We start from the raw sequence: 144,179 nt of genomic DNA, 5'->3' as shown, positions 1-144,179 counted from the left end.
CGGAACCCCACCACACCACCCCAGGTAAGATACAACACCGCCCATATTGCAACCAGGGGCATAGTGGAGTGCACATTCGGAGTGCTCAAGTCACGTTTCCGCTCCCTTGACCGCTCTGGTGGGCAACTACTCTATGCACCACCAGTAGTGTGCAGGATCATTGTGGCAGCATGTGTCCTGCACAATGTTGCAACACGGCAGGGCGTCCCGGTGGACATGGTGGTGCCCCCACATCCCCAACCACAGGCACAGGCGCTGCCCATGGGAGGGGACAGGGCACGTGGCGAGGAAGCCCGGACCCAGCTTGTGGCCACATTTTTCACCTAAACTCCCACCCCTGCGGAGTGCACACAGGCCTGGCACATACCAGGTGACAATCGATGATGACAAAGTGACAGTCAACTGTCACAACCCTACCACCCTGAGATAGTTGCCATGGAAGTGCCACATCGTCTGCATCCCTAGCTACTTAAACACAAGCTATCCTGTGCAACCAAAATGCACACATATGACATGTGACATGACATGGGCCATACACAAGTATTCCAAGGCGCAATGAGGCAGGGGGGGGGGGGGAACAAGGGAACACAGAGAACGGTACTACTAGTCCAGGTGTCATTGAGATTGTGCAAGTGCAGGGGTAGGGGGAAGAGAAAAGTGCAAGGGGAAGGGTGGGGGGGAGTCCAGTACAGGGGAAGTAGGCCAAAAAAATAATACATAGGTCGCCTGGTGGCAACTGCAAAGGTAAGTGCAGACAAGTGCTGGGAAGGGAAGGCTGTAGGGATAGAGAGACAGTACTGCAGTGCAGGGGTTGCCAGGGTGGCAGTGCAAGTGGACAGTGGCTGGGCCAGGGACCGAGGTTGGTGAGAGTGTCCCAGTAGCAGCTCCTGTGCAGTTCCAGTGAAGAATTCTGCAAGGGAGAGGCAGAGAGTAAGCAGAAGCAAAGAGGAAGGTCTTGAGGTGCTTCCAGAACTGGAGATGGTTCCCCTCAAGTTCAAGTCAGGCAGGAAGTCTGTTCCAGGGGGAGGGCCCTACTGCGGAGAGAAACCTACCCCCAGCTAGTTGCTCTGAGAAGCGGATGACCTGGACATGCAAGGTGTGCATCACACACACCTGCAAAACAGGCCATGGCCATCACTGTCATGTCAGTCAAACCCTCCCAAACATCAACATGACATGGCAAGCAATACCCATACACCGACGCAGTAACGATAAGGTACACATTGCCATGTCCTAAATGTACAGTGGCATCGGACAATGATGCCTGACCCGGAATCAGATGAAATGACAGACCAACAAAATGTCCCACCCAAAATAAGTTGTTTCCAAATGCATTGCAACAGTCGTAGACGTAACATCACAATGAATGCCTGTCTATATGCACATTATGCATTGCAAAATCAACACTGCAGCTCATGTGTGCAGTGTCCCACTCCTGCATCACACTGCTCACCGCACAGCACAGTGAACAGCCATTGCGTGTGATGCACACCCTGAGCATCACATCTAAGTGACAGACTACATCAAACATCAAATTAGGCATGTACTGGAACCATAATCGGTCACAGAACATGTGCTGCCGGGACACAGTGGGCACCAGAAGGCAAACAGTGTACACGTGGATATGCAAGGGTGGGAGTACATGGAGTGCATCCGAGTGCAAGTGTGTGGTTCTGCAGGGACATACACTCCACATATGCATGTGCACTCAAGTGACCATCAGTGTTCCCTACACATCACATGTGAACATCCACCATGTGTACACCCCAGCATGTCAAACCACAACTATCCCCTCGCACCTGAAAGGAAAACACAACACATGAACAGGCATTGATCAGCAGAACACAACATGTACATAGGACAACAACATTACAATGTCAGAGTTCCCATCACACTGCAGGGCAATGCAACTATCAACAACAACCCCCCCCTCCCGCGCAAATGACCATGGCCCACTGAACAACTGCACCTGGGTCATGGAGCCTCCAACCCTCATTTCCACCTGGCCACAGGATCACCTTTACCCTTCGTGTCCATCTCCCACCTTGTGTGTAAAAAGATGCCTGAACCCTCAGAATCCACACTCATTTCCAAAATCACAAAATCCAAGGCATGAAAACGAACCCAAACACCCTCCAGTAGATGACTTGACGTAGCAGTACCTCACAAACGCCAAGTACTACCACAATGATGCAACAACCAAGGTAGCACAGCAGAACAATGTCACGACAGGATGTGAGACATGTGTGGTACATGACATAGGATGATGCACCATGAATGGATGTGTACTGTTACAGGTCCTCTGTACAGGCGCGGGAGTCTCATGAAACAACCACCCACACCATGTCCCGGGTGCCTGCAAGGTCAAACTCACACAGGCCCCTGAGATCATGGTGGGGAATGAGGTTCAGGGATATGCAGTCGGGACAGGTGTAGACACACTGGATGACTGGAATGAGTGGCAGGTGAGGGGAGGAGGAATGACACATGAAACTAGGGAATGCACGAAAATGTACAACCTGCATGAACACATACACAAGCCAAACAAACTTGGACATCATTGTCATGGCCTTCTGTAGTCCAGGCTCAGGAGTGGTACGAACCAACCACCTCCTCTAGGGTTTTGGCGCCTGCAAGTTCGGGGCTTACACAGGCATCCGCAACCCCAGTGGGGAAAGAGGGTCAGGGAACGTTGCTTGGATAGGCACGGGAAGCAGGAACACCGGGTAGAGGGCACAGGTTTCATAATTGCATAGGATCACGGGTGATTAGGGAAAAAAACATACCAAATCGGACCACACATACATCCATGCATCAGTACACTCCACAGCAAGCCTATGCAGGGCAGTTTGTAAGGAAAACAACAAGACACTTAGCTCTGGTTTTGAGTGCTGGCCTCCTGCCTGCACACTCTCAGGGCCGGTTACAGGAGCACTGCAATGCTGCAAAGAGAGACACAGTCAACAACCTGTATGTGCCAATTACACTAAAACACAACACAAAACATGCCCCATAGCAACAAACTACTCTACAAACAGACAATCAGTGCTCGATGCTTCGTAACCATATATAACATCACCCCTGTGACGGGTCATGCACAGTCAATGCAGTAAGTCAGGCGCTGGTGGGTGCGTGGCAAATGGAACACCAATGTGTCACAATTCACACAACATGCAATGTTCCCTGGGTAAGCAGACAGACCCATATGGCAAGCCATGACTACAGAGCAAGTTGCGTACCACCATGACCAAAACAAAGTTGGCAGTGCATTTATCATGAAGTACGTGGAATAGACATGCACTGCACCCAAGTATGTCCCTTGCTGTATGTCCCTGTGAGCTGCCCCTTTCCATGTCTCGGAAGGCTACATGGTTGATACAAGTGCCTCAATGCACCTTTTTGTACCGCAGGTTATGTGCCACTGCCCCTGCATGTGTCCCAGACAACCCTAATATCAACAGTCATCAGTCCACAAACACATCTGAGCTGCATTGTGTGCTTCAACACCAATATTCGTCTAAGCTCACCCTCAGTGCTGTGACTAAGCCCCCATGTGCAAGTCGCCTGGTGCAAGCTTTGCTGTGTCGTGGCCCCCCTGTGCTGCTCGCCTTGCCTGGAGTTCCTTGGAACATGTCAGCAGTTCTAGGATGTGGGTCTGCAATCACTGTGGCTCTGCTCGTGCACACATGTGCATGTGGGCACCAACAAACGGGTCAGGAATTCCGTCGTCCAATGGGCCATGTCTGCTGGCAAAGGTGCTCTGGTGCCTCATCCCCCTGCAGAAAGTGCATGAAACAAATGATTAATGCATCAAAGTGATCTGTGTGTGTCTCATCAGGCATCTCATTACTTGACCATGTCAGAGAGTCACATCACAAATCACACCATCAGCCCGTCTTTGACTTCCAAAGTGTGGAACACTATCTACAGCATGAATTGCAACAGGCACGTGTACAGGAAAGATATGAGACATAATACACAATGCATAGCAATCAATGCCCACATTAATCATGACACACCCCATCTAGCAAAAGCTGAACAGTGGACAATTACACCCAAATCATCCCCACTAAGGGTGTCAACACAAATCACAAAGCACCAGACATGCCACAGATATGACAGTCCAAAGCCCTTGTGTAAAATTCTGTAACACCGAACCATCCTTGCGAGCCCGTGGATAAGGGAGGCAGGAGTGGCATATGTGAGTCAAGGAACCCAAGCAGCAAACACATACACAAGACAACCATGAAGGGCCCAGCTGGAACAGACAGTGGATGCCTTCAAAAACCACAAGGCACCGCACTGTCACATGAAAGCACAATAGACTACAAATTTTAAACTAACTCAACTATTAACTAATTACACTAACTATGGAAAACCTACATTACCTATTTAAACTAACTATCAAACAGAAACTTTACTAACTAAACTAAAAGAAAAATCAAAAATGGCCACATACGACCCGGGGGGAGGGGAGGCACCCAGGAGGGTGGAGGTACAGGGTGCTGCTCAACATCCACATGCGATGATGCTGAGCCAAAAAAAAATACCTCCATGGGCTCAACGCCTGCACAGCACGACCTATGTGGGAGATAGTTGGTCGTCCGAGTCTGGCTCATCCTGGAAAGGAGGACGTGGCACAGTAGCCTGGCCACGCCTAGCCGCAGCTTGCCCCTCGTCGGCAGCAAGTCTGCCGGACAGGTGAGCCTGGTTCTGTGTGGCGATGTTACATAGGTCTGCATGCAGAACCTCACGTGATAAACGTGCTTCCTCTTGCAAGGTAGCACGTGTAACACGGAGTTCCTCCTGCAAGGCCTGGCTGGACAACCGCTGCACCTCCCGGCAAGCCTGTAGCTCAGCCGAGATGGTGCGCTCAAGCTGTGCAAACCTCTCCTCTGCCTGCTGCCTCTGGGACATCATAAGGACACCCAGAGTGGATCTGAGGGAGGCATACTCCTCCCTCAGGGCATCCATGTGCGCCTCTGCGTGAGCAGAAATTGCTTGACGCAGAGACGACATTTCAGCCTGGCGTGCCCTGTCTGAGGCCGCCATGCCCAGCCTGAGCGAGCGGGCCGTGGACCGTGCCGCCTGCTGCTGGAGAAGCACCTGCCTAGCAGGGGGGAGCACAGATCGGGCCACACGCTCCATGCTGTCAGCGATGTTCTCCATTGCTGCCCCCTGCCGTTCGGAATTGGCAGTCATGTCTTGCTCCCACTCAGTATACAGCGGTTGCGCGCGGCGACCGCGTTGCCGGGCTTGACCCCTGCGGGACCCAAGGACCGGGGGTCCTCGCTGTGTTGGCACCGCCTGCGGCTGCACGACTACATGCCCCCGTCGACGTGATGTCCCAGGCACATCAGTGACTGGTGTGGAGGGTGACCCTGCGTCCCGATCCACCACGGGCGGAGGAACCAAGACTGTCTGATCCCTCAGTGCAGGTGTCGCAGACAGAGGAGTGTCCACATCAGAATCACTCACCCCTGACACATGGACTTGATGCTCATCCAACTCAACATGGACGTCAGAGTCGTCATCAAGGCTGGACTCATAGGCAGCCAGAGACAGGATGGACTGCAGCACTTGGGGGTTTTCGTGGCCTACCACCCCACGACCCCCACTAGTGCCGGGTTGATGTGGTCTTACCAACCCTGTGTCTGGCATGACAACACCATCCTCTGCATCCATTGCGTCATCACCTGAAAAATAGAGAGGAAAAGGTCACTACACATGTCAGAAGCACACAACACACACACACACACCGACAGCAAAGGCATCCGGCAGACATGTGACACACAACATATGACCTGGCATGCATGCTGGGTCTACTTTGATTAGCTACTGTGATCAGACCTGTTGAAAGGTGGCAGTTTGCATCGAAGTGGGTCTATGCAATGCTGAAAATGTGTACGCCACTCACTACCTACATGTACAAGCACTCCATGGTGTGTGCCAGGAAATGTGAAGGCAGTGCAATGTCAAATTCAGACATCACGTGCATTGTGTATTCAATGTGTACCATGTCTAGCAGCCAAGCACCCCTCCACCCCAGTACCAAAGCAGGGATGCCTAGCATGGTATCAAAAGGCTGCCCATACACCTGTGTATTGACAAGCAGTGTTGACTGGCATCAACAGCTTAATTTGATTCAAATTACAACACTGCAAATGATGCTGGGACAGTGGGCAGGACACATGATGGAAGATCCGGAGGCCGGCCACGTGTGAAGAAGACACGACAAGAGTTGGACAGAGTCATTGGCCATTGAACAGGCTGAGGCCTGTGAGCCACACAGATTGTCAGAGCCTAAACATGTGTGAAACGCAGGACTGAGCCACAGTTGACATGGGGAGGCCGATAATATGGCAGGCAATGTATGTAACCAAGGACTCATATTACAGTGATCATCCAGTCAAGGATACATAGGGGCATGCGTGCAATGTACATGGCGCATGAATGGGCACTCATGTCCCTGCGGGACATCTGACCCATGCACAGTACAAGTGGGATACCCTGCATCGAGTACTAAGGCTGTACCACACGGCATATGTCTGGCCGTTTCTGAGCTGCAAGTTAGCATCTACACAGGACACATGAACAAGAAACTACACATTGGCAAGAATGTAGCAGACCAGTGCAAAGGTGGAACTGGGGTGCAGAGTGGCGGAGGAGGGGCAAGGGAGCATGCCCACATGGAGTCCCGCATGCAGGCAGAGGAGACATGCATGACGGTAGCATTGCATTACTTACACATCAGAACCATGTACACGTCACATGTAGCAGCAATCATGCACAACACATCCCACAAGTGAAACACACACGTCCTCAACAACTACGCATCAACACTCACTGGACTGGGCATCAAAGTCCAGCATCTCTCCCACACCTTCGACCAATTCTGGTGGTATGAACTCCGCAACGAGAGCCTCATGCGGAGTGAGTTCTTCCTCCTCTGGTGCAGGCCCACCGCCAGTCACCAGAGTCAAGTTGTAATTTGAGGCACGCTTAGCCTTAGTGCTGCGCTTGATGTCATTCCAGCGCTTTTTGCACTCCTGCGCCGTGCGCACCTCATGGCCGAATGAACTGACATGTTCCGCAACATGCTTCCAGTGGGTGTCACGTTGGGCAGCCGTAGTCTGACTATTGGCACCCACTAGCATGTCACGGCTGTGTCCCCGCACGTAGTCCACGAGGAAGTCCAGTTCCTGCTTACAGAAAGGCTTCTTCCTCGATGTGCAGGAGGTCGTGGCTGTGTGTGGGGTCCCAGCCTGTGCTGCAGGTGCAACCTTCCTCCTCTTGGACAGTGGCGCAGACCCTGGCTGGCTAATGCCGCCCTGACCAGTATGGCCAGTGGGTTCGGTGGATTGAGCCGAGGGAGTGGCAGGTGGAGGGATGACCAAAGGCCTGACTTGTGTCAGTGGCAGCTGGGTGCCCACTAATGGACCCTGCGCAGCAACATCAGCTGTGGCAGGGTCATTGACCGCAACGGTCCTGGTTGGCAGACTCACAACCGGGGTGCTGTTGGGTGCATCTGCCCCTGCACTTGCCAACACCCGGCTGTTCGGGGCAGCAGATGACATGACTGCCCCAGGGACACATGTCTTGGTCTGAGCAGCCTGGCGTGCCCCTATGGTTTCCCCCCTGGCCTGTTGGAGATCTACCAAGGGCTCTTCAAGTGCCAACGCAGCCTGCGCTGGCAGACCCTGAGCCTGGGTGGCGGTGTCCACAGCTGCACCTGCAGCTACCGCTGCCCTTGGGCCCGTGGCAGTCGATGGAACGGACTGCCGGGTCATACGGGTGCCAGTGCCAGATGCAGGAGCTGCATCCCCCGGAACCACAGGGGGTGGTGGCATGGCTGCACCAACACATGGCACAACATTGTGCTCAAGTGGCGCACCCCTGCCTCTTCCCCCTCTGTGTCTGCCCTGGACCCCCTGGAGTCCCCCTACTCCCTGGTCACCACAGCCACGTCCCCGACCATGCCCGCCACGAGGAGTACGCCCAGCTGAGGCGCCCCTCACCTTTGGTGGCCTCCCAACCATGGCACAGATGTAATAGTGCTGGCACAGATGGAGTGGTGCCAATGGGAGGTGTACAGCACAATTGACCTGGGCAACTGGGGTGAAGGGGGTGGGAAGCAAGATGTTAACAGCCCCCCTGCACCTGCAAGGCTGTATGTGACCCCAGTGATGTGGTGACGGGTCACGCAACGCTCAGGCACCCCAAAACTGCAGTAAAACCGTGCACGCAACCCTGCAGCCTACGTGCGTGGATTTAACCTCCCGCAGTACGCGGTGGCACCCAGTAACACGAATAACGCGTACGCGTGGGACACGCAGGCTACGATGACATCGAAAATGGGTGCAATACACAGGGGCACCCGCAGTGGGAAAAGGAGCGTTTGAGACTCACCGTCTGACTAGCGCGATGCAGAAAAACACGCGTAGCCAATACCCCCGCCAAAAGAAGAGATACGTCCTTGAGAGCTGTGAAGTAGATGGCGCGCGAAACAACTGGAAGCAGCAACACACGTCGGTCTCCACGGAAGGCACGTACAGCGAACTGCTGGGCCCGCTCACCTTTAACCCGTGCTGAGGGAAACGCACGCGCGCGTCACGTCACATGCGGACGTGCAGTTTTTCACGCGATTACGCGTATTACACGCGGACGTGCAGTTTTTCACGCGTGATTACGCGCATTACACGCGGACGTGCAGTTTTCCACACGCGATTAGCCTGGGTACGTGTGTTTCCGGGTGCGCGGGTAGTTCCACACGCGATTAGCCTGGGTACGTGTGTTTCCGGGTGCGCGGGTAGTTCCACACGCGATTAGCCTGGGTACGTGTGTTTCCGGGTGCGCGGGTAGTTCCACACGCGATTAGCCTGTGTACGTGTGTTTCCGGGTGCGCGGGTTGTTCCACACGCGATTGGGCTGGGTACGTGTATTACAGGGGTGCGCGAGAAATTCTACACGCGATTAGCCTGGGCACGTGTGTTCCGGGGTGCCGTGAACTTTCACACGCGATTGGTTGAAATCCACGTGTGTTCTGTCATCACGTGCAATGAGGGATACACCCTCGCACGTCACGTCACAGACGCGCTCACGCGCTGAGGGCCTTTGGTCCAATGAAAATGCGTATGCGTGCAGACGCGCTTACGCGCTAAGGGCCTTTCCTCGAATTACACGCTGACGTGCAGATTTTTCACGTGCCAAATCACTCCGTATCAAGCTGGCCACGCGAATACACACGGAAGACCACGCTCCTGCCCAGAAGGCCGAATCACTGCCCCCCAGTGCCCCGAGCAGCCTCCCACGTGCCATCTGCTGCTGCCTGCCTGCCTGCTGCCACCGTGCCCTGCCATTTGGTGCCTGCACATCAGCCATCTGCAGGGGTCCAGTTGCTGTGTCCACCCCTGCTGGAACAGTAGACTCCCGACTGGGATACCATCGCTCCACAGCCCAGCCCCAGGACCCAGTTGCCCACCCACGCCTGCCTCGGGGGTCGCCATGTCGGGGCAAGCACCATCTGAGACCAGTGGCGACCCCCAGCCAGAGAGGCAGAGGGCCACCAGCTTCAGTGAGAAGGAAGTTGGTGTCCTGGTGCAGCATGTCCTGGGGCATTATGATGCCCTCTTCGGAAGACCACGCGCCAACAAGGAAGGACGGGAGAGGATCTGGGACGATGTAGTGGTTGCCATCAACGCGGAGGGGGTGGCAACCCGCGACATCAAGCACATCAAGAAGCGCTGGGAGGACTTGAGGGCCAGGACCCTCAATAAGGCCCGGCGCCTCGCGGAGGGGGGCCGGGCACGCCTGAGTGACATCCAGATGAGGGTCCTGGAACGCGTAGACCCAGCGCTCCACGCCCAGATCCTTCGGAGGCAGACCCATCTGGAGTTGGCCGGTAAGTGGCCAAGCATTGCTGTGTGAGACAGGGCATGTTGCAGTGTGCTGGTTGTCTGATACCTGCCTGTATGTGTGACATAGGCCATGTAAGTATGTGTGTGTGCAGGGACATCATGGTCAGGCATGTGAGTACAGTGATGTGTTCTATTGCAACATGGGGGGCTCTGTGCGGAATGGACACATGGAAGCATGGCAGTCTCTGTTCCTGGACATGGGTGGGGGTGAGGGATGGGTGCTGGTCCCATGTACACGTATGGTGTCCATGTGTGTGTGTCTGACCTGCGTGTCTGTGACTTGTCACCGCCATGGATGCATGACACATGTCTGTGACAATGTTCAGATTCACTGATGCAGCCTAGTCAATCTTGTATCCACTGCGTCTGTGGTGCACGAGGCCAGATGGATGGAACTACGGTGAGGTGTGACCATGCACCAGCAGGGATGCCCCATCCCAGGCCCGTCCGCAGGTAGGGGAGATGTCCATGTCATCTGACACTCCTCTACCTGCGGACGAGGGGACCCCTGGCCGTGTGGAGAGGGTCCTGATTGGTGTCGCGTTGCGCACGGCTGGCATTCGTGATGAGGTGCATGCTTCCCGGGAGGAGCATGCACATCATCACGAAGAGCACCGTGCGTACGTGAACCATTTGGGAGCCGCCATGGTCGGGGGTTTCCTACATGTGTGTGGCCTTCTGGCGACCCTCTCCTCCTCTGTGGGGCCTATGCGCCAGTCGTGCTCCATGCCGTCTTCCGGCCCAGATGCCACCAGGGCCCCCTGTGGACCTGCCCCGACCAACGCAGCCAGCTCGGTGGGGACCCCATCCCTGCCACAGTCGGGAGTCGAAGGTCCAGCAGGGGTGGACACACCAGCAACTGTCCCCCTGCAGATGGAGGATGTGCCGGCATCATCTGGCAGGGCACGTGCACGACGGCATCGGTGGATTCCATCAGCCTGGATGCCGTCGTGCTGGCAGAGGCAGTGGCGTCGGAGGCAGCAGCAGGCTCGACGTGGGAGGCATCATGGCTCGGGGCCATCAAGATCAGAGGGGCAGGCATCGGCCGGAGGGCAGGAGAACCCTGGGATGGCAGTGTCTTCCGTGTGGGAGCAGTTGGTCCAGCGGATAGGTGCGGAGCGGCAGCGGGCGGAAGAGGAGCGGCTCACCATGGTCAGGGCGGAGTTCTCCATGCGTCGGGCGTTGAGGCGGGCTGAGTGCCTCGAGGAAGCTCGCAGGGAGTTTGAGGTGGACACGGGGTTGTCCCTGCGAGACCTCGGGGCCAGGACAGAGTCCCGCCTCCGGGACATCGACATGGAGTTTGATGATGCCCTGGCCGGCAACATCACAGAGTGAGCCGCAGGACTTGCCCGCTGCCATTGTATATAGTTCTTTAGTTAGTTAGTGTTAGGTTTCCTTTATTTTTTACGTTTTTTTTGGACCGCTCGGACAATGGCCACTTTTCTGTATATATTTTTTTCATTAGTTAGTAGTAGTAGGTTTCATTTATGGTGTTGGGCTCATGGACCCTGGGATATTCTTGTACATAGTTTGATGTTTGGAAAACATTTGTTGGATTTATATTTCTGTTCACCATGAGGCAATGGTTTTTCCTTATTTTTTCCCCCCATTATTTTTCTTTGGACTACATTAGTTTTTGGATTCCTTTGTTTTTTGATTTTTTCTATTAGTTCTCGGACATGGACCATTTGTTTTGTCATCCCCATTGTTGTGTGTTTTATTTCTTTACTTCATTTTCATCTTTAATACATATATTTATTACTTACATTTGTGGTATTTTCTCATTGGTTTCATGCATGTCATGATATGGGTTTTGACATTCACTTGCACCCATTGTGTATGTGTGTGTGACGGACATGTGTTCATTTACATACTTGCCATTGGGGTTGTATCATGTAATTGCATCTACTATGTGGGTGGATGCAATCCTTGGCTGGGTGTTTGTGCTGGGTATGCTGGCCATTACTGCCATGATTGCGTTTCGTCAGGACCTGGGGGCAGGGGGATATGAGTGGGGGCCTGCTGGGGGGTGGGGGTGCAAGGGGACATGGTTGGGGGCCTGCTGGGGGGTGGGGGTGCAGGGGGACATGAGTGGGACATGGTTGGGGGCCTGCTGGCAGGTGCCCCACAGTGCTGGGGGGTGAGGGTGCAGGGGGACATGAGTGGTGGCCTGCTGGGGGGTGGGGGTGCAAGGGGACATGGTTGGGGGCCTGCTGGCAGGTGCCCCACAGTGCTGGGGGGTGGGGGTGCAGGGGGACATGAGTGGGGGCCTGCTGGGGGGTGGGGGTGCAAGGGGACATGAATGGGGGCCTGCTGGGGGGTGGGGGTGCAGGGGGACATGAGTGGGGGCCTGCTGGGGGGTGGGGGTGCAAGGGGACATGAGTGGGGGCCTGCTGGGGGGTGGGGGTGCAAGGGGACATGGTTGGGGGCCTGCTGGGGGGTGGGGGTGCAAGGGGACATGGTTGGGGGCCTGCTGGGGGGTGGGGGTGCAAGGGGACATGGTTGGGGGCCTGCTGGCAGGTGCCCCACAGTGCTGGGGGGTGGGGGTGCAGGGGGACATGAGTGGGACATGGTTGGGGGCCTGCTGGCAGGTGCCCCACAGTGCTGGGGGGTGGGGGTGCAGGGGGACATGAGTGCGACATGGTTGGGGGCCTGCTGGCAGGTGCCCCACAGTGCTGGGGGGTGGGGGTGCAGGGGGACATGAGTGGGGACCTGCTGGGGGGTGGGGGTGCAAGGGGACATGAGTGGGGGCCTGCTGGGGGGTGGGGGTGCAAGGGGACATGGTTGGGGGCCTGCTGGGGGGTGGGGGTGCAGGGGGACATGAGTGGGACATGGTTGGGGGCCTGCTGGCAGGTGCCCCACAGTGCTGGGGGGTGGGGGTGCAGGGGGACATGAGTGGGGGCCTGCTGGGGGGTGGGGGTGCAAGGGGACATGAGTGGGGGCCTGCTGGGGGGTGGGGGTGCAAGGGGACATGAGTGGGGGCCTGCTGGGGGGTGGGGGTGCAAGGGGACATGGTTGGGGGCCTGCTGGGGGGTGGGGGTGCAAGGGGACATGGTTGGGGGCCTGCTGGCAGGTGCCCCACAGTGCTGGGGGGTGGGGGTGCAAGGGGACATGGTTGGGGGCCTGCTGGGGGGTGGGGGTGCAGGGGGACATGAGTGGGACATGGTTGGGGGCCTGCTGGCAGGTGCCCCACAGTGCTGGGGGGTGGGGGTGCAAGGGGACATGGTTGGGGGCCTGCTGGGGGGTGGGGGTGCAGGGGGACATGAGTGGGACATGGTTGGGGGCCTGCTGGCAGGTGCCCCACAGTGCTGGGGGGTGGGGGTGCAGGGGGACATGAGTGGGACATGGTTGGGGGCCTGCTGGCAGGTGCCCCACAGTGCTGGGGGGTGGGGGTGCAGGGGGACATGAGTGGGACATGGTTGGGGGCCTGCTGGCAGGTGCCCCACAGTGCTGGGGGGTGGGGGTGCAGGGGGACATGAGTGGGGGCCTGCTGGGGGGTGGGGGTGCAAGGGGACATGGTTGGGGGCCTGCTGGCAGGTGCCCCACAGTGCTGGGGGGTGGGGGTGCAAGGGGACATGTGGCTTGGCTGGGGGGCATGCCCATGGTGGATGGGCTGCCTGCGGGACATGACCAGGGGTGCAGGGTAGTCCCCTGTGGTGTGGGCTGCCTGCAGAGGTCGTGGAGGGGGTAGAGGGGAGACCTGGGAGGACCCACACTGGCAATTCACCTCTTCAACTTCCCGCACACCCACGTAATACACTGCCCCACTCGCACAGGCCCAATCGCGTGTAGGATTTCTCGCGCACCCCTGTAATACACGTACCCAGGCCAATCGAGTGTAGAATTTCTCGCGCACCCCCGGAATACACGTACCCAGCCCATTCGCGTGTAGATTTTCTCGCGCACCCCTGTAATACATGTACCCAGGCCAATCGCGTGTAGCATTTCTCGCGCACCCCTGAAATCCACGTACCCAGCCCAATCGCGTGTACATTTTCTCGCGCACCCCTGTAATAGACGTACCCAGGCCAATCGCGTGTAGCATTTCTCGCGCACCCCTGAAATCCACGTAGCCAGACCAATCGCGTGTAGATTTTCTCGCGCACCCCTGTAATACACGTACCCAGGCCAATCGCGTGTAGAATTTCTCGCGCACCCCTGAAATCCACGTACCCCGCTCAATCGCGTATTTGACTTCCCGCGCGCCACTTTTTTGATGCGCTGGGACTCTACCGCCTGCCTTCGTGTGGCGGCCGTGTTTCAGCTTGTGCGTGTCTTTGGCTGTGCGTGGCTTTGCCCTATTCGATTCCATGAATACGTGTGGTTCGAGTTCGTGTGGGCGTTCCGTCTGCTTCCCTGCAGTACATCCCCAGTTACGCCCTTATTTTCGCGTGTTGTTCCCCATTCCGCGCGTTACGCCCCATGTCCCGCCCACTTTCTGGTGTGTGCGCTGAGGTTGTGCGCTTTCACTGTGCGCGTCGCGCACGCCTTTCGCGATGTTGCAGTGACTTGTGCGCCATGCATGGGTTTGGCGCACATCCCGCGGTGAACACGCGCAGGGACTTCCATGAATCGCACGCGTGCGCCTGTTTTTTTCCGCTTGCGCATGCTTGCGCATGCTTGCGCGAAGATTTTCGGCGCACGTTTGTTCCATGAATCGGCCCCTTATTCTTTTCCTATTCAGTAGCATGTGTGTGTTTCTTCTTTTCTTCTTTACTCTCACTCTCTCTTGAAGGCATCTTGTTTGGTTCCTGGTTCGCAGTCTGTGTAGTTTCAGCTTTCTTTTTTCCTTAATGATTTTCGAGCATAGTTGTGTGTGTTCTACTTTCTTGGCTATGACTATAGCATCCTCTATAATAGGATTACCATACCTCTCTTGGGTTACTGGATTGTTTGGGTGGATTATGATATGATCATTGATGAGTCCATCAGTTCCCATTCTTTCATTGAAATCACACGAAACGTTTACAAGGTGCTAACGTATTATTCCACTGCTTCGTTTTGTTCTTGCATTCCTAGTGTAAAGCTTGCCCTGTACTTTCTCCGTAACTTCTCTGTTCTTCCTTTGGGGTGGGTTTTTGTACAGTATTCTCTATTTGCTCTACGAGCAGATGATATGTTTGATTAAAGTTTATATATTTTTATAGAACCTTGATTGGACATACCCTTTAATTTGGACTGTGATACTGTATTGTTTGAGTCACTACTAATTCATCTTCACACACTTCCCTCGACGCATGTTTCCACCAAAGGTGAATGAGGAATATCTCTTAACAGTCCCTGTTTTACCTTTATGATTGTGTTTCGGTTTGTAGAAGTGTGAGGTCTGAGCAGGCCATATTACCTCCTTGTACTCCTGAGAAGCAGAATCCAATTAATCATAGGGCCTTCTTCAGTAGGGGCATTTTATAGATCCCTTTCCTGTGTACCATTTCTCCTCTTCTTCATGTGTTTCTCTAACAAACATGTTTTTTACTAGACAGTGGGACACTATTTTACACTTATTGTTAAGTGTGTATTCTTGTGAGGTACAACGTTCTTTTTTGTTAATAGCAATGTATGTTTGTAACCCATTGAGAACTGTGCCATGCTATACTACGTTTTAGCTTACTAGAGCCATTGGAATGATGTCATATTATCTAGGTTAGTGGTAGTACGTATGGGTGACAAAGGGTCTAAGTTGCGCGGACTACTAGTCTGGGCTAGCGGCACTTGTTGGTTTCTTCTCCAAGAGCTCTTAGCCTACTTGTGAGGTGTTTTACATTACCAGTGGCAGCTGGTGAAGTTTTAAAGTGGTCTAAGTGTTGTCTCTGAGTATGCAGTAATGAGTGAGCAAAGCGGGGGAGCCTGGGCCATCCCACGGTGTGCGATGAATCGAGGGATTCTGTCACTTCTCCTCAGGGGGGGAGCCTTTCCTTGAGAGAATAGGTAGGTGAGCCACTACACAATATCCTAGGATTTGAGGAAAGCAAGATCTTACAGGGAGAGAACCTTGGGGATACGGACTCCTGTTCCGATGAGGGACTTCCTTCACACCGCACTCAAGAATCCAATAAATCCATCTCTATGAAACCAGAATCCTCCTACATCTGTTACTGCAAAACCTCTGACAAAGATACATATGGACCGGACACTGAGACGAGTAGACACCAAATAGAGAATAAAAAGTTGCCTGACACTGGGATGAAGAAACCCAATGGAGTCAGGTTGAACATGGTGCTAACACTAAGAAAGAACTATGGCTGGAAACTGGGGAAGCCTCAGTTTAGCGAGATAAAAGTAGCAGGAGCACAATAGCGAGAGACCCAGGAGTTTCAAACTGGGTCCAGATAGCGGGGAGCACGGAACTATGGAGAAACAAGAAGCACAAAGGAACAGGTGTCCGAGGAACACATGAACGGAAGAAGCCTACTGAGAGACTGGGAGGCGGACGAGTGTCCCAGAAGGGACTCACCTGTGAGAAGTGGTAGCCGGAGAACGGGGGAGAGAGAAACCCTCTCTGTGCCAATACCATCTACACAAGGGTATCGTGAGCGGTACCAGTGAATGAAGAGAAGCAAGAGGTGGTGGCCAGAGAATGGGAGGAGAGAGAAACCCTCTCTGTGCAGATAACATCTATACAAGGGTATCCCGACTGGTACCCAAGAACGGAAAGAAGCCAAGTGATTGTGGCCAGAGAACGAGAGGAGAAAGAAACCCCTCCGTACCAATACCATTTTCACAAGGCTACCCCAAGGGGTACCCAAGAATGAAGGGAATACAAGAGACATCCTAACGGATACGACATATCATCATCATTTGACACAATAGTTTCAGTGATACGTTGTAGACTTGGTGGTAGCAGACTTGATGCTGGATTGTTTACGGCTAAGCTGTGAAAATGAGCTGCCAGTGTGAGCAGGGATGCCTGGCTCACTAGGTGATGACTACAAACAAGCATGGGTGACATTTGTACCGCAGCAGTTTTCGCTGTGGTGTTTTCACCCCGACTGTTTTGGCGATTTTTCTTTTTTTACAAATATATGTGTAGTGTGTTTGTGTAGGAGTTCTGGGGATGGTGGGTGAGGTAGTGGGCTATAGTTGGGGGATAGGAGTGGTAATCCCCCATTCAAAAGAAAACAAAAATCCCCCAAAATGGCCAGGGTGATAACCCAACAGTCAAAACAGCCGCAGCAAAAATGTCCGCGATGAAAGCATGTGAATACCTCTATGCCTATACGAGGAAGGTACAGGTATCATGGGACTTGATTCCTTGCTCATATTTTGAGGATGATTTCTAACAGCTCCTTCGCCATTTTAAAATTCTTGCTCAACCATAAGCATGGTCCCTTTAGAACTTTCAACAACATACCCACTTTAACTCTTTACTTGATGAGCCAGCAATTCCTATCAATGATTGTTTACAAAATGACTAATCCCCATAGGTATAATGAGCGCCCAGCTTCCCACGACGCACGTGTTTTTTAGGAAGCATGCCGATTGCAATGTGTGCATTTTTCTTATCAATGGTGGAGCACATCCCAGGCCTGTGATGTGGGATTCATCACACTGTCCAAGTGACAGAGCTTTCTATTTTGGGTATTCAGCTGCACTGAATTTGTTTCTGCCAGAGGACTTTGAGATGTTCTTGGACTCATTTTCATACTCTGCTGCTCCTTAATCATATTTGCACTTGCATGTGCAGGAATAACAGCAGCAGTGTTATCATCAATGTTAGAGTGCGCTGGTGATTATTGTAGCTTGCATTTACCAGGGCTTGCAGGGGTCCATAAGGAGTCACTAGCCTCATTATGCCGTAAAAGTGGTGATAATAAGGAATGGATGTCCTTGGCCATTTTCCCACTTTCCTATCCTGAAATTGTGAATAATTTTCCTTGGCTGCACAGTTGGAACTTCATGCCTTATTTCTATTGAGCTCCTTTCTGAAATGTAGAAGCAGGAGGCAGATGCTGGTGTTGGCAGGGAGAAGGTTCCAGAGCCTTAGGGTGTAGACAGAGAAGGCCTGTCCTCTGATTCTTTCCTTCCTGCACCAGAGGAATTCAAGTCTGCACATGTCCTTACTCTGGTGGATTGAAAGCTGTCAGAGATGCTGTCAGTGAGGTAGCTTTGGGACACAAGGGCGATAACCTTGTATATGATGCAGCAGGATTTGAAGATGATACTTGCAGTGGACGCTGGTGCAGTTCGATGAGGGAGGTGTGTACCAACACCACAAAAGTAAAGTGCCTCCTGAACATATCTTTTACTGAAGTGCTTAAATCCATCAAAAATAACACTTGCTGCTAAATGCTGGGTATTTTCGGCAAAATTAAAAGAAATGAGCCTCATTCTCACTAACACCTGGGCAAAACATTCAATAATAATTAGCCTGAGTGTTATTGTTCCATGTTGCAGTCTGCTAAGGCAAGTATCCTCATTCTAAACTTCATGAACATAGCTTTATTTGAAAGATACTCAGCCTCTGTCAAATTCATTTCACATCCTTGCAAACCTTTACATTCTAGGTAAAACTCCATGAGGGTATTTCAGGTGCTGATCTTTAAAATATTACCCTAGTACCAATCATCACAAGCACATTTCAAGATAGTCTTTTTATCATGAGTGATATGGTCTCAGTTTGTCCAAATGTATTCCAGGTGTAACTTTGAAGCCATCGATCTGACATAGGACAACCATTGTAGGGACCGTGCGTTTTTGACGTCGATTACGTTTTTAATGCAGTTCTTGTGAAAGCCAGAGTTTCACCAAATATATTAGGTATTTAGCTCTGGATGCTTCCTAAATACCCTCTAACCTATTTCTAATTGTAATGGAATATTTATCCCACTATCCGGCAGACTTAATAACAATATCAATACTCGGTTGTCTGCCTGCTCCAAGTGCTCTTAGAATAACAATCCGCACACCCCTACTCCATACAGGGCTGCAGCCATCATTTGGGCTTGATGGAGCTCAATGGTGATAGCCTTCGCTCTCCCACCGTAATCTCTTGGAAATCCCAATATTTCACCCTCTAATTCATCACGAGTCAATGTGCTCTTCCCTAACTCTGCCTTCAAGACACCATTCTGGCCTTCACAGGTTCCCAAATGTTAAAAAGTTTGTCCTTTTTTTATTTTCATCATTTAGTTCGATGTATAGTTTCTGTGTCTTTTTCCTTTATATCGTATTGCCATGCATCATAGGTTCTGTTGTTTAAATTCTCATTTGTAATCTTTTATCATTGCACATCATGATAAATTGGTCAATTTTTTCTCAATGCCTGATGGTGTTTTAGAAAATAAATTGTCATCATTTGCAAAACGGAGGATGCCTAATTTCTCTCTTAGAGCCTGTTAGCCTCTGTCGTTTATATACAGTGAAAATAGACATTACGAGTCCGGCGGTAGACGTGCCGCTAAAACCGGCAGGCTGCCGCCGGTCTCGTGAATTTTTCCAGCACCTGGCGTCACGGAAACACCGGACGATTACGACCTCAGTGTTCTTGGAAGTCAGGTGCCGGAAAATTGTTAATCCCCATTCCCATTTTAGTCCCATAGGTGCCGGTGCTTCCGAGAAAGTGTCAGGGCGGGTGCCATCCCGCCAGGACGGAACCGGCCCGCAGACTCACAGTGTGCCGGTCCGGTAATAACGGTACTGGTAGGCTTAACGGACTGGCACACTCATAATGAGGCCCGTGGTGTTAATACGCACTTTGTCGAACACAATGGTTAATGCAAAACGAGTTGGTAAACTCACCAAACCCTACTCTCACTGTGTTTGATTTGTGCTGTTTTTAAGGCAAAATGGCAGTTTTTTCCAGAGTATGTACTGAGGGATCAAATCAATTGCTTTTTGCAGATCAATAACAATTAAATACAAAGTTAGACCATTTTAAAAATACATTTTTCTAAAATAATAAGTATAATATAATAATGTGTTCCTATATCCTATGTTCCTTTATGAAATCCAGCCTAGGCAGGCGAGAGAACTGTTTTTTTTCTCAGACCCACGCCTCTAACCTGGCTAACAAGCCTCTTCGCTATATCTTAGCTTGATTCTGTATTATACATTTTGGATGGCATTTGTCTGAGTTCCCCTAATATTCATTATAAAAGACCAGTATTATTGCTGCCTTATGCCAGATACATAGAATGCCATTTTGAAAAACTTTACAATAAATGGTCCCATGTTAAAACATTTTTTGTAACTCCGGCCCCAAATATTTATCTTGTGTAAATAAAAATCCCTGATAGTAAATCAGTGGCCCTCATTACGACCCTGGCGGAATTCGCGGTGCTAAATGCACCGCGGAGCACGGCGGAAAGCTGCCGATAGCGCCATGGGGGTTGGCGGATTTTCCACCCCATGCCGACCTTGGCGGAGCGGTAAATCCCCAATCCCCATTTTGCCCTTCCCCATTCCCATTCTTGCCCCATAGGGTATAATGGGAGTGGGGAAGGCGTTAATTACGCCACCGTAAAGTACGGTGGCGTAATTAACAACGAGGTCCCTTAGCGCCATGGATTTCTCCGCCCGGTAAAACCAGGCGGAGAAAGGCTCCATGGCGCTACGGGAACTCGTAGTAGGGCGGACGGGTCCGCCACGATTACCGCTGGCGGTAACCCACTCCGCCAGGGTCGTAATGAGGGCCAGTGCCTTGTGCTTATCTGCTCTTTAGTGCAATATTGCTGACCATACCTCATCCTCACTGAAATGATCTAACACTCGCTCCCACACTTTGCGTTCCTTATGTTCCATAATTGTTATAGACATGCTATAGCTGTGATGGTAAATACTTTAAAAATAGACAAACCATGCATCCTCAGTAATATTGGCCACGGATATCCTTAAAGATGCACTTTGTTACTATTTGCCAGAAACTGCACAAATCTTTAATTTCTATTGCCTTTTTGAAATGTAATCATTTTGTTTCCTCCCCTGGTGTCTTCTCCTTGGCTACCAGATGCTTGTTGTCCTTGCAAGGTTTCCTCAGATGTTCTATTGTTCCTTGATTTCTCCCTTTCACTGCTTACAACAATTTGTATGTTGTTGAGCTGCATCCTTTATCGTACAACGTATTTGGATTAGAAAATGTTTTGGGAACCTTTGCCAAGCCTTGAGACAAATGGGCCTCGTTATGCCCCTGCCGGTCCTGAAACAAGGGTGCTGGTAAGCTTGCTGGCACCATTGTTTCCGGACAGGCATATCACAGTTATGCCTGCCGGAGCCGCCATGCCGTACAGGTCTGACCCTGCCGGGCACAGCGGTTGCAGTTTGTCGGTTCTTACCCCACATGCGCACAATGCAAATACGTTACTGGTAAACCGGTTAGCTACTTGGAACAAAGCATCAATCCTAGCAGACCCTGGACCCATGTTTCAACAGTTTTTGTGGTTGACTTACCTCTTTTTCTGGGCTATTCCACTATAATGGTCACTGTAGACACCTACAGGAAGATGGCCCATTTTGTTGCTCTTCATGATTTACCCACAGCATCGGAAACTACCATAGTCTTGTTCAAGGATATATTCTGACTACACAGCTTGCCAGAATCCATCACTTCCAACCGTGGTTCTCAATTTACATTGATGTTTTGGAAGACACTTTGTGGACTACTGGGCATTGACAGAGCTCTCTCGACCAAACAAGTGGGTGGAACTACATCCCACAGCAGAATTTGTGTATAACAACACCATGCATACAGCCATTGGCATTACTCGATTTTATTGTACACAAAGTCTTCATCCAGGGTTTCTTCAATGCTCGGCATGTCCTGCCACTACTGTTCCCTCTATTGATGCCCTCCAGAAAGACATTTCTCAAGTCCATAAAGATGCATTGGAAAGCATGAGAAAGCTGGTCACGGGTACAAGTCACAAGCTGATTTACATAGAAGGGCAGTTCCGGACTGGATAAGGGTACCATGGTCCAGCTCTCTACGAAGTACCTATCCAGATAGGTTCAACCCTCTAAACTGTCCCCCAGGTACATTTGGCCATTCAAGATACTTATGAGGATCAATCCAGTGGCCTTTAGGCTCAAGTTACCACCTTCTCTAGGCCGTTTGCACCCAGTGTTTGCAAATAAGATCCTAACACATACAAACAGCAGGCTTTTCAACCCATAACCCCCAATGATGCATAGGAGTACAAGGTCTCCAAGATATGGGACTCTCAATACCATAAGGGGGGTCTACAACACTTGGTGCAACGGAAAGGTTACCCTCTCTCGGAAAACTCATCGGAACCAGACTCTTTAATCAATGCTCCCTGACACATCTATAGATTTCATTCGATGCATCCAGGTAAGCCTAGAACCTCTAGGCATAGGAGGTGGCATACTGTCATTGTCCGGTGCCCCTGGATTCTATGGAAGAGGTGGAAGTTAATCTATTAACATCCCATCACGCTCTGTCATGAAAGCAGGCTAGCACTCTAGACTTCCGGCCAGGACTTTCACGTCCCTTCTAATGCACGCTCCAGCTGCCCCGCTTCGTGTCGTAACCACAGAGCTTTGCTCGTCTCCTTTTGGTATGGCACTTGTTTTCCTTCTTCTTGTAGCCCTTCCGCTCTTTCCTTGCCTTCCTTCCTGCAGCCCTAGCAAGTTTTTCTTGCTGTTGTTCCTTCTCCGCTGCAGTTCCTTGTTTCATCCCAGTGCCAGAGTGTCTGCTTCCCTTCTTTGCACTCTTCAACTGCCTGCCTTTTGCTGATCGCTCTGCTCCCCTTTGCCTACTGCCTCTGCTTTCCTTGCTAGCGCTTCGTACTAGCTTCCTCACTCCCTCCTCTCCTCTCAGCCTGCACATTGTTTTCACAGTAAAGGTTACTAAAGAAAGACTTTCTCCGGCTCTCACCAGAGATCCTATTCTTCATCTACATTACCTGCCGTGCGATCTACTGAACAACCACAGGAGCCTGTTGGCTTTTTCCCTTCATTACCGGCTGCTTACAGGTAGCGGGTCTCTTGCCCTAGCTGACAGCTGTCCCATAGGACTCGATGGAAATGAGGACTTGGAAGCACCAGCACAGTTGCTAATGGTGCCGGTGCTTCTGTGATGACCATGCCGTTAGGGGCCTAAAAACCCAGCAGGTCAGGTCTGACGGAGATCTGAGGCCTCTACCGGCATCTTTGCAGTGTGGCGGTGTGGAAAGGGTGCTGGTAGCTTTCTATCGGCAACCTTATTTCCAGCCCGCCATACTCGGAATCTCACATATATTGAGGGAATCGTCAGTAGCCTCATTAATAAACTAGCAGCAGATCTTTGCACATGGCCGGTAATACGGTTGTCAAGTAGACTTTTTGCCAACAAACCCTTTTCCTATTTCTATCTGTTTGAGGTAATGGGGGTCATTACGACCCTGGCGTTAAGGGTTTAACGGCGCCGTAAAAGGTGTCAGCGCCGTTAAACCCTTAACGCCTGATTACGAGGTCCCTTTGCGGCTCCTGACCTTAACGGCTGGTCTGGACCAGCTGTTAAAGTAGGGACCCGCAAAGGGATTTCGAGGTAATTACGGTATCGCAATTTGCGGTACCGTAATTACCGCCTTCCCCAGTCCCATTGAGCCCTATGGGGCAAAAATGGGAATGGGGAAGAGCCAATGGTAAATGGGGAATTACCGCCCTGCCAACCTTGGAATGGGGCGGTATTTCCCCATTTACCATTGGCGGACTCGATATAATACCGGCAGCAACCATGGTGCTAATAGAGCCATTGGTTACCGCCGGTGTTGTAATGAGGGCCAATGTCTCAGCGCTTGTTTTCCTCTACAGACCTCTCCAGTAACAATGTTAAATTGTAGGGATAATGATCACTTTCAGTACACTGAATGATAACAGAACAATCAATAAGTAACCTAGTGGAGCAATGTAACATTATGCAATCAATCAAAGTGCTACAATATCAGTCATGCACCTTGGATATGCTGCTGCAACATCTTCTGGTCTAACAGTAGAGCTCGAAAAATCCAGCCACATGCACCAAGCCTTTTTATAGTATTTATAAGAGTGTGCCAAATCTAAAGAGGGAATACCCCAGGCTTCATTCTGAGTATCTGACACAACAGGTATGGGTTCCAAATGGCAGTTAAAGACCAGCTTGTCATTCATGTTGGTTAGACGTGCAAGCATTGCCTTACATGGTTCTGGCTCCTGTCTAACATATACATTAAGAACGAACAGATTTGATTCCAAACAGTATTTATAGCTAACAAGTCTCTTTTTTCAGTCTCTACCAGGATAACTTCCAAGTAATACTTAGATTACACCTATATGCCACCCACCTTGGTCTGCCCAACGATCCTCTTATTGTTGGGGCCAAACAGCAGTGGCATCTCTAGAGAAGAAGTGGGACGGGCCACTTTTAATAATAATAATAATAATTTAGCATTTATATAGCTCTACGAACCGTCAAGCATCTGAGCGCTGCTTATTATTACTGCAGTATGTTGTGCTCATTTATCGACATTAGAAGGATGAAAGGCTGAGTTTAGCCCTGCCGAGATTCGAACCTGCGTCAGCACAGATGTCAAAGCGAACGTTCAGACTTTTCATATAGTATTTTTGGATGGGAACCCAATGCATCACCTTGCATCTTGAAGGTTTCCGGCTCATCAAATTGGGGCGATTTGTAAATCCACCACCTCATTTGGAGGCAAATGGACATTTGCAGATACATCTTTAAAGGCTTTACACCTCGTTCAATGGGCCTAGTGCAAATGTGTGAGGGCGCAGGACAGCTTTACTGGTTTCTGGGAAAGACTGCATTCAATTGATAATTGCCCTTAGTTATTCTTAAGAATGATTGCTATAATATCAAATCTTGCATCATAATTATCCTCTTTTCAGTCAACATTCAGGATACCATCTCCAAGCTCTGAGAGGCATCCTGCCTTGTGGCGTCTTAGGTAGTAGATGGCCTCGGTTAGCAGTGATTCCTTGTTTTCTAGTTTCCTATTAAGTAGCCACAGAATCCCCTCATAGAGATCACATTTTGCCTATCTCCTTCTGGACCATCCCTTTCTGCTATTGATTTATCTTTATTTCCATTCAGGATAGTGCTGACACTTTCTGGATCCCTCAGAACAGGTCTTGACCCATACTTTTACTTAAGTCTTTGTGGTTGATCATTTTGGTCAAAGGTGGAAAATCCTAATATTATATCTTAGTGAGTAACATTTCTCATCTGTGCAATATTGACCTGGAAGAGGGGCATGAGTCATGGATGACGTATTAATCTGCCTCTCAACAGATGGTGGATACTTCTCTACAGGGAGGTCCTCATTCGATCGTACCAGGATTCCTGGAGGTCACCAAATCAACTGCTAAGATGCATCTCTAAATGGGGTTGGAGACACCAATTCTAAAAGATATTTGTTGGAGAAATTGACAGTTTGGTGTGCCCCACAAAAATTGAAGTAAAGTGGTATGAGAGGAAAAGACTCTGGAGGAAGATCCTGGGTGTTTTTGCTACTTTTTATCCTCATTCCAATTGGGATCTCTTGTAAATTTGCCCAGTGTTTTGCCTTTTTCTTGCCGCGGTTGGCTAATAGGATCCTTTTTCCACCCAACTTGCCTCTGTAATTCCCTTCTTGGAACAAGTACCGGCCAGTCTCTAAGACTGCCTCTATAGGCCGATTCTCTGTCTCACATTCCTACTTTTTGTGTAGCAGTACTCCCGCCTTGTAGATTCTATTGGTGGAGACCCTGCCCCAAATTTCCTTTTCTGTAAAATATATTTTCTCTCTTTTGGCAGTGTATTCTTTGTGGGAGAGTATCTTTATTTGGTATTTATATTTTCCTAATGCACTACCATAAAAGTGTGTTTTGGCTAGAACAATTACCAAACGACTACCTTGTTGTTTAAACCCTGTCTCTGTGTACCACTGTCCTTGTTGTCTACCTTACTCTTTACCCATGCTCTATCCAGAACCGGGAAAGGGCAGCTAAGTGCATGGAATGGGTTTGGACTCATTTCAGACCCCCTAATAGCAGCGGGAGACCACCAAACAGACTTACCATTGCCGACACTCAGTCTGTCGGAATTACCAGCAGATTCTGAGTAATTCCCCATTCCATGGAGATGGCATTGTGAAATTCCTGGTGCCAATAATTCTGGTATTTTTTTGGCTGGAGGTAAATCAATGCCCCCACCGGCAATCTTGTGTTTGGCTGGTGCGGTAAAAGAGGCAGTGGTACTATTACAGCCACTTTTACCGGACCGGCAAAACTGTAATGAGCCCAATGTCTCCAAACTGGAGGTGAACTTCCAGGGATAGCTACAGGGTGGTGATGGGACATTCGTGTCTTTAAGTTTAAACACACAATAAAATGTAGCCTCATCACGAGTACGGCCGTGTGGGTAGAAACAGCTGTAATGCAGTGGTAATTCCATTAATGTTAATTACCTCACCACTGTACCACAAGTTTGGTGGTAAGGTGAAATATGTATAGCAAAATCGTCAGAATTGCTGCGAGCACAATCACCGCTGGCAGAAATTCTGCCGAAATACCCATGGAGTCCTAATGACTCCAAAAATAGGGACTAACAATCCCCTACCACCATTTGTAACCCTGCGGTAAATCTGTGGGACAAAATGGCAGTAACGATAATCGAGTTTGGTGGTAATTTGGCAGATTGTGCATGGTCATTAACATAGAAACGTAGACGTTAGAGAGGTCCGAGCCATCCTGCAGGGGGTGCTTTGCAATAGAGGGGTAACTGTGAAAAATGAGACAGTTCAGTGCAGGGATACTAGTGGGACATGAAATGAGCGCAGACTGGCAGACTGCAGAGCACAAAGGCATATATTCAGGAGAGAGTGGGTGTTGGGGAAGGAGAAATACTCCGGGAGGAGTGATTTCTTGCGATAGTGGAGTCCATTCCAGAAGGGAGAGAAGGTGGAGATTAAGGGCTGACTTGAATGCCAGGATGTTGGTCCTTTTAATATAATGGGCGGGGGGTTCCATTGATGGGGTATTAGGAGTGAGACGGTCAGAACATTAAGCCACTACCCTTATAACAGTTGGGTATTGGTGTCACGTGGTTTGCTGCAAGTTGCAAGCGCAACAAAATGACACGCTGCTATTTATATAGCGCTCTACAGAGAACATTTTTATTTACAGATATTATTGTCCAACCCCAAATAGGTACTTTCCAATGAAGAATGAAAGGTTGATCTTGCCTTGCGAGGATTCACACCTGCGACCTGCCCAACACACACACAATGCGGTGAGCGCATAACACATTGAGGTTCCCTACCCACTTAGTGTGGCTCTCACTACAGAATCCCAGCTGGCACTAATATACTTAACTAAAGAGATGACTAGCTTTTAAGGTTTCTTTCTTTTTAACACATTGGGCCTCAATACGACCCAGGCGCTAAAAGGCTGCGGCGCCGTTAACCTATTAGCTCCTAATTACGAGGTCCCATTGCGGGACCCGACCTTAACGGCTGGTTTTACCAGCCGTTAAAGTAGGGTGCTGCAAAGGGACCTTGGTGCTAAGTACGGTGCCGCAATTTGCGGCACCGTACTTAGCGCCTTCCCCATTCCCATTGAGCCCTATGGGGCAAAAATGGGAATGGGGAAGGGCCCATGGTGAATGGGGAATTACCGCCCGCCAACCTTGGAATGGGGCGGTAATTCCGCCATTCACCATGGCGGACCCCGGCATGGACCATGGTGCTATTAGCACCATGGTTTAGTGTCTTGGGGCCTCATTACGACCCAGGCGGTAAGTTACTACGTTTACGCCATGGTGGTTGGCGGATTTACCGCCCCATTCCAACCTTGGCGGGGCGGTAAATCCCCATTTTCCCATTTTCCCTTCCCCATTCCCATTTTGCCCCATAGGGCATAATGGGAGTGGGGAAGGCGTTAATTACGCCACCGTAAATTACGGTGGCGTAATTAACATCAAGGTCCCTTAGCGCCATGGATTTTAACACCTGCTAAAAGCAGGTGTTAAAACCTCCATGGCGCTAAGGGACCTCGTACTCAGGCGGTAAGGGTCGGCGCTGTTTACGCTGCCGTAAACCCCTTACCGCCTGGGTCGTAATGAGGCCCATTTTCTTTATCAATTCTCAGCCATTCGTTGTTAAATAAAGAGAATTGTTTTGTAGTGGACTAATTAACTCCTCTGCCTCATACCGCTTTTTCAATATTTCAGTGTGCTTGCACGTCAGAATGTCACAAGGCCTAGTAGGACTGCGACGAATGTCGCAAGGCCTAATAGAACCGCGAAGAATGTCACAAGGCCTAGTAGGACCGTGCACAATGTCACAAGGCCTAGTAGGATCGCGATGAATGTCACAAGGCCTACTAGGCCATGAAAAATGTCACAAGGCCTAGTAGGACCGCGACGGATGTCACAAGGCCTAGTAGGACCTCGAAGAATGTCACAAGGCCTAGTAGGACCGCAACAAATGTCACTAGGCCTAGTAGGACCGCGAAGAATGTCACAAGGCCTAGTAGGACCACGACGAATGTCACAAGGCCTAGTAGAACTGCGAAGGATGTCACAAGGCCTAGTAGGACTGCGACAAATGTCACAAGGCCTAATAGGACCGCGAAGAATGTCACAAGGCCTAGTAAGACCGCAACAAATATCACAAGGTGTAGTAGGACCGTGCAGAATTTCATAAGGCCTAGTAGGGCCGCGAAGAATGTCACACGGCCTAGTAGGACCACGACAAATGCACAAGGCCTAGTAGGTCTGCGAAGGATGTCACGAGGCCTAGCTGGACCGGACAAATGCCACAAGGCCTAATAGGATCGCAAAGATTGTCACAAAGCCTATTAGGACTGCAACACATGTCGCAAGGCCTAGTAGGACCTCAAAGAATGTCACAAGGCCTAGTAGGACCACGACGAATGCACAAGGCCTAGTTGGTCTGCGAAGGATGTCACAAGGCCTAGTAGGGCTGCAAAGAATGTCACGAGGCCTAGCAGGACCGCGACAAATGCCACAAGGCCTAGTATGACGCAAAGATTGTCACAAGGCCTAGTAGGACTGCAACAAATGTTGCAAGGCCTAGTAGGACCGCAAAGAATGTCACAAGGCCTAGTAGGGCCGCGATTGCATATTTACTGTTTTTGTGACTGGTATTTACTCCCCTGTTCCCTCCCCACTTTGTCTTGTGGCGCCTGGGAACACAATTCTGTTGTATAGGTGCCTAACATATGCTCAATAAATAAGTAAAATAAATAAAATCATAAAGCTACATCTGAATGCATTTTTTCTAAATGAAACTGCTCAACAGCTGAGTTATTTCCCGGATATTTACATGGTATTCTAAGTTTTAACTCTGGCATCAGCTGATCAAAGCTTATCAATCAAGTATCAAAGGTGAAGGTGGTGTGACGTTTTTGTCATAAAGCCTACATTTCTCCATGCTACGTTAAAAAGATATTGCAAGTTACCTGGGAGTTCTGTGACAGTGTAAAGGAATGTAACCTTTGTCCTTATTCATTCATTTCAATTTCATTACAACTCATGGGTGACGTGCAACATCCTTATAACACACAGCGTGGTATAGTCGTCTGGCTTCTGGTGCTGACTTAAACAATTCCACTCCCACCACCTTGCCGACAGTGCTTAGGAAAATTAAAAGGCATTACAGCAACTTCACAAGGGTCCCTCTATGTGTACTACAAATAATGCCTTTCAGGGTACCCTATGAGACAAGTCCTATCTCTATGTTCATCATGGGGAGATGTGGAGGGAGAGGACCAAGCTGTGGAAAAGCAGCACAGGATCCCACAGGTAAAGAGGCGCAAGGAAAAACACTCCTCATTACGACCCAGGCGCTAAATAGGTTAACGGCGCCGTAAAAGGCTGCGGCGCCGTTAACCTATTAGCACCTAATTACGAGGTCCCTTTGCGGGACCCGACCTTAACCGGCGGTGCCGTACTTAGCGCCTTCCCCATTCCCATTGAGCCCTATGGGGCAAAAATGGGAATGGGGAAGGGCCATGGAGGAAGGGGGAATTACCTCCCCGACAACCTTGTAATGGGGTGGTAATTCCCCCTTTCTCCATGGCGGAGTCGGTAATTTACCGGCATGGACCATGGTGCTAATAGCACCATGGTCTTCCGCCAGGTTCGTAATGAGGCCCATATGTTGGAGCAGCTGTAAGTGGGTGGCTGAGAAACACCATCCAAGCAAACGAGTGCAAAGAATTGACTTTTGGTCTTCTTGTTTTTGTTTTTTTAATAAGATTCTTATCATTGCCCCACCTAATTAAGTTGCTCTTCTGCACACACACACACACACACACACTACACTGAACACACATATTGCACAAAGAAAACTGCTTACAAGCAGGCATATGTGTAAGCGCTTCCCTCTATGGTACAATATAGTAGATGATATTCCATGACGATTCAAGCATCTCCACCTGCATGAAAACCCAATATGGGTGGGGATGCATGCAGTTCCGTCACAGAGTAGGAGAGAGGATAGACCTCCTATGCTTCCTTCAGCATCACCACAAGGATTGATCTTAATTTACTGGTGGTAACATTGATCAAAGCCCAACCCCAGTGTGCTCAGTGATCATCATATCTCACTGTCAGTCCATGATAGACTGTGCATAAGAAACACTTGTGTATAAATGCCATATCATATCACATCATGACAGATGGGATGTGCGCAGGGGGCGGTCTTGCAGAAGTTTTCTGCAGCAACATTAATGAGGAATTCTCTTGACTCTTATGGAACGCTGACATTAGCAGTGTTCTCTGAAACATATAATAGGCCTTATTACAAGTGTGGCGGTGTGGAATGCTGCACCGCTGTACTACAAGCTTTGTGGTAACAATTTAGCAAAATCTGCCAGTGGTAAATCTGCTGAAATCCCCATGGCGTCCTATGCACCCAGAAAATGGGGATTAACACCGCCCTACCACCAGTTGTAATCCCATGGTAAATCTGCGTGTACAAGTCTCGGTCACAGCAATCGTGGTGGTGGTGGATATTTGGTGAATTCTCCACCGAATTATCACCAAACGCATAAGCAGGCCCTCAAAAAGGTGTAATGACAAAAAGCTAATGCTACCTCCCTTTAGCAGTGTGTGGTGATGCTTAGTGACAGAGAAATATATTTTGACAGCAAAACAAGTTAGACATTTCACCTAGACCTACAAGTCTTTTAGGGCCTCACATGGAGACCGTACACGCAATAGAACCACGACGACTAATGGAAATATTTTGCAGCTATTTTTGCTAAACTAAGCCACCCTAACGCGTGATTTTAAAGTTCTCTAATGCAGCACTCATTTAACAGGAATTGCAAGAGGGCAGCAAGCACCTCAGCGTGATTAATGCACAAGGGCACTTGCTGATAAATGTTGGCCTCTGGTAATAGGATTGCTAATGGGATGCGACACCTACCGAGCACCATGGGAGAAAGGGTCTGTTGGCAGTCGGAGTGCATGTCAGGAGGAAAAGCGAATCCAACAGCCAAAGACCTCAGGCCAGTTTGCTTGAATTAAATGTCAGGCAGATTTTGCAGAGAAGCTCTTCACATCACTTGACCCTGAAGATGACAACCAGCACGCACTTTATGTGGTGCTTGTTTCAACCCTTACATTTATGTCACTTTTACGAAGGTCGTATGGCGGTGATTGTGAGAATGTGCTGTGTTATAGAATCATTGAACACTGGAGTTGGAAGAAGCCCCACTCATTTTTCATTAATTAGTCAGCAAGGTGTAGGATCTACTGCTATCATGCATTTGTGACGCTGACCTTTTTTGGGGCCATTCGGTTGAAGAACTGGAAGAGGCCCCCACAACGCCATTGTATATAATGCTCGACTTTCAGGTGGTATCCACCACTATAGTAAATGTCAGACTCTGCTGCGGCATTCAGTCGACAAAGGAGTTGAAAGAATACCTGTGAATCCCCATGAATCCCTATGAATCCGCAGTGTACACCCCCCTCAGATTTGGTATAGAACCGACCGATTAAGTAACTGTGAGAAGGTGCTCAGTTATAGAACCTTTGGATGACAGAGTTGGTAGAGGGGTCATACACCGTCATCAAATACAGTGCTGGGCGTTGATGCAGGATTTATGGTCATAGCAATTGCGAGGCACTACGGTTTTATTGAACCATCCAATGGTACATTTGTGAGAGGTCCCATGTGTCATCATGGTATACAGTGATCAACTTTCACTACATTAACAGTTAGGCTCTCTTGCCTTTTTAGGATCCTCAACAGCAGACACTATGGCCCTCATTACGATGTTGCGGGTATGCCGCTGGTGCTACCGCCGGCCTACCGGCAACCTCGGATAACCGTTTCTGCCGCCCGATATCCCGGTAATATCCCGGGATATTATGAGCGGTGAAGGAACGATAAGTTGTCATTCCCGTGGAGTCCCAGAGTCCCAGAGGACTCCACGGGAATGGGAACACTGAAACTCTAGCACCGTTACTAATGGTGGCAGTGCTGCAGGAAAAATCTGCTAGCAGGGGTTTGAACTACTGGCATTTCAGGCCTGCTGGTAGTTCACTGCCCCTACTGGCTGACTTGTTGTTTGCCGGCCCGGAAATATGAGGGCCTATGTATCTACATATCCAGAACAAATACCTTTATTGCTATACAAATCAATTTGCCAATGTATTATTTGACATCTTGCAGTGATGAGTAATAATCTTTGGTGTAGGGTCCATCAGTATAGTAAATGTCTGATGGTTTCATTGGTAAAGGGCTTTTACATCATCATAAAGTACAGTCATCGACTTCTGTGTACATTCCATTGCCATAGCAACTGAGAGACACTGCTGTGTTATTGAATAGATGGATGGAAGAGTAAGAGGAGGTCCCTTGTATCATTATAGTGTACAGCTCTTGACTTTTTTGCAGAATATACTGCCAAATTAACTGTTAGACACTCTCATGTTTTAAGACCATCAAACAGAAAACCTAGAGCATGCATTGTGTGTCCACATATTCAGAAAACATCTCCTTAGTGATATGAATATCATTTTCTGTGCTTAGTTGACACCTTGCTGTGATAGCGGGCAGTGTTGGTCTAGGATACTAGGTGTAGGATCCTAGTCACTCATCACTGCCGAGTTATTGGGCCATTAGACAGTAGAGATATAATGCATCATCATCATCACGTACAGTGCTCGACTTTGGCGTAGGAGCCATTGCTTTAGGAATTGTGAGTTCGAAGAGCATCAGCATCTTGTTGAGCATTTGGTTTTGCTCTAGGATCTATCACTATGGTAACTGCCAGGTTCTGCAGTGATATAAGATCATTGAATGGAATAGTTGGAAAGGGCCCCATGCATCGCGTTTTATTTATTTTTTACGTTACTCACCTTTGGTGTAGAACCCATTGACTTAGAGTTTGTGAGACACTGTTGAGTTACAGAATCATCTTGTGGTAGAGTTGGTAGCAAGTGCATGTATAATCCTCTTACAGTGCTCAACTACAATGCAGGCTCCGTTACCATAGTAAGTGAGAGACACTGCTGTGTACTAGTGAAGGCATCATGAAGCACGACACACAACAGATTCAAGATTCAGAAACATTGCCTATATTAACGTAAACGTCAGGATGGTGTACGGCCTGTGATTCATTTATTTAAGATTTATAAAGCGCTAACTCAGGCCCAGAAGGGTGTCTAGGCGCTGGCAGGAGCAAGGGAGGCAGGCCCAGAGAACTAAAAGCAACAGATTAGCAAGAAGATTAGCAAGAAGAAAAGAAACGTTTAAACAAGTGTAGTAGTCAGACAAAGTTCTCAGGTCAACAGGAAGGGCATTCCACAAACTGGGTGCTAACACCAAAAAAGATCGACCACCCAGACGTTTCTGCCAAAATTTAGGAACCTTTAGAAGCTTATGCGAATTAGAGCGCAGATTTCTTGCTGGACAATATTTTTCAATTTTTATTTCAAGATGTAGGGGCCAGCATCATAGAATGCTTGATGGACAACATATAGCGTCTTAAACTCAATGCGAGCAATCACAGGGAGCCAATGCAGACGGAAAAGCAGTGGCAAGGACGGAGTTAAGGGGGGGCACAGGTGCCAGACGAGCTGTGGCATTCTGCAGAACTTGCATCCACTGAATCTGACACTTGGGTTGGCCCAAGTAGATGCTATTATAGTAATCTAATGAACTGATTACGTTGGACGTCACCATGGATATCCTATTTCTGGCGGAACCCTATGCAAGGGCTCTCACAACTAAAGCTAAACAATGTGTAGGGATGTCAGCAACAAAAGGAATAGTGTTCCAAATAAAGTTCTGAGCTTTTTCCAGCTCTTGGATTACTTTCCAGCTCCCCTTCCCCAAGTTCAAAGCAGTTCAAACAATTCTCGGGGTTCCCTTCCCCAAGAAGACAACACAGTTCCAAAAAAGGCCTCAGGGTTCCCTTCCTTAAAGCGACAACACAGTTCCAAAAAAGCATCAAAGTTCCTTTCCCCAAGGAAACAACACAGTTCACAATGTCTTCCCCAAGACATCAGCTCTTCCAGCTTGTAAACTCACAATCAGTTCAAGTCTCTTAATTCTCAAAGCCAGCTCCAGGTCAACTTTATAATCCTTCTGGTTCAGTTGATACAGATTGCTTTCTTTTCCATTTCACTTCAGCAATGTTATTCACAAGTGGAGATTCTGTATCTTTAGTTTCTTTGGCTTTTCCAGGCAGGGTATCCTTGGTCAAACGGTCCACCCATTACAGGACACTCTACCGATAACCCTAGGCCTCTTGCCCATACAGGCTTCTCTTTCGCTACACCTTTGCTTTGGTTTGCATTCAGTCTGCATTCTGCTTGCCAGTCTTTTGGCTTTGCCACAGTGTGTTCTTCCACACAACTCACTCTCCGGTGCTCACTCTCTTCCACCCCCTTGCTTTCACAATCTTCATAAGTGCCCACCAATTGCTTTTCACTTAATACATAAAGTTTCATAAGTGCTCATCACTTGCTTTCATTTCATTCACATGCTTATTAAAGCTTTCCTTTAGTTCGGTATTCAATCATTCTTGTGTTGTGTTTAAGTTCCTTTACTTATACTTCAGCATTGGCTCATAATGTTAAAAAAAAACTCAATATGGGTTCACAGTCACTTGCACACTTAATTCCGTTCATCCGGCATCATCCTATGCCCCTGTAGTAGCCCTAAGAGTTCCTCGATACAAAAGTTCCCTCTGATTCACTGACAGGTCCTCAGTGGCTCCTCCGGCTGTTCTATCTCTTCATTCGCGGCTCTGTACACACCTCTCAGGAGCTCTTTGTCATTACACTTGCCCCTGGCCCTCACTGGCAAGTCAGCCTTCCAGTTAGGGCCAGGTCAAAGGCCTTAAAACCTCATCAAAGACTCTCTTGGAGTCAGTCTCATAACCATCATGAAGACCAACATTAGAATGGGACTATTTACTTGGGACTATTTAACTTGGGGGCGGGGGGTTCAGCCAACATGGAGGCACACACATAGCTCTGTTACAAGGAACTGAGCTATGCAGTCTAGTTTTTTGGGTGTGGCAGGCCTGGGACTACTTTACCTGGACTACTTTACCTGAGACTATGTAAACCGCACCCAAACAGCAGAACATGCTTTGTGTTATTCTGCTGTGGGCAGCGTAATGCTCACAGTGTCCAGTTCTTTGATGCCAGCTTACCTGAAACCAAGGACCTGCAGAGAGAGAGAAAGAACACTACGAAACTTACCTGGAACAGTATCCTGTCTTCAATCCATCGCCGACTTCGGTTCCACTCTACTGAAGGTACGAACTCCATCATCCGGCACCGCATGCATACTGGAATACCATAACCTGGAAAGAGGAGAAAGAAAGACAGCATTAGTAAGTGTTTACTCACGTTTCCACCCGAAGGAAGAAAGCCACACAATTCTTACCTGGGTAGTCATCTCCTGGTCAGTATCATTGCTGAAACATTACGGTGCTCGGCGAGGAACATCACAACCTGCAAGGAGCGAAAAGACACAGGTTAGCAATATAAAAGGCGAAACAGCGCTGCGCATCGCACATTACTCACCGGACAGCGTCGCGCACACTGTGCTTTCACCTACTGGCCCATGCTCATCTTCAAACTGCATGACAACACCAAAATACCTTCCCATACCTAAAAGGAAAGAAGCAAGACATTATTATTCGAACTAAGAGGAACATAAGAACTGCATATAAAGACTGTAAAGCAGCAAACCTACGGAGTTGCAGCAGGCCTGGCTTTCAACAGTGACGTAACTTGGTCGCTGCTCGCCCCCCACATCTATGCTCCCCTGCCACGAGGAGCAGGACAGAGAATCCACCTGTGACAATATTAAAACCCATCTTTAACCAGAGGCCTCACCAAGGCAAAATCATCCAACCAGGGCTGGGTGGCGTCCCCGTGGATACCAGGTGAGCGTAACAGAACGCAAAGCATGTTTAATATTATCTACCTGGGCGTCATGGAGACTTCAGAGACTGACCAGTTAGTTCAGTTGTTGGGACAATTACGCGCTGAAGTACATTCAGCCAGGCATGAAACCAATGCACTTAGGAGGGATTTGATTGTTACCAAGGATTGTACCGACGAAATAAGTAGACAATTGCTCAATCACAGGCAGGACAGACCCCACTGCCTGGTAACATTCCGCCAGCACCTGTACCAACTACTTCCACCAATCCAGTACAAATAACCGTTCCTGGGGCAGTTCCTTTAGCTCCACCTGAACGATTTACAGGGGACCCCAAGAAGTATGCAACGTTCATGAACCAGTGTCGTCTTCATTTCCCTCGCAGACCTGGGGCTTTACCTAACGACCAAGCGAGGGTTGCTTTTGTCTTGTCATGCCTTGAGTGGCAGTGCGGCGGATTGGTAGGTACCATTGGTAAATCAGGATAACCCGTTGTTACATGAATTTGGGGGTTTTCCAGATGGAAATGGAAAAACTCTTTGCTCGTCATACCCAAGGCCAAGCATGAGACAACTGTCACGACCTTCGCCCAAAACCCCCTGGCAAACCCATTGGCCAGGTGGAGTCAGGACACGGGCCTCTAGAGCCTGGCATCCTCTTCAAAAGCCCTCATGGGGCCAGTCCTGGCGCCTATGGTGCCAGGCTCATACACCATGAACAACAATGCGCTTGGAAACTACTTTATTGTATTGTCAGCCAACATGGAGGCATCCACATAGCTTGGTTCACTAAGAACCAAGCTATGCGGTCTAGTGTTTTGGGTGTGGCAGGCCTGGAACTACTTTTCTTGGTACTACTTTACCTGGGCTATATAACCCACACCCTGACTGCAGAACATGATTCGTGTTACTTTGCAGCTTGCAATGTGACGCTCACCGTGTCAGCTATTCCCTCGAACCTCGGAGAAGCAGAACCTGCAAGGAGACAAAAGGAACATCATTAGCAGCAGCATCTTACCTGCAGTCTTCATCTTTAAACACGCACAGCTACTGAGAACAGCTTCCTCGAATCTGCACGCCTCCCGGACAGAACGACCTGAAAGAGGAAGATAGAGGCAATATTAAAGAAAGCTGTAGAGACATTTACAAATTACGAACTGCTCAAAAGGCTTACCTGGCTGGTCGCCTCTCGGCTGGCACCACTCCGGACATTCCACTCGTGCTGAAGAACACTGCAACCTACAAGGAAGGAAAAACAGGTTAGCAAAGGCAAGACTTCGCAGCGCTGCGCATAGCGCTTACTTACCGCATCATAGCGCTCTTAATGTGCCATCATTTACCAGCGGGCCTCAATCAAGCCAGTTCGCCACGCTGAAGCTCTGCATACCTAAGGGAGAAAAAAGAGACATTTTAAACAAAGAAAGGCACGCAGGATAGCAACAAAACTAAAGAACAGCAATACGACCTACCTGAACAATATCAAACGGCCGGCGTCAGTGAAGTAACTGCACCGCACTCGCCCATTAAAGACAATGCGCCCCTGCAAAGAAGGAAGGACGGAGAGCACTCCTAATTCTACCACAAAGTGAGGAGAGGGCGCCAGAGGGACTGAAAGCATACGGGGGTGGAGGGAGGATACTTACCCCAGTGGTTCAGTCTTGAACACAGTCCTCCTGTATTTTCAGGCAGAACCTTCCCCGCAGACCACATCAGGGCAAAGCTGAGAAGCATACCAGCGAGTAACCCGGCTGGGTGGCGTCCCTGTGGATACCAGGTGAGCGTAACAGAACACGAAGCCTAACATAACAAATGCATCTGGGCACCATGGAGACATCAGAAATGGCCCAATTACTAGGAGAGCTTCGTGCTGAGGTTCATTCTGCCCGACAAGAGACTAATTCCCTCCGGAGAGACCTAATAGTGACCAAAGAACGCACTGAAGAGATTAGCAGGCAATACTTGCAATCACAGGCAGGACAGATGCCTCTACCTGGAAGCAATCTGACGATGCAAAACCCCGCCATACCACCCACTCCGGTACAGATCACGTTACCTGGAACAGCGACCCACGGAAGTATGCGGCATTCATCAATCAGTGCCGCATTCATTTTCTTTGTAGGCCTGGAGCATTTCCAAATGACCAAGCTAGGGTAGCTTTTGTCTTATCATACCTGAGTGGTTGTGCAGCAGATTGGTCGGTGCCGTTGGTAACCCATGACTATCCTCTATTACATGACTTTGGAGGGTTCCAGAGAGAAATGGAAAAAAATTTTGCTCGCCATACCCAGGAACAAGCTGTAGATAATGAACTCTTGTCCCTCCGACAGGGGAATCAGGACTTGTTAACGTACATTGCTACCTTCAACAGACTGGTTGCCGAAGCTAGGTGGCCAGAAAACAAAAGAACCACGTTATTCCATCGAGGATTACGAGGCGAATTAAAGGACGTCTTAGCCCAGGTGGTTGATCCATCCAGATACTGTGCAGAATTCATAAATCTGGTCGTGCAGCTAGACCACCGGTTGCAGGACAGAAAGGCAGACCGGTCAAAGACGGACCCTCGGCCCGTGTATGTTCGACCAAGGGTAAACACACCCCGTGTAACTGAAAATGCTGTAGAACCCATGCATATTGGAGGGATACGGCCTCCATTAACAAAACAAGAGTGGGACAAAAGGAGTCAACAACAACTTTGTTTGTATTGTGGGAAACCAGGACATTTCCTGAAGGACTGTCCAGTAAAACCCCCGAGAAGAACAGTCGGGGCCACAGAGAAGGATGAAGCTAAGGAATCGGAAAACTACCAAGCTCGACAAACGTAGAGGTCAGTTTGTCGAGTGAGAAGAAAGAGTTGCTGACCTCGCACTTTGCAATACCAGTGATCTTACTTAACCACCAACAGTCGTCAAGAATGCATGCCGTTGAAGCATACATTGATAGCGAAGCAGTTGGAAATTATATTGATCAAGAATTGGCAGCAGAGAGGGGGCTTCCTTTGTGTTGTAAGCCAACTATGGACAAGGTAACCACTGTGGATGGGACAGAAATCGCTTCTGGACCAGTAACCCAGTGCACAGCCAGGGTAACCTTGCTGTGCCAAGACGGACATCGGGAGTCTATTTCATTCGATCTCATTAAGGCACCTCAGTTCAGGCTAATACTAGGGATGCCATGGTTGGTTGCTCACAACCCTTTGATAGACTAGCGGGCATGAAAATTAACCTTCCCCGGTGACTGCTCCCCTGCCAGCTATTACCAAGAGGAGAAACCCGACGTCTGTATCCCCATGACTCCCGGAGCAACAGTATCAACCCTGGGAGCAACTAATACCTTGCCAAGTAAATACCATGATTTCCAGGATGTTTTCCGAAAGGACCAAGCCAATACATTGCCGCCACACAGGCCCTATGACTGTCAGATCAACCTTGTTCCTGGTGCACAAATCCCTTGCGGCAGGATCTACGCTCTCACAGAACCAGAAAACCTTCATTTGAAATCCTATTTAGACCAGTACCTTGCAAACGGATTTATCCGTCCTTCGAAGTCCCCAGCAGCCAGTCCTTTGTTCCTCGTATCGAAAAAGGAAGGAGTCTTGAGAACCTGTATTGACTACCGCGCATTGAACCAGATCACCGTGAAGAACCGCTACCCCTTGCCACTTATCCCTGAGATGCTAGACCAAGTTAAAGAGGCTCAGATTTATACCAAATTGGACCTTCGAGGAGTGTACTACCTGGTCCGAGTCAGAAAAGGAGATGAATGGAAAACCGCCTTCCGTACTAAGTACGGCTTGTTTGAATATCAAGTCATGCCCTTCGGGGTATGCAACTGAAGTGGGAGAATGGAAAACCAGGCTCCCGTCCTTCACCTCTCGCGCTTGGCCTAGAGGGTCACGACCCAAACACCCGCCACGAGAAGAGTTTGCCCATTTGCCAGACGACCAGGTACCCTGGTACAGGAACATACGGATGTGTCCATCTGCTTGCCCAGCAGCCCGCACTGGCCATGCCGACACCTGCGGCACGGATCAACTAGACTAAAACCTACACGTCGTTAGAGATGCCATGACGACCTAGACAACGGGAAGCACATCTGTACAAATATACACACTGGACATTCCCACACCAACCTACACGAAGAATATACTCAGTGCTATGACGTAGGCGACAGGCATATTCACGGACGTGCATCTTTATTATTTTCATATAGGCTTTCAGAATGCAGAAACGCAAGACGCGTCATGAACTTTTATTTAGCTTGCTCACGCTTCTCTTTGAAACCAGGTACAACGATGAGAAATATGATAAAGACAATACCGATTATGGAATTACATGCTCCTATAACCTAAAGCACCTGTGCACCAAACGAACAACTTATGCACCGGGCCAAAGTAGGCCTCAAACAAGAGCTCCCGTGGACATCAACAAAACAAAAGTCAGTTGCTGATCCTACAGAATGAGCTTGGCAAAGCAACCAGCCAAGGTCGCAATGTTGCAAACCCACGTTCCAAGAGCAAATCATCAAAGGCACGATGTTGCAATCTCGCACTCCGCGCACCAACGTTAAAGTCACACCGACAAATGAAAGCAGACGCACAGTAGAAAAACAATATTAATTGTGCAGAATTATGCCTCTTTCACGGTCCCTTCCCACGTGATCAAGCCGAACCTGATGAGATGCCAAACCCTGGAGAACAGAGGCGTCTGGATCCCTCGCTACGAGACATTGGCAGATACACTTGAAAGGCTCAATGGACATTTGCAACGGTGGGAACGGTACCCCGTCTAGCTATGAATAAGTCCTCACATTGTCTGCATGTACCCATAGTGAAACATTGTTGCAACTTACAGGTACACCGAGAGCTGGGAACGACGGTGGTCCCAGGCTGGGGAGCTCACGGGTGCACCAATCAGAACTTGGGGCTCTTATCACTGACGCCAGCACATTTAGCCAATCCTCAGGAGCCTTCATGTAACAATTTTCATGTATCTTATTGTAGGGACAACCCAGATATACCACCTGACTACACCTTATCCACTAATATCTTTCTCTATATGTGTGCTATACTAATCCTACCACTCGAACATCCAATTAAGAGTGGCAATAGGTTTTTTGTTAACTTTCTGAAGTGACGCAAGTAGCGCGTCATAATACAGTAAAAAGGGCCTGCGAGCCCCACAATTGTGTGTGTGTCAGGACGAACGCGTGCGCTCCTTGACCCATCCCTGCCGTTTTGTCTAATAAACAGCAGAGTCACCTTGCTCCTTGTGTGCGTCTCATACTCTATCTCATCTTATCTGGGATACACACGGGAGGAGTTGGGGCCTCCCTGCCTGAAGGTCTGCGGACGGTCCGGCCGACCCCGGCAGAATTTCCCCCCGACAAGTTGGAGGCACTGCTGAGATCTGTTTAAGATCGACTTTTATTTTTACTTTTTCCAGGCACTCCCGTTGCGAGGAGGCCCGGCGGCGCGGCCCCCTCTGCCGTTGCCCCCTTCTGAGGACTACAGGACCATCGCGGAGCCGCGAGAAGACCGGACAGCGCAATCCGGATATTGGCCCTCGGGAGCCGGTTGAGAAGTATCCCGCCCGCGGTTGGCGAGTGTCCAGACGTGGTCCAGACGAGGGGAGGTGGCGAGCCGCTTGGAGGGGTGCACGCAGTCGAGCGGCCCTGCATCGAGAGAACTTGGTGAGCATGGCACACACAACGAGCAATGCGAAATTGTGAGGGAGGGGGGAGGAATTAAATAAGGGAGGAGGGAGGTGTTGCACAGGTGCGCGGCGAAGGGTTGACAATATAGTGTTGGCAATGGAATGAAAGAGAGTGAAAAGAGTGCGAGAGCAGTGACGTGAAAAAGCACGAAAACATCACGTGTGGTCGCTCGTAGACACTGATTGGCCTAAATCGCGACTAACGTGTAGGGGTGGGCGTGTGTGGTTTCCTACGATTTGGCATTTATTGATCAATGAGTAGATGAGGTTCCCTATTGTTCGAGCAAGAAACTCGATAGGTAGATGAGGTTTCCTATTGGTCGAGCAAGAAACTCGATAGGTAGATGAGGTTTCCTATTGTTCGAGCAAGAAACTCGATAGGTAGATGACGTTTCCCTGTAGGGGGTAGCTAGTTGCATAGTTGCCAAATACGGAAGATAGTTGGCTGGTTAAGCCCTCCTGTTGAGGGGCGTATCACACGCGAGGCGACGCAGCGTGTGCAGTCCAATTATATTATTGATGAGATTACCTTGTTCCAGGAGAGACAGGAAGACAGCTGTAGGGTTAGTGGGGATAAATTGCAAGTGTATTTTGAAACTAATGATGAGATTGTACTAGTAGCGTAGAGACATCGGTGACGTCACCAGTAGGGATTTTATAGGATATCACGAGCACAAGGAAGATTGAGTTTTGAAGGCGGTGGGGAAGAGAAAAATGATGAGGGAGTGGATAAGAAGATAAACAATAAACGAGTGGAGTGGAGGAGGAGAAGGGGAGAGGGGCGTGGCTGAGCACGGAGAACGCCAGCCACGGCCAATGTAAAAGGGGGAGGAGAACGAGGAATAAAGACGACTGTATAAGATCGTCGTAAGGGGTACGCAGCCACAGGGGGCTGCGTGCGCTTCGGCCGCAGGGGGCCGTAGGGGAAGGAACATACAATACAAAATTATACATATATATATATTTGTGTTTTATTATTTCTTGTTTTGTTTATTATTATTATTTTTTTTTTTTACTATTATTGCATACCTTTTAAAGGATTGTCGTAAGTCCCCACACTTACGGGGCCAGGTAAACAATATAAGGTCGTAAATTGTAAACTGATAACGAAGGGAGGAGTAACAAGTAGGGCACAAGTATGTCATCTGGGAAAGGGCCAGGAGGGTGGGGGAACACCCTCACTACCCCACTACAACACATATGCACAACACTGCCACCCCATAGGGAGAAATTAATTAAGTACAGCATAGAGTGGACCCAGGGGACGGATAACAAAATGTTAACACCATGGCCGCCTAATGGTAGTTTCGATCCTTATGCCCAACATTCATTGCTAAACCATCTGCATAATACATACAAGGGGAAGAAGTTGGCGAGCCATATGGAGGTGTTTAACTTATGGAGGATGTTCCAGGGATCCCGACCAGGACCAAATGGAATGTTCTCTGTGGGAGAAACACCGGAATTAAAGGAGATTATAAAGGAGGGAACGGATGGGGGAAAGGGGTGTGAAAGGAAAAAGAACGAGGAAAACGAAGGAGAGGGAAGAGAAAAGATTGACACCTTAAAAGACATAAAAAAGGAACCGAGCAACGAGATACCCATAACACCGGGAGTGAAAACTGAGAGAGAAGGGTTGTACCCCTTAAGAGAACTAGGAGAAATGGAAGGACAGTTAAGGGCGGCTGAAGGATACTCGAACCCGGCTTACAGCCCTCCACCATATGTGGCTCACAGGAAGATAGTGGGGGAGGGGAGAATTGGAGAAGAACAGATTGTAGAGATAAGACATGATGAGTGGGTAGCTGCACAGATATTATTAAAATTACGGGGTTCACTAACGGGAGAAGAAAGGGAGGTTGTAAAGAGAACAGGCGAGGATAGTAGAAGGGAGAGTGAGATGAAGGGGGAGGAGCTACTAACACAAAGAGAAGAGATTTTGGAGGAAAAATTGGCAAAACTAAGGGATGAGCAGAATGAATTACTAACACAGCTTGAGAGGGGGGAAAAGGAGAGAGTGAGGAAAAGGAAAGAGGGTAAAAACGAATTGGACAAATTAAGGGAACAAAATGAGGAGCAAAGGATAGAAGATGGAAGGGTAAGAACAGCAGCAGAAAGGGTGTCAAGAGTAGTATTGAGAGAAAAAAAGAAGGAAGAAGAGGAAAAGGAAAGGGAATTGGAATTATGGAGGAGGAGGGTAGTATCAGAAGCAGCTAAGAAATATGAAGAAGAGAAAGCAATAGAAAGAGAAAGGGTGAAATGGGAAAGAAAGAAAGAAGATGAAAGAATATTGGAAGAGATGAGCAACGAAATGATGGAGGAATTAAAAAGGAAAAGGGAGGAAAATAGTAGGGAAATGGAGGAGAGGAGTGATGGGGAAAGAGGAGGGAGAAATAAGGAGAGTGAAAAATGGGGGGATGTATATAGAAGTAGAGAAGTAGCGACAACATCAACACCCGGGGGAACAGTTGATAACAAAGGAAGAGGAGAAATGGAGCGAATAGACTTAGAAACAGTAACAGTAAAGGGGAAAAGAACAGAGTGGGGGATAACATCTATGAATGATTTTTGCAGTGAGGAGGAAGAAGGAGTAGAAAGGGTAGGAAGAAAGAGTGAAAGGGAAAGCTTAGATAAGCTGTACCTCACTAGAACCAATATAGACTCGCCATGGATCCGTAAGAGAAGGGAGGAGCTGGAACAAGGTGAGGAGAGGGTGCAAAAACTAGTGGAAAAACAAACCCATGAAACCACACCATCGCCATCTCCATCACGCCCTCCCCCATCGCACCCTACATGTTCAACGACCACACGCACGCTGCGCAAAATAAAGCTTGCGCCATTCATGGACGAAGTGACTCCTTATGCGTGCCGGCTTAGAGACCTCCCTAGCCGCAGGCAAGACAGACAGATAAGCATACCCATATTAAGCACAGAGGATGACGAAAAAAGGGGAAGGGAAGGAGAGGTAGGAAGGAGGAGGGGTAGCAAGGAAGAATTTGATGTGGTAAGGGAAATAGGGGAGGAGGAGGGGTGTGAAGATCCAATACTATGGAACATAAAGGGTGATATAGGACACAACTTAATGCCACTGTTAGAGAGAGGAGGGGTTAGACCGCAGTATGTACCTTGGAAGCATACGGATAAGGAAAATATAAAATGTAGGCTCCCATCACTAAGTGGAGGTGCGGGTAAGTGGATATATGAAATGGAAAAACACACCGCAGGGCAGAAACTAGCAGTAGGAGATGTGAAAGGCCTGTTAATATCAATATTAGGAGATAGAGCAGACGACATTTGGAAGAGAGCGGGATTCCATGGGATAACAATAACAAACACATCGCATGATGGGGCGCCATTTGCAAACTGCAGACATGCGCTATGGCAGGCACTTAGAGTACAGTACCCAGACACATCAGATATAGGAGCAATCACTTCCCGTAAGATGCGTGAGAATGAAGATCCCGTTGATTATATACAGGATATTCAAGAAAAGTGGCGCATGGAAACGAGAGAACAATGGGATAAAACACCAGCCATATTTTATCATATACTAGTACAGGGGCTCCCAGAAGGAGTACAGAAACAACTAAAGAAAGTAGTGGGAATGGAAGTAAAACCATGGCCTGAAATACAGCTGACAATAGTACATCACTGCAGGATATGGCAAGGAAAAATGAAACAAAAGGAAGAGGACAGGAAAACAGAAGAGGCCAAACTAGTACAGAAAAAATTAACTAAATATACAATGGAAGGGGCACTAATAACTGCACCCACAACAGTGGCCCAAAGCCCCACGCAAATAGTGGCTGCACAAGACCCAACTCTAATAGCACCTCGACAAAGTATAATACAGCAAATGCCGCCACTACAATTACAAGCACAAAACGTGGGAGGAGGGTACCAGATGCAAGGAGCTGGGTATTATGGGTATAACAGAGGGAGAGGTGGATTTATGAGAGGGAGAGGATACGGATATAATACCCAACAGCAGGTGGGGGGAGTTGGAAGTTCATACCCCACAGGGCAACAGGTATACCAGGACAACACAGGGAGCTTTCCATGGCAAAACAGAGAACCACCAGTGTGTTGGAGTTGTGGAATACTAGGACACATGTCACGCACGTGTAGGGTCAGGCCAGGGACACCAGCATGGAATGAGCAGGTACAACCTAGGCCATCGCAAGAACAGCCACTGCAGCAACAGCAATTAACACAACAACAGCCACTGCAGCAACAGCAATTAACACAACAACAGCCACTGCAGCAACAGCAATTAACACAACAACAGCCACTGCCACAACAACAAATAGTGACAACACAACAACCCCAAAATGAACAAACACAATTGGGTAGGGTGACAGTATTGGGACACAACCCTTACACAGGAAATGGCCAATCATTGTACCCCCAATAGGACAGCCCACAGACGGCCTTGGTGTGTCCCATCCTGTCAATAACACCTAATAGTGCGGAGGAGCCACGCATAGAGGTAACGATAGGTGACAAAAAATTATCTTTCCTTGTTGACACCGGGGCAACCCGGTCTTGCATAAGGGAAGGTAAATTTAAGATGTCAGGCGAAGCCATGAACACCCAAGGATTTTCTGGGGCTAAAGGATTGGTTCCTTTTACTGATAACGTTCCCTTATCTATCGGAGATTACGATCTGTCAGTTCCACTATTGTATTATAGTGCCTCACCAGTAAATATACTGGGGAGGGACATAATGAATAGGTTAAATATGACAATCTCCTTTACAGAGGATGGTATAATTTGCTCTACTCCTGGGATTAACATGCTAGCAGCGCGACAGATTATGCAAGCATACTGTGGGCAGACAGCGATTAGGGCGGAACCAATAGATGGCGCGATATTCCAGTATGGGACAGACATGGCAATTGCATGGATGCCAGGGATAGAAGGTAAAATATGGAGGAGGCCAGCAGCTTACCTGTTCCGACCAGAAACACCTGTTAATGAACAGGAAGGAAAAGTGTTTGCAATAGACATTGAAAGCATTATTACAACAGCTGAGTATATTGCTGTGCACGCCCAAGACAAAGAAGGAAGAGCATGGAGGGCAGTGATTGCACTAGCAGAAGGATGTAGGTTGACCCAGGTGTCAGATGAGGAACTGTTTTCAGAAGAAAAAGAGGAGGGGGAAATGGTGTTCATGATGAGTGTAGAAATATGGTTACGAGTGGCTCACAAACATATAGCGCAGAAAATTGCTATGGCACTTGAGGCACCTGCATGCACCCCAGTCCCCTTCTTTAAGGAGGATATGGCAAAAGTGCCCAAATCATTATGGACCATTAGCCCTTATGACGTAGGATGCATTAAAAGCATAGGGGGTGTACGGATAAAATTGAAAAAAGGTGCAATACTACCAAGAGTAAAACAGTACCCATTGTCAAAAGAGGCAGATGAGGGCATATATGAAACTATAACGGCCCTTATAAACAATGGCATATTGGTCCCCTCAGAATCACCATGTAACACGGCTGTGTACCCAGTGCGCAAGGCTAAAGGGGGGTCTTGGCGCTTCATACAGGACCTAAGGCCCTTGAACAACATAGTGGAAGCAGAATATCCAGTAACAGCAAACCCGGCCACAATATTGTGTGGCATCCCAGCAGAGGCATCACGATTTACAGTAATAGATCTTAAGAATGCTTTTTTCTCAATACCATTACACCCCGACTCACAAGATCTAACAAGTTTCACTTACCGAAATACTAAATGGAAACATACCAGGTTACCACAAGGGTATTGTGAATCACCCTCAATTTTCAATAGAGTTATACAGATGGATTTGGGTAACGTTGAGGTGGAAAGCACAGTGTTACAATATGTGGATGACATAATAATTTGCAGTACAAATGAAAATAAATGCAGAGATGATTCTCTAAAAATGTTGACTATATTGGCTGAAAAAGGGTATAAAGTAGACATGGAAAAAATACAATACTGTCAGGAACAGGTACTGTACATTGGCCAACTGATATCCCAACATGGAAGAAATATTGCACCACAAAGAGCACAGGCCATATCAAGCACTCCCATACCACAGACTGTGAGAGAACTGCAGCAATTTTTGGGGCTATGTAATTACTGTAGAGCATGGGTGTTTGATTACAGCTCATACATAGGACCCCTGCTTGAGGGGTTGAAGGAAGCAAATAAAGGGGAGAAAAGGTTGGGGTGGACTATGGAAATGAGGGAGGCATTTGATGAATTAAAGGACGCGATATCAACAGCTCCAGTACTGGCAACCCCAGACTATGAGCGACGATTTTTTATATTTTCACATTGCGATTCAGCAGTAATGAAAGCAGTATTGGCCCAAAAAACAAGCATGGGCTATAAACCAGTAGCGTTTTATAGCGGTCACTTAGATCCCGTGATGTTAGGCCACTTCCCTTGCGAACAAGGCCTCGCTGCAGCTGCTTTTGCAGTAGAAAAGGCATCAGCAATAACCATGGGGTGTCCAACTACACTGTTTGTGGAACATGCATTATTTGCAATATTGAATAAACCCAAGTCCACACTAACGACACAAAGGGCTTCAGGTTATGAGATCATTTTGTCTAGGGCTGAACTAGCGATTGTTAGATGTAGCACTGTTAACCCTGCAAGATTTCTAGCAGAAATAATTGAGGAGGTAGATTACGCCCACGACTGCACCCAACTAAATGAAATGTATTCATGTACTAGAAAGGTTGAAGAGAATGCACTAGAGGGAGGTGAGCTTTTGTTTATTGATGGGTCATCAACTATTGATCAAGGAGATGGGATAAGGAGAACTGGGGCAGCAGTGGTAAAAATGATGGAGGCTCCGGCGTGTGTGGCTATGAAATGTGTACAGTTACCACAGCATTACTCTGCTCAAGCCGCTGAACTAGTTGCACTAATATTGGCATTGAAAGAAAGTTTTAACAAACGTGTAACAATATATTCCGACAGTGCATATGTTACATCCACTGTCCACTCAGGGTTAACAAAATGGAGGAGAAGAGGGTTTAGGAGAGCTGACGGCACTCCAGTGCAACATGCCCTCTTGTTGGCTGAACTAATTGAAGTAATAAACGACCCCCAAGAGCTAGCCCTAGTAAAATGCACCGCACACACCAATGGTGAAGACCATGTCTCAAAAGGGAATGCAGCAGCAGACGCACATGCGAAATATGCTGCATACTTTGGTGAGATATGGGACCCCACAGACTCACAGAGAGGGAGAGGGAGGGGAATGGCTAGGGAGATGTTAATAAGAGAAGGGTATACCCATCTCCCAGCCACACAGATTATGGAATTACAAGCAGCAGCACCAATGGCCGAAAAGGAAATATGGGTAAAAAGAGGATGTACAATGTCACCAACCGACGCACTATGGCGCCAGAGTGGTACTGGGAAAGTTGTAATACCATTGGCACTTTTAAATACCGCCCTGAGCCAATTACATCACCCAGCCCATACAGGCAAGGAAATAATTGCAGCACGAATTAGAGATGATTGGTTCTGTCCCGAGTTAAATTCCCATGTTTCAAATTTTATCAGCAATTGTCTCACATGCCAACAGTTTACGGCCGGTCACACCCTAAAAGTAATAAGAGGTACCATACCCCGGCCAGAAGGACCCTTTCGGCACCTCCACATTGACTATGTTGATATGATCAACATATGTCAAGGTAATAGATACATGATTGTAGTAGTATGCCCATTTTCTAGGTGGATTGAAGCAGGGCCCTGTTCACACCCAGATGCATTTAGAGCAGCCAAATTCATAGTAAGAGAGGTCTTCCCCAGGTGGGGAGTGTGCGAAGTATTAAGATCAGATAATGGCCCACATTTCGCAAACGAAATGTTCCAACATATCACAGCCCTGCTAAGCATAAAGCACAAATTTGCATGTGCATATCACCCACAGGCTAATGGCATATGTGAACGCCTAAATGGCTTATTGAAGGAGGCAATTGCAAAGATACAACAAACAACAAAGAAAAGTTGGTTGTATTGCCTTCCGTTAGCATTGTTTGAGCTGAGGAACAGGCCAGGGTCCGACCACCACCTCACTCCACATGAGGTGGTTACTGGACGTCAAATGCGCCTTCCTCTAACGCCAACGTCAAGGGCATTCACTGACCACGAAAGTTCAGCGAATATACTAGGTGATGAAATGTATCAATATGTGTCATCTTTGATTACTAGTGTTTGTGTCTCAACAGCTCGAGCGCACACGGGGCGGGTCCACCAGAGATAAAGAAGAAGGCGCCCGTACAGAATTGGAAAAAGAGAACTTGTGCAAAATTGCCAAAGGTGACCACGTGCTACTTCGTAATTTCAATAGAAGATGGAACAATAAAAGGTTCACCGGTCCACATCTGGTAGAAGACGTATCAACAAGAGCAGTAAAACTAAAGGATAAGCGTGCTTGGAACCACCTACACGATGTAAAGATATACAAACTGCAGACCCGCCCCAGCGCCAACGACAGGTCCATTGGAACAACAGCAACAACATCCCTGACAGCGGAAGGAAGTTCTACCACAGACAACGACCCAATTGTTCCCTTACCTTCCCACTACCCAGATACCCCAGAGACGATAACTGACGAAGAAAGGGGTGATCACTGCACTGCCCACCCCATGGTCACACGTTCAAAGAATAAAAATAATTACGCCATCCCCCCCCCAGGACAGTTGTAACATAAACTAAAAGAACTTGGTCGCACAAATACACATGTAAACACGTGAATGTTCTCTTTCTCTCTCGCACATACAGGAACTGCGTATTATTGTATTGTTAAGTAGAAAAATAACTAACAACGTCCACTGTCCAGGCGTAGATGGTACTCCCAAACGATAACTACCCAGAAGAATTGTCACACCAATTTGTATACGAAATAAAAAGGCCAACATACCTAAAAAGAAGAAGGGTACGTGTTTACTACACAGCCTTCCTCCTGGCCATAGAATATCACATGCCCCACCTCCGCCCATACTTGCCGGTCTTAAGAGACCAATCACTTAGAGTAGCGTGGGAGCAGCTCTTCGCCTGGGCACTGAATGACTATTTGATAGGGAGAGCTTAAACAAAACAAAACTAACATTTAAAACGAGCATTTCTGAGAATTTTCAGGCGGGCAACTTTAACGTCGCAAGAATAAGCTGCCAGGACCGCAGCAAGGTAAGAGCAAAATGCCGGTGAGAAAAGCAATTGTAATAAAAATAATAGGGATTTTGATAATCACCGGATTTGTGGCTGCTTCTGTATGGCAGTATAGCTGTGCTACCAATTTTGTTGCTGCACCCAACCCTAATGTACCCCCGTTCCTTGCTGCAACAGGTGTTACGTCAGGTGGTAGTAGTAACATTACACCAAAGAAAAGTAAACGCAGCACATACTCAGACAATAAAGGTATTGATAATTATGTACAAGATTCAGCACACGTCACAAACAATATATGGTACCAACACATGACCCGCATTGGTAAGCAGACAACTGAGGATAGCTGCTATGTCTGCTCATTAATACCATACGCCATGAGTGCATCACGAACATTTGTTGCTACAGAAATAAATGAGAAGGTAGCACAGTGCATAATATACTTGGCACTGTTCCAGACGAAAGGAAGATTTCAAGGAACTGTAGTGCACATGACATGGAAAACACGAGACTCATACCCATATGAAAACAACTTCCTCAAGACCTACCTTAGTTATCACAAGACCAGTTTACATGCTGAAGCATTCAAATATATAACAAGTGGCCCTGCAAAAAAAGGAGAAACACAGAAAGTAACACTGAAGTATCTACCATGTGATTGGTACGCCACTGAAATTCCGGGTAAACAAGGATGCTGGGAGAGGCCGCTAATGACGATAACGGGAAAGGTGTATCTGGATAACAGCTGGGAGATAGGGGTGATTGGCAGCAATATGGTAACAAAAGAAACTATCTCAACCATCGAGACACACAATCACCGATGTTGGACGACGTGGATCAAGTATGTACCAATGCTCACATGGGTAGAAGAAGATGAAGACCCAATAGCGATACTACCGTTGACTGCGCCCAAGGTATGTTACCAACATAAAGGAGAGGTGGACGTAGGATATAACACCAATTGCGCAAGTGTGACGGAGTTACCTGAGGGGGGAGCAGGAACAGCAGTAATAATGGATCATTATTGGGCCTGTGGAGAAAAGGCATACCATACACTGCCTCCCCTGTGGAATGGTGTGTGCACAATGGTACACGTCAATGTACCATCACTAGTGGTACCTAAGAAGCACGTCGATGTGGCGAAATTTCCCAGAATGAATGAGGGGGATAAGAGAAGAAAGAGATCTGCACCACTCCAGGAGGAGCAAAGGAACAGGACCAACAGCAATGACACTGTCCTAAATAGAAGAAAAAGACAAGGAGAGCCGCTGACAGGAAATTACCTATGGGGAAGGTCGGAAACGGCACTAACATCAATACCGCCAGAACACAGACTATTCAGCAGAGCAGCAATGTTCTTCTCCTCAATAATACACCCGGGATTACAGGCTTACGCAAACGCAAAATGGCTTCGAATAACTAGATGGGAATTAATGATGACCATCAATTCTACAGTAAATGGGTTCAACGCAATAAAAGAAGAGCTGCGAGCTGTAAGGATGGTAGCACTACAGAACAGATATGTATTGGACCTTCTCACAGCAATGGAAGGAGGAGTTTGTGCAAAAATAGGACAATCATGCTGCACGTTCATACCTGCCAATGATGCTGACAATGGTACACTGACAGAAGCTGTTTCACAATTAGCCCAAATGCACTCTAAAATGACGGATGAAAGCAATGGTGTGAACAAGGATGAGAGCTGGTTTTCACTATTATGGTCATGGATGCCATCTTGGCTGTCAGATGGACTGAAAATAATAGTGGGCTGCACCATATTGGCTGGAGCTACCCTGATCATAATTAGATTTTGGAAGGCACGAAAGGCACGCAATACTGACGAATTGCTGGAAATGGTGGGAATGCACCCCTTGATGCCAGCAGATGACGGCCAGCATACAGGTGTAATTATACAGGAAAGGGAGAAGCTGCGCACCCAAATAATTACCCACCATCTAGACCCACCGTCAGTAAAGACCGAGAACCCAAGAAACCCCAGGAGCTACATAGGAAGATGGGTATATTGTACTCCTGGGGGTACCTGTGAATATATGTATTGGTCATTTGAAGATCATGTAAACCACTATGGACATCTCGGAGGAATAACCAAGATATGGCGAGTAAGAGGAGATAACGAGAAGGATATGTTTGTGGTCGACAAGTCGACCAGAGGGGGGACTGAAGTGGGAGAATGGAAAACCAGGCTCCCGTCCTTCACCTCTCGCGCTTGGCCTAGAGGGTCACGACCCAAACACCCGCCACGAGAAGAGTTTGCCCATTTGCCAGACGACCAGGTACCCTGGTACAGGAACATACGGATGTGTCCATCTGCTTGCCCAGCAGCCCGCACTGGCCATGCCGACACCTGCGGCACGGATCAACTAGACTAAAACCTACACGTCGTTAGAGATGCCATGACGACCTAGACAACGGGAAGCACATCTGTACAAATATACACACTGGACATTCCCACACCAACCTACACGAAGAATATACTCAGTGCTATGACGTAGGCGACAGGCATATTCACGGACGTGCATCTTTATTATTTTCATATAGGCTTTCAGAATGCAGAAACGCAAGACGCGTCATGAACTTTTATTTAGCTTGCTCACGCTTCTCTTTGAAACCAGGTACAACGATGAGAAATATGATAAAGACAATACCGATTATGGAATTACATGCTCCTATAACCTAAAGCACCTGTGCACCAAACGAACAACTTATGCACCGGGCCAAAGTAGGCCTCAAACAAGAGCTCCCGTGGACATCAACAAAACAAAAGTCAGTTGCTGATCCTACAGAATGAGCTTGGCAAAGCAACCAGCCAAGGTCGCAATGTTGCAAACCCACGTTCCAAGAGCAAATCATCAAAGGCACGATGTTGCAATCTCGCACTCCGCGCACCAACGTTAAAGTCACACCGACAAATTAAAGCAGACGCACAGTAGAAAAACAATATTAATTGTGCAGAATTATGCCTCTTTCACGGTCCCTTCCCACGTGATCAAGCCGAACCTGATGAGATGCCAAACCCTGGAGAACAGAGGCGTCTGGATCCCTCGCTACGAGACATTGGCAGATACACTTGAAAGGCTCAATGGACATTTGCAACGGTGGGAACGGTACCCCGTCTAGCTATGAATAAGTCCTCACATTGTCTGCATGTACCCATAGTGAAACATTGTTGCAACTTACAGGTACACCGAGAGCTGGGAACGACGGTGGTCCCAGGCTGGGGAGCTCACGGGTGCACCAATCAGAACTTGGGGCTCTTATCACTGACGCCAGCACATTTAGCCAATCCTCAGGAGCCTTCATGTAACAATTTTCATGTATCTTATTGTAGGGACAACCCAGATATACCACCTGACTACACCTTATCCACTAATATCTTTCTCTATATGTGTGCTATACTAATCCTACCACTCGAACATCCAATTAAGAGTGGCAATAGGTTTTTTGTTAACTTTCTGAAGTGACGCAAGTAGCGCGTCATAATACAGTAAAAAGGGCCTGCGAGCCCCACAATTGTGTGTGTGTCAGGACGAACGCGTGCGCTCCTTGACCCATCCCTGCCGTTTTGTCTAATAAACAGCAGAGTCACCTTGCTCCTTGTGTGCGTCTCATACTCTATCTCATCTTATCTGGGATACACACGGGAGGAGTTGGGGCCTCCCTGCCTGAAGGTCTGCGGACGGTCCGGCCGACCCCGGCAGAATTTCCCCCCGACACAACGCTCCTGTGGCATTCCAATATTTCATGAATGACGTCTTAAGGGAGTTAATTGATGTGTGCGCCTTAGTGTACATAGACGCCATCTTAGTATAATCAGCCTCGGAACAAGATCATGTCAGGCACGTTCGTTCAGTCCTCACCAAGCTCTGTCAACATTGCCTGTTTGCAAAGCTTGAAAAATGCTTTTTTCATGTCACTGAAGTAGAATTTCTTGGTTTTATCCTTACTCCAGGAGGCATCAGAATGGACGTGCACAAGGTAGATGCCATTCTGAAATGGCCTTCACTGACGTCTCTGAAAGGGGTACAGAGCATGCTGGGATTTGCAAACTTCTACCGCCGGTTCTACTGCCGGTTCATCCCAGACTTCTCTCAGGTTGTGCACCCAATCCCAGTACTATTACGTAAAAACAATAAAAAGTTTGCTTGGACCGAAGAAGCAGAAGAATCCTTTCAGGAACTTAAACAAAGTTTTACCTCTGCTTCAATCCTGCAACATCCTCGTCCAGACCTCTCTTATGTCGTTGAAACTGATGCATCCAGTCTCGCAATGGGGGCTGTCCTTTCACAGATAGACCCGGAAACCGGCCAGCTACATCCTGTAGCCTTCTGGTCGAAAAAGTTCTCACCTCCAGAGATTAATTATGCCATCACGGCCAAGGAACTCCTGGCTATCAAATCCGCCTTTAAAGCCTGGAGGCACTACCTTCTGGGGGCCAGACACACCATTACAGTCATCACAGACCACCGAAACCTGCAATATCTCAAAACAGCCAAGGCCCAGTCCTCGCGCCAATTACGATGGGCCCTTTTCTTCACCGAATATGATTATGTAATCACATTTCGACCAGGAGTCAGAAACGGAAAGACGGATGCCTTATCTCGCATGGGCATAGATGAAATAGTATATACAGCTCCAGACCCAGTACCTATTATACCTGAAGACAAACTCTTGGGTATCACAACAGCCTTAACACAAGCAGAACTCCGAAAAGAAATTCAACGGACAATGAATCCTGATGCCTACTTCGCATGGCAAACTCAAGGAGAACAATATACCTTCAAGGACCATCTACCCTTTTTTAGGGATCGCCTATATGTACCCAAGAAGGAATTACAACAGCATATTATTTCAAACTATCACGATTCACTGATCGAAGGGCATCCTGGGATCACCAAAACCCTAGATAAGGTGAAAGAGAACTTTTGGTGGCCTACCTGGCGTAAGGACATCATTCAGTATATTCAGTCCTGCGGTGTCTGCGTACAAAATAAATCACAGAAACAAAAACCATCTGGTCTACTACAACCATTGGACATTCCTCCAGTTCCATGGCACACTCTTTCCCTTGACTTCATCACTGATCTACCTCCAAGCCAAGGGTTCAACACCATCCTTGTAGTTGTGGACTTATTTTCGTAGAAGGCCCATTTTATTCCTCTCAAAGGCCTCCCAGACGCAGCCACTTTAGAAAAAGTGTTCCTGCAGGGCGTGGTTAACCTACAAGACGTCCCTTCGGTTCTGGTCTCTGATCGAGGCAGCCAGTTTGTTTCAAACTTCTGGAAAAATGCTGTGCAATGGCGCAGATCGACGTTCGGCTATTTACCAGTCACCATCCCCAAACGGACGGCCAAACCGAGAGAACCAATCAGACACTCGAACAATATTTACGGTGCATGCTGCACCACGAACAAAGGAATTGGAAAGACCTACTATGGATAGCCGAATATGCATATAACAATTCTTTGCATTCAAGCACGGGACAAACGCCCTTCTATACCCTTCATGGCAGACATCCACGTACCTCTGAACTAGACCTTCCAGCCAGCTTGGAAATGCCAGCGGTAAAGACTCTACACACAACCATTACTCAGGCTTTCAAAAGGGCAAAGGAACACCTTATTCATGCCAAAGAAAAACAAAAGACATTTGCTGACCAACACCGGAAAAAAGCCCCCTGATTATCAAGTAGGAGACAATGTTTGGTTAGCCGCTAAATTCGTACCCATCAAGGGAACCCGGACCTTTCATCCCAGATTCTTAGGACCCTTTACCATTAAGGCCATTATCAACCCAGCAGCCGTGAAACTGGATTTACCACCTAATCTACACATCCACCCGGTATTCCATGTGTCCCTCCTGAAACCAATGCAACCCGGCACACAGATTGGGACACCACCTAAACCCATACTTGTTTACGGAGAACCAGAATTCGAAGTCAAAGATATCTTGGACTCTAAATACGCTAGGACCAAGCTATATTATCTTGTCGATTGGAAAGGATTTGGACCACAAGATAGATCTGGGAGCCCAGTCAGAATATCCACGCACCACGTCTAATCAGGAAATTCCATCGGAACTTCTCAACCAAACCTGGGCCAGACAGAAGGAACTCCATCGGAGGGGCCTTAGGGGGGAGTGCTGTCACGACCCTCGCCCAAAACCCCCTCTGGCAAACCCATTGGCCAGGTGGAGTCAGGACTCGGGCCTCTAGAGCCTGGCATCCTCTTCAAAAGCCCTCATGGGGCCAGTCCTGGCACCTATGGCGCCAGGCTCATACACCATCAACAACAATGTGCTTGGGAACTACTTTATTGTATTGTCAGCCAACATGGAGGTATCCACATAGCTTGGTTCCCTAGTCTAGTGTTTTGGGTGTGGCAGGCCTGGAACTACCTTCCCTGGTAATACTTTACCTGGGCTATATAAACCACACCCTGACTGCAGAACATACTTCGTGTTACTTTGCAGCTTGCAACGTGACGCTCACCGTGTCCAGCTATTCCCTCGAACTTCGGTGAAGCAGAACCTGCAAGGAGACAAAAGGAACATCATTAGCAGCAACATCTTACCTGCAGTATTCATCTTTAAACACTCGCAGCTACTGAGAACAGCTTCCTCGAATCTCCACGCCTCCCGGACAGAACGACCTGAAAGCGGAGGCTAGAGGCAACATTAAAGAAAGCTGTAGAGACGTTTACAAATTACGAACTGCTCAAAAGTCTTACCTGGCTGGTCGCCTCTCGGCTGGCACCACTCCGTACATTCCACTTGCGCTGAAGAACACTGCGACCTACAAGGAAGGAAAACACAGGTTAGCAAAGGTAAGACTTTGCAGCGCTGTGCATAGCGCTTACTTACCACATCATAGCGCTCTTAATGCGCCATCATTTATCAGTGGGGCTCAACCAAGCCAGTTCGCCGCGCTGAAGCTCCGCATACCTAAGGGAAAAAAAGAGACTTTTTAAACAAAGAAAGGCATGCAGGATAGCAACAAAACTAAAGAACAGCAATAAGACCTACCTGAACAATATCAAACGGGCCGGCGTCAGTGAAGTAACTGGACCGCACTCGCCCATGAAAGACAACGCGCCCTTGCAAAGAAGGCAGGGCGGAGAGCACGCCTAATTCTACCACAAGGTGAGGAGAGGGCGCCAGAGGGACTGAAGGCATACGGGGGTGGAGGGAGGATACTTACCCCAGTCGGTCAGCCTTGAACACAGTCCTCCTGTATTTTCAGGCAGAACCTTCCCCGCAGACCACATCAGGGCAAAGCTGAGAAGCATACCAGTGAGTAACCTGGCTGGGTGGCGTCCCTGTGGATACCAGGTGAGCGTAACAATAACAAACTTCTGTCACTCCGTCAAGGAAGTTAGGACTTGCTTAGATATATAGCAACATTTAACAGACTAGTCGTTGAAGCTGGGTGGCCTGAGGAAAAAAGGACCACACTATTTCATCGGGGTCTACGAGGGGAACTAAAGGATGTCCTTGCTGAAGTGGTTAACCCACCTAAAGACTGTGGAGGATTCATCAACCTTGTAGTGCAATTAGAACACAGATAACAAGACCGAAAAGCGGACCGGATAAGGTTAGACACTCGAGCTGTGTATGTCCGGTCAAAGGATAATGTTCCATGTACAATGGAAAACACGGTAGAACCCATGCAAATTGGAGGTGTACGGCCCCCTTTAACTAAAACTGAAAGAGACAAGAGAAGGCAACACCAATTATGCTTATATTGCGGAAAATCAGGCCACTTCCTCAAAGAATGTCCAGTGAAACCACCAAGGAGAACTGTTGGAGCCACAGAGAAGGAAGATAATAACAAGGAGTCGGAAAACTACCAAGCCCGGCAAGCATAGAGGTCGGCTTCTCGAGCGAGAAGGATGAGCCACAGACCTCACACTTTGCATTACCAGTAATTGTGATCAATCACCAACAACCGTCTCAGATGCATGCTGTCGAAGCATACATAGACAGCGGAGCAGTTGGGAATTATGTAGACCAAGATCTGGCAGCAGAGATGGGGCTTCCCTTATGCTCTAAGTCGACTACTAAAAAAGTTACTACTGTTGATGGGACAGAAATAGCTTCCGGCCCAGTAACCCAATGCACAGCAGCACTAACCCTACTGTGCCAGGATGGACACCAAGAATCTATTGCATTCGATCTCATCAAAGCTCCTCAGTTTCGACTAATCTTAGGGATGCCATGGTTGGTAGCTCACAACCCTCTAATAGATTGGCGTGCCAAGAAGTTGGCCTTTTCCGATGATTTTGCTCGCTCTTGTTATTATCAAGCAAAGGGGTAAACAGACTTATGTACATCTGCTACTCGCAGTACTGCGGCGATTGTACTAGGTGTGACTAGTACTCTACCAAATGAATACCACGATTTTCAAGACGTGTTACAGAAAGAACAAGCCACTACTCTACCACTGCACAGGCACTACGATTGTTAGATCGACCTCATACCCGGTGCGCAAATTCCTTGTGGTCAAATCTATGCACTTACTGAACCAGAAAATATCCATTTGAAATCTTATCTTGATCAGTACCTGGCAAATGGATTTATCCGCCTATCTAAATCACCGGCACCCAGTCCCTTATTCTTCGTACCAAAGAAGGAAGGAGATTTGAGAACTTGCATCGACTATCATGCATTAAACCAGATCACAGTAAAAAACTGTTATCCACTGCCCCTTATTCCTGAAGTATTGGATCAAGTCAAAGATGCCCAAATCTATACCAAACTGGACCTTAGCGGGATGTACCATCTTGTTCGAGTGAAGAAAGGAGACAAATGGAAAACCGCCTTTCGTACCAAATACAGCTTGTATGAATACAAGGTAATGCCTTTTGGACTTTGCAATGCTCCTGCTGCATTCCAGTACTTTATGAATGATGTTTTGCGGGAGTTAATCGACGTTTGCGCCCTGGTTTACATTGATGACATCTTAGTGTATTCTGCTACAAAAGAAGACCATGTCAGGCATGTCCGCTCTGTCCTTACTAAACTCTGCCAACATAAACTGTATGCTAAACTTGAAAAATGCTCTTTTCATGTCACCGAAGTGGAGTTCCTCGGTTTTATCCTCACACCAAACGGTATCAGAATGGATAGGCACAAGGTAGATGCCATTCTTAACTGGCCATCACCAACTTCATTTAAAGGAATCCAGAGTATGTTGGGCTTTGCAAACTTTTACCGCCGATTCATCCCAGATTTTTCCCAAATAGTGCATCCAATTACATCACTATTGAGAAAAAAACAATAAAAAATTCCATTGGAACGAAGAAGCAGAGAAGGCCTTTCAAGAACCTAAGAAAAAATTCACTTCTGCTCCAGTTCTACGAAATCCTCACCCAGACCTCCCTTATATAGTTGAAACAGATGCCTCTAGCATGGCTATGGGAGCTGTTCTCTCACAAAGGGACCCAGGAACTGCCAGTTACACCCTGTGGCCTTCTGGTCACGAAAATTCTCACCTCCCAAATTCAACTATGCTTTCACAGACAAAGAACTCTTGGCTATAAAATCAGCTTTCAAGGCATGGCGACAGTATCTCCTTGGTGCTTGACATACTGTCACAGTCATAACTAATCATCGAAACCTGCATTACCTAAAAACAGCAAAGGCTCAATCATCCCGTCAACTGCAGTGGGTTCTTTTCTTCGCTGAATATGACTATGTGATCACCTACCGGCCAGGAGTCCGAAATGGAAAGGCTGACGCCTTGTCCCGCATGGGTATTTATGAAAAGGTATACATAACTCCAGATCCAGTAGCCATCATTCCAGAAGACAAACTCCTGGGTCTTACGACAACATTGACACAGGGTGAACTCCAAAACAAGATCCAACTCTCAATGGATCCCACTTTCTCACAAGAGTGGTGTACTCAAGGAGAACATTACACCATTAAAGACAAGTTACCATATTTTAGGAACCGTCTATACTTGCCAAGTAAAGATTTACAAGAGCAGGTTATTTCGGGTTATCACGACTCCCTGATTGAAGGTCATCCTGGAATTGCCAAAACTCTAGCTCAAGTAAAACGAAACTATTGGTGGGCAACATGGCGTAAAGACATCACACAATTTATCCAATCTTGCGGTGTGTGTGCACAAAACAATTCCCAAAAGCAGAAACCAGCTGGTCTTCTCCAACCATTGGAAATTCCTCCCGCACCATGGCACACACTGTCCCTTGATTTCATTACAGGTCTCCCTCCCAGTCAAGGATTCAACAACATCTTAGTAATTGTAGACTTGTTCTCTGAAATGGCACACTTTATTCCTTTTAAGGGTCTTCCAAATTCATCCAATTTAGCAAAAGTATTCCTGGAGGAAATCGTACAGCAACATGTCTTTCCATCGGTCTTGATCTCAGATCGAGGTAGTCAGTTTGTATCCAATTTCTGGAGGAAATGCTGTTCAATGGTCCAAATTGACAATCGACTAACCACAAGTCACCATCCTCAAACAAGTGGCCAAAAAGAAAGAACGAACTAAACCCTCGAGCAATACTTATGTTGCATGTTACATCAAGTGGAAAGTACTTAGAAGGACTTGTTATGGATAGCTGAATATGCCTATAATAATTCATTGCACACCAGCACTGGACAAACCCCTTTCTACACTATATGGTAGACATCCACGTACTTCAGAATTGGATCTCCTAACTCCTTTGGAAATGCCAGCGGTTAAAACCTTACATACGACTATTTCCCAGGCTTTCAAAGAAGCAGCAGAACATTTACTCCAAGCCAAGAACAGACAAAAGAAAATCGCTGACCAACATCGTAGTAACGCCCCTGACTATCAAATTGGAGACAAGGGGCCTCATTACAACCTGTCAGGTTTGGACCGCGGTGATTCCGTGACGGCGGTAACAAAGTTTCCGTGTCCGCAAGGTTTGGGAAAGACCGTCCGATTACGTGTTGTTGGTCAAGCGCACCACACGGATGCGGAAACGGTGTTATCGCCATCACGGAAAAAGCCACGGAAATGGACATAGCGCTGCCACAAGTAGCGCAAAACCCGTGTCTGCCTCCGTCGCCACGGACACGGAACAGGAAATACCATGATTGCCAAAATAGGAAACAGAGAAGCGGCCATCATATAAAGCACAATCCATTGCCACCCAGAATAAGCACAAGCAGAATCCACACTGTGAGAAGGCAAAAGGGACCACCAGCATGTCTGCCAGGATTCCAGCTCAGAGGCAGCGCAAACAGCACTTTAGTGAGGCGGAGCTAACTGTTCTGGTGGAGCATATAGTGGAGCATGCAGAGATGCTGTTCAGTGGCGATCAATGGCGTGCCACACAGCAGCGGAGGAAGGAAGTGTGGGCGGAAACAGCACACAAGTGCACTGCTGTGGGCGTGACTGTGAGGAGCGTCAAGGACTGCCACAAGCGGTGGGACGACATCAGGCTGAAGGTTCGGAACCTAATCTCCACACACCGCCAACGCAGCAGTGGGACAGGTGAAGGACCCCCTTCCCCACTGAGGCTGCAAGAATGGGAGGAGCATTTCAGCAGTGTACTCCACCTTGAGGGCATCCATGGGATCGGGGAGGCTGAGGCAGGAGTGAGCCCATCTGCAGATGCTGGTAAGTGGTGAAACATGAATGCCACATGAGAATATGTTGATGGCATGACTGGGCCAAAGGACCCATTAACAACCCCCCACCCCCAAGCAGTGCATGACTGGGCCAAAGGACCCATTAACAACCCCCCCCCAAGCCCCAAGCAGTGCATGACTGGGCCAAAGGACCCATTAACAACCCCCCCCAAGCAGTGCATGACTGGGCCAAAGGTCCCATTAACAACCCCCCCCCGAGCAGTGCATGACTAGCCCAAAGGACCCATCATGATCCGTATGGCAACTAATATCACAACATTGCATACCCCCAGTTCGCCATCTCTGCCCCCAGTACCAACTGCAACAAATGTGCCGGCCACCACCACCGACATCCCCAGTGTCTCCACGCTGCCTGAGGCAACACAGGTGCCACGGAACCCATCATGCCCACCCAAACCAACACAGAAGGCAGCTGCACTGCAGAGGAAGCGGCCTGTAGAGACAACAGTGCCCCGGCAGAGCACTCTGATACTGGGCCACAGGGGGAGATGCCCACATTTGATGACCTGGGATCCTTCCATCAGCTGGAGTTTAGCCCCACATCACTCCGAAGTCCCATGAGGTCACCCACCCCATCTATGGCAGAGCTTAATTCCCGCATGCAGCGGATGGAGGAGCAGCAGGCTACCCTCACCCAGCTGGTGGAGAGGCAGCTCGAGGAATCTAGGCTGCAGAGGGAGTGCTACAGCACGTCAGTGCATCGCCTATCAAGGTCCATTGGGCACTTTGCCAGCACTATTGTCACCCTGGCACGCCGTGTGCGGGAGGGTAATGACAACACCTCCAGGCTCATAGAGTCCATGTTGATTGGGCAACAGGCAAATATTGCACGTATGCAATCTATACCTAATTCTGTGCCATCCAATACCACCACCCCATCCAGATCCACTACTGCCAGTCCAAGGAGGCGCTCGAGTCGGCAAACGGGGCTCTCGGGCAATGATGCACAGGCACAGAAGCACACACGGAAGTGATGGCATGTGTGTTGGGCACTGCAGGACACACGTGGACTTGAAGGGTGTGAGGGGTGGGTACGTTTGGGTGGTGGGGGAGGTTGTTTTGGGTGTTTGAACATTGGGGCCTGGGTGGGGGTGGGTACGTTTGGGTGGTGGGGGAGGTTGTTTTGGGTGTTTGAACATTGGGTTCTGGGTGGGGGTGGGTACGGGTGTACAGCTTTCCTAACCATTGCACCTCCTTCCCTGTTGTTAATTCATCAATATATCATCATTTGAAATGAAAACATACATGTGTGGACATCTATCATTTCATCTGCAGTACAACAAATCATTTATTGTCATCACCATGTCCATGCATTGCTGTGAATGTGCTGTGTCTCAAAAGTAAATGCGAATCTGTTCATCCCGTGCTCTTTGGCCATCAAGTGGACCCCCCGGGGGAGGTGGTGCCATCCCATCCCCATCTCCATCTCCATCCCCATCCCCATCTCCATCCCAATCTTCTTCATCTGCGTCTGGGGGCATTGGGATGTTCCTGCGCAGGCAGAGATTGTGCAGCATGGCACATACGAGCGTGATTTTACCCGTCTTCACTGGGCTGTACAGCAGTGATCCGCCAGATCTGCTCAAACAGCAGAATCGGGCCTTCAGCAGTCCGAATGTCCACTAAAGCATTCCATGTGTGCGGACATGTGCCCTATTGTACGCCTCTTCATGCTGTTCCTTTGTCTCCGTACAGGTGTCCTTATCCATGGCATGAGTGCATATTCAGCATCACCTACATGGGATGTAGATGGGGGGACATGTCAGTGTTTGTGGTATCATGTCTTCATCTGATGCTGTGCTATCTTGTATCATTGTTCATTCATGCATGTGTGCCATGCAGTGTTTGGAAGTGTTTATTGGCCATCACAGTGGATGTAGCCAAATGGATATTGACCTACAAATTTACGTGCATGTGTACTATGCCCTCCGGTTGACATTTGATTGTGAGTATGGCATAGTGCAGTGATGTGCACACATGGCAGAGTCACTCCACTGTAATGAAGTAGTTAATGCAGGACGTCTCATTTACAGGCATCATGTGCATTGGGAGGGCAGTGTTCCATTTGTGGGTGGGTGTTTGCAGTGGCTCAAGGTGTATGGGACAGTGACAGTATCGGCTGTGTGTGTCATGTGGCAGGGTGTGTATGGGCACACTGTGTTGACCTGTCATGTCTTCCTTTTTAATGTTTGGGATCCGCTGTCTATTTGGTTGATGGCAGAGGGGAGGTGATGCATGTGCGGTCACAACGGCACACTCATATTGTTCATTGGCCTGGAGACACACACACCACTGCAACAGGGTCGGAGCATTGTCAGCTGTACTCACCTAATAGCCATGTGGTTTGTCCAGCATAGCGTTCCATGTACCGTGGCAACGTGGAATTCCGCAGTACTATTGAGTCATGGGTTGAGCCTGGGAAACGTGCACAGCAGTGTGTAATCAGTAGCGTGGCATCACATACCATCTGAACATTCAACGAGTGATACTGTTTCCTATTGCGGAACACCATCTCAATTGCACGTGGTACTGTCAGCTCAATGTGGGTGCAGTCAACTGCACCTTTGCAATTTGGCATGCCTGCTATGGCATGGAAGGCCAACTTGGTGGCAATGACCTCGGGGAGGGTACGTGGTAGGACTAGGTGTTCCGACACATGGCGCAACAGGGCATCCAGTACCTGTACCAGGATTTTTGAAAAACAGGCTTGTGGTATGCCGTGCAGCTCACCGACCTAGTGTTGATAGGTGCCAGTGCCAAGGAAATGCAGCACAGACACAACCTTCAGGAGGGGGGGGGGTGGCAGTGGGGGTGTCTATGTGGCTGCTGATGTTGTCCTCAATCATGGCAGTGATGTACAGGATTGTTGGAAGGTTCAGCCGGTATGGTGTGTGGATCTGTGCTGGGGTCAGTTTCCAGGGTGAGGCCCTGATGCGTGGTATTGCAGGCTGCCTGCGGGGTTGTGCCGGCTGGACAATGGGGTTTGCCATAGGTGCAGGGTTGGCTGGTTGGCGCCTGCGCCTCCTCCGCCTCCTCCTCTGCACCATTACTGCCATCATGTGCAGTGCTGCCTGTTGGCTGAGTAGGCCCAGTCCAAGTGCTACTAGAGCTGCTGCCTGCATGGTTCTGTGTTGTGTTGGGCTGGGTGTGGCCCTTTTGTAGGCTCCCAATGTGCTGCTGGGTCCAGCTGGGATGATTTGGTGCACCTGTGCCCTGATTCAGTTCAGCAGGCACTGTTTAACTTCATGTTTCTGGCAGTGTTTCCATGTCCGCGTTAGTTGTGATGCTCTCAGTGTTTCGTATTGCCGGTAACGGAGGGGTGTCCGTGCAGGTGGACTTTACGGGACCCTTAACTCCGCGGTGGCAGTTGGGGGAGGTGCTATTTCCGGGGCCGCGGGTCATGATTGGGCGGATGTGGAAACGGGGCCGGTATGGTTTTACCGGCGCCGCTAACTCCGGACCGGTGTACTTGTAATGAGGCCCAAGGTCTGGTTAGCATCAAAATGTGTGCCCATAAAAGGGACTCGGACCTTTCCCCGATATCTGGGACCTTATGGTATTGAATCCATAATAAATCCAGTGGCAGTTAAATTAGCCCTACCATCCACTCTGCAGATTCATCCTGTGTTTCACGTATCACTCCTGAAACCGGTACAACCCTATACTCGGGTTACAACACCAACAAAACCAGTATTAGTTGACAGAGAACCAGAGTTTGAAGTAAAGGACATCCTAGACTCAAAATAAACCAGATCCAAACTATACTACTTAGTTGATTGGAAGGGATACGGCCCTCAAGACAGATCATGGGAACCTAGTGAATACATCCATGCACCTCGCTTAATTAAAAAGTTCAATCAGAATTACCGAGCAAAACGAGGACCAGCCAGAAGTGCCACCGTGAGAGGGGCCTTGGGGGGGGAGTGCTGTCATGAACCTTGCCCCTGGCCCTCACTGGCCAGTTAGTGCCAGGTCAAAGGCCTTAAAACCTCATCAAAGAATCTCTTGGAGTCAGTCCTGGCGGCACACACATAGCTCAGTTACAAGGAACTGCGGTCTAGTCTTTTGGGTGTGGCAAGCCTGGGACTACTTAACCTGGACTACTTTACCTGAGACTATTTAAACCGCACCCAAACAGCAGAACATGCTTTGCGTTATTCTGCTGTGGGCAGCGTAACGCTCACCGTGTCCAGTTCTTTGATGCCAGCTTACCTGAAACCAAGGACCTGCAGAGAGAGAAAGAAAGAACACTACGAAACTTACCTGGAACTGTATCCTGTCTTCAATCCATCGCCGACTTCAGGTCCACTCACCTGAAGGTACGAACTCCATCATCCGGCACTGTATGCAACCTGGAATACCATAACCTGGAAAGAGGAGAAAGAAAGACAGCATTAGTAAGCGTTTACTCACGTTTCCTCCCGAAGGAAGAAAGCCGCACAATTCTTACCTGGGTGGTCAGTATCATTGCTGGAAGATTACGGCGCTCAGCGAGGAACATTGCAACCTGCAAGGAGAGAAAAGACACAGGATAGCAATACAAAAGGCGAAACAGCACCGCTCATCGCGCATTAATCACCGGACAACATCGCGCACACCGCGCTTTCGTCTACCGGCCAATGCTCATCTTCAAACTGCATGACAACACCAAAATACCTTTCCATACCTAAAAAGAAAGAAGCAAGACTTTATTATTCGAACTAAGAGGAACATAAGAACTGCATATAAAGACTGTAAAGCAGCAAACCTACGGAGTCGCAGCAGGCCTGGATTCCCACAGGGGGGCTTGCACCAGTGAAGTAACTTGCTCGCTGCTCGCCCCCCACATCTACGTACCCGTGCCACCAGCAGCAGGACGGAGAATCCACCTTTTGTAATGTTAAGACCCATCTTTAGCCAGAGGCCTTACCAAAGGACCGGGAGAGGGTTTGGAGTGTACATCATCCAACAAGGACTGGGCAGCGTCCCCGTGGATAACAGGTGAGCGTAACACTCTTTGAGGAGCGTTCGCTCTCTGCAAATCTCGTTGTAGGTTGCCGGTAGCATGGCTTGTATTTCACAGACACTGCCGGTGGCTGGTAGCACTTGGGATTTCTCTGTGCCCCACAGCTCTGGGCACCAAAGAGAGGGGACTCTGACAGCCTTGACCTTCTCATGGCTAGGTTGGGTCCCAGCATCATAGTCTCTCCTTGGCAATAGCAATCCTGGTCTTCAGGCAGGACCCTCCTGGGCAGCCCACTTCTGGGCAGGAATTCTCCCCTCTCGGGCCGTCTCTCTCAGCCCAGCAACTCTCCTGCTGGTCTCCTCTTCCTGGCTGGTGGTTCAACCTTTTATGCATCTGTGACCTGTTAACAGTTTGCAGGTATAGGCCCTTCAGCTCAATTGCCTGACTACAATAATTAGGTTCTCTGGACATGCCTGACCCTGCAATGGATTCCAGGCCACTTCCTCGTCCCAGTACCAGAGTGATGTAACTGAATGTTAGTGTGTAAAGCTCCTAGTCGCCTCTTCTTTATCCCAAAAATAGGAGGGGATGATTGGCAGAAACCTATGAAGGTAGGGGGAGGGTAGGGTTTATTATTACAAGGGAAAGGGGGATACCATGCCTCGCTGAAGACATCCTCTCCCAAATCCTCAAGAACCCTCCAACCAGGTGATCCTCCCTCACATCTCCAGCCGCAGGGTCAGGATCCAAAGGTGAAGGCCTTTCCACCTGAGAAGAGGATCCTTGGGGAGTAGGTGAGAGGATGCGCTAAGTGTTCTCATATACCTTTACCCCGTGCTGGTTGGACCGGGATGCTTCACATGGAATTCGAAGCGAAAGTCCACCTAACCTTGCTCTCAGCCCTTTCGGTGTTCCACTGTGAAGCAAAAGGGATGAAGGTCCAAGAACCACTGCATGACCCTAGGATTGGATTCCTTCCTCTGACTAATCCACACTAAAGGGGAGTGGCCAGTGATTAGTCAATATATATAATATTGGATGTTCCAATCCATCATGGTTTTGAGATAAGATGTCTCCCAGTCTCAGTAAGGCGGAATCAGTTTGGAGAATTAACTCCTTAGAGAAGTCTGCTACTTTCAAAATAGGGCTCTTGCACAGGGTAAGTTTTAAGGTGTGAAGGTTGAATTTGAATTGGGAAAACAGGTTACTCTAATGCGCCTACTTCAGATTGTTTAAAGCTTGGTTGGTGATTCAAGTATGCTTATTTTCAAAGTATCCTGTTGTTATAAAAGTAATAACACAAACTTAATTCCAGAGGTGAGGAAAAAAATATATTTTAATTTGTCTCGGTGTTAAATCTCACACCATGAGTGATCACATTCTTTTTCATGTAAATCAATTTGATTTCCAGTATTCATACTTTAGATGTTCAAACTCATAATTTCTTATTCCAAAAGTTCAAAATATAAACTGTTGCATCGTTCTTGAAAAAGGCTTTGTTCATAAACTTCAAAATGTAAATTATTACATCATTTTTGAAAAAAAACCTTGCTCTCGACACGTGTTTCCCCATTGATTAGTTCAATGGTTCATCAGGAGAGAAAAGGGTTTTCCTATTGATTGTATTGTATGAATCTTTTAATGAAATTTGTAGACACTTCAGTCTAGTATTGGGTGTCAAAATCACTTAAACGCAAATGTCCCTTCTTTGTTCAATTTAATGATGGATTTATCTTTAATATTTCATGTCTTTAGTGAAGGTACTTCAAAAAATCCTAGATGCCTCGATAAGCAACATGGCATCAGTTTTGCTGGCTGCAACAATCTCTTTTAGTTTTAAGGTGTTATAACAAATCTCATCTTCCTCCTCCCATTTGAACTTTTGGGGCTCAGCATTTTTCAATTTGTCAGTTAATCATGAGGTTTTGCTGGAAAACTTTGGATTGAACCGACTGTAGTAGCCAGTTAACCTCAAAAAGGCTCTCAGGTCTTTCTTGGTTTTGGGTATGTGGGTATCGAGGACAACTCTAACCTTCTCCTGTCGGGGTTAGACTGTACCATTACCCACAATCACCCTAGATAGTCACCCGCAGATTGAGTCAGTTTGCATTTTCGGGGGATAGCGGTTAGTCCAGCTTTTCGTAATACTCTCATGACTGTGTAAAGGTGGTACAGATGATCATCCCATGTGTTACTGTGTATCACAATATCTTCTATATAGGCTCTGCAAAAACTCAAGTAAGGATGTAAAATTGTATCCATCAATCTCTGAAAAGTTGTGGGAGGTCCATGTAGACCGAAAGGCAACACTCTAAACTGAAACAGTCCTATGGGAGTAGCAAAAGCAGTTTTCTCTTTGTCAGGTCCATACAGTGGAATCTGCCAATAGCCTTTCATAAGATCTATTGTTCAGAGGCAGACAGCAATAAGATTGTCAACACGTGGCATTGGGTAAGCATGAAAGGCTGAGATGGCATTTAACTTTCTAAAGTTAATACAAAACCTCCAGATTCCATCATGTTTTGCAACCAACACGATAGGGGAGGACCAGCGGCTATTATTAGATGGTTCAATGATGTTATCCTCAATCATTTTCTTAAATTCCTAGATCATTGTATCTTTTCGGGGCTCAGGTAATCACTAAGGTTTTAAATGTGCCTCTTTGCCTTCTGGAATGGGGATGTGATAATAAATATCCTTCACTCTTCTGGGCTCTTCTCTAAACACAGCAGTAAACTGTATCATAAGATCATACAGGCCTTGATTTTGGTAATTACTAAGATCAGGGAAAATTAAAACAGTATTATTTGAATCCTCTGGGAACAGACAAGATAATATGATGGCTTTGTACTTTGAAGGATTTTTCCTCCACTCCTTTAAAAGATTTATATGGTAGGCTAAGGTTTTTAGGCGACGGTCAGGTTGGGAACTGTTAGAGGTACATGGTCCCATTTGTTCCAATAACTCATATGGTCCATGTTACTTAGCTATAAGTTTGTTCTCAGAAATGGGCAATAACATCAATACTTTTTGACCTATGGAAAAAGATCTCAAAGAGACCTTTATGTCGTAAGAGGTTTTCTGTTTGTCTAGTGCTTTGGCCGTATGGGTTTGTACGGTCAGGCTGGGAAATGTTATAGTTACATAGTTCCATTTGTTCCAATACCTCATATGGTCCATGTTACAAAGATATAATTTTGTTCTCAGAAGTGGGCAATACCATCAATACTTTTTGACTTATGGAAAAAGATCTCAAAGCAACCTTTTTGTCATAAGTGGTTTTCTGTTTATTTAGTGCTTTGACTAAATGGGTCTGTACCAAAGATCTAACAGCCGTCATGTGTTCTTTAAGCCTAGTTACAGTTTGGGAGAGTGGTACTGGGGCTTCTTCTTTCTCCTCCCAAGTTTCCCTCAACAGACCCAGGACATCTTATGGCGCCTGCCCATAAAGTAATTGAAACAGGGAAAATCCTGTTGAGGCCTGAGGGGTCTTTCTAATTGCAAATAAACCCCATGGAATCATTTGATCCCAATTTTCGATAACATGTTCCACCAACTTTCGCAGTATGGGTTTCATTGTGTTATTAAACCTTTCTACAAGGCCATCTGTCTGTGGATGATATACAGATGTTCATTATGTGGTAATATGAAACAGTTGTTTAACTTTCCCCATGAGTTTGCTCATAGAGGTGGAGCCTTGGTTGGTCAATATTTCCCTTGGAAACTCCACTCTTGAAAAGAAAGGGAGCAGATGCTACAAAATATGTTGTGTGGTGTTTGCTCTCAGAGAAAATCCCTCTGAGTACTGTGTTGCATAATCCACAATTCACCAGAATGTATTAAGTTCACAGTTAGGAATTTCTGGGGGCCCAAAAATGTCCATATCAATTCTTGAGAATGGAATTTCAATGATTGGTATTGAATTTAACGGAACTGGTGATGGTATTTAAGTGCTAGTATTTTGGCAGATTTCACAAGCCTGAATTAAGTATTTAATATCAGCATGTATTATGTGCCAGTAAAATGTATTAGTTATTTGGGCCTCTGTCTTGGTCTGTCCCAAATGGACTCTTGTCAGATGTGAATGGGCTATTTCTAGAACCACCTGCTTATGACCTTTAGGGATGACCAACTGTGTTTTTACCAAGACCTCTGAAGTAGTGTCTCCTCTATCCATGTTTAAAAAAGAAGAAGGACCCCCTCTCTCATGACCTCGCTCAGATAAGATTTGTAAAAATGCTTTAGCCAATAAGGGGTTGTTCCTTTGGACAAAGGCTAAATCTGGAAGAGTTTTGGTTTCTTCTTCTCTAACCTTTCTGGGTTCAGTGTTGGGAGGAGCATCAGGTGTTCCATCTGCCTCTCTGAAATCTTGAGTACCTTAATCTGTTCTTTCTTTCCCCATCTCTTCCTTAACCCTAGGGGACATTGCCCTCTCAAGCACCCTTTGAGAAATGTTATCCCCTTGATGGATTTGAAAGGGATCTTTCCCCTGGTTCTGTAACAACACTTTAACATCACCTCTAAAGGCTGGATCTGTAATCCCAGCTAGCACACCAATACAAATCTCCATGCTAGCCCGGATTTGGGTGCTTGTCTAATATATGTATCAGGGGGTGGAATTAGAATCAAATCAGTGGGTATCAATCTTCTTTCACCTGGGGGAATATTCTGTATCAAATGTAGAGCCAGAGCGTTGTATCTGCATATCCACAAAGCACTACCATATTGATGAACATAACACATTCTCAGTGTTTTATTTGACACCATGTAGTCAGCTTTGGTCTAGGATCCATTGCTATGGTAAATGTGTGACAATGCTGAGTTACAAATATAGAACTATCGGACGATAGTTGGTAAAGTGGGTTTTAATCATCAACATCAAATACAGTCCTCAACTTTGGTGTAGGATCCATCATATAACAATGAACAGATGCTGATGTGTTATTGGACAATTATATGGCATAGCTGGAAAAGAACTCATACATCATCTCCATCGTATACATCGCTTGACTTTGTCGTAGGATCCATTGCTACATTACCTTTTAGACACTGCTCTGCTTTACAAATATCTGACAGAAAATCTAGAGCTTGTGCAATGTATCCATACATCCACAAAGCATCATTTTATTGACATACATACCCCTTTCTCTCTGGCTTTGATACCTTGCAGTGATAAGAGGTCAGCAATGGTGTAAGATCTACCACTATAGTAAATGTTTGAACTGCTGAATGATATATCTATTGGATGGTAGAGATGTTATGCATCATCATCATCAAATACAGTAGTATACTTTGGTATAGGAAAAAATATCTACTGAGGCCTTCTGTATTGGAGAGCCTTTGTGGCTCCACCAGACATACCAGATGCTTGGCAAGTGCGGCTGGACCAGACACACTTTTTTAAATTTTACACCCATCTGGGGCCAGTAATAATGGGCAGTCTGCTGTTCAGATGTCTTGGTCATTGCTAAATCACTTGGTGAACAAATGAGCGAGAGCTTAATGTTTAAGTAGAAAAGACCTTGGGCCTCATTTCATGTATGCTGGCCCGGAATGAACATGACAGTCATTTTTCTTATACACACGTTTCTGGACCAGCAAATTACAAGTTTGCCGGGGGTGTCCTGGGTTACCTCCAGCAGAGAGCTGGAGGTAAGTGAGGCACCCACCATTAAAAAAACAGCTGGTATTACTGGAACCGTTATTACCGGTGCTGGTAATACTGGCAACCCCCCACGGAGTTCTATGGACACCATGGAATGAAGATTAATATACCGTTGCTGGCACCTGTAATCTGTGGGCTGTGAACAAATGCCCCAAATCGAAGAGCCATGTGAAAAAGGCCTACCTGCCATTACCAAAGGAAAAGCAGCATTTTAATCCACGAAGGAAGAAGAAATTCAAAGGTCCCTCTCACATGAAAAACAGGATTTTAAAACACTGACACAAAAATGGCTTTGCATTTGTGTTTGCAGGTTAAAGCAATTTAAATGTGAAAAATGTATCCCTGCTAACATTAAAATTTCAGAGAAAAGACATGGTGCATGTTGACTAAAAGTAAGGTTTGTTATGTTTTGCATGCAAAATACCAGCAAACATTTGAAAATAAAAGTGCACTTTAATTCCATGAAAATGTTTCTGTAGGCCCGAGGAAAATACTTTGCTTGCTGTGCGACAAATGTTACAAAGGACTTCCCCACGGAAAGCCTGGTTTACATCTCCCCAGCTATTTTACAACTGCAATAAAGTGTGGCTACTAAGAGGTGAGGAAAACAGACTTTATCTAGACTTGGGGCCTCATTATAACCCAGGCGGGACGGGGTTAACGGCGCTGGTAAAGGTACCGGCGCCGTCAACCCCGCCCCGCCTGATTACGAGGTCCCCTTGTGGGACCCGGTCTGCACGTCTGGTTTTACCAGACGTGTAGTGCGGGAACCCGCGAGGGGAGGAGGGAGCAAACAACGGGCCACTCATAATCAGCCCATTGTTTGCTCCCTCGCACATTCCCAGTCAGCCCTATGGGGGCTGAAATGGGAATGGGGAAGGTCCAGGTCCGGGTTCCTAGAAGGAGGAATTACCTGGCCCTCCGAACTCGGAATGGCCCGGTAATTCCTCATTCTGGGAACCAGATGTAATTTCGGCGGCAGCCATGCCACCAATAGTGGCATGGCTACCGCCAAGGTCGTAATGAGGCCCTTGGTGTCTTTGAAAGGGCACTGAGCTGAGACAAGTGGCCTTGGCTGGTGCATCCCCGGAATATAGGAAGAAAGTGTGAACATGGGGGCTACAATTAAGGGACGCTGAAACTCAAACTTCAAAGAACAAGCTTCAAACTCAAAGAGACTAATAAAAACAACTCTGGTTACAGGCTTGGCCAGTGATAACAAATGACCTATAGGCAGGTGAGCTGCCATTTGCACAACATGAAGATTTACTATTAAATTAAAAGGCCTGTTATAACTTAGGCCTTTTTCTCAACAACCATAAATCGGGCTGATTACATGTATGTGTCATTATATAGGTAATTTCCAGGGGATTTTGGTGATATCAAATTCATCCTCCTACGACTCAGGGAACTGCAATGGCCATCTAAAATAGGTTTCTAGCTGATCTGAAAATCTTCCAAATTTGGGAGTTGGTGAATGGGTGGACAGTGAAAATAGGAAGATGGGGAAAACATTGCATGTCCTAATGGTTATGCTTTTTGTGAAAACTGCAGATAATTGCCACATGGCCATGCAAAAAACTGTGCAGACCTGACTGGCATCTTATTTAATTCCCCTTGATTAGCTGAATTGGATAATATATATATATATATATTGTGGCAGTTGCGAGTTAAATTATGAAGTTTTGCCACATAAATAGATTTTTGCCAAATTTTGACATGAGAACAAATGGGGATTGCAAATAAAGCTGCCATATGTCTGCTCCAGACTCTTAAACCAATCAGTAGAGAGAGGTGGGAGTTGGGAGGAGAGAGAAAGGCGACTGTCCAATCCTATTTGCGAAAACTCTTGCAGGCTACAGCCCCAAGATTGCAAACCTAATGGTGTCATTGCTGGTATATAAGGTAGTATGCACTATGAGGAAGGGACAGAGCTGCTGAAACTTACCATCTGACAGCTGCAAGGAAACACCAAAGGAGATTGCTGAGAGTGTATCCTGGAGGAGCTGTCTATTTCTGGGAAGGCCCAAAAGCTCACTGGGTCCTATGGTGGAGTGCTGGGGGCTATCCTTGAGAGTGGAGTGACCAGACCCCTTCCCTATCTTTCTAGAGAGTCTAGACATGAAGATGGCTTTCCTGAACTTTAATCAGAGGCTGTCTATGTAAGTAGAAGTGAGCCCTGTGAGACCATAAAGTGGGGGAGTGTGCTTACCTTAAATCCTTTCCCATTATAGTGGGTGGGGCGGAGGGGAAAAACTGTGTAGTGCCATAACATATTTAACTAAAAAAATATTAATTTAATTAATTCCCTTTGGCAGAACACAACGGGGTGATGTTTGTTAAAATTCAAATTAACAAAGCTCACTTCCCAGTTTGCACTGAAAAACTATAGCCTATAATTTAATTGGGTAATCCTTTTTGTCCTGTTGACTCAGACTTCTTTAAGGAAGAGGGGTGTCTTTGTTCTTAAATTATTCCACTCGTTTGTCAAAACTTTCCCCAACACAGGCTTTTCACTGGAGGAAGTCTGAAATCCCAAATTCTTCAATCATTCAAATTTTTCTGTCAGGCTTCCCCAACCCAGCCCAAAGTAGGGAGGGGGTCTAAAGTCAAACTGCTAAATCACTCTGTGTTGATTTTAAACCAAAACTGTTGGTGAAATTATAATTGCTATATGCATTTGTTTAAATCTGGAAAACCAAACTGCTAACCTTTTAAGCGTACAGGAAAATTGAAATTGCACAGCACTACATTTGTAAATTGTGTTCACTGACCAGCACTAATTATTTCTTGAAGTGAAATTTGTTGAAAGTTAAGAATTGTGATTAATGTTCTTTTCAACTCACTTGTGTGATTTATTTATGTTGAGATAAGTTTATTGTGCTGTGTCACAGATAAAGTGTTGTTTGAAATGTCAGCGTAGGTTTTGAAACATCTAATTCAAATAAATATAAATATATGTTCTGTACACCGGCCTGGTTCTTGGATCATTGGTAGCTCAGGGGGAAGGATCCAAGGGGTATTAGAATTGGAGATAGGGCTGAATAAAATAATCCATTAAACAGTTTGTTGTGCGACACCTAGAGTGGGAAGGGGAGGAACGCCCTGAGTTGAGGGTTGCATCTCAATAAACCATTACAAAACTGCCGGTAATTTCGGCAGATCAGGCGCAGGTAACAGTATTACCGTTTGCTGGTATTGTGGCGGAAATACTGCCAGGGTATGCAAAACCAGTAATGAGGCCCCTTGTCTTCTAGTGGCTTTGCTTTTTCTTCTACAATGGTGTTCCCGGCCCCCGCACATCTCTTAGTTAAAGGGATGCCTGGTGGGAGCCAGCACCACAATTATAGAAGAAAAGGCATTTTCTTTCTAAAGCATGATTCTCTTGTGAGAAAGAGAAAAGAGAAAAGGGGCCATGACATCTTACTGCCTCATTGACTGGGGCTACCAGCAGACGTTAACAATCCCCGGCAGCGCCTCATCTCAGAAACCTTTTCAGAGACTGCCATAGCTCTGCCCCGGCTAGCTCCGGCCCACTTAAAGCCCTGGATGTTGTGATTTTTAGGTCTATGAATGATCATGGCTGTTTACAAGTGTTCAATAGACACCATCAGCCTTTACTTTATATTTCTTTCACCCAGCTTCAAGAGCAGTGATATGTGCAATCGTAAATCCTTTCAAGAACAGTTATAAAGCTCAGATTACTTACCTGCTGCCTTTATTACACTTAAGATCTTCTCTTTCCCATCAATGTCCTACCATTATGAGGGCAGGTTGATAGTTTAAATTTAACAATAAGCTTAGCCTCTGGCACTGCTGCAGGGCCTAATGCGAAGCAAAAGAGGTGAAAGCTGGAAGGTTTAGAATGTATCTTATCTCCTAGCACAGATATGGGAAACCCTCTAGACCATTGTTACTCAGCCAGGGTATAAAGCAGTGGTCCATTTTCATCACAAAGCGTTACCACAAGGGCCAAAAAAACGCACACACACTCTGACATCCTAAAAATATGAGGACATACAAAGCGGTGCCAGGTTTTCCACCCACACTCCTCAGCAACTGAGTGTAAATGTACATGACCCATTAAGAAACAACACTGGTTCGGAGACACAAAACCAAGAGAATTAGGGGGTAATTCATAGAATTCGGCGCACAAGTGGCGCAAGCGGCTTGCGCACAGTGTGTGCGTGCGGCAGACTGCGCCAGCCGCATGCACCAAAATCCATTTCAGCGCACAGCGTATTCACGGATTTTAACATCCATAACCAGCCGTGGTGCAGAGGGGCACAGCGACCCTGCAGCAGCGCCAGTTACGCCGCCAACCCTTCCCTGTGCGCCATGAGCAGCGCACAAATCCAATACATGGCGCAAAAGACCGTGCACCAGCATACAGCCCCCAACCACGAAAATGTGTGTAAAACTCCCCACGCCCCCCTTAGAATACATGCATGCAGCCATCCACCCTCCCCATGCCCCACAGGCTGCCCATCCCCCCAGTGCATGCCCCACAGGCAACCCATCACCCTAGTGCATGCCCGATAGGCAGCCCACACCACTGGGGGGACAATTCCCACACGAGTTTGCGAGCGTGAGAGGGGTACGTGTATTCTGAGCGGTGAGCAGGGAGTTTTACACGCGATAGGCCCAGTGCGAGAAGGGTACGTGTATTTGTGGGGTACACGGGGAGTTTCACACGCGATAGGCCCTGTGCGAGAGGGGTACGTGTATTTGTGGGGTACGCGGGGAGTTTCACACGCAATAGGCCCTGTACGAGCAGGATACGTGTATTTGTGGGGTACGCAGGGAGTTTCACACGCTATAGGCCCTGTGCAAGCGGGTTACGTGTATTTGTGGGGTACGCGGGGAGTTTTACATGCGATTTCGTTAGTGCGAGAGGGATACATGTATTCGGAGGGGTGCACAGGGAGTTTTACACGCGATAGGCCCTGTGCGAGCGGGGTACGTGTATTTGTGGGGTATGCGGGGAGTTTCACACGTGATAGGCCCTATGCGAGAGGGGTACGTGTATTTGTGGGGTACGCAGGGTGTTTCACATGGGATAGGCCCTGTGCGAGCAGGATACGTGTATTTGTGGGGTATGCGGGGAGTTTCACAGGCGATATGCCCTGTGCAAGAGTGGTACGTGTATTTGTGGGGTACGTAGGGAGTTTCACACGCGATAGGCCCTGTGCAAGCGGGATACGTGTATTTGTGGGGTATGCGGGGAGTTTCACATGCGATATGCCCTGTGTGAGCGGGGTACGTGTATTTGTGGGGTATGCAGGGAGTTTTACACGCAATTTCGCTAGCACGAGAGGGATATGTGTATTCAGAGGGGTGCACAGTGAGTTTTAAACACGATTTGGCATTGTGTGCCCTCCCAGGTGTACGGTTTCCCCCCTCCCCATGCCCTGCAGACAGCCCACACCACAGGGGACTACCCTACAACTGTCACCATGCCCTGCAGCCATCCCACATGGCACCATGCACTTGTGAGAACACTTGTGAGCCCAGACTCATGCCCCCCTGCACCCCTGCCCACCCAGCATTGACAGGCACATGCCAGCAGGCCCCGACTTATGCCCCCCTGCACCCCTGCCCACCCAGCATTGACGGGTACCTGCCAGCAGGCCCCAACTCATGTCCTCCTGCACCACTGTCCATCCAGCATTGACGGGCACCTGCCAACAGGCCCGGCTCATGTCCACCCCAACACGTAATCACAAACCACACCCATGGCCCTTATGGCCACCCAAATCCCACCCCACGCCACCCCAGTCCAAACACCCAACCAAGTATACCATCCAACCCACATTGAAATCCACCTTTACATGATACATCCCAAATGGCAAGTATGCACATCAATACATGTCCGTCACACACACACACAATGGCTGCAAGTGAATGAGAAAACCCACATTGTGACATGCATGAAACCTATGAGAGAATACCACACAAAGTATTAAACCAAAATGTATTAAAAATAAAAGCAGGGAAATGAAAGAAACTCAAACAATAATACAAATAATAAACAGAAGGCTGCATGTCCAAAATAAATGAAACAAGATACATGAATGCTGCATCAAAATAAATCCAAATGAAAATGTCAACAAAGGGTTCGTTCATCAAACAAGATCCAAATGAAAAATAAATCCATTGCTCCATGGTAAAAAATGAAAAAAAAGAAGTCCAATCCAGTTTTCAACTATATACAATTTCCAAATCCAGGGTCCATGAGCCCAACAACCCAAAAAAAACCTATAAAAAACCCTACCTAATAAACAACTATATACAAAAATGTGGGGTACAGTCCATGCGCCCCAAATGAAAGAAAAATATAAAGGAAACCTAACACTAATTAACTATATACAATGGAGGCGGGCAAGTCCTACGGCTCACTTGTTGATTTCCCGGGCCAGGGCATCATCGAACTCCCATTCTACGTCCTGGAGGCGGGCCTGTTCCATGGCCCCGAGGTTTCGCAGGGATAACGCCATGTCCACCTCCAACTCCCTGCGAATCTCCTCGTGGCACACACCCCGCCTCAGCACCCTGCGCATGGGGTTCTCCGTCCTGACCATAGTGAGGCGTGCCTCTTCCGCCCGCCGCTGCTCCATATCTATTTGCTGGCCCACCCGCTGCCACATGGAAGACACTCCCAATCTAGGGTCCTCCTGCCCTCTGGCCGATGCCTGCCCCTCTGATGTTGATGGCCCCGAGCCATCATCACTCCCACCTTGAGCCTGCTGCTGCCATACATGTGCCCTGCCTCTTGATGCCTGCACATCCTCCTCCTGCTGGGGTCCAGTTGTTGGGGTGGCCACCCCCGCTGGACCTCAGACTCCCGACTGTGGCAGGGATGTGTCCTCCACCAGACAGGCTGCTGGGTCAGAGGCAGCTCCACAAGGTACCCAGGTGATACTTGGGCCGGAAGATGGCACGGAGGACGACTGACGCATAAGGGGTTCAGTTGAGGAGGGGGTCGGTACAAGGTCCAGCAGATAGAGGAATCCAGCACTGGTGACCCATCCTAGAGGGTCGACGCCGTCAAAGAGGCATCCCAGATAATGTGCAGAGTCTTCACGATAACCCTGCAGGTCATCTCGGATGCCCCATTGACACAATGCCATCCCAGCCAGGACAGGCTCAACACGGTCCCAGATTGCCACGTCCGCAGAGAGAGGAAGGCCAGTTGTTGTTTGCGCCTCCCCTCCCTGCAAACGGGTCTGGACAAAGGCATCCCTGCTGGTGTGGGATGATGCAGTCACATGATCAGGGACAGGATTACACACAGGCACCTCCGCGGCGGCCTGTGCTGCCTCCTGACCCTGCCCCTGGACTGCACCACTACCACCAGTGGAATCCCCCCTACAGACCCCGTGTGTGTCCCTTCCACGGCAACCTCCTCAACAAAACCCACCACCAACCTGGATGACTCTGTGCCATCTTCCTCCATCGGACCCTGTGGGGTCTCAGCTGCCCCTTCTGCTGCCGAGGAGTCCACCTCTGACTTCCACTTCTTGGACCTACCCTCGGCAGCTGCGGCCATGGACGTGGAGCCAGACTCCTCACTCCCCAACAAGATGACAACCTGGGAAGGGAGCCGGGCCTTGCGTCTCCGGCTGGAGGTGCAAACCCTGCCGCTTTGCTCCACAGCACCGTCTCCGCCCTCTTCATCAGTTGACGCTGCAGACAGGGAGAGATAGAACACAGGCATCAGGGCACTGTACAATGGTCTGATACACACATGACAGTTGCACATGAGTGGCAGTGTCAAACTTCACACATGGCATCACACTCCCCAACACACATATCATTTCAAATCACACACATGCGCAAATCAACAGGAATGTTGCAGCAGGCAGCACCATCCATACAATTACAACAGCATGAGCAGCCGAAGGTTAGCCTGACGTCACATGCAACACGGGGTGTTCAGAACGGACCCGGCACTCCTCAGCATCCGCTGCCTTCAAGAGGCGCCGGGCCTTGTTGAGGGTCCTGGACCTGAAGTCCTCCCAGCGCTTTTGGACGTGTTGAATGTTGCGGGCTGCCACCTCCTCCACGTTGATGGCAGCCACAATGTCCATCCAGATCCTCTTCCTTCATAGTCGGCGTGTGAACTTCCAAAGGGGTTATCATACTGCCCCAGGACTTGCTCCACCAGGATACCAACTTCATTGGCACTGAAGCTTGTAGCCCTCTGCCTCTCTGCTGGGGGGTTGCCACTGGTGCCAGCTGGTGTTGTGTCCGACATGGCAACCCCCGAGGCAGGTGCGGGTGGGCAACTGGATCCTGGGGCTGGGCTGTGGAGCGATGGAATCCCAGTCGGGAGTCTTCTGTTTCAGCAGGGGTGGTCACAGCAACTAGACCCCTGCAGATGGCTGACGTGCAGGCACCAAACAGCAGGGTACATGGCCAGCAGGCAGGCAGGCAACAGCAGATGGCAGGTGGGAGCATGCTCTGGGCTCTGGGGGGCAGGAGAATGGCCTTCTGGGCAGGAGCGTGGTCTTCCGGCAGACGGTGAGTCGCATGGGTACTGTTTAGAGGTCATTGTTGCCCGCGTGTTCCACGTGTACGTGTTTTTTGTGTTCCTGGGTGCCCCACTGTACTGCTGGAGGTAATATTCATGCACGTGGGCTACCAGGGTCGTGTGCACACATTTTTTTTTAATTCTACCTTCGTGAGCTTAAATTCATTTTCATTTATGATTTTTAGATTTTATTTTTTCAGGGGGTGCCTAAGCGTTGCGTGACCCGTCATTTCTTTCCAGGGGTCACAGACAGCCTTGCAGGGGCACTTGGGTACCTATACCATCAAGTACCCTGCCCCCTTCTAGCCAATTGCCCAGGACAATTGTTGAGTGAACCTCCCATAGCCCATTTTCCATCAGTGCAATGGCTGGGAGGCCACCAAAGGCTAAGCATGGCAAAACTGGCCATCCTCCAAGGGCTGGACGTGGTCGGGCACGTGGGCGCGTAGACCAGGGAGGACGGGGAGTCCAGGGTTGCCATGATGGCTATAGGGGTGAAAGAGGCAGGGATGCCCCTCTGGGACAGGATGCACAGCCATGTGCTGGTGCAGACATGCCACCACCCCCTGTGGTTCCTGGTGATGCAGCTGTTGCATCACAACCTGGCGCCCATATCACCCAACATAAATTTACATCTGCTGTCACAGGCCCACGAGTGGTGGTAGCTGCAGGTGCAGGTGTGGACACCTCCACCCGGGCTCTGGGCCAGGCAGCGCGTGTTTCGTTGTGTGAGGAGGACTCCCAGGACAATTTCCATCTTGTCCGGAAGGTGGGCTCGTGTGTGTCCACTGTGGCTGTGACTGTGGCACACATATCTGGGGCAGTACTGACATCTGCTGCCCCAAGCAGCCGGGTGGTGGTAACTGCATGTGCAGATGCAGCCAACACTACCCTGGCAGTGACTCAGACCCAAGCAAGACCTTCTGTCCTCATACCAACATCCACTGCTTTGGTCCAGTCCACCAGCGCCACTGCCCCACTGATCAGGGCTACATTGCCCCCTCAGGGTCAGTACCACCGTCCAAAAGGAGGAAGCGTGCTCCTGCACAAGAGGCTGGGACCCCAGACACGGCTCCGGCCTCCGGCACATCAAGGAAAAAGCCTTTCTGCAATCAGAAACTGGACTTCCTTGTGGGCTACATGTCGGAAGACCAACGTGATATGCTTGTGGGCCCACAGTGCCATACAACACATCACCAGCATTGGGTCCACTGGCAGCATGTTGTGGGTGGTGTGACATCCATGGGATTCCAGGTGCGCACAGCTCAGGACTGCTACAAGCGCTGGAATGACCTCAAACGCAGTGCTAAGCAAAAACGTGCCTCCAATTACTCCATGTCTCTGGTGACTGGTGGTGGGCCACCATCAGAGGAGGATGAACTCATTTAGCATGAGGAGATCGCTTCAGAGTTCATCCCGGAGGAACAAATCCGTGGAGTGGGAGAGAGGATGGACTATGATGCATCATCTGATGAGTATTGATGCGTGCAACTCAATGACATGTGTGTTTGGCATGTTTGACCCGCCCAGCTACAAGTTGGCTCTTACCTATCTTCAATCTCCCTCTCCACCTGTGTTGTTCACCAGGGGTCTGAACTTTCAGCCTCAATTCACAAAGAGCACCTGGCACTTTTAACTACTGCAATATCATTTTTTGTACGAGTTCTGGTGCTATGCTGATGACAACCAACTAATTTCCTGGCTGCACTTGGCCACCTCTTGTCCCTACCTTATTTCAGATAGCCTCATTGCCATTTGCATTTGGTATACTACCAACGGTCTCTGTCTGAATGCCAGCAAGACTGACATCCTCCTCATTGATGCACCTTTTCCATCCTTTGCAATCAATCTCTGGCCAGCCCCACTTGGCCCTCCTCCTGCAAGGCAATGAACCTCTGGGTCACCTTTGACTCAACACATCCATTTTATACACACATTTGTTATGTATCTTGGAATGGATTAACTTACAGATCCACTACCTCAAGGGTACTGTGATTCTCCATAACATTCTCCTACATGCTCACAGTCTGTCAAGCTCTGGTTCATTCAAGGTTGGGGTACTGTGACAGTCTCATTCAATAATCGACCGACCTCCACCCTCCACCACTAATCCGGTACAGGACTGCAAGACTTGTCCTTGGCCACAAGCCCTGGGATTCCATCATTCCAGCTATGTGACCCCTTCACTGGCTACTAGTGGATGCAAGTTTGTTACTTCAGACCCTCTGCATTGTGCAGATTTAACAAGGGGGGTCCTGGGAGTCCCTCTGCCAGACATTAGTCCTGGTTACGAGGGACTTACCCAGAGTCTTTAGCTCACTATCTTTCACAGAGAAGAAATATCCCAAACATATCAGTCTTTGTCCTGCCCTGGGGCAGTCCAGCACCGAAATGCGAGGCAATTCTCCTCTGAACAAGAGTACCAACAGAAACCCCAGACACGTGTTTCGGTCTGGTTGGACCTCATCAGTAGGGTGGATCTGTGCCTCTCTAAGAATAGTGAGCAAGGGGTCCACGTCTGGATTCCCCTAGTAACTTAGGGTGAGACCCAAAGTTACTTAAATATGCAGATTTAACAAGGGGGGTCCTGGGAGTCCCTCTGCCAGACATTAGTCCTGGTTACGAGGGACTTACCCAGAGTCTTTAGCTCACTATCTTTCACAGAGAAGAAATATCCCAAACATATCAGTCTTTGTCCTGCCCTGGGGCAGTCCAGCACCGAAATGCGAGGCAATTCTCCTCTGAACAAGAGTACCAACAGAAACCCCAGACACGTGGTTCGGTCTGGTTGGACCTCATCAGTAGGGTGGATCTGTGCCTCTCTAAGAATAGTGAGCAAGGGGTCCACGTCTGGATTCCCCTAGTAACTTAGGGTGAGACCCAAAGTTACTTAAATATGCAGATTTAACAAGGGGGGTCCTGGGAGTCCCTCTGCCAGACATTAGTCCTGGTTACGAGGGACTTACCCAGAGTCTTTAGCTCACTATCTTTCACAGAGAAGAAATATCCCAAACATATCAGTCTTTGTCCTGCCCTGGGGCAGTCCAGCACCGAAATGCGAGGCAATTCTCCTCTGAACAAGAGTACCAACAGAAACCCCAGACACGTGTTTCGGTCTGGTTGGACCTCATCAGTAGGGTGGATCTGTGCCTCTCTAAGAATAGTGAGCAAGGGGTCCACGTCTGGATTCCCCTAGTAACTTAGGGTGAGACCCAAAGTTACTTAAATATGCAGATTTAACAAGGGGGGTCCTGGGAGTCCCTCTGCCAGACATTAGTCCTGGTTACGAGGGACTTACCCAGAGTCTTTAGCTCACTATCTTTCACAGAGAAGAAATATCCCAAACATATCAGTCTTTGTCCTGCCCTGGGGCAGTCCAGCACCGAAATGCGAGGCAATTCTCCTCTGAACAAGAGTACCAACAGAAACCCCAGACACGTGTTTCGGTCTGGTTGGACCTCATCAGTAGGGTGGATCTGTGCCTCTCTAAGAATAGTGAGCAAGGGGTCCACGTCTGGATTCCCCTAGTAACTTAGGGTGAGACCCAAAGTTACTTAAATATGCAGATTTAACAAGGGGGGTCCTGGGAGTCCCTCTGCCAGACATTAGTCCTGGTTACGAGGGACTTACCCAGAGTCTTTAGCTCACTATCTTTCACAGAGAAGAAATATCTGCATTGTGCACAAGGTTTCTTTGGGACTGGGTAGAACATACCTTCAACAATCCCTCTATCAATTCCTCTCCTCTTCAGTCCTTTGATCCTCTAACCCAGACTCCCTCAAGCTCAGTCGTTAATGTAATGAATGAGATAGGAGCAAATCTGTGTGTTCAGCTGGGAGCTCACCTTTGAACTGCCAACTGGCCATGTTGAATCTTGAGGGGAGATATATCTGCTTCTGGTAGCACCTCAACACCTTCCTTATTGCTCCTGCATTAGCCCCTCTTCTACCCAGCTGAACAGTTTCCTCTGTTGGCACTGTGCCCCTGCACACACCCTGCCCATCGGATCAGGTACCTGCTCACCCTGCCTCCCTGCTGCATTGCCTACAGGCATCCCATATCAATGGGTCCAGTGCTTGTCCCCATACAGTCCAGCATTCTTTGTCTGCACTCATCAGATTTGCCCTGTCCAAATCATCTTGCACTTGCCACTTGCTGGCTGCCATTGCACTATTTGAATGGACATTCTATCATTGCACTTCATTTGCCTTCTTTGGTCTGTTCTGTTTGGCACATTCCCCTTCTCCCTCTTCATGGGTCTTCAACCCTTTATCCCTTCTCCATGCACTAGCGTGTTCTGTATGTCACTGTGCCCAGTATGATAGTTGTTTTGAATTCCTTTTCTCCCATGTTCCCCTCCCTTTGGTTGTTTGCGCTCCGAGACACTTGTGTACGTGTGCAATCACGATGGTGCTGTGTGATGGTGACCTGACATGTATGTAACCATGTCCCTCCCATCACAGTTTGGAAATGCACTAGCGTAGATGCCTCCTATGACACATGTACTGTGCATAGTTGATTGTAGTTGAGTGCTGAACATGAACATGCATGTTACATGTATCATGGTGTGTTCGGTTACATTTCTAGCTGTGTCTATCTGTGTGGTAACACATGCTTATGCTAGGTGCCGACTATTTGTTACCATCTCTCATTTTTGAATTGCATGTATGCCCTCTAGAGGTTGTGTGTGATGCAGGCGATGTGCAACATGCAATACATGTGTTGCATTCACATTTTGCACACATCCTTTACTGCTTTTGGAATGGCCCTGCATTGCAATGCTACTGGATGCATGTTGGGGTTTGATTTGCCTGTGACATGGCTGTTTCATTATTTGTCTGTCAATGTTGTGAACTGTATGTGTGTGGTATGTGCTACTGACATGCGTGTTCTTGTTTTTCTTTTTTATGTTGCAGGTGATGACGCACTGGCGGCAGAGGATGAAGATGTCATACCAGACACGGTGGTCAGTTCACATGACCAACCAGGCACCAGTGGTGGTCGTGGGGTGGTATGCCATCATGTCCAGAGCTGACTCTGAGTCAGGCTCTGATGTATCCTCTGTCCACTATGTTGAGCTGGATCTGCATCATGACGTGTCATCGCTGGTAGGTGATCCTGTGTCGGATGGTCTTCTGTCTGCAACACCTGCAGTAGGGGGCCAGGCAGGGTTGGAATGTCCACCTGTGGTGGTTACGGGTGCACAGTCACACTCGACACCAGTTGGCCATCTTCCTGGGGCATCAGGTCAACAGAGGGATGCAGTCCTGCAGCCGCAGGCGGCTCCAACCCAGCAAGGACTATGTCTCCTTGGGCCCAGCTTGTGTGGTGTCCGGCGACGCGGTGGCCGTGTGGCACTGGGGTCAACTGAGTGGGAGCATTCCATGATTGCCATAGCACAGCAACAGGGGGGAGCAGTTGAGATGATTGCTCAAGGTATGGAAAGTGTGGCCCATTCCATCCTCCCTTCTGTTAGGCAAATGGTGCTCCATCAGCGGGCTATGCAGTCCACGTGCCGCTCACTCAAGCTGGGCATGACGGCATATGACGGGGCGCACCGGGCTGAAATGGCGGCGCTGCGTGAAACACTTAATGCTCAAGCAGTGGCACACCATGAGGCCTGAGGGGGGAGCAACAAGCCCTCCGATCTACTCTAGCTGACCTCATGATGGATCAGAGTAGGCGGACAGAAGACAGGTTTGAACAGCTTGAAAGAACCATCTCGGCTGAACTCTGTGTAAGCCGGGAGTCATTCCGTTTGTCATGTGTGGCCATGCAAGCAGAACTCCGTCTCACACGCCATCCCTGCAGGAGGAAGCACGTGTGACACATGAGGTAATGCATGCTGGCCTCAGTCTCATTGCCCGCCAGGACCTGGCTTACCAGACCTGCATACTTGCTGCCATTGAGGGGCAAGGCGTGGCTAGGTGTGGTGAGTCAACTGCACCACCTCCACTTTCTGATTCAGATCCAGAGGGTGACGATGACAACCTATCTTCCACATAGGTCGGGCCGTGCAGGCGCTGAGCCCAGTGATATTTTTTTTTTACCTCGACATCTACACATGTGGGTGTAGAGGTGCACCCTGTACCTCCCCCCTCCTGGGTGCCCCCCACCCCCCTGGTCATATATGGCCATTTTTGATATATATTTTTTCCTGCACATTTTTTACAATTTTTTTTTCCAGCATTTTTTAATCTGAAAATATTTCTGATTTTTCATCAAATTTGTATGGTTTTTGGTAAGTATGTTATCTTTTCATTTTACTTCGTTTTTTTGTTATGTTTTCTTTCAGGTTTTCTTCTATTTTATGGACTTTGCTTTTGTTTCATTCGTTACTCTTTTCATTTTATTTCTTTCAATACATTATTTGAATTTATTTGTATTTTCATTAGAATTCTATTTTTTTCAATTTCATTTTGTCTATTGTGCATACATGTTAGAAACAAGGGAAATTAGGTCACACAGATAATTACTACACTTCTAATCAATCTCAGTTGATTCCACTGTGGAAGGGGGCAAAAAGCTCAGTCAAAGGAAATAATCATTATAAACATCATATTTTAATATTTATCACAATCAATATAATAGCATAAAAATGTACATTATATTCACACCGTAACATCATAAAAAATACATTGTAGTATATATTCATGTAAGCAAATTGACTAAATTGTCAAAACAAAGAAAAACTAATTCTCGAAATGGCCAAACATTTACTAACAGCTGTATAAAAAATCATCTGTAGTTAAATAAGTAATGTTTGGAATGGCCAATTCTAAAAGTGCTGACAAAAAAAGTGCTAAGTGGCAAAGGGCTGGCATAAAAGTGCTGAGTGCCATACATGTGAGAGTGTGGTGCTTTGTGGCATCGGAAGGCATCCACTGTATGTTCCTGCTGGGCCCATTCAGGCTTGTCTTGTATATGTGTTTTGCTTGGGGTCCTGACACATATGCTACTCCTGCTTCCCTTTTCCATGGGCTCACAAGGATGCCTCGGTGTAACAGCATATCACACATGGGCATTGGGCTTCCAACATATCTGTGGCCAGCTTGCAGTTGTACTTGTGTGTACACCCCTAGTTGGTATTCCAGATGGGTTCTCCAATGCATGCCTGCACATCTCTTTGGTGAGTATTAAGCTGACGGTGCATTTCATCATGTTGCTTGAGATGTATGTTATGTATTGAATGTGTATGTTGATGCACTTCCTGCTGTAGCTGGTACCATGCACCCTTTGTCTGCATACAACACACTGATGGTGGGAGGGGTCCATGTGCTGAGAATGTGGAATTGGGACAGTTTTCCCACAGTGATTTTGATATGCCACATGAAGGCTGCACGCACACTGAGTCACCACGCATTTCAACAACCACCCATTCCTTGCTAGCACCACTTCTGACATTTCCCAGCCCTGGCTGGTGTTTGGATGTGACATCTGAGTTATGACTACATTGTTTGTCATTTTAATTATCAGTTTGTGCCCTGGACCTGATCCACCCCCCCCCACTGTTTGCACTTGGCCCTTGTGACAACCCGGCCAATCAGGATGCTTGAGCCTGACACCACTATCAAAAGCCCAATAAGGTGCCCCTGTCTAGACCTGTCTAGACCTGTCCACATGCCTTCTCAGTCACTTGAAGACCCCCCTGTCTCCGCTGTCCCTGCCAGTGTCCCTCTCTCTCCCCCCTTCATCATCACATCCCCTACTCTCCTGCACCGTCAGGCTTCCCTTTGCCCCCTGTGTGTGCTTTCTTTCACCATCTCTCCCATTGGTCATTTTGAGCTTGGCCCCCTCCTCCCTTCTCTCCTACCTCTCCCTCTCCACCCCCCTTTGGCCTCCTCCTTGTACTCTGGTAGTCATTTTCAACCAATAGCCCAATTGCCATTGACCATGGTGATACATAGGCGCTTGTTCTTTGCAGACATTTGCCCTTCTGCCTCCGTCCTTCCACGCCCCACCTTCACCGTTTTAAGTATTATTTTGACAGTTTATTTGATCATTAGTCCCTCCACCACTGATTACAGGTCATCGCTTCCCCCTTTCCCTTCTGTCTTTCTTCTCCGCCTCCCCAGCACTATTTTGAATCTTTGTAGGTAGACCTACCATAGTTTGTCACTTGTTTTGTTACTCTCCTCACCTCTTCCATCCTCTTCCTTCACTCCCCTCCTTATGTGACTCCTGCACTGCGACTATTCGCGTCAGGCATGGGAATGTTGATGCTAGTTATGTCATCCTACAATCCGTCCGTAGGCTCTCCCTTATTGGTCCTGGCATTTATTATATGTACTTTGCTTTTCCAGTTCATTCTCACACTTTGGACTGTTTGAAGGACATGTAGGAATGTACTGTTCTTCTCCCTTATTCACTCCCTCATTGATGCACTTTGATGAAGTTTGTGTGTTGTTCATTTCATTGATTTCTATGATTCAGTGATGGGTCACTGTCTGCCATTGCCGATGTGGTTTACTCTGTACATGATATGTTCTGCTGATCAATGGCTGATGCAATGTAGTGATTTATTTTTACGTGTTAGGGGATGGGTGTGGTTTGAGACACAGGGGGGTCCTTGGTGCTATGTTCATATGTGCTGTGTACGGGACACTGGCATTCACTTCATTTCACATGCATGTATTCTAGACATGTCCATATGGACGAATACACTTAGGCAACACCGCCCCCAGATACATTGCACCCAGATTGCCTTCTCATGCATGCTGTGTCACGACAATCCATGTTCACTTCTGAGTCATTATTCGTGGACATGCATGAAAGGGTGATATTTGGTTGTATGCCATTTTTTGAAATGATGCAGAGGGGTTTTCACGAATGCAATGCACACTCACTGTGCTATGCAGTGTGCGGTGTTTGATTTGGCCATTTGCTATTGTCCAGGTTTTGGTCACTCCATTCTTCCGATTCCATGTGAGGTGTAATTGTTTGGTGACTACTTACATTTTTTTTCACATGGCACTTCATGACTATTGTGTCATGTGTTGTGCATATGGTTGGATGTTTTCACGTTGCATACCATGGTATGGTGTGGCAGTCAGGGTTGAGGAGTGTTGGGAGGGTTTGGGTGGCATGCCAGTCCTTTCATGCCCTGTTTAGCAAGGGGGGGTGCCTTGAATGTGTTCCCTTTGGTCACATGGGAATGGTTGTGTTTAAGTATCTAGGGATGCACACAATGTGGCACTTCCGTGGACACATTCTCAGGGTGGTAAGGTAGTGACAGTTGACTGTCCCTTTGTCATCATCGATTGTGACCTGGTATGTGCCAGGCCTGTGTGCACTCCGCAGGGGTTGGAGTTTAGGTGAAAAATGTGGCCACAAGCTGGGTACGGGCTGCCTCGCCACATGCCTTTTCCCCTCCCATGCGTAGCAGCCGTGCGTGTGGTTGGGGATGTGGGGGCACCACCATGGTCACCGGTACGTCATGCCGTGTTGCAACGTTGTGCAGGACACATGCTGCCACAATGATCCTGCACACTACTGGGGGTGCATATAGTAGCTGGCCACCAGAGCAGTCAAGGGAGCGAATGCGTGACTTGAGCACTCCGAATGTGCGCTCCCCTATGGCCCTAGTTGCAATATGGGCAGCGTTGTATCTTACCTGGGGTGGTGTGGTGGGGTTCTATATGGGCGTCATCATATAGGTGCTCAGAGGGTAGGCACTGTCCCCTGGTAAGGTGATAATAGTTGTCATTAGTGGGGCTTTTATATTTGTCTGTGTGTGACATGTATGCATGTGCACAGGCATTTGTACTCACCTAGGAGCCATGTGTCGCCATGCTTCCCAGCTTCCAGGGCCCGGCTCAGGGCAGACATTCTGAATACGAAACTATCATGGGTGGACCCAGGGAAGTTTGCATATACAGAGGTGATGATCCCCTTGGCATCACATACAACCTGCACATTGATGGAATACCAGTGCTTGCGGTTTCGATAGATGTGCTCTGTGGCCCTAGGTGGACGTAGGGCCACATGGGTTCAATCTATGGCACTGAGCACTTTGGGGAAGTGTGCCACCCTGTAGAATTCTAGGACCATGGCCTTCCTTTCTGCAGGTGTTTTGGGCATGTATATGTGCCTGCGGACTGAGGGGCGTGCAGTGATGATTGCCAACACCTGTGTAGGCAGCGTGACTGCGTGGCCTGTGAGACCCCCCCCCACTATGGCAGTTGTCTGCTGAAATGACCCAGTGGCCAAAAAATGCAGTACATTGAGCACCTTCTCCAAGGGGCTCAATGCTTGGGAGCACAGGGTGGGCGATGTGAGGTCATCCTCCCACTCCCTGACCACCTCTAGGATGATATGAGGTGGAAACCTATACCTACCATAGACCTGGTCATCAGGCATCCCAAAAAGGCTGGTCCTGGGCAGAAAAATGTGGGCCCTGGCTATTCTCCTCCTCCTGCAGTGTCCCACGATCACTTCTGCGAGGAACGGGACATTCATCGTAGCTGTATATGCTTGTTTGTTGTTTGCGTGCACTTTTATGCTATGCGAGGGCGCTTCCGCCTGCTTTCGGGATGTGGAAATGCGGACGTAATTGTGCGTGTGCCTGTGTTTTGATGTGTGTGGGTTTCCCCTATTCGATTCCATGAATACGTGTAGTTTGCGTGTGTGTGGGCATTCCGTGTACTTCCCAGCGGTACTTGTTACGCCCTTATTTTCACGCATCGTTCCCCATTCCGCGTGTTCCGCCCCTTGTTCCGCCCCCTTTTTGATGTGTGCGCTGGCGCTGTGCGCTTTCGCTGTCCGCGTCGTGCACTGTATTCGGGATGTGGAAATAACGCGTGCGCCAGTGTGCGCCACACATGGATTTGGCACACATTCCGGAAATTACACGCGCATGTCCTTCCATGAATCGCACGCGTGCGCTGGCTTTTTCAAGCTTGCGCCTGCTTGCACCACTGATTTCGGCGCACACTTATTCCATGAATTACCCCCTTAGGGTCTGTAATTTGTGATCGGCTTATATTTTAGCAGACACCCCAGATATCATGCTGGAATGTCAAAATATTCTTTGACTACCATTGAACCAGCCCTTTGACACCGTGGATATTTGAATAAATAAGTCTCCATTTTGTGTGTCTATTTCATTTATCAATGGAATGTTTTTACCAAGATGCCAAAATTATTCTATTGACAAGCAATGTCAATGCCCAGAAGGTTATAAGAGCCTTGCACAAGCAGCACCAAGGGAGAACAGCATGATAGATCAGACCTTAATTGACTGAACAGCTATCAGTCACAGAAGAACTTCAACGTCAACACTAACAAATGTACTGGAATGGCGTCTCCAACAGAAAGCATTATCACGTACCATAGACTCAAATTAAATGATTAAATCAAAAGGAAGAAGAAAGTATAAGCACTCACCACATCTGTAATATAATAACCAATAAGGACATCCAACAGGAACACCGTCAAGTACTAAAGGGTTGTACGAGACTGTCCATTCTGAAATGATATCCTTCTTTCAGAAACTCATTTGTACAGTTATTTCAAATTTTGATGAGGTGCTTCACTCAGTAAAATAAGTGTAACATTTAAGCAATATGCCAGAGCGGCAGGGGCATTACCGACTCATGTAATGCCCCGGGGCCCATAGTTATACTTAACGAAGGCCCCGGGGCATTACCAGAGTTGGAAATACGCCCGCCGCGAGGGGCATATAGCTATTAGTACCCCGGCCCGCAAAAACTGTGTGACCGCGGCACTAAAAGCTTTTTTTTTCTCCCAAAACGCTGCAGCGTTTCATGAGAAATAAAAAAAGACGACAAAGAAAATGGCCGCCATGGATAGGGAAAACGGAGTCCGTTTTCCCTTTCCATGGCGGCCATCGGGAACGGACGCGCTGGAAACAGAAGCGTTTCCAGCGCGTCCGCTCCCGAAAAAGAAGAAGGTAAGTGCGGTTGGGAGGACGGAAGGGAGGGAAATTAAAAAAAAAACATACCTGGCGGGGGACCATAGAAGCCTCCAGCCGTGTGGAGGAGGCTGCCATCGTCCCCCACCGGGGACAAAGGATAGAAGGTAAGTGGGGTGGGGAGGGCAGGGAGGTGGGAGAAGGGACGGAGGGGAAACAAAATAAAAAGCCAAAGCCTTACCCGAGTCCCCGGTAGGTGTCGAAGGTAGCTCTCAGCCATGGGAAGGCTCGGAGCGGGGATGCTCGAGCATCGAGCATCCTCATTGGCTGAGGGGTTGTGTCATGATTCCTGCCCCTCATGTCCCCAGCCCTCCAAGATGTCAGGCTGGAGCCAGGCCACGAACACCTACATGGCCCTCAAGGGCCTCTCCATCCCTCCAAAGACCCACTTGGAGTCAGACTTAGCGCTTGTGGCACCAGACTCAATCACTCCCATAGGATAACATTGGGGATTGGACTTGAAGTGCATTGATGGGGACAAGATGGATGCCCCCACATATTTCGGTTCCCAGAACTGCATGTGCAGTCTAGTCTTTTGGGTGTGGTTCAGCCCAGAGACACCTGGGATACCCAGAGACTATTTAAGCCCCGCCCAGGCTGAGAAACATGCTTTGTGTTTTCTGCACCTGCAGCGTGACACTCACCGTGTTTGGATCGGTCTCCAGTAGGCCTGCATCTTTCTTCTGCGCTCAGCTCCTGCAAGAACAGGAACACCGTTAGGAACAGCCTTACCTTGCAGCGCTTCTGCCCATCATTCATCGTTTCTTCTGTTCTGCGGGCATCTTCGGCGGTGTCATTCCCATCCCAGCACGCTGCTTCTTAAGGAAAAGGGAAAAGAACAGAAAAAAGGCATTAGTAAGCATTCAGCAAATCTTCGCTTATTTTTAAAGACTGTGCGAGCTTCAAACGCTTACCTGAATCCCAGCCGCTCTGTGGGGAACTCAGTCTCCGGAACTTCTCATCAATCTGCAAGAGGAAAAAGACACTCCAGGTTAGCGTGGAAACATCTAGAGGTGCCGCATACCGCGCTTACTCACCACATTTCTTCTTCATAACCGGCATCCACGCTGAAAACGTTGCGGAACCTAAAAGACACAGAAAAAGAACTCAGTTCAATACAAAAACGAAAGGGTCGCATCGCTCTCACTCATCTTCAGCGCTACTCATCTCAGCAGCACGTCGCCATCCCCGGACGCCGGCCATCATCTAAGGAAGGAAAGGAACGAAGTTAGAGAACTGTTCAAAAGATTAATTATACTTACTGTCAGACTCTTGCCAGTGAAGTAACTAGGCAGCAACGAGCCTACATCAATCAACGCACCCCTGCGCTGAAAGCAGGACGGAGAGCACACTTTCCAAGAAAAGAAGGTGAGCTGTGGATCAAAGGGAAGGGTTGGACCCCGGGGAAGAAGGGGTTCAAGCACACAGAGACAATAGGGAGTTAAACTCTGTTTCAGGCCCGGTCTCCAGTCGAGTAGACTCCAGGGAAGGGTTTGAGGTCATAAGAGGTCAGAACAGATTGAGTGACGTCCCCGTGGATACCAGGTGAGCGTTACAGGTTGCCACGCCCCCCACCGGGGACAAAGGCTGTGGAATCCCGACAGAGGGATTCCCAGCCTGGTAATGACTCGGCGAGGGCCAATCAGAATGGCTCTTTCATTCTGATTGCGCCCTCGCCGAGTACTGATATTCGTTTGACTATAAAATATACTGGAAGTGACCATCGGAAATAAACCTTGTAAAAGTTTAAAAAGACAGTTTACAACGTTAGTACAATTAAACAATGTCCTTGTTTTAATAGCTGCTTTAGCAAACAAGCACAGCCCCCACGCAAGGTAATGGACCTCATTATTAGTTTGGTGGTATCCCGATGGTTAAACCGGTGGGATACTACCAAACGGTATTACCATTACTGGCACTTGATCTGCTAGATTACAAGTGCCGGCAAGTGCATGTAATTCCACAATCCATGTAGTCCATGGGACTCCATGGGGTTATACCAGCATTTTCTGGTGGTGGGGTGCCGGAATTACAGGCAGCTCAGAGCTGCAGGTAAATCCGGCCACCCCACCACCAAACACGTAGTTTGACGGTGCAGGAAAAGTGGCGGTAATGGAATTACCACCACTTTTCTCCCGCACCTCCAGCCTTGTTAAGGGGCCCAATCTCTTTTTCCCCTCTAGTCATACAGATTTCAGAAATGGTGTATGTGTTCTATAGACAGAGGGAAAGAAAGAGAGATAGAGGGAGAGAGAGAGAGAAAGATAGAGGCAGAGATCGAGAGATAGATCAGGAGACCGAGAGAGCTAGATGGGCGTATATGTACGGTACAGCTAGACCTAATAATGCCAACGAAAATGTGAAAACACAAAGGATTTAGGAATCCAAAATCGAACACACAAATACCCATATAACACAGGAAAAGATACCTCATGTGCAATCACTGACCAAAGTCAAACATCTGAACATTGCAAGAAAAATCTTACCATAAGAGACCTGAGATATGTAAAGTAAAGCAGATCATCCAACGGCGGCAAGAATCAAATAGTCTGCTCGACCATCAGAGAACTTTTCCATTCCTCCGGTGGCAAATCCAACATGATAAGTATTTTTATATGGGCATACTTGCCTGCAATAGTGAAGTCATTGAGTCTTCTTACATGGACATACTGGCCTACAATGGTGCTGTCAGTCTGAACATTTTATGACATTTTCTTCTTGGCACCACAGCCAAAGCTAACATGATGAATCTTTTTACATGGCCATGATGACCTCCATTGGTGCAGACAATATTGGAAAGATTTCTTTCAGTGGCATGGCATTTTTTACTACTGGCACATGTTCTTTCATGGCCATATTAGCATACATTGGTACAGCCAGTATACTTATGTATACTTACAGTTGTATAGGTGATGGAGAGAGCATACCAAGGCATTCTTAGGTGTATGTTAACTATATGAAAGTGCCCGACATTTGTAAATGGGAAGGTAGCATGCCAAAGTATTCTTATGCAGACAATCATTTTATAGTCTTAGTCATGTGTTTTTATGTAAAAGGGAAAGGTATTCTTAGGCACACAATCATTTTTTAGGCAAAAGTGAGAACACACCAAATCATCCTTAGTTACACATTTTATAGGCGGATGCGAGCATGCCTTCCTGGATGTGCATTAATGTGTTGCCAGAGCAGAGAGCAGGCCAAAGCATTCTTAGTCACGTCTCTTCTTATAGGAATAGAAGAGCATTTCAAAATGTTCTTAGTCACACGTTCATTTTATATGCAGAGGAAAGAGCATGATAAAGCATTCCTAGTTATAGTTCCATTTCATTTATGGGTTTTGAAGAGAGTACACAAATGTACCCTTAAGTGCGCATTCATTTTAAAGGCAGAGGAGGTAGCAGAGGAGGGAGCAGAGGGGGAAGGATGCCAAAGCAGTCTTATCTACATGTCTTTTGATAGGCAGAGGAGAGCACCCAAAACGTTTTTACTGCAAGTCATTTTTGTAGGTGGGAAGAGAATAGGCCAAATATTCTTAGTCACGCATTTATTCTGTGTGTGGAAGAGAACGCATCCAAGGCGTTTTTAGGTTCATGTTCATTTTATAGATGGAGGGGGAGATTTTGGATAGCCTATTTATTGTACTGCAATCGACTTACAAATATATCAGGTCTGAATCTGCTGCAGTCCTCAACGGTAGTAGGGTCGGGGTGTGGTAAGAGGATATTGTATCTGTTGATTTCTTTCACCAGCAACAGAAGCAGCAATATGCATTGGAGAAGCCCAGGTGGCATGTGGTTCTGTGCACATGCCCTGCCAATCATTCTGTGGCTTCAGATCTCGTTCTCTGCAAAGAAGAGTGGCATCTGCCACAAGCGAACGAGTAGCACTGACAAGAAATGCAATTCTGAATGCTTCATGGTCACACGTACAATAGGAGACAAAGGAGGGAGTTCCGAATGAGGATGCTGAGCACCCACCATCCACTGCATAATACAGAGAATACATGACTTTACATCAAGAAGAAAGAGAACAACCCAAAGAAGATGAACAAGAGGGTAGCCCTGTAGATGTGCAAGCTCTGATCTCCTTGAAATCAGATGACAATGCAGAACAGCACAAAGATTGTGCTCCTCCACCTAATAATACATTGATACTAAGACATACATGATACACAGCACAGTTCACAAAGTAGATAACAAGATCAAAAGAAGGAGGTAACAAGGTTAGGACATGTCTGAGGTCAGGAAACAATGTGTTGTGGATTTATGTGAAAGCTAAAAAGCAACAACCACATATTGCCACAACCAATGTACCTCTTTCCAGTGACATCCTCCACATGTTTGGCAAAAGGAAGAAGTGACAGGTCAGCCTCTCATCCCTCTAAGGCAGGTTATGCGCACTTTAACATCACCATCCTGTGCCATTACCTTTGCAAATCTTGTTAATAAACAGTTTTTTCAGAAGCACATTGGGAACACCATCTTTGCCAACTTGTACTTTGGAAGGCAGACAATTTATTTCCCACTCAATGCACCAGTCAATGGCTTCGGGGGCTTTTGAGCATGTTACAAAATATTACAAAAACATTGAAACATTTTGTCTCTTCAATGACATCCTTTCTATAATGTTGGTAAAAGATTGGCTACCATTCATCATCATTAGGGAAATGTGAGGCTTCAGACATCTCCTTGGCCTTCTTCATCAGGTGCACTGCAATCCCATGCCTCTATAGGGATGTACTTGAAGTAGTGGCATCGAGACTGGACCCTTCTCAAGGTAGGTAAGTCAACCTGACAAATGAAATGTGGATCAGTGATCAAAGCACCCATTTCATGGCCATTAACAGCTTCTGGGTCACCTTCCACTATACCTCTCGACAGCAAAGCCCAAAATCCAATGCCCACCACAAGACGACAAAGTATGATAGTGTGGCACATTGCAAACGCTACTGTAGTCCCTAAAATATGCAGATGTACCACCACCTCCCTAACAACCAGCCCAAGACTGCATTGCCAACTTAGTGGAATTCCACCCACCATATGCTCGAGCATTTACAAGGAGATGCAATGCAGTGACCAACTACTACAATAGCATACCCAGCAACAGGATGGTCTATCTAACACCTACAATAACACCTGCAAAGTGGGAAATGTAGGATAATGTGTGTTCTTTACTGCGGCTTTTAAATCGGTCCCCAAGCAGGTTTGCTTATATGGTACGTCACTCAGCGAGGTGCTGCTACTGATGCATCTGATGGAATTAGAACTATTTAACACATTAAAAGAATATGACTTGTCCGGCGATGCAGTTGCATTGCAAATGGCCATGTAATTGCTCTCAAAGTTCTGACCAAATCCAGAATTCAGCGTATCCACTGCAGACCAGTTGGTAGACGCCTTTGATCCAGCCACATGTCAGTTGACTAGTGATGATGATATTCCAATGCAATTCTCGCTTGGCAATCAGTCAGTGTGTCCATTTGTGATTGTTCAAATGGCTGTGAAACACTAACCTGCCCCTGAGTAGGGTGCAGTGTAACTGGAAATCTAGCGCTGCTGGGGTTATTGTCTCAGACCACAGGAGATGCATTAAGGACACTGATGTGAGAAAGCTTTCTTTTACATGAATGAACAATCATCTTATCTTTGAAGACTATTGTGGGAAGGCAAACCAGGACCAGGACTTGGGAGATCAAACAACAGATTCATCAGATATAGGAAATTGCAGTTAGTTCAAATAAAGGTTTTCCTTCCTTTAACATTTTATTTCTTCTCAAGTTATGTTTTTAGTCACTTTCATTTTTTCCTTCCATTAAACTTCAGTTGAAGTAAATGTTTTCCTCCACCCAATTACTGGCTTCTTCTCCATTTAGTCTGGCTATATATGACATTGTGCTCCATGAAAATTCTCCCTCAATCATGGGCCATCTCCTAACCAACACTCATGGTAAAATTCACCCCAGAACTCCGGGCCTCAGCCCAGCTCAAAGATTCTACTTCCCTGGCGGTTCCGCCTCTGTCTATTTGGCTCCACGTAGCGGTAGCGCCCGATTTCTGATTTCTTCTTTATTAAACCTTGTTAATGCCAACATTGTATTCAGAGGTGGCCCTGCCTTAATCAACAGCCAGCCCCACTATAAGATCCACCCCAAAGCACCAGGGCTCACACCAACTCAAAGGTTCTATATCCCTGGTGGTCCGGCCTCCGTCTATTTGCCTCTATCTAGAATTGGTACCCAATTCAAGGGTCCTTCTTTTTCAGGCCTGTTAATGGTCACATTTTATTCCCTTGTTGGCTGATAAGCGCCACGTTCTGCACTGTTAAACTTTTGGTTCTCCCTCATTGTATGTGGCTCTGCCTACCAGTAGCGATACTACCTAGCACTGCACTGACAAACTGAAATGTATGCCTCAACGTGTTCGGCTCTACCTTCACACAGATTCTAGACCAAGTACTGCACCCACAAACTGGTGATTCTAAATCAGGTTATCTGGATGTACATACCAACAGAGCAATTACTTATGTGACAAATCAAGGGTATTTGCCCCTTCTCCCGAAGGGGGAGCCACCACTTTTGAGGCTAGGGAGGGTAATCAACTCCACAATACCCCACCGAGGTGTATCGGCAAGTGGGACCTCACAGTGAGTGATTCCTCCTTAGGGGACAAGGACTTGCGTTCCTATGCAGAACTCTCGAGATTGCTCAACATATCAGCGTATGTGGGATTGCCTGCTGAGAGGAAGAATGTAACATCTTCACATTTGGCTGCAGGCAATGCTGAAGTTAATCTATCAGAAAGAGGAAAAGACAATAGCACTCATTACGGGGATGCCGTAAAAGCCGCTGGTAGCGGTTTCCTGGCACCCCGTAGCAGCCGTACTGCCGTAACGGTTACTCCCTATTTCCAAGAAGTCCTCTAGGAGTCCATGGAAATGTTGACACGGAAGCACCAGCACCGTTGCTACCGTTGCTGGTGCTTCCATGAGAATCATGCTGGTAGGGGGCTGAAAATCCAGCAGTTCAGGCCTGCTGGTGATTGGTGCCCCCTACTGACATGGTTGTAGTATGGTGGTTCAGAAAGTGTGCCGGTACATTGCTATCAGCACCCTTATTTCAATATCACCATACTTGTAATGAGGCCTAATGTCTCTTTAACACAAGACGTTTATTTTAACTGTGGTGAGTGAAGGGAGGAGGAGGAGAGCATATGGTACGCAGGAGAAGACCAGTGATGAGGTGCGGAGTAGAGGCAAGCCACGGAGACTGGGACCTTCGAATCAGTGAGGAATGCCACAGTGAGACGACGGGGGGCCAGCAAGAATGACATCCGGAAAACCGCTTCCTGAGAAGAAAGAAATATACCAGGAGCTGGTCAGGGCATGACCATGATCGCCTCATGGTGGGTGAGACTATCAAGAGAACCAGATGATAGAAGGAAGAGTATAAAAGAAAGAACCCAGGAGTGTGGGAATATGAAAGGGGATCAAGTCCCATGTAAAGTAGCCATGGATATATTGAAAGGCTGTGAAAGCATCCAAAGTGAAGACAAACGTGCGAGGGACTATCTCAAAACAAGCTGTAAGCAACATAAGATAAAAGAGAGCACCACACCATAAATGTTTTACAAGAGGTACACAAGCTCAGGTTATCAGAGATATCCTGAGCTAACCAATGAAGATTTTATAAAGAAACTCAAGTATAAGTGAAAAGCATTTCCATAGAGAGACTATAAGGAACTACGAGAAGTCCAGGGGAAGAAAGACCTTCTTTTGGCTGCGTTTAAGTTGGTTAAGCTACTGGTAGGGTCAGGTATAGTTAGACTTGTACAGAAGACATTTTTACGTTGGGACTTCCTGATGACAGACGAGCACCCTTCATTTTTCTGGGATCGGAAGGGTGCCCCTTTAGCAATAGGGAAAGTTGAGCCTGTTCATATAATTTCATTTCATAATGTCCTAAATGGGTCTGACCGGCCAGTGCAGTGTCAAACTGGTAGTTCAACCTCAATCTATTTAGCTCTACCTATCAACATTCACATGCGCTAGGGCTCTACCTATCAACATCCGCATGCACTCTCTCCCTTTGCTCTACCCTCTAGTCACCTACACGAGGGTAGGGTGGTGCTGGAGCACATGCCACAACATAACATCCAGTGTGTGCCTGCATGTTTGATAATTCTGTCTCCCCTACCATGCCCAAATAGCACCACAACATGAACTTCACCAACAGAAGGCTAGACTTTAAAAGTTGTTGCCCTATTCATTGATGGTGACACTGGGTCAGTCTGTGCAGGGCCTGACACTCGGAGGTCAGGAAAGCATATGTGCTATTTAAAAGTCAGAGTGCATAAGGGAAGCTTCTTGTGTGTCTGTAAATAAACTGAAGTGTCTTCCTTGCAATACCATCACCACTTGAGTAGGGTGCTGCACTAATGGGGTCTGCAACACACACAAAATCCTCATGCATATACCTGTGCCACATGGACCAGTGCATGGTCACCATGGTGGTGCCCAAGACACTCTTCATTGATCCCTACACAGATTGCATAGTACACTGCCTGCCTCCACTGACAGTCTCTCTCACTGACAAGCTGAATAAAGAACACACTCATCACCAGACTGGTAGGGATGCCATGGAACCCACCCTCACCCGCTTGAGGGAAGTACATTTGTTGGGAGGCAGATGAATGCGCCATCCATAGCTTCTGCCCCATCCCCAATCTAATACTGCTTGTTTGAGAAGCATTACTCACACAGACAGCGATACCGCGCTTATCCCAGGCAGGTACAACAAAACATAGAGACAATCTAAGCTGAAGATGGCAAAAGCAGTCGAGCTGACATTGGAACATCAATAGGCGAACACACTAGAAATGAAGTAGATATGCACTCCACGTGAAGAACACGTTCACTAGGTAAAATGTGCATTTATACATGACAAAATATTAACATAGCAACTAAACGACATGAAGAACACTAACATAACCAATATATAAGCTGAATGCAACATGAACAACAAGCGAGTATAGCTCTTTAATATAGAAATAAAAGTCTAACAAGGCAGCCATATTCTTTAAAAGGGACGCTGCAGTATTTTATTAAATAGACAAAAGCATTGAGTCTTTCAGAAAACTCAAAAGGCTGAATCCTCAGAAATACAGAATTGTGTAAAACTCAGGCAGTAGTTGGCAGTTAGTGCCAAGGTCAGAAGACGATAGGTTGCATAAGATAGTGATTGCCAGAACATAGGCAGCACAAGCCCCAATTTCTCAATTAATTCAAACGTATAAGAGCACAAATGACCTTTGTTACCCAAATCCAACGGCACAGGGGGCCAAAATGAAACCACAGATAACAACTCAAGAATGTCCCTAGCGACAACAGAAAACATGGCACATGCATCAATAATAGCTAAAATCTCAGAAAATAGGAGGTAATTGCACTTCATACACGGTCCTATAGCATGTGACGTGCAATTGGAAAACACTTGCTATTCATTAGGTGCAAATAGAAGATAGGATGCCTGTGGTGCTCCCTAAAAGCACACACAGTCCGAAGGTCAAGCACATTGTGATTGCCCGAGCTCATGGTCTAAGGAATGAGGGATGGTAATATCTTCAATGAATAGAAGACATTTCATGGGCCTCTCTTCCCCTACTGCCTGTCTGGTGCATATATTGACAACCCTTCAATTGTCCAAGATTGGTTAGCAAAAAGCCAACCAATCGAATCCCTTAGAGTCATGCCGCCCACCGTGTTGTAGGCCAGCCAATTGGTTTTCCTAGAAGTGATGTATTTTTACTTTTATCAATATTGGGATGGTCGCAGGGGGAGCCATCAGACATAATTTACTCAATTAACTGTTAAGCCCCTATATGATCCATATGTAGCCACATCCATTACCAAACCCCCATTCCCTCTAGGTTTTGTAAAATTGTGATGATTTATTGTGAATATTTATTTACATATTTTTAAAATTATTGCAGCGCACCAAACCCTCAGGCTTCAGGGCGCTAATTACAGTAAGTCCGATTATATATTCTTCTTAAACGCTACTAGATAGAAAATGAAGATTACATTGGTTCTTAATAGCAAAGTCTGACAGGCGAGGCCTCACGGTACGGGGGCTACCTCAGGTTTGAGTGTACAGGAGACAAGGTTGCCATAGGGCTCAGGCTAACATTGACCACACCTCATGGTACAGAGGCAGCAACTGAGGTAAAGTACAAGTGTGATTAGATGGTAAATGCTCACTTAGAGCAGTATCTGCAGACAGGATAATTTCGAATAGCAGTACAGGGCTACTGGTTGAAGTGAGAAGGCACAACACGTGCCTTAGATAGAGCAACCGTCTAGGATGGATCAGCTGTGGCAATATGAGGCAGTTTCGATAGTGGACTCACAAGAGACAGTCAAGACATGGCGAACCTATTGAGATCATTACAAGTGATTTTCTAGCAATCGTCTCACATGAGAGGTACTTAATGTATTGTTTTGTATACTTTTGGAGAGAGACTCAAGATTTTGATGCTTGTATGCTGTCCCAGCTTTAGTTGGATGATAATAAAACTGATATTTTCCTTGCACTTTGTCTAGTTCATCATTGAGTTTGGCTTGGAGTAATTCCAGTACTTCTTGCATACAGGGAATCTCTGGGCCCGCTCAAAACATGCCTGCATTACCCATTCATGCTGAGCGGGCAAGGGAGAAGTGATTCCACTGTCAAACTCCTGAACACACACATATGTTTTGTGGCTCAGTCTCCTCCTCCTGAGCCATCTAGTTGGGGACTATCTTCTGCTCTCCCTTCACCACACATTCGTCCTGCACCTCTCTGGATACCACTTCCGTGTTGCTGAGCCACTATTACCTCCCTCACCTGCCATCAACGTCAACTTTTGAATACTGGTCTGTGTGTTCCAGGCATATCTTCAGTGACTCTTCAGCACACACAACCTTTACCGGAACTAGCAAAAGAAAAACCTGCATTTGTGTTGAGGTTTCTTAAGTAAGGTAAAACAAGTTAAGAGTGGGGGCCTAATGAACACACAAGGGACAAAATACAAATCGTAAATCAAAACTAACAAACTCCTTTAAAACACCTCCAGGAGGCCACCAGGGGGCGCACAGGCAATGGCTGCCTGAGCGTACAGCTCCCGCTGAGGCCTGGCCGTTTTGGAGGATTGAGCCCCCCCCGAACTCCCAAGGTGAACTCAATGTGGCGACTCAGCGTTGAGACCCCCCCGGGCACCCTAAGCTCGAAAGAGCGACCCCCAGGAACCCCCGTGGAACCTGAGAACAGGCCCCAACACACACGAGAGAAGGGAAATAAGGCCTAGGCGACCGCGGCTCCAGAGGAACGGAGGTGTGTCACGAGGCCACAAGGAGGCGCGGACCGAGAGCACAGACCCTGAGCGGGGAGCCCTCACCCCCCCTCCCCCCGCCCAGGCCGAAACACACTACCCCGAGGCCGTCGGGAGGTGGGGGTTTGGGGCACTGGAGCAGTGGAGCCCCCACTCATCGGGACGGGTCGTTGCTGGGCTCTGCACAGCCTGAAAAAGTCAAGGCGGGCCGGGAGGTGCCGCTCCCACCAGAAGAGCGAGTGGAGGGAGGGCGAACACGCCAACTTCAGTCGTGGAGGGATCCGCAGACACTAAGTGAGGATGGCGAGGTGGAGTAGCCAGGCCCTTTGACCATTCCCTCCCCAACAGGAGACACTGAGGAGGCCCAGGTGCGAGGCCCCTCCCTGAATTGGTGGGGCGTGTGCCCGCCCGTAGACTCCCTCTGGGCCTGGACGGATGGACCCAGTTGCCTGCTCCGCCAAGAACACCCGACTGCCATGGTGAAACTGGATAGGGTGTGAGGCCCCTGCCTGGCGACGGCGGGGCGTGTGCCCGCCCAACACCGATACCCCCCGCAGCAGCAGAGCCACACTAGGGGCGGGTGGGAGGGACCCGGCCCCGGTCCCCCCTACCCCCCTCTCTCTCGCTGCCCCCCCTCCCCCCCCAGGGCTCCCCAGGAGGAAAATCACCGGCTGCCTCTCGACGGTGAGGGACTAGGGGTGACCAGATGAACTGGTGGAAAACATTGCAGGAATTTTGCTTTCAGGAGGCTGCAAGTAGCATCCAAGGTACGACCCTCAGGAGCGAAATGGCCCAGCCGGAGGCCCCGGCACCCTCCACAGAGGCAATGGAAAAGGGTTTCGCCTCAATCCTGCAGGAGATCTGGGACATGCGCTCTGACATCGCCCAGAAACTTGAAAAAATTGACCAGAGGGTAGATAAGGTCGAGGACAGACTACTACAGGTGGAGACCAACCAATCCTCATCTGCGTCCCAAGAAATACAAATAGGCAGGAGACTAGCAGCCCTGGAGAAGAGGGACGAAGAGCAGGCCAGGCAGATGGACGACTTTGAAAATAGGGAACGGAGGAACAACCTCAGGATCTTTGAGGTCCCGGAATCGGAAGGAGAAACGGAGAGAGACATCACCCGCACGGTGAGAGACATCATCACCCTCCTGTTTGCGGAGGAGATGACGACGGAACTCACATTTCATAGAGTGCACAGGGCGGGGGGCAGAGCGAGGGGGGCCCCCGGTCGATCCTGGTCCGGTTCCACTATTACTCGGAAAAGACAAAAGTGCTGGAGGAGGCCAGAAAAGCCCGGGAGATCACTTATAATAACGCTCAGATCTCAATATACCAGGATCTTTCGGCCTACACATTGGCCAAACACAGAATGTGCCTCCTCCTAACGCAACTGCTTAAGGAGAAAGGGGTGTAATACAGGTGGGGCTACCCCTTCTCCCTGACCTTCAAATATATGGGTCAACAGTCAACTCTGATTACGGAAGACGACATAAGGGGAGCCATCCAGGACTATGTAGTGGACTCGAACCCCTGGAGGGGCCCATCAGTTCCGGAGACGGGCAGACCAAGTGGCTCTGGCCCATCGGGAGACAGGAGAAGGAAAACGGGCACAAGGAAATTCAGAAAAATGAATACACCAGCGTCAGGCTCCAAAATGGTGTAATCGTGTCTCGGAAGTTCAATTACTCACAGCGTCCCTACGAACAGAAAGTATAAGGGGACCAGAGAGGGAACGCTGCAATAAGTGGGTAGGGGGGGCTCAAGACGATGAGCTTTACACAGATGGCCTGGCCGAGGTGGGCAGGCTGGTGGTTCGGCCAAAGCCAGCGATGGCAGAACTAATTTGCTGGACACCGGGGAGGGAGGAGGGGGGACACACGACAGTTGGGGTTGTTCAGTTCTGGACAGGGATTGGGGGGCAGTTGGGGAAAGGTTTCAGGCCCACCCAGGGGGACGGGGAGGGAGGAATGGGGGAGCACAAATTGAAACCAAGGGAGCACACAGGAAGGGGTTGTGAGAGTATGTCGACAGGGAGAGGAGCGATCTTAGATAATGGCTGAGAGTCCGCCAGCCCTGGGAGTGGGTTCCCTTAACGTGCAGGGCCTAAACACCCCCACAAAGAGGTCCCTGGTCTGTAGGGAATTTAGGAGGGCTAACCTTGATCTTCTCTTCTTACAAGAAACTCACTAGGCACGAGGGAAGGAGCCCAAGATGCGGGGGGGGGGAGGAATAGGGGAGGTTTTTTGTGCATCCCACAAGGGTAAAAAAAGAGGGGTAGCCATCCTCCTGGTGAGGAACGTTGGTTTCGAAAAAGAGGACATACTGAAAGACCTTGAGGGCTGTTACTTGTTGGTATGAGGGTCCCTGGAGGGTGCCCCACTTACCCTAGTGGTAGTATACGGCCCAAACGAAGGACAAGCCAAATTCTGGGAGGAGGTGGGGAGAAACTTAAGCTTTTTGTCCGGGGTGTGTGGGTGGTGGGGGGTGATTTCAACATGGTCCTGGACCCAACCCAGGACAGGAAACGCGTTGGTCCTCAGTTATCCAGGGCAACGGATTAGAGACCATGGCTCGGACCTTCCAAAGGGTTAACTCTGGACTAGGTCTGGTGGACACGGTCCCGACTCCCAGGACGGGAGCCCCCTCCTTCACATACTATTCAGCCATCCACTCATCTTTTTCCAGAATAGATTACATCTTAGTGGACGAGACCCTGCACCCATTCGTCACTGGCCACAAGGTCGACCCCGTCCCCTGGTCGGACCACGACATGGTCCGAACCACCATTGCAAGGGGCTGGCTAAGCAACCGTAGGGGATGATGGAAATGCAACGACTCTTTGTTGAAGGATGAAGTCCACGCTCAGGAGGTGCTAGACGCCATAACAGAATTCTTCGAGTTTAACGACAATGGGGAGGTAGGTCTGCACACCCTACGGGACTCCTTCAAGGCAACCCTAAGGGGACTCCTTATCAAAATGGGTGCCCAAAATAAAAGAGTAAGGGATGCCCAGGAGAAATCCCTGAGAGAGAAAATAGCTCAACTCCAACCGGGTGGTCCCCCTGCAGTTCCCTTGGATCGAGATCAGCGCACCACTCTGGCCGACTATAGGCTCCAGTTGAAAGATCTCCTCCTGCACAAAACGGAACAGAGTCTCCAACTGGTTAAGCAAAAGTACTACGAAAAGGGGGATAGAGCGGATAGGATCCTGGCCTGGAAACTGAGGGAGGTACAGAGAAGCAGAATGGTGAAAGCAGTAAAGAACGAAGAGGGGTCAATAGGCCAAGACAATCCCCACATAGGAGAGGCCTTCTGCAGATACTACGAAAAACTATACTCATCAGAATATAACGGGGGTGACGCAGAGATAGAAGGGTTCCTGAACTCAATACAAATACCGGCCCTGACTGTGGAGATGGCAGAGGGGTTGGAGGGCCTGGTGACCAAGGATGAGGTGGAACACACAATCAGCGGGATGAAGGTGGGCACCTCCCCGGGCGAGGATGGCTTCACAGTCTACTTTTATAAAAGGGTTAAATGATTCTGTCCTGGTACGGCCGCATGACGGCAGTAAAGATCAATGTGCTGCCACGTCTATGTATCTCTTCACCTCCCTCCCAACCAGCGTCCCTGACCAAACCTTTAGGACTCTACAGAATGCGGTCCGTGAGTTTAATTGGCAGGTCAGGACTGCGAGGACCGCGAAGGCGGTCCTGACCCTGCCGAGAGAAGAGGGAGGGTTTGGCTTACCAGACTTCCAACTTTATTTCCGCGCCGCCCAACTGCGCGTCCTTCTGGAGCACATGAGGGAAGGAATGGGTACCTACTGGTCCTACTTGGAGGATATGGATGCCCACCCCCTTAAAGTTCGAGACCTCCTCTGGGCCCCGCGCAGGTTCATCCCGAACAGACTTAAAACCCACCCCACCCTGGGAGTTCTTTGAGCAATCTGGAGGGAGGGCTCCCAGACAGCGCACCTAATGTCGTGGCCATCTCCGATGTCCTCACTCTGGGGACACCCCCTCAATATGGGTAGTAGGGGGTGCCGCAAGGCACAGGCCTGGTCCGACTCGGGACTGGAATGGGTGGGGCAGTTGTTCCGGGAGGGGGAATTCCTACTATACGAGGATCTGAGGAACGCTATTGGGCAGGGGTCCCTCTCCATATTCGAATATCTCTGCCTGAAGGGCATTCTTTGCGACCAATTATGGGGTCCGAACCTGAAGAGACAGCTAACCCCCTTCGAGAAACTACTTGGCACAGCGACCTCTAGGAAGGGAATGGTGTCAGGGATGTACAAGATCCTGAACACTGCTAATTCGGTGGAGAGACAGGGTTTCCGCACATTTTGGAATTACCTGGCAGGAGAGGGGATCTCAGAGGATGCCTGGTCACGGATATTTAAAATAGCATTCCATGGGAATTTATTCACAGCAGACATGGAACACAACTTCAAGATCTTGCAGGGGTGGCACAGAGACCCCGTAAAGCTATCAAAAATGTTCACAGGAGTGTCCCCCATGTGTCCAAGGGGGTGCGGCCAGACTGGATCGAGGAGCCACATGTGGTGGCACTGCCCAAAAGTGCAGGCGTATTGGGAGAAGGTCAGGGGCTGGATTGCTGAAGTCACCGAGGAATTGCTCCCCCAGAACCCTCTGACGGTGTTGTTGGGTCTCCCCCCGGAGGCCACGGATATTTACAGGTACCCCAGAATGTGGGAAACAATGCTGAGGGCGGGAAGGGTGGCCCTGGCTCGAAATGGAAGAGCCCGGAGACCCCCTCAAAGGAGGAATGGCTAAAAAAGTTGAAAAATATGTTATTAATGGACAAGCTAACGGCAATGATGACCAATGACTCTGGTGCATTCCATGAGACCTGGTATGGGGTGCAGCAGACCTGGGGATGGGACATCCACTGATGCCCAGTAGGGGCCCGGGGCAGGGCCCAGTGGGATGGAACTGGGAGGAACCAAAGACGGAACGGGCGCCCACGGCCCGGGGGTAGGCGGTCGAATCACAGCCATAGATGATTGTCGATGTTCACACTCTTTACCAAGCTCCGGACACAAATGAACAGTTTAAGACTCCCAAAATTACGTTTCATGTTTGATTAAGCAGTTAGGGGGGTGGGAATGCATTGGGGTAGGGGGAGGAAGGGAGAGGGGGCTGGGTTCATTGGGCCTGTCATATGTACTTCTTTTGAACATGCATGGAGCCCGTTTGTTATATTAAGAAAATGCTAATAAAACCAAAGTTTTAAAAAAAACACCTCCAAAACTCTTCTAAACACACGAAATGCTCACGAAAATTCATCCAACATACCACCAAATTGTGATCCTTCACTGTACCCCCTATCCACAGTTAACCAAATTCCACAAAGTAATCAGTAAGTCTAGTATCATAGCATCGCATAACACAGAGAACGTTGGAGGAGTTTCCAGGATGGAAGGGACAGAGGGGAGTGAGCAAGGTGGTTAGCGAGTACGAACGGAGAAGTAGAGAGACGTTCATATCCCCACTTACCCTGTATTCCAAGTTCAATATAAAGATACAAAATTAAGAATATTTAGATAATTCATCAAGTGTTCGCCTACACTTCAAGTGGCAACGAGGGAAACTCACCAAAAGTGTAGCGTCCAGCAGAAGTGCACAAGCTGTACCTTGAAAAACAGCTAAGAAGGCGAATGCCGCTGCCATCCAAGCTAAAATAAAGAGGGACAGTAAATCCTTAGAAAGCGGCTTTGCTCCATGTTGCATATTGTACAAGTTGGTTTAGTGAGCAATGTGCGGTAGGATGTTAGAGGAAAGGACCCTACAATGTGACACCAATTTCGTTGCAGGGCGGCCATTTTAAGGGGTTAGGCATCAGCACTGGCTTCAATAATGCCTCCTCCTCGTCCCAGTACACTTTGTTTTATTCACCTTTTGGTACTAAACAACAACACCTGTCACATAAAAAAAAGAAATACAAAACTTCACAAAGTACAGTTACTGTTATGGAAGTAAAGAAATGTAATAATCCAAGCCCTAATATTCAAGAATAAAAAATCCAAGTAGCACTAAAGCACATTGGTACATTTTGGACTTTTCTGGTGCCTTGACCACCAGTAGATATATCAGAACGGCTACCCAAAGGGGTGTGGGGGACATGTCAATACACAGTGTTCCCGGCGCCTCCAATGTTTTTGCTTAAGGTTGGGGAGCCTTTACTACCATGGAAAATATGGCTTAAGACATTTGAATACTATGCCAATGTACTATGAGACACAAATTACAGCGTGGAGATAAAAAAGTCCTTATTTTTGCACAGTTTATGCCCGGCTGGCGAAGAGAAATTTGAAGATCTACCTGACCTAGTTGCAGATGAGTGTGGGGAGATGAACAACTATGAGGAGTCCATAAAGAAAATGAATAAACATTACAAGAAGAAAATAAGTACTATTCTAGAAAGACATAAGTTTGGGAAAAGAATACAGGAAGAAATAGAAAGTGACGAACAGTACATCACTGCCCTTAGGAAAATAGCCACAATATGCACATTTAATCAACAACTAGAAGAGAGATTGAGAGATACATGTATGTTAGAATGTAACAGCAGCAAAGTACGAGAACAACTGTGGATAGAAGATGATTCAACCGTAGACACCGTGCTCAGGATGGCCAAGGAGCTTGAACACACAGAGAAGTGTGTGAAAAGTTTGGAAGGTAGAGTGAAGGAAATTACAATCAGGGCAACAACGGTAAATACTGTGCAGTCAGCCGGTGAAGAAGTGATTGCTTGTGTGAGTAATCAAAATAGAAGGGGAGGAACCAGTAATTTAAGGTTCAATAATGAAGGTAGGTTCAACAGTGAGAACAGAGATACTGGAAAAGGGATGAACAAGGAGAGAAGACTCAACACTGATTATCAATCCTGTGATTGAGGTGGACAATGAGGAAGAGGACGGACCATCTCGAGAACGTGCTACAGGTGTGATAGCCCTTCTCATTGGGCTAACACTCTGGAGTGTCCTGATTTAAGGATCATTTGCAGAAACTGCAGTGGAAAAGGACACCTGCCTAGATGCTGCAGGAGTATGAATGCTGCCACGCAACGGATTGGAAACGAAGACAGCGACGAAGAAGAAGAGTGTGTCTCGGCAGTGGTGGGAGAAGATGAAGATCTGGATAGTCCGAAAACTACCGTCATAGTCAATGGTCACCCGATAGCTATGATGGTTGATTCGGGAGCTAAGTACACACTCATTCCGGAGGTAATAAGGAAGAGATCTGGACCAAAATACTTACATGAAGTCGATATTAGGTCAAGAGTTTATGGCAGTGTGAAAATTTAACTCATTGGATGGTTCATGGCAACAATAGCGTTCAAGGTTCGACAGGCCGAAGGATGCATTTGTGTCTCAAAGAGGGGGGCATCTCCCCTTCTCAGCTGGACTTCAAAGATTTTTAAAGGTCCGACTGAATCCCAATGCAGCAGAACCTGTTTTTTTAATAGAAGGTCCAGTGATGAACAAGAAGAAAATACAAACTGAAATATTCAAGGATGATACAGGGTGCGTCAAAAGTTTCACGCATCACATATTACTTAAACAAGGTACCAGACCAGTGGTGAAGAAATTGAGTAATGTCCCATTAGCAATGAGAGATGGAACTTAAGAAGTTGGAAGAACAAGGTATTATTGAAAGCACTGATGCATCTGAGTGGGTCTAACCCCTGGTTGTAGTAAGAAAGAGCTCAGTGAAGGTCAGAGTGTGCAATGATTTAGGAGAGCTAAATTATCTCAATATTTCCTGAAAGACATCCGCTACCAAAAGTACAAGAACTGATTTTGACAATGGGGTCGGCAAAAGTATTCTCAACACTTGAACTTACAGCCGCTTACCATCAAGTAAAGTTACGCAAAGAGTCAAGGCAGTAGACGCCTTTCATTACTCCAGAAGGGCACTATCAATATTGTAGGATGCCGTTTAGACTAATATCAGCGGTTTTCAGTGTTTAAAAAAATGATGTATCACATTTTGGATGGAGAGGCGGGAGTCATCTTCTTTCAGGATGATATTCTGGTGTACGCCGAGAATGGATAAGAACATAACAGAAGGCTAGAGAGAGTATTCAAGAATGTAGGTATGACACTCAGTAAAGAAAAGTCAAAAATTAATAGGAAAGAGATTGAATATTTTGGACATGTAATCTCCAAAGAAGGGATTACGCCAAAGAAGGATCTGGTGCATACAATAAAACACATGGTCACGCCGAACTGCAAGGAACAACTTAGAATCGTTTTAGGTATGGCTGAATATTACGCTAAGTTCCTTTGAGGAATTGACGATCACACAGTATCTCTAAGGAACATGATGAAGAAGTTAATTTGGGATGAAAAATGTGAATTTAGGTACATAAAGGAAGCTAGCTACTTCACCAACTTTATAGAATTATGGTTAAGGGAGAAGCACAGTGATCACTAGAGATGCCAGTAATGGGGGGCTAGTAGCAGTGTTGACACAATTCCATGAAGGAAAGGAGTATATTATAGCATTTGCATCTCGATTGCTTGAAGGAGCAGAAAAAGCTTATGCATCCATTTAGAAGGGAGCACTGCCTGTCAGATGGGCTGCAGACAAATTCAGGAGTTTTGTCTGGGGAGTTAAATTTGAGTTACATAAGGATCACAAACAGCTGGTGGGAGGCTTTGGATAGAGTATCGGGCAGGATAAGGAGCTGGGTGTCCAGACTACAAGAATTTGATTTCTCTGTGACATACATCCCGAGTGTGAGAAACTATGCAGCAGATTTTTTATTGAGAAAGACAAACAATATGGACACTGAGGATGAAAATAATAATCAGGAAATGATTTGTGAGATACATGATACAGCAATATCGAAGCAAGTGTGGTGTGAAGAGATCTTGAAGGATAGGAAAATGTTGTTTGTGACCAAGAGTCTGCAAGAAGGAGGATTAAACAAGGAAAAAATGCAAATGGCATGAGTAGAAGGCTTCTGGAACGTGAAGAATGAACTTTGCGTTCAAGAAAGCTGTTTTATGAGAGGAGATAAGTTGATGCCACCTTAGGGAATCAGAGAGAAGGCGATACGCCTTGGACATGAAGGTCACCAAGGAATTGTAAAGACCAAGCATAGAATAAGGAGTACTTATTGGTGGCAAGCGTGTGACACGCAGATTGAGAGGAACGTCAGGAAATGGATCCTTTGTATAGACTGTGATAATGAATGTGTGAGTGAAAAGTATCCCATGGCGTTTGCAGATATTCCGGAGAAACCATGGAAGAAGTTAGCCATTGATGTCCTTTGGCCTGTATGGAGTGGGGGATGCCAGACATATTGCATTGTGGTTATTGATGTGTTGAGCAGATGGGTAGAGCTGACGATGACCCCACGTGTGACAACTAGAAGGATGATTGATTTTTTAGAAGAGTTGTGTGAACCTGAGGGGTACCCAGAAGAGATGTTAACTGATGATGGTTCACAATTTGAGTCTAGAGAAACAGAAAATTACCTGGCGGAAAGATCTATTGTCCACAAAACCAGTGCCATGTATCATCCACAGACTAATAGCATTGTGGAGAGGTACAATAGAGTGATTAAGGAAGCCATCAGGTGGGCATGGTCGAATGGGAAAGATTGGAAGGATTTTTTTGAGAAGAACAATGGTGGCCATAGGTTCACGCTGAATAGCACTACGGGGGTTTCTCCTTTTGAACTGAGCAGGGTAAGGAAAGCCAATACTACATTTTTTCCAGTTTGGTTGGGTGGTGTGGCAAGTATGGATGTGAAGTAGGATGAAGTCAAGGACAACATCAGGGAAAGACAATTACCAAACAAATTGCAGCATTACAATAGACATTTCGAAAGAGCGAAAGTGCTGTGGGTTGGGTCAGATGGGATACACTTTTCTTTGGGAGCACATTTTCCTTGGCAGATAATACAGATGTGCCACTGATGAAATGAAGGTTTCGAAGAAGCTACCAAAGACCCAGATATTTGCATAGCTATGCCGAGTCATAAGAACCTCGAGGAGGTGGTGTGTGAAGGAAAGGGAATGTGTAGTATTGTGGCATCGCGAAGCACAGAGAACGTTGGAGGAGATTCCAGGATGCAAGGGAGAGAGGGGAGCGAGCGAGGCAGTTAGAGAGAGAGGACAGATAAGGATAGAGACAAAGTTCATATCCCCACTTACCCTGTATTCCCAGTTCATTATATAGATACAAAATAAAGCATATTTGAATAATTTATCAAGCGTTCACCTACACTTCAGGAAGTGAGCTAGTCCCTCAAAACCTTTCTAGATGGCTGAAGCCCACTGATAGACTGGTCACACTTCTTTATTAAGGCTCAAGTCTTCGAAATGGTCTGTAGGACTCAAACCCTGCCTTTTGACCTGAGGCCAACCATGATTTATAGTCAATCCTGCAGGAATCCTGAGGAATGGGGTAGATCCATCAAACATCTTGACTTAATGGGGCACATTTTGGGAAATTCAAGCACTGTTAGGGCCTACCAGTAACCTGACCATTGTATCAATTTCAAATATTTATTCTCAGGTCTATGCTCACGATGTGCAGTGTTCAACATCTACTCAGAATGGCAGAATAGTTCATGCCACCTCTTTTACTGATGTCTAATTAAAATGAAATTGAAATGTACCTATTTAAAAATAAGACATGCAAGTTACATACAGATACAAATAGAGAATGGGCTCTTATCATGAGAATAATGGCAATGTTAAAACTTGCCTATTTTAAATTTGTTAAATATAAAAAATACTGCACAATTATGAGTTTGGATCAGACAGGACAATTCTGCTTTAGGGTATATATGAAGTACTGCATGAAGTCACTAGCCAATATTTACCCCAGTCAGTACTTACCAGGTCAGGGTCTGCAACATGCGATTCTCCAGATGCACTAGACTGGACCTCCCATGATCCTTCACCTTTCACTATGCTTGCTAGGGCACATGGTAGTTGTAGTCCAAAACATGTGGAGAGCCAAAGGTTGCAGCCCTCTGTTCTCTGTATACCATTTGGTTATCCCATGCAACCCAACTCATAATCAGCCGGTATTTGAAAAACAAGTGATATTTCTAATACCCTAGGTGTTTGCAATTACTGCCATACACATGATGCCCAGAGTGATGAAAATAGTCAAACCTAGACTAAAATGTGAACAAAATAACCATTGTATTTAAGAATAGGCAGTGAGTGCTGTGCACAAGGACAATGTTATGTTTTACCAAGGGCCATGAGCGTATAGCGATGACTTGCCCACTATCCCTACTTACCATCCTCTGTTGTGTAAGCTAAAATTATCAAATTGATCTTCACCACCATTATTTGTGTTAAATGATTTACCAGTTACACTAATCCCATGGCGGGATTCATTGTTGCATAGGTCAATCCATCAGTAATTTGTAAGCCACTTTATTGTCTAAAAGACCAGGTACAAGAAATAAACTATTCCCTGACTCTACAGTGTTCATTTCCTGCTAAGTCACTATAATTTCCTGCCAGCAATACAAGGGGCCAGCATTCCATTCTAATTAAAATATTATGATATGATAGTGATTCTGATTTGCTGAAGCAATTTAGGTTCAATTAAACAGTACTGCTTATAAAGAGACAGTAATAAAATGTTCAACCTATAGCAATTAAGGTGCATTTAAATTTAATGTGTTTGTCTCCAAGCAACTTCTCAGCACACCACAAAACTGAGCTATTGCAACTTTGTCTGTTTTACAGTCTGTAGCATGGGGTAGCAAAACAACAGATCTAGAGTCTCTACCTTATGTTGTTATACTATCGTTTTTGCAAGCACAGCAACAGATTACAATCATGTTTTCAATACATTGGCCCTCATTACGACCCTGGCGGAATTCGGAAAACGATGGCGGAAATGCAATACCGCCATCGAATAGCGCTCGGTGCGACTATGACCCGTCACCGCAAAGTACGATGCCATTAGCGACACCGTAGTGAACGCCAACGCAAACTGCACCAAGCACGCGCGCGCGCGCCATGCCAAACCGTAAACACCACCATGGCGCAAGGGTACACCAATTCCGACCCTAGCGGACATGTACCTAACGCCATCAAGCATGGCGGAATGCACCATTCCGCCATGGTGAGAAGTACGGCATCGCGAATCAACCGTAAACGGCCCCACTGAGTGCCCGTACACCGCTCCCTGCCCACAAAGTACAACTCCCCGTAGGTGCAATGAAGTCACAATGCAACCATTGAAATGTACAAGTCACCCATGCATGCCAACGAACAAAAGAAACACAACAGGGGCCAATGGGAGCTGCAGGGCACAGATGGCACGAATACAGAAGCCATCCCAATGGACATGACCACAGTCCCCCACCAAGAAACGCACGCAAACACAGGCACCTGTGACCAGCAATATTCCGAAAATCACATCATTCCACCAGTCCACCTGGCTGACCGGCATCTGTTACACAAAACCCAATCCCCCGCCCCTGAGCATGACAACATTCAAACAGTCATATTGGCAGCCCCCATCCCTGACCTCACGGGCTTCGTAGGCAAACGCGCCCAGTACAGTACCACGCAACTAAACTCCGAAGCTGGAACCCAGTGCAGATCTCCTCACAATACATCGCCCCCCAAATAGGCATATGCCACATCACTTGTAAAGAAGAACGCTACACGGGCCAAATCAGAATAGAAATTTAATGCACATCAAAATCACCAAGCCCATACAGCCATCAGGCCATGAACTCCAAAACACATTTCACCATTGTGGGCTGCATCCGCAAGAAATGACCAGCCACTACTTGTGTGACGCCCTGTTCCCTCATGGTACACAGAGCCACATTCACGTACGAAAAGGCAACATGGAAGCGCACAGAACCGCAGGGCCGTCCCAATGGGGAGGCACTAGTCCAGCTGAAAGGCCGAAATGTTGCTCCGAGCCACTAGTACTGCGTAAGGGCATGTGGCCCATTGGCGATCGTCCCATAAGATCGTAATGCTGCTCCACTGATTAACACGAAGCAGCAGGTGTCGGGAGTAAAACCCATCTGCAGGAGTGGCATACAGATGGCAGTGGCAAAAGGGGAGGAGATACCTGTCAACCAAAAGAAAAGAAAAAGAATAGAATGGCCATCAGTACTACATTCCAACAACTCACTGCAATGATCACACTAAATCCACAGCCATATGCATGCTAGCCCACTCCAAAGGATCATCACCACCCCAAAACCACTTGCGACTCATAACTATCTATATCGAGGTGTAAACACCATCACAAACGAGTGTACCTGTGCATGCGTCTGTGAAAACAGAATCCATCTGATGGGATTGTTAACGTGCATGGACACAAGTGTCTGAAGGCGCGTCGAGACAGGGAGGGCTCAACAAGGCCAGATAGACGATGGTCCCACTATGGCAGCCCTGCATCACATAGCGCAGGGGAGGCGGACAGATTCCAAGAAGCCCTGTACATGGCAAACTCTGTATCAAATCATCTGCCCATGCATCCATTCATCATTCCCTCATCCCGTAATGAAAACGCCTGAATATTTACTCACATAACATTAGAAATATCCATTGAGTCTGTGCGTTATGCAGCCTGCAAAATCCACAGTGCCCCAGCCCGTAATTCCAGTGTAGTGAAGTAACATGTATTTGGGAACGTCCGGCCTCATCGCCCACGTCGCTATTGCGCATCCCAAACCATTCATATCAATCATTGCATTCTCGCCATGGCCCCTGTCTCAAGGACATTGTACAATAGTACGTTATATTTGCAGTCAGACCTGTGGGCATTTCCTCGCCGCTAGCTGGAAACCGAAAGCGCCGCCCTTCGAATTCCTCATTTGCAACATCACGTCGAAGAGGCATCTGTGGCCGTTTGAAAACACTAATTAATCCATCGAGTGCGGCTGTGTGTGAAAATGGCAACTGCCTTCACCCACGAATGGGACGCCCCGCCCGTCGTTGCAACTCGGTACAGTGATGCATGAGGGCCCACCGTTACTCGAGTACTACGTTCCACTGACCCTTCACAACTCTGTTCGCGACTGCACAGATAGTATGTGAAACAATGGGACCACAGCAGAATGAACATATCAACCAATGTTACACGGCCATCGGGTACAAATACATGATTGCAATAGCAAGATGCCATTCCACGAATTGCAGCGTTGTGCGCGGGACGTGCTCGGCCAAAGGGGAGAGCAGTTTGCACAGGTGGAATGAATCACCACAGGTGGAGGCCATTCAGCCTGAAAACACATAAATTGCACAGCCAGTCTCCTCCCACAACCACACCGAAATGCTACCGGCAGGACTCGCGATGTTGGCCCTGGGGGACCTGATAGCACTGCAAGTACTCCAACTCCAAGAAGAAGATGAACACCAACTACAACCGGCCGCACGGAGGAGACGCAGGAGGAGGAGGAGGCCAAGGCAGGGCCAGCAAGGGCCGCCAGCACAGCCACTACCACCACGCAGGCAGCCCGCAATCCCACGCCTCCGAGCACATCCGTTCAACCTCACTGATGAGCAGATCCACACCCTCTACCGTCTGGACCGGGACACCATAGCCTCCATTGTGGACATGACACAGGCTGACCTTGTCAGCATGATAGACAGCCCAACCGCCATCCCACCCCTACTGAAGGTGGTGTCTGTACTCCACTTCCTGGCCACAGGCACCTACCAGCACACAGTCGGACAGTTGCATGGCATTTCTCAGCCACTGTTCTCACGGACACTATTGCAAGTGCTCGATGCCCTCCTGCAGCACGCAGACGACTACATCTCTCTACCACGCTCGGAGCAGGAAATTACCAACACAAAAGTGGGATTCCATGCACTTGCCGGCATACCGGGTTGCATTGGTGCCATCGACTGCACCCATGTGGAATTGGTCGTCCCACATGCCATGGAGGCCCAGTACCGCAACCGAAAACAATTTCATTCTCTGAATGTACAAATGGTGTGTGACTCCAACAGGATCATTACACATTGTTGTGCCCGATTCCCTGGATCAACCCATGATTCTATGGTTCTGAGGAACTCAACAATACCACGCTACATGGAGCGACACGCAGGGAACAGATCCTGGCTACTCGGTGAGTCTCATTACATGCATGATAATGTGGGGTATGTGATTCGGCAATGACCTGGCAGGAAGGGGGGGGGGGTGTGCGTACGTAGCAATGGCATTCCACATCATACGTTTCTCGTCCACATACAGGTGATGCTGGATATCCACTGAAGAGATGGCTCCTCACACCAGTCCGGAACCCACGGGACCAGCATGAGGAGGACTACAACCATGCCCACTCACGTACCCGTGTAGTCATTGAACAGGCATTCGGCCTACTGAAGGGTCGTTTCCGCTGCCTCAGCAGGTCTGGCGGGGCACTCCTGTACCGCCATGAGAAGGTTGCAAAGATGGTGATGGCATGTGTCATGCTCCACAACATGTGCGTACGTAGAAATGTGCCCATGCCCCCTGACGCAGTACTGCAAGCACCTGATGATGGTCATGATGAGGGTGGGGATGTGGCAGCACCTCAAGGAGTCTGCGAGGCACCGGAGGGCCGTGACATTCGTCAGCATCTCATTGATGTATGCTTCTAGCACTCACGCCTGGTGGCTGATACATGGACACGGGACTCGTGGCACTGTGTGTGTCTGGGACATGCACAATATGGACTGTACGCCTATGATGGCCTAGTACACAAAGATCAATGTCCACACATCTCATTGGTTGATCGTGCACTTTTTATGGCATATGTGATATCATGTTGTACACCCTATCGACCCGCCACCCAAGTGAGCCCAACACACCCCCTCCACCCTCCTACCTCCCCCCCGAACACCAGTGTCCAAAGATGCTCATTGTCAGTGGGCAGTCGCTATTGCAAGCCCCCTCTGCGGGTATCAGGGGCACCCCTGCCTGTGGAGCGCAGGTTCCTCCCAGATCTACGTTGGGGGCTGCCCTGGACGGAACTTGCAACGGATGATGTCTCTGCCTGCTCACGTCCATGCATGTCCCTAAGGGTTTGCGAGAGCTCAGTGAGCACACGGCGCACTGCGGCAAGTTCGGCACATACGTCCTTGGCCGTCGCATGCAGTTCCCCCCTCAGGCTCTCGGTGCTTCTCTCCATTTGTGCCCTTAGTGTCTCTGTGCTTCTCTCCATTTCTGCCCTAAGTGTCTCAGTTGATGTTTCTATGTCTGCCTTAGTGCCCCCACATTCATCGGCATGGTCCTTGAGGAGCGTGGCCAGTTGCTGCTGTCGCACGATTAACTGGTCGAGGGACTGTTGCCTCTGCTGGGCCATGGCCATTTGCGGTGGTGTCACAGAGGGGCTGTTGTCCTCATGTTGCCTTGCCACAGGGCTTGTGGGGGATGGCCAGTCGTCGTCTTGTGGGTGCCCCTGCGTGGTATCCTCATGTTGTACGGGATGGGACAGACAGGGGGATTGGGACAGGTCATGGATGGATCTGACTTCGACATCCCCGTCTTCTGTGTCGGAGCATGCTGCCATCAATGGGGTGTCACCTATGGTGCTGCTGCCACCGGAGGCAGTGCCTTCTGTGGCATCCGTTGGGGGGACCTGTGGTGGTGGTGGTGTGGGCATGCTGGCTGCTGGGGTGCCTGTTGATGTTCCCTCCTCTGTGCTGCCACCTGATTTGTGCTGCTGCCGTGTCTTGATGCGTGCAGCTGAGGTGGAGGGTCTTTGGCCGTCGGTCTTGGCCCTCTTTGCAGGTGTGCTGGTAGGGGTGTCCTGGAGCTCGTCGTTTGGATCAGACCCTGTGGTGGAGTAAAGGAGGGCGAGGGTTATTGATGGGTCTGTGGGAATTGGAATGGCATTGTATCACATGCATTGGGGTGGTACCTGAGGGTGATTTGGGTCGGGGCCTTGGAGGTGCTTTCATTTGTGTGTGGAGTGAGGGTGCACTTGTTTGGCAGCCTGCAGTTAGGGTGTGCCTGCTGCACGTGTAGTGGGTGTTTTAGGGGTTTTTAATTATTTATGTATTTATTGTGAGTTTTAATGTGCGCTTGTTTGGCAGCCTGCAGTTAGGGTGTGCCTGCTGCACGTGTAGTGGGTGTTTTAGGGGTTTTTAATTATTTATGTATTTATTGTGGGTTTTAACTTGCGCTATCAGAGTTTCTGTTGCACTATGTGGACGCATGGTACTTCACATGGATGGACTTTGTGGATTTGGCATTGTTTTATTTGGGCCACCTACCTGAATCTTCGGATGTCTGCACTCCTTTCTCCATCCCTCCGACTCCCTCTATGCTCTCCATTCCGATGGTGGAGGCACAGATTTCTTCCCAGGGGGTCAACTTGATGGGTGATTCAGGACCTCCCCCGGTGGCTGTGGCAATGTTGCGGTTGGCAGAGAGTATGCTGCGGACGCGTATCCGCAGGTCGTCCCATCGCTTACGGCATTGCTGTGGGGTGCGGGGTGCGGTCCCCACCGCACTTACCCGCTGTGCCACCAGAGCCCATATGGCCTTCTTGTTTGCAAGTGCCGTCCTGGTCATTTGCGTGCAGAAGACGACGGCAGCATTCTCCTGGAGGGTCTCTGTTAGCACGGTGAGTTCCTCACGGGAGAAGTGGACCTGCCGCTTGCGGTCGCACGCTTTCTTCGCTACTTTTCCCATTTTTCTTGGTTTCGCTAGGGTGGATGACGGGTTGGGGTGTGTCTCAGGGTAGTGATTTTAGTGGTTGTGTGGTTTTAGTGGTTTTATAGGGGTACGGCGGGATGTTTCCCGTTCCGGGCCCATGTTTTAACTTCCGTTTCCGTATATTTCCGGTCACCGTACTTTCCGGTAGGCGCTCACTGCGGTGTCCGCTAAGATGGGTGGCGGTATTGCACCTAGGGCGCCGTACGGCGGCGGTGTGGGCCGTTTTGGGTTCATTTCCGCCATCGCGGACTTTGCACTTCCGCCATGCCGTGGTGCTCGTGCCCGATGGGTCGGAATGGGCCGCACTTTGCTCCTTCGTGCAATGGCGGAAACGCTATTTACGCTGTGGCGGTCCGGTCAGTCACTTTCCGCCAGGGTCGTAATGAGGGCCATTGTAAGTAACAGCAACCCATGCATTGAAATGAGGTTTCCACCAGTCAAAGAATGTGCACTTTTGTTTATTGATTGTGTAAGTATTGATTGTTTCGCAAATATTGAAATAACGAAAGTGTATCAGGGTTCACACCCTGCTGCTGCACTTCATTAGGACTCAGTGACATCACACACCTTGTTTCGTATGTCACTAGAACACTGAAACATGAAAAAAATGATATGGTCAAGATCTGTACATTGCAGAGTATAGAATGAAAGATGAAGTAAGGAACAATGTACAATTGGCGGAATTTGTTTCCTCAAATACATTTTTTGGGGAGGTGTTGACTGTTTATTAAAATGGAAGGTGCGTGTTAGGACAGTTTTTCTAAAGTCCACCTAAGGAAGCCTGTATAAGACTATGCTTGGGCAATACAGAAACTCCAACTCTTAGTACAGGCGTGTACCGCCCAATATAATGGTAACGTTGCAGAGCAGCCATGCTTATTTTAGGAGAGAGAGAGGGCTGTAGGATGGTAAAAGGAACTTACTTGAAGCATACATATGGTCGGTCCAAAGACACACTTATACGCTTATGTATGAAAAATAGACAGGCATAGCGAATTCTTCAGAAATGCAAGTACTATCATAAGCAATAAACACAATATGAAAACCAACACAATACTTCGGATAAGTAAAACACAATGTAAAATACTTTCTAAAATCGCAGTATATAGTTCAAGTAAGTAAAACCCAGTATTAGAATTTTAGAATGGCAGTATGCAATTCAAGCAAAGTAAAACCCCCTTTTTAGTAAACTATTACGCATACTCTGTTTCAGGAATAATTCATTTATACTACTAACATTGCAAGTAAGTCATTTAATACTTGTAACACCACTACAAACATTAGCAAGAAAGTACTTTGCAATTCATGTCACTTATTCTGTTACAAGAATAGAATACCATAATTTCTTTTTAGAAAAGTGGAACACAATTTAAAGGTAAGTAAGAACTTGGCAATTACTTTGAAACCTTTGTAATGTTTTCTGTTTCAGGAAAATACAGTTACAACACCAACATTTAGCAAGTATGTCCACAGAGGCCGTACGCTTTTGCAGTCCTTCCATAATGTAGTTCATCATGTGTTCTCAGAGGCAGAAGGGGCAGAAGGGGACATGTATGGTCCAGTGCCCAGGAGTAGGCAGAACATGATCAGACAATTGTAGGAAATTCAGAGTTCCAGAAGATTTAATCTCTATCAAATAAGTAACAGACTTTAGAATTTGTAAAAGTGTTCAGAGACTTGATAGAAGGTTCCCTGAATGCATTCCATAGTTCATTATGGAATGCATTCTGGGCAAACTGTATGGGAGAACACCCATACCTTGTGAATCACCACCCTACCCACATGGGAGTGACAATAACTCTTTAGGTAAGTTTGACCTCAAGCCACACTGTACCTCAGCAGTGAAGAAGATGTTGCAGACAGACTCCTTCACGATGCAGCAGCTACAGGACCCAGTCACTTGATTCTTGGTCTTTAGATGAAAGAAAGGACACTGGATTGTAAATGTCAGCAGAGGTCAAGAGAAATGGCTGCCAACAAAGGATTTTTCAGTGCTTCTCACAGCTCTGTGGATTTTGCACCCTTTCCAAGACACCAGATATAGAACGGTTGTCACCTAAATGGTTTGCCTCGCTATCTCGGTGCAGCACTATGGAGAGGGGACTTCAAGGAGTGGAATCTTGCTTCTGAAGGTCCAACAGGAGTCCACCAAAGTTTCACAGAGATTCTTTCTTCAGAAGATGATGCACAGCACTCATCCTCGAGGTCCCAGGCAGTTGGCAGTTTGAAGCACAGGAAGGTCACAGCTCATCATGGGATAGCTCGAAATGCAGGTCTTCTTAAGACTGATTGGCCTCACCAGTGCAAGGGTCAGAGTCGTCATTGTTAGGCCTCCTCTGTTGCATGGAAGAAAGGGACAGCACAGGCAGCGGTTACTCAGCAGTCATCTGTGGTTGCTGAAAGTAGCTACAAGTGTATTATTGTCTTCCTTATCAGATTCGGTTCCAGTGGTTGACCATCTTCAGCTTCCAGATCCAGGCCATTTATCCAGGAACCCAGTCAATCAGCACTCCTGCTACATTCTGCTGGTTCCAGGCAGGCATTCCAGAAGACAAAGGACTGAGAGGTTTTGGACTTCTCCCTTGGTTCCTGTCTTCACAGACACTCTGGAGCCTTGGCGGCCTTCACCAAGGATTCCCACCAAAGACAAAAGTCAGACCAGGATCTCTGCCACCTATCACAGCAAAAGAAGGACCAAGAAAGGACAAGCATACAGGAAATGGTGAAAAAAGAATACCGCTACCATTGTGGGTCAATGATGACCCTTCTATGTAGTACTGCGGGTATGAACATAACCTGCAGGTAAAAATCACACAATAGTCATTAGAGCACGTCCACTGCCACCAGCCATTCAGGTATGCTTGTCAATGTAACAGAAATATTACAGGAGCAGTCTGAAAGGGGATACTATGTAACCCCTTAGCACTTCACAGAAGGTGGGGTGTGCTGATCTTACAATATAACATGTAGAAAGGATAAACGTATCAAACTATCCTTGGGAACATTATTTCCCACAAGGAAAATAAGAGAAAATATAAAGGGAAGCCCAAGGGGCACCGCAGCAACACTGCACAGAGTGCTCCGTGCTGCAACAATACAATGTAGATTCCCAAAATGATAAAGGAAAGTATGATTCCAAAAATAAAGGATGGAGATACATAAAATGAGTAAACGAAAGAGGGAGTGGGGAAAAAGGTTCCCACTGATCTCTCAGGAAACTAAAAAAAGAATCCACAAGTCCAGGAAAAAGTGCTCGGGGTGTCACAGGTGAAGGTGATTTGGCGTAAATATGAACATCTAACCACACAGTGCACATTTGGTATTACATAAGGGCCCTGGGCACCCTTCTATAAAACTACCAGCCTGCGGCTCCTGCAGAGCAAATGGCACAAGGGGCAGAGCGAAGTTCATTATATTGCGGGTGTGGGTCTGACTTTTTCCCAATAAGATATGCAATGTTCCCAGCTGAAAAGGGCATGTTATGTGTGAGGGACGTGGGGCACACATAATAGAGAAGCACACGTACTTGAGCATGAACTTGCCATTTTATTACGACCTTCCATCAGGTAAGATACGTCCTTGCTTAGCAACCCCCAGCCAGTGTATCCCCTCCAACTGACCAGCCTGGAACCTGGAACCTTCCATTAAGGCAGGATTCCAGATTCCAAATGGGATCACAGCAACGATGTCACACTGGTGAAGGACCTGTTTACAGACAAAGAATGTACAGTTGGATGAAGTGCATGAATCCTCACCACTACCAGATCATTAGGCACTCCTAACAGGGTTTTATGGCGAATTGGTAACTATTCACTCATTAAACCCACAGTAAACTCTCCTCAATAACCTTTCAAACTCGTGCAAGCTCTGTCATCTGTGCCTTCTAATAAGGTTACCCCCTCTTCTCAGTTATGCACATCTCGCTCTACTTTTTTTCTAGATAAAATCTGCACCATTGGTCAGAAGATCTCCAATTCTTTGGACACAGGTGAGCTGGTGGCTTTGTTTCCGGTTGGGCAGTCTTCACAATTTTTACAGAGAGAGTCACATAGGTCACAAAAGAGTCCTGTGGAAGGACAGGCAGCATCCAGGTGGATGTTGATGTCTTCAGGAAGGAGGAGTTGAGTGGTAGAGACCAGAAGGGAAGAGGGGAGGTCTGCCTCTCCAATCTAGGAGGAGGAACAGAAAAGGCTCAAAAACAGGCCTCATAGACTTATTGGTATCCTTCCTCGGAGGTTCCACAGCCCACAGGGGCACCTCGGTCAAATCCTCCACAAACGGCGTCGAGGGCGCCGAAGGAATCGGTGCCGATCTCCCTTGTCCGATCGGGACCTTGACAGCTCACGATGATCACGCCGACCGCCCGAGCCCGAAGGCGTGCGATTGGTGGCCCGAGCCCGTTCCCCCACCGGCTCCTTTCGAGGGCGTGGCTGGAGCTGTGCCTTGTGACTCAGAAATCGCTATCATCTGCTGGCAGAATGCATCCCATTCGTCCTGCGACAAAGACTTGGTGGGACAAGTCAACCATCTGGCGGAGTCCTCCCCCGACGAGGACGGGGAAGGCGACTGTTGACGGCGCTTCCTAGAATGCCTCGACGAGGCAGAGGAATGGCGGGAACCACTCCTAGACCAAGATCCCCTGGATTTTTGCCGATGCCGAGAGTCACCCCTCGAGTCATTGGTCGAAAGCCCAGCGGACTTTGATTTACGGGGCTTAGACGCCCTACCTACTTTCAAGTTCCCGCAAGGCCTTAGACGTCAGGGACTGGCAATCCTCGCAGTCGTTGGTGGCGTGGCTTTCACCGAGGCACCAGAGGCAGATGTCGTGTGGGTCCGTGATGGACATCTTCGAACCGCAGTCCCGACATTTTTTAAAGCCCGACTTTGGCGTAGTAGAAGAAGATGAAGACATCATACACGAAGAAAGAATCGAGCGTGGCGAGATTCCGAAGCAAATACGTTTGCGGAAAAAATGGAACTAAGGCTACGGGCACCGTGCATCCTATATATAACATCCGGTGACATCGACCCTCGACGGAGGCCCTCGAGGGACAGCGGATCGACGCCATCGACGCAGGACGCCATCTGCCGAAAATGTTCCGAAGCAGCATAGCTATGGACATTACCTGTCATAGATGTGGAATACGTCGGAGGACACAATCCCCTCGAATAGTCAAGCACTGTCAATTTAACACACAAATGTAACTGAAGCATTCCATACATTTACACACACTGTCCACCCATTCATATAAACACGCTTTCAATCGATGTATTCCATGCATTAATCAAAACATACAATTTCCACCCAATACCCTATCCAACAATCTGTCCTTCCATCTTAACACACTCTCATCATCCACCCATTAATTCATACACAGCATAAACACCATCAATCCAACTCTCATTCTCCATTACACAATATATGCATACACACAATGCCCACCACATCCATTCATTCACTCTACTTACTCTTCTCCCCAACCATTTATCGACGCTTTCAGCCTACCTATTCATTCATGCCTCCACTACCTTCTTTCAACGTAATGGCTTTACACACACACACACACACACACACACACACACAGACACACACACACACTCTCATCTATCGACCCTTATGACCGCACACATCCATCCACCACCTTCATCATAAGTGAACACATCACACTGTCCATTCGTCCTTACCTCATTTATCCATCAGCTGCCCTTTGTCCAACCACACTCACTAAACACCATTCATCTATGCCACCAACAAACATCTCAGGACGAGCCAGATAGTATTACCCCCACAGTACTCACCTACCCCATTAAGGACACCATATGCACACACATTCCACCTAATCTATACCTACATACATCGACCTGACTGCAACCACATATGACCATAACAACATGTCCCACACGACCACACAAAGACGAATGTATTAATAAACAAAAACACACGTCAACTTATAGTAAAGGAGGTCATGTTGGCTTTTTCCATAATTGTTATAAAACTAGCTATGCCAATGTGTGCCAGACAGATCTACATAAAGGGGTCGATTCATGGAAATAATGTGCGCCGAAAATTCCCGCGCTGAGGTTCCAAAAAGTGTGAATCGCAGTAAAAGTGCAAAAATCGCAGTGCAAGTGCGAAAATCGCAGGGAAACCAGCGCACATCGATTCATGGAAGTCCGTGCGCGAGAAAAACATTGGATGTGCGCTAAAAATGTGCGCCGCGCAGGCCGGCGCACAGGTCATCCAACAGCGTGTGCCACGGCCACTGCGAAATCGCACAAAGCGCGGCGCACATCACAAAAGTAGGCGTAACACGGGGCGTAACACTCGGAATGGGGAACAACGCGTGAAAATATGGGCGTCACGGGGGAAGTACAGGAGGCAAGTGCGCGGAACGCCCACACGCTCGCCTACAACCCGTATTCATGGAATCGAATAGGGCAAACCAGCGCATGGTCAAAGACGCGCACAGGGCCAAACAAGTACGCCACAAGAAAGCAGGGGGTAACGCCCCTGCAACTGAAAAAAATGTGCGCCAAAATGTGCGCTAACAAAAAGGACCCATATACAGCCATGATGAATGTGCCATACAGTGGCCCTCTAGGACAAATGAGGTGCAAAGGGGCACCGACAAACACGGACACCCGCTGTGTGAAAAATAGCATGTGCGCGTGTTCCTGGGTGCGCGGGAAGTTCCACACGCGATTGGCCTGGGTACGTGTACTTCGGGGTGCGCGGGAAGTTCCACACGCGATTAGCCTGGGTACGTGCACTACGGGGTGCGCGGGAAGTTCCACACGCGATTGGCCTGGGTAGGTGTACTTCGGGGTGCGCGGGAAGTTCCACATGCGATTGGCCTGGGTACGTGTACTTCGGGGTGCGCGGGAAGTTCCACATGCGATTAGCCTGGGTAGGTGTACTACGGGGTGCGCAGGAAGTTCCACACGCGATTGGCCTGGGTAGGCATGCCCACCAGCCAACCCACATGTCACCTTGCACTACTGATCACCAACACATGTCTCCCATCACCCCCACCCCCCAGCCACCAGGGGCAACCTCCACCAGGCCCCCACTCATGTCTCCCACCACCACCATCCCCCAGCAGTGCAGGGGCAGCCTCCACCAGGCCCCCACTCATGTCTACCACCACCCCCACCAGTGCAGGGGCAGCCTCCACCAGGCCCCCACTCATGTCTCCCATCACCCCCACCCCCCAGCAGTGCAGGGGCAGCCTCCACCAGGCCCCCACTCATGTCTACCACCACCACCACCCCCAGCCACCAGGGGCAGCCTCCACCAGGCCCCCGCTCAAGTCTCCCATCACCCCCACCCCCAGCCACCAGGGGCAGCCTCCACCAGGCCCCCCCACTCATGTCCAACTCATGTCTCCCTGCACCCCCACCCCCAGCCACCAGGTTCAGCCTCCACCAGGCCCCCACTCATGTCCAACTCATGTCTCCCATCACCCCCACCCCCCAGCCACCAGGGGCAGCCTCCACCAGGCCCCCACTCATGTCTCCCATCACCCCCACCCCCCAGCAGTGCAGGGGCAGCCTCCACCAGGCCCCCACTCATGTCTACCACCACCACCACCCCCCAGCCACCAGGGGCAGCCTCCACCAGGCCCCCACTCATGTCTCCCATCACCCCCACCCCCAACCACCAGGGGCAGCCTCCACCAGGCCCCCACTCATGTCTCCCATCACCCCACCCCCCAGCAGTGCAGGGGCAGCCTCCACCAGGCCCCCACTCATGTCCCCTATCACCCCCAGCCCCCAGCCACCAGGGGCAGCCTCCACCAGGCCCCCACTCATGTCTCCCATCACCCCCACCCCCCAGCCACCAGGGGCAGCCTCCAGCAGGCCCCCACTCACGTCTACCACCACCCCCACCCCCCAGCAGTGCAGGGGCAGCCTCCACCAGGCCCCCACTCATGTCCCCTATCACCCACACCCCCCAGCAACCAGGTGCAGCCTCCACCAGGCCCCCACTCATGTCTACCACCACCCCCACCCCCCAGCAGTGCAGGGGCAGCCTCCACCAGGCCCCCACTCATGTCTCCCATCACCCCCACCCCCCAGCCACCAGGGGCAGCCTCCACCATACCCCCACTCATGTCTACCACCACCCCCACCCCCCAGCAGTGCAGGGGCAGCCTCCACCAGGCCCCCACCCATGTCTACCACCACCCCCACCCCACAGCAGTGCAGGGGCAGCCTCCACCAGGCCCCCACTCATGTCCCCTATCACCCACACCCCCCAGCAACCAGGTGCAGCCTCCACCAGGCCCCCACTCATGTCTCCCTGCACCCCCACCCCCAGCCACCAGGGACAGCCTCCATCAGGCCCCCACCCATGTCTACCACCACCCCCACCCCCCAGCAGTGCAGGGGCAGCCTCCACCAGGCCCCCACCCATGTCTACCACCACCCCCACCCCCAGCCACAAGGGGCAGCCTCCACCAGGCCCCCACTCATGTCTACCACCACCCCCACCCCCCAGCAGTGCAGGGGCAGCCTCCACCAGGCCCCCACTCATGTCTCCCATCACCCCCACCCCCCAGCAGTGCAGGGGCAGCCTCCACCAGGCCCCCACTCATGTCCCCTATCACCCCCACCCCCCAGCCACCAGGGGCAGCCTCCACCAGGCCCCCACTCATGTCTCCCATCACCCCCACCCCCCAGCCGTGCGATTTGCCTGGGTACGTGTACTTCGGGGTGCGCGGGAAGTTCCTCACGCGATTGGCCTGGGTACATTTACTACGGGGTGCGCGGGAGGTTCCACATGCGATTGGCCTGTGTACGTGTACTTCGGGGTGCGCGGGAAGTTCCACACGCGATTGGCCTAGGTACGTGTACTTCGGGGTGCGCGTGAACTTCCACACGCGACTGGGCCTGTGAGAGTGGGGTACATGTATTCCAGGGGTGGCCGGGAATATTTACCCGCGACTGGGCCTGGGAGAGCGTGCTACGTGTATTCCTGGGGTGGGCGGGAAGATTCACACGTTCGCCTACGACGTGCCGAATAATAAATGGTCCAATCCAGCATGAAGCAGGCGTATGTTGACCCGCGCAGCATAAAAGTGCGTGCAAACAACAAACAAGCTCATACACCAGGTTGAATATACCGTTCCTAGAAGCAGTGGCCGTGGGTTACCAAAGGAGGAGGAGGAGGATAGTGAAGGCCCGAATTTTCACTCCCAGAACCAGTCTTTTTGGGATGCCTGATGACCAGGTGTATGGGAGGTACAGGTTTCCACCACACATAATACTGGACCTGGTCAGTGAGTGGCAGGATGACCTCACATCACCCACCCTGTGCTCCCAAGCACTCAGCTCCCTGGAGAAGGTCCTCAATGTACTGCACTTCTTGGCCACAGGATCATTTCAGCGGACAAGTGCCATAGTGGGTGGGGTGTCACAGGCCACGCAGTCATGATACCTACACCAGGTCTTGAACATCATCACTGCACGCCCATCAGTCCGTAGGCACATATACCTTCCCAGGACACCTGCAGTAAGGCATGCTGCCACCCTCGATTTCTACAGTGTGGCACAATTCCCAAAAGTGCTAGGTGCCATTGACTGCACCCATGTGGCACTACGTCCCCCCAGGGCATCTGAGCACATCTATAGGAACCGCAAGCACTGGCATTCCATCAACGTGCAGGTAGTATGTAATGCTAAGGGAATCATCACCTCAGTATATGCCAACTATCCAGGGTCCACCCACGACAGCTTCATTTACCGAATGTCTACCCTAAACCGGGACCTAGAAGCTGGGTGGCATGGCGATACATGGCTGCTTGGTGTGTATGAATGCCACTGCACATGCATGCATGTCAGATGCAGAGTTATGTCACTACCCCACTAATGATACCCATCACCTCTTCACCAGGGGACAGTGCCTACCCTCTGAGCACCCACATGATGACGCCAGATCGGAACCCCATCACGTCTCCAGAGGTAAGATACAACACAGCCCATATTGCAACCCGGGGCATAGTGGAGCGCACATTCGGAGTGCTCAAGTCACGCTTTCGCTCCCTTGACCGTTCTGGCGGGTAGCTGTTATATGCGCCCCCAGTAGTGTGCAGGATCATAGTGGCAGCATGTGTCCTGCACAATGTTGCAACACGCCGGGGTCTGGCTGTGGACATGGTTGTGCCCCCACATCCCTAACCACATGCACGCCCGCTGCGCATGGGAGGGGAGAGGGCACGGGGGGAGGCAGCCCGTACGCAGCTGGTGGCTAATTACTTCACATAGAAATCACACCCCAGTGGAGTGCACACAGGCCTGGCACATACCATCTGATAAGCAATGATGACTCGACCTGACAATTAAGACGAACAAAGGGACAGTCACCTGTCAGAACCATAGCAGCCTGAGATTGTTCATGTGGAAGTGTCACAATGTGTGCATCCCTACCTACACAAACACCACCAATGCAGTGTCATCAAAAGACACTTCCATGCTGCAGAAATGAAAACCCACTCGCAAAATACTACATGAAAACAGTGCCATGTCACCCAACTCCTCCCCGGCACGGCCACACAACACACCATGGCATGTCATGCAATGTGAGAGGAAAGAAATTAATCCCCACAACATGTCCAAAGTGTCACCAGCTACAGTGTCCCTAATGGAAACATGTCCACACATGAAATGCTCACAGTAATGCAGGACCTACAACCCATATTACCAAATACTTACCAAGAATACCAATCACCTACACAACCTCCAACCTACCTTAAACAAGACTTTACAGACTTAAAAATTTGCTAGCCTCACTACCTGATGATGACAGCCCTCCGAACACTTCCAAGTATACAGTGTTAGCGCCACTCAAGAGTGTAGGTGCACTGCTTACAACATGGACTCCAGTTCCAAGGTGGACCGCATTGTGAAGACATGAGGAATGGACCTGCAAATTAGGAGGATGAGATGGATGCAGAGGCACATGTCAATACACCATGCAGTGTACAATACAACAACAATATGCACCATGAATGTATACACAGCATTGACTACAGACTGCCCACACAGCTCATGGGAGTCCAATGTCACCATGTACGTCAATGTCACGGGAAGCAGGAGGGGTGTGTGTGACAAAAACCCAAGCATCTGAACCAAATCCATGACAAGCCTGCATGTGCCCAGCCACAATGCAGCGTATGCCCACGGGAGCCACACAAGGCAACACACTGTCCCAAAAAAGAAAAAAGAAAAAAATCAAAAATGGCCATTAATGGGCCGGGGGTGGGGGGGTTGGATGGCCACCCTGGAGATGCCTGCAACTCACGGGATGCCCGGACCTCCGCCCTAGTTGCCTGCATCTCAGCTGAGAGTGTACGGGTGAGACGCTCCAGCTGCTGTTCTGTCCTTCTGTTTGTTGAAGCCTCAAGCTCAACAAGAGTCGTCCTGAGGTGAAGGAGTTCCACCCTCAGGGCTTCCCTGTGGCCCTGGGACTCTATGGAGATGGCTTCCTGCAGAGTCGCCAGTGCCGCCCGCCTGTCCCTGTCGGACGCCAACATGTCCTCCCTGTGTGACTGGCATATGGAGTCGGTTGGCTGCTGTAGTCGCTCCATCAGCCTTTCGGGGGGGACAATGGAAGTGGCCACCCTATCCATGGCCTGAGCCATCATGTCTGATGATGCTGCCTGTTGGGTTGCCATACCGTATATGGATTGCTCCCATGCGGTATTGCCAGGTGGCTGACGGCCACCACATCGGCGGGCACCACACCTGTCTGGGGCAAGGCGAACTGCGCCTTGCTGTGCCGGCACTGCCTGAGGCTGCAGGACTGCATCCCCCCTCTGATCTGCTGGCCCAGGAAAAAGATCAGATGTTGCGGAGTGTGACCCTGCATCCGTAACCACCAAAGGCGTACCTGCCAACGCTGACATCCCCATTGAGGGTTCTAACCCTGGTGCAGGTGGGTCAGACAGAACAGAATCCCTCCCAGGAACACTCACCTGCGACGGCACATAGGTCTCATCATCCGAATCGACACCTGAATACACCTCGGGGGAGGTGCAGCCAGAGACACCCCTTGAGAGCACGACCTAAAGCAGTTGTGTGTTCTCACCCACCACCACACCACGTCCCTCACTGGTGGTCGGTCGGCCCTCAGACCCCTCCTGGGTCTGCACCATCTCCACAACCCAAGCAGTATCAAGTGCGTCATCCCCTGCAAAGACATAAAAGAAAACAAATGGAAACAGGCATTAGCACTATGGCACACAAATAGGGCTGAGAGGCTACAGAAACAGTACTTGATTGACACATGTCCCACATGACTAAAACCCTCCCATGCATGCACCGTCACTGCGTGTAATGGGGAGGCAGATGGCACACATTGATGACACCAAGATGGAAGATGAACACATTTGCTGCATGCTGCCTAGCAGTGGCATCACACATTGGCCAGTGATTGGCAGGTCAAATACACATGCCATCACACAGATGGCATGTAGCCTAGCCATGAAGTGAAGAGGGAGAGGAGGTCACCAATTGTTCATTTAGTCCAGTTTGCTCATATAATTGATTTTTTCATTGAAATGGTTCAAATGTTTAACCTGCGGGCTGCCAGTCCAAAATGGTCCTATAGCACAGGGACATGTCTAAACTAATCATGTCCAGGAAACTAAGCCAGTCCACTGTACCATAGCGATGTCATACATGTGACAGTACGACTGAGAAATCCCGAGTAAAAGTGGTGGTATGCAAACAATCTGCCTGAATAAACAGAGGTAAATAAGCAACAATGTTGTGGCAAGATGACACTCCAAGGGCAACTGGCGTGGTGTTGGGCTGGATGTCTAATGTTGGCAGAAGGGATGCTGCTATACCCAAATGCTGGTGCCAAGAATGTATAGGAAGAGGCACATGGGTGACGCGAACCACTCAGGCACACACACCCTCACCTGGCACCCAAACAGAAGCCCTCCCACACACACCATGCACATGGATGACACACACATGCATGTGCACTCACCGGACAATGCCTCGTAATCTGCCAGTTCTCCCACGCCTTGGATCTGTTCCTCCGTGACGTAGGTCCCAGCAACCTGCTCATGTGGAGTGAGTTCTATGTCGTCTGCTGGAGACCCACCTCCAGTCAATAGAGTTACGGCATGACTTGAGGCCAGCTTATTCTTTGCCCTGCGCTTCAGGTCATTCCAGCGCTTGTAGCATTCATTAGCTGTGCGCCTCACGATTCCAAGGGCACTTATGATGTCCGCAATGGTCTGCCAGTGTGCCTGACGTTGTGCAGATGTGGTCTTGGATCCTGCAATCACCATTTCGCGGTCATGTGCGGACACATACTCTACAAGTGCATTCAGTTCGGCCTCATTGAAGCTGGGCTTCCTTGACGGGCGGGACTGTGTAGCCGTGTCTGGGGCATCAGCCTCTACTGGACGAACACTCTTCCTCTTCTGCTTGGAAGGTGGTGGGGATCTTGAGTGTCCTACGCCGCTCTGGACACTAGGGGCAGGAGCGTGGGATTGCACACTCAGCATGGGAGTTGGTGCAGGCATTAGCTCAAGTGTGATGGTGTCAGGGGGAATGTCAGCATGATGGACTTGGACCGACACTGTCCTGGATGGGTGTGTGAGAGGTGGGGTGGATGGAGCCGCAGCTGCCCCTGCAGCCTCCCCAGCCTGCCTACGCGGGGCAGCAGATGACCTAGCTGCCCCTGATCCACGTAGCCTGATGACACCAACTTTCACCGGCGCACGTGGCTTAGACCTGCTGACCTGGAAGTCAGCCATGGAGTCACCCTGTGCCAGGTCTGGTTCCACAGTGGGCTGGTCGAACAAGGGCTGAGCATGGATGGTGTCAGCCACGTTAACCTCAACCAGGGGGAGGGGGCATGGGTGTCCCTGACTGCTCCTCCACACATGGGGGGCTAGGGGCACCCTGCAAGTCACGGCCACGTCCCCTACCGGATCCACCACGGCCACCACTTGGGGCTCGGCCACCTTTGCCACCCTTACGGCTTGGTCGCCTCCCAGCCATGGCACTGATGTTATTGTGCGTATGGGAGTCGATGTGAACTATTGTCCTGGGCAATTGGGGGTCAAAGGGGTTGGGTACCAGATGGTAATCGTACCCTAGTGCTCTAGCAAGGCTGTATGTCACCCCTGGGGAAAGATGACGGGTCACGCAACGGACAGGCGCCCCAAAAAAGGGAAGTAAGGTGCACGCAACCCCTCCTAGACCACGTGCGTGGAAAAATAAATCTGCACTACGCTGTGGCACCCAGAAACACAAGAATGAACGTATGCGTGTCACACGCAGCCTAGAATGACCTCTGAGGGGTACGCGACACACGGGGCAAGTACAGATGTTAAATACGTGCGCGACTCACTGTCTGCCAGGAACAAAAGCGTGAAAAATATGCGCGTGTGCGCGTTGGCAACACCCCCGCCAAAAGAAGAATTGTACGCTGTCTGAGGAGACAGGACAACAGTAGAAGGGAACGCTGTTTGAGGAAACAGGCCCAGGAAAAAGAGGAAAAGAGAAAAAGCTGTCAGAGGTAACAGGGAGTACGAACTGGAAACGCCGTGAAGTAAATCGCGTGTGAACCGACAAGAAGTACAGATTTCACCCACTCGCTCTCCACGAAAAGCACGTACAAGGAAATGGCGTTCTACACGTACCTTTTATACACACGTCACAGACGCGCATACACGATGAGGCCATTACCACCAATTACGCGCTTTGACATTCGGACGTGTATCTCTTCATTTTTACACGCGCCATTCTCTACAGCCATGCGCGTGACCTCACAGCTGCGCATGGTGGCCTTTGGACCAATGAAATCGCATATGCGAGCACACGTGGTAAAACTGCACGTCCGAGTGTCATCGCGTGTAATCGGAGGGAATTGAGCGTACACGCGATTGGCCTTGGTACGTGTATTTCTGGGGTGCGCAGGAAGTTTCACACGTGATTGGTGGAAATCCACGTGTGCTCTGTCATCACGTGTAATGAGGGAAACACCCATGCGCGTCACGTCACAGACGCGCTTACGCGCTAAGGGCCTTTGGTCCAATGAAATCGCATATGCGTGCTGACTTGCATACGCGCTAAGGGCCTTTCCTCGATTTACACGCAGACGTGCAGGATTTTCACGTGCCAAATCACTCCGTATCAAGCTGGCCACGCGTAAGCATACGGAAGACCACGCTCCTGCCCAGAAGGCAGAATTACTGCCCCCCAGAGCCCCGAGCACGCTCCCACCTGCCATCTGCTGCTTCCTGACTGCCTGCTGCCCCCGTGCCCTGCCATTTGCTGCCTGCACATCAGCCAGGGGTGCTGTTGCTGTAACCACCCCTGCTGGAACCGAAGACTCCCAAGTGGGATTCCATCGCTCCACAGCCCAGCCCCAGGACCCAGTTGCCCACCCACTCCTGCCTCTGGGGTTGTCATGTCGGGCACTGCAACATCTGGCACCACTGACAACCCCCAGCCAGAGAGGCAGAGGGGCACCAGCTTCAGTGCCAGGGAAGTGGGTGTCCTGGTGAAGCAAGTCCTGGGGCAGTATGATGCCCTCTATGGAAGTGTGCGCGCCAACAAGGAAGGACGGACTCGGATCTGGACGGACATCGTGACTGCCATCAACGCGGAGGGCGTGGCAGTCTGCTACTTCCAACATGTCAAGAAGCGCTGGGAGGACTTCAGGTCCATGACCCTGAACAAGGGCCGGCGCTTCTTGAAGGCAGCGGATGCTAAGGGGCGCCGGGGCCACTTGTCGGAAGATCAGATGAGGGTCCTGGAACGCATATCCCCAGCGCTCCACGTCCAGGTCCAAGAGAGGCAGACCCGTCTGGAGTCGAGCAGTAAGTGTACATGCATCATGATTGTACGCTGTGCGTGTGGTGATGTGCCAGTAGTGTGCCGGTTGCACATCTGTTTGTATGGGGCAGAGTATGGGTGGGGGTGTACAGGACCGTGAGGCTAACACATGCGAGGGCTGTCATGTGTGAGACATGGATGGTACTTGTGTGTGTAGGCTTGCATGCCAAATGCAGTTGTGTGGGCACACATGTTTGGATGAATGTGTATGTAAGTGGGCATGTTCGTGATGTCACGCACGTATGTTGTTTTCAGCTGCATGTATCAGCACTGTGTACATGTGCATGTGTGTGTATTTGACAAGGGTGCAACAGTGAGGCAACATGGCTGCATGTGACAGCGGGATGTGGAAGCCTGATTGGCAGATGTGACATGGATGCCCATCGGAACACTGCGACAGTTGGCTGAGGTGTACACATGCATGCAAGTGTGGTGGTGTGCGTGCATGTGTAGTGCACTCCCTGTGTTGCATGTGATGTCTGGCTCACCTTTGCCTGTTCATGCTGTTGTATGTGTATGGATGGTGCTGGCAGTTGCGATGTGGCTGTGGTATGGCTCATGTGTGCAAGTTGAAATGACATGTATGTTGCCAATTGTGATGCCATGTCTGAGGTTTGCCAATGCCACTCATGTGCAACTGTCATGTGTGTATGTGTCCATTGTACAGTGCCCTGATGCCTGTGTTTTATTTCTCCCTGTCTGCAGCGTCAACTGATGAAGAGGGCGGAGAAGGTGCTGTAGAGCACAGCGGCAGGGATCGCACCGCCAGCCGGAGACGCAAGGCCCTCCCAGGTTGTGATCTCGTCGGGGAGTGAGGAGTCCGGTGCCGCATCCCAGGCCACAGCTGCCGGGGGGAGGTCCAAGAGGCGGAGGTCAGAGTTGGACTCCTCGGCAGCAGAAGGGGCAGCTGGGACCCCACAGGGTTCAACGGGGGAAGATGGCACGGAGTCATCCAGGTTGGTGGGGGGTTTGGTGGAGGAGGAGGCCGTGCAAGCAACAGAGACGGGGTCTGGAGGTGGGGATTCCACTGGTGCTAGTGGTGCAGTGCAGGACCAGGGACAGGAGACAGCACAGGTCGCCGCGGAGGTGCCTGTGTGCAATCCTGTCCCTGATCCTGTCACTGCATCATATTGCACCAGCAGGGATGCCTACGTCCAGGCCCGTTTTCAGGCAGTGGATGAGCTCACGACAACTGGCCTTCCTCTGCCTGCGGACGTGGCTATCCGGGTCCGGGTTGAGCCTGTCCTGACTGGTGTGGCGTTGCGTCAACGGGCCATGCGAGGTGACCTGCAGTCTTTTCATGAGGAGACTGCACATCATCACGAATGGCTCGTTGACCGCGTCGGCCTACTGGGACAGGTCACCCAGGCCGGATTCCTACGTTTGATGGGGCTTGCTCAGACCCACTCCTCAACTGAACCCCCTATGCACCAGTCGTCCTCCGTGCCATCTTCCCACCCATCAGTCACCTGGCTGCCCTGTGGAGCTGCCTCTGACGGTGCGGCGGGCGGAATAGGCACGGCTCACGATGGTCAGGGCGGAGAACTCCATGCAGAGGGCCCTGAGGCGTGCCGAGTGCCTCGAGGCAATCCGCAGGGAGTTTGGGGGGAACATGTGGACGGCCCTGTGGACCCTCGGGGCCATGGAGGAGGAGCGCCTCCAGGACATTGAACAGAAGTTCGATGATGCCCTGGCCCGGAACATCCCGAAGTGAGCCGTCGGACTAGCCCGCTGCCCTTGTAAATAGTTATATAGTTAGTGTTAGGTTTCCTTTGGTTTAGCTTTTTTTTTGGACCTTTTGGACAATGGGCCACTTTTTTGTATATAGTTATTTTTTTTTAGGTAGTGTTATTAGATAGGTTTCATTTCTTCGGTTGGGATCATGGACCCTGGATAGTTTATCTGTACATAGTTGACTTTTGGATTTTCAATTTTTATTATGATTTCGCCATGAAGCAATGGTTTTCGATTTTAATTTTCCATTGGATTTACTTTTGTGGACTGTGACTTTGGACACCTTTCCTTTGCATTATGATTTGTGGTTTAGCATTATTTCACGGACCTGCTGTTGTTTTTTTTTTTTTTTTTAATTTCTATTATTGTTTGATTATTTTTGATTAAATTTATGTTGCTTTTAATACATATTTTTTCGTCAAAGTTCAATGTGTAGTATCATCTCATTGGTTTCATGCATATCATGATATGGGTTTTGACATTCACTGACAACCATTGGGTGTATGTGAGGGACATGTGTTCATTTCCAAACTTGCAATTGGGCTTCTGTCATGTTTTTGCCATTTCTAAGTGGGTGGATGCAATACTCGGGTGGGTGTTTGCCATTTGGAGGCTGACCATAAGGGCCAGGGATATACATTGTGGTGACATGTTGGCTGGGAGACATGAGTGGGGGCCTGGTGGAGGCTGCCCCTGGTGGCTGGGGGGTGGGGGTGATGGGAGACATGAGTGGGGGCCTGGTGGAGGCTGCCCCTGGTGGCTGAGGGTGATAGGGGACATGAGTGGGGGCCTGGTGGAGGCTGTCCCTGAACTTCTGGGGGGTGGGGGTGATGGGAGACATGAGTGGGGGCCTGGTGGAGGCTGCCCCTGCACTGCTGGGGGGTGGGGGTGGTGGTAGACATGGGTGGGGGCCTAGTGGAGGCTGCCCCTACTGGCTGGGGGGTGGGGGTGGTAGACATGAGTGGGGGCCTGGCGGAGGCTGCCCCTGGTGGCTGGGGGGTGGTGGTGATAGGGGACATGAGTGGGGGCCTGGTGGAGGCTGCCCCTGCACTGCTGGGGGGTGGGGGTGATGGGAGACATGAGTGGGGGCCTGGTGGAGGCTGCCCCTGGTGGCTGAGGGTGGTGGTAAACATGGGTGGGGGCCTGGTGGAGGCTGCCCCTGGTGGCTGGGGGGTGGGGGTGGTGGTAGACATGAGTGGGGGCCTGGTAGAGGCTGCCCCTGGAGGCTGGGGGGTGGGGGTGCAGGGGGACATGTGTGGGAGCCTGGTTGAGGCTGCCCCTGGTGGCTGGGGGGTGGGGGTGATGGGAGACATGAGTGGGGGCCTGGTGGAGGCTGCCCCTGGTGGCTGGGGGGTGGGGGTGATAGGGGACATGAGTGAGGGCCTGGTGGAGGCTGCCCCTGCACTGCTGGGGGGTGGGGGTGATGGGAGACATGAGTGGGGGCCTGGTGGAGGCTGCCCCTGGTGGCTGGGTGGGGGTGCAGGGAGACATGAGTTGGACATGAGTGGGGGCCTGGTGGAGGCTGCCCCTGGTGGCTGGGGGGTGGGGGTGATGGGAGACATGAGTGGGGGCCTGGTGGAGGCTGCCATTGGTGGCTGGGGGGTGGGGGTGATAGGGGACATGAGTGGGGAAATGGTGGAGGCTGCCCCTGCACTGCTGGGGGGTGGGGGTGATGGGAGACATGAGTGGGGGCCTGGTGGAGGCTGCCCCTGGTGGCTGGGGGGTGGGGGTGGTGGTAGACATGAGTGGGGGCCTGGTGGAGGATGCCCCTGGTGGCTGGCGGGTGGGGGTGCAGGGGGACATGTGTGGGAGCCTGGTGGAGGCTGCCCTTGGTGGCTGGGGGGTGGGCTGGTGGTAGACATAGGTGGGGGCCTGGTGGAGGCTGCCCCTGGTGGCTGGGGAGTGGGGGTGGTGGTAGACATGAGTGGGTGCCTGGTGGAGGCTACCCCTGGTGGCTGGGGGGTGGGCGTGATAGGGGACATGAGTGGGGCCTGGTGGAGGCTGCCCCTGCACTGCTAGGGGGTGGGGGTGATGGGAGACATGAGTAGGGGCCTGGTGGAGGCTGCCCCTGGTGGCTGGGGGGTGGGGGTGATGGGAGACATGAGTGGGGGTGGGTGGAGGCTGCCCCTGGTGGCTGGGGGGTGGGGGTGATAGGAGAAATGAGTGGGGGCCTGATGGAGGCTGCCCCTGGTGGCTGGGGGTGCAGGGAGACATGAGTTGGACATGAGTGGGGGCCTGGTGGAGGCTGCCCCTGGTGGCTGGGGGGTGGGGTGATGGGAGACATGAGTGGGGGCCTGGTGGAGGCTGCCCCTGGTGGCTGGGGGGTGGGGGTGATGGGAGACATGGTGGGGGCCTGGTGGAGGCTGCACCTGGTGGCTGGGGGGTGGGGTTGATGGGAGACATGAGTGGGGGCCTGGTGGAGGCTGCCCCTGGTGGCTGGGGGGTGGGGGTGATGGGAGACATGAGTGGGGGCCTCGTGGAGGCTGCCCCTGCACTGCCGGGGGTGGGGGTGATGGGAGACATGAGTGGGGGCCTGGTGGAGGCTGCCCCTGCACTGCCGGGGGTGGGGGTGATGGGAGACATGAGTGGGGCCTGGTGGAGGCTGCCCCTGCACTGCTGGGGGGTGGGGGTGGTGGTAGACATGGGTGGGGGCCTGGTGGAGGCTGCCCCTGGTGGCTGGGGGGTGGGGTGGTGGTAGACATGAGAAGGGGCCTGGTGGAGGCTACCCCTGGTGGCTGGGGGGTGGGGGTGGTGGTAGACATGAGTGGGGGCCTGGTGGAGGCTGCCTCTGGTGGCTGGGGGGTGGGGGTGGTGGTAGACATGGGTGGGGGCCTGGTGGAGGCTGCCCCTGGTGGCTGGGGGGTGGGGGTGGTGGTAGACATGAGTGGGGGCCTGGTGGAGGCTACCCCTGGTGGCTGGGGGGTGGGGGTGCATGGGGACATGTGTGGGAGCCTGGTTGAGGCTGCCTCTAGTGGCTGGGGGGTGGGGTTGATGGGAGACATGAGTGGGGGCCTGGTGGAGGCTGCCTCTGGTGGCTGGGGGGTGGGGGTGATAGGGGACATCAGTGGGGGCCTGATGGAGGCTGCCCCTGGTGGCTGGGGGGTGGGGGTGCAGGGAGACATGAGTTGGACATGAGTGGGGGCCTGGTGGAGGCTGCCCCTGGTGGCTGGGGGGTGGGGGTGATGGGAGACATGAGTGGGGGCCTGGTGGAGGCTGCCCCTGGTGGCTGGGGGGTGGGGGTGATGGGAGACATGAGTGGGGGCCTGGTGGAGGCTGCCCCTGGTGGCTGGGGGCTGGGGGTGATAGGGGACATGAGTGGGGGCCTGGTGGAGGCTGCCCCTGGTGGCTGGGGGGTGGGGGTGCAGGGAGACATGAGTTGGACATGAGTGGGGGCCTGGTGGAGGCTGCCCCTGGTGGCTGGGGAGTGGGGGTGATGGGAGACATGAGTGGGGGCCTGCTGGAGGCTGCCCCTGGTGGCTGGGGGGTGGGGGTGATGGGAGACATGAGTGGGGGCCTGTTGGAGGCTGCCCCTGGTGGCTGGGGGTGATAGGGGACATGGTTTTGGGCCTGGTGGAGGCTGCCCCTGCACTGCTGGGGGGGTGGGGGTGTTGGGAGGCATGAGT

Source organism: Ambystoma mexicanum, chromosome 6q (genome assembly GCF_040938575.1).
Source record: "Ambystoma mexicanum isolate Mex_15411 chromosome 6q, UKY_AmexF1_1, whole genome shotgun sequence".
Lineage (NCBI taxonomy): Eukaryota > Metazoa > Chordata > Amphibia > Caudata > Ambystomatidae > Ambystoma > Ambystoma mexicanum.
Note: the sequence above shows the minus strand (reverse complement) of the source record.